The sequence below is a fragment of the Bactrocera tryoni genome, chromosome 3 (genome assembly GCF_016617805.1).
Source record: "Bactrocera tryoni isolate S06 chromosome 3, CSIRO_BtryS06_freeze2, whole genome shotgun sequence".
In the NCBI taxonomy this organism is placed as follows: Eukaryota; Metazoa; Arthropoda; class Insecta; order Diptera; family Tephritidae; genus Bactrocera; species Bactrocera tryoni.
In genome coordinates, this window is record NC_052501.1 from 23,972,740 (window position 1) to 24,116,918 (window position 144,179).

Below are 144,179 nucleotides of genomic sequence, written 5' to 3' on the forward strand. Positions count from 1 at the left end.
AGAAACAAGAGATTGTCGTATTCTCGTCAGATACTCTCAAAATTTCGTCTGAATCGGAAAGAGCTTACGCGTTGTTATTGTAACGGATACCTAATCCCCGTTTGGTTGGTAAAGATTTGATAAGTGGTCATCGAGGTCATTCAACGAAAGCCCAGGAAACGCGCTGTTTCGACGAGGTCGGACCATTGGGAGAGGGGTGTCAGATGAGTAGGGTTAGCAGGGCATGCAAGGAGTTGGCTAGTGTCATGCGGGGACTCGTTGCACGCTGGACATATGTTGATATTTTGGGGCCGATTCTTGATAAGAAGGAGTTGAACCTTCCACAATATTCAGAACGAAGTTGCGCAATGGTCACTCTAGATTCCCGTGGCAACTCGAACTCTTCGTCTGCAATGGGTGATAGTTTGACTCCAAGTACGCCATTCACTGAGAGGGAGTCGGTGAAAGTGTTAATGGCTCCACTGTGAATGACGGTCAGTGCATGTCTGACGTTTGTTGTGTCCGAAGTCGCATCGCTTGATGCTCCTAGGAGGCGGTTCCGCTCCAAGTACATGATTTCTGCGAAAAAAACCCAGCAGAAACTGCTTGGAGTGGAGTCCATTATGCTCCTTAACTAGAAGCATACGGGCCTCACTGTGCAGGGGTTCGATGGGAGACATTAAGAGGCATCCTGTTGTAGTCCGGAGTGCAAAGTTCTGACATGTCTGCAGTTTCCTCGTCGTTTCATTGCATCCAGGCGACCATTGTATGTTGCCAACTAAATTTCTTTGTCTTTTCCTCCCGACTACCGACTTAAGGATTTTATTGTGGCTCTGTACTTTGGCAATAATCGCAATGGTGTGAAGAGTGAAGGAGCACAAGCTGTCGAATGTTACACTTAAAATCTTAGAGTTATTGACGCCGAAAGTTTAATGCCATCGACTGCAATATTAAGGTCAAATCTGTACTTCTTCGTCCAGTTAGTGAATATGGTCGCTGGGTCTCGGTGAGATAGCCGTTTGCGGCGCTTCCGCCTTCCCAGAGACCATGAAGGTTTTACAAGCTATCTGTACCGACTCCATCGTTCTGTAGCCCCTGCTGAAGTGCAAAGAGTGCATATACGACTCTGAGCATGTATTTCTTTAAAACTATACACGGCGGTGGTTTGGAAAATTTTTGCAATGTCACTCCTCTCGTAAATGAAGAGCTGTCAGCGAAACGTCAGCTGTAATTATGACAAAACTATGACATACAAAGCATATTAGGCGTCTGTTCGTCCGTGCCATGGAGGAGTAGAGGATACTTTTGCTCACCCATGATGTAATACTTAATACGGTGGTATCAAGGGAGAGATATGAATTGAGATCAGGTTGTGTTCAGCGGATTAAAGTTCCGAACTTCGGCCTTTCCCTACTATAAAAAAAATAGAGACAAAGCTACAGTTGCAACAGTGAACTTAACTTAACATGTTGAATTAACTCCGAAGAAGGCGAAGACTATCCTATCGGGCAAAAAGTTGGTATCCACCGTTTTCTGGTACTCACAATATATTATCAAAATAGGCTATGAAGGTACGAGCAAAACGGTAACAGAACTTTTCTATGCCGAGTTGTTATGTCAGTTTCGACACCGGACACCAAGGAATAGTTGCAACAGTGCACTCCACCCGGCAAACCTCCAGGGAAGAAGGCGAAGATTGTCCTCTTGGACGGAAGGTGATAGCTACTCCTGTTTCTCGCAATGTGTGATCTACAACGACCGCGTACAGAAGGCCAATCAAGTTACAGGACGCTGCAATACCCAAATTATTATAAAGAAAAAGTGGTGCCATCTGACGAAGAAACAGTGTTGTTCAGCGTTCAAATTGATCAAAGTAAGTTACAAACTGTTAGCGTACATATCGTACTCTCCAGATTTGGCTCCGTTCGACTTCTTTTTGTTTCCAAAAAGGAAAAAATACTCGCGCATCATCGATTTGAGCCTCTGCTAAAGAGGTCTATCAGGTTAGATCTCCAGAAAACGTATTTTTAAGTCGCACTAAAGAAAATATGCCACAACTGGATCAAGTGTTTTGAACCAAAAGGGGACCATGAGGTTCGCCGGAGGTCTACACTTGTCGGCCAAAGAGTTTGTAGCAACGCTGGATCAAGTGTATTGATTTAAAGAGAGATTATAGCAAGAAAGGAAGTTGGGACACCACTGAATCAAGTGTTTTGAGCCAAAAGGAGACCATCAGGTTCGCCGGAGGTCTACACTGGGTCAAGTGTATCGCGTTAAAGAAAGATTATCTCGAGAAATTTACGAAATTTTCGGTTTCCTTTTGTGTTCCAAGTACAAATCGGATGTATGTATATGTTTTGTGCGTGTTTGAGTGTTCTTAAATATGAGAGCATATGTGCGCCACGAACATATGTAGGTATATATCTACATACATATACATATGTATATACATGACGCATTTGCATTCTCCACGCTTCAAAAGCAAACAGGCCCAACACGTCACAATACCGCAGCGAAGGAATAAAAAATTGCTGGGAAGCAGGATGAAGGTATGGTAAAATATGAGAATGCATCAGTACTAATGGAAGCCGGCAATAGCTGTGAGGCGTCTGCTGAACAGTACGAAGATGAAACGCAGTCATCAAATGGAATGGGGCGCATGTGCGCATGTGTGTGCGTATGGCGTATGTGGCGCAATGTGGAAGGATGATAAAATTGAAATTTAAATAAATAAAAAAGCGAACGGCTTTTGCAAACACAGCATGTCGTCCGCGTCAGAGCAAAAACTTGCAAATAAACAGTAAACGAAGTAGTGGAAAAAATTAAATATATATATACATATATACTATATATATGGTATATACATATGTATATGAAGCCGACCAACAAAATTTAATAAAAGCAAGGAGACTTAAGGATACGGTGGCAAAAGCAAACCACCTCAAGCGTGTATGGAGTCAACTGATGTGACCGAAGCGTACGGCCAGCGAGATGTGGCCGAAGAATTCAACTAAAAAGCGACGAGGCCATGCCGGCCGAAGTGAACAAGAACAGCAGTACAACAACAAATAATAATAAATAATATAATAAATAAGCGACAGCGGGGGTAAGAGCAAGTGGCAACACAAGAGTTAGCAGAAGCGGCAGCAACACTAAGAGGCAACAACAACAACATCAACAACAATTTCAAGAGCCAAACAAAGCCAACAGCAGTTCTTTCTAGCTGTTACAAAAATTATGAACAATTCATTTAACACCCCAGCAGCAGCAGCGGTGGCAGCAACAACAGTAGTGGCACAGCAGCACGGCGAAGCAAGCGTTTCGCAAGAGCAAGGCTAGCGGCGTAGCGCGGTGCGGTTAGCTAGCGGTAGGTTTAAGCTTTTTTTCAGCTTGGCTGTCTGCGAAGAATGTGTCAGCGTTCGATATTTTGCGCGGGTGCCGAGGCGTTGCTTGGGCCATGCACTTGTCCGTTGGCACGAAGCTCCGATTAAGCGCACCTCAATCGAGCAAATGCAACAGAATGCCGCAAAAGCCAACAACAACGCAGACAATATGTTGCTGTGCGTTGCTCCGTTTTGTTTTTGCATGTTAAATTTAATTTTTGTAAATTATTATATATATTTTTTCTTTGCGGGCTTTCACTCTTACGCTGCGGCTACCTCGGCGCACAATATCAGCAGCAACAACAACATTACCAGTGTAAGGTGCCCCGAACATAGCGCACTCAACGATCCCGGCGTAAATGAAGTGAACGCATATCCAGTTTAAACTTCACACCTTCTGAAATTTCGCTTCGTTGGTCGCTCACTCGCACTGTGCCGTTCCTCCGCAGCTTGGAGCTCGAAGCTCTGGCCGGCCCGGTGCTTTACTGCTGTTATTGTTGTCGCTGTGCGCATCGGTGCAGTGAAGTGTGCGCTGGTGATCGAAGTTGTTGCAGTGGCAAAGGCAGGTGGTGGTGGTGGCGAAGCGACGCTGTCGGGCGGCGACGGCGGTAACGGTGACGGTGGCACTGGTGTTGTTAGTGGCGGCTATGGTGCAGTGCGGGTGAACACGTTCTGACGCTGGTGTAGAATTTCAAAACCCAAAACTTACTTGACTGACCGACCGATCATTCTAGCAGACAGCAACAACAACTATAGCAATAACAACAACAGCAGCGGCAGTGCCGGCAACAGCATGGGGTTTGTGTGTGACGCTGGTGTCGTTTCGTCGCTGTCGTGGGAGCTCTCTCATATGTAAAACAATGCATATTTGCACAACGTATTACCTTTCCTCGTTCACTTTCACACTTTTAGTGGGAATGAATTTACGGTTTACCTGTGTTGTGTAGTGTTTTTAATTTAGTCAAACATCACATATTCCATACAACTAATATACTCGTATGTGAATATGTTTGGGTATTTTCGGGCATAGTGCAACAGAATTACTGACTTTCTAGAACTAATGCTGCATTTCAGCCAACTTAATGATAATAGTAGTGAATATGGCGCTAAAAGTTTTACAAGACGCTGTGCTTCTCCTTGAAGATGGGGTCAAATAAAAGTTAAGACACCTTCATGGACTTCTTTATGGTCGTAGGCACCGCTTACGTGGTTATAGCCGAGTTTACCACACGCCAATTGGAGAATCCAAGTGTAGCGAGATCCTTTTCTACCTGGTCTTTCCAACGGAGTGAAGGTCTTCCTCTTCCTCTGCCTCCTCACGCCGGGTATTGCGTCGGATCCTCTCAGAGCTGGAGTGTTTTCATCCATATGTACGACATGACCTAGCCAGCGTAGCCGCTGTCTCTTAATTGGCTGAACTATTTCAATGTCATCGTATACCTCGTACAGCTCATCGTTTCATCGACCACAGTATTCACCATTGCCAATGAGCAAAGGACTTTTAATTTTCCGCAGCACCTTTCTCTGGAAACTCCTAACGCTGTCTCATTAGATATTGTAATATAGCAGTAAGTCCCTGGGTAGCCAAAAAACATCCGTTTGAAGAAAAGTTAAAGTGAGAAGGCAAAGCATCCCTCCCCAGGGTTATCCACTGGGTTTGGGACGCGCCATGGAAATAACAACCCCAATGAAAAGTCGAACATGGCTTTGATTGCAATTATTTTAAAACCGAAATAAAAATAACAAACAACTTCTACTTTAATTTAAAGCATTCCTCCGAAAACTGTAGAACCAACTAGAGAGATATGTGACCGAGATGAGGGGGCACTAACTCACACCGGATGAAAAGATATTGTGTTATGTATCTAAAAATGTTCAGGATGATGAGAGGAGCTGAAATTCGAATGACTGTCTGTTCGTCCGTCTGTCTTTAAAACCCAAAAAAAGAGGTTTAATGTACATTTCACCTAAGCCATTCAAGCCATAATAACCAAATTTGCTCAAGACAAATCACTTAAGCGCCCTAACCGGCACATTAAAAATGGATGAAATAGAGCCCACTCCCCATATAACTGTTCATTTAAAAACTATTAAAAATCGCGGTAAATCAGTAAATAAATACGCCAGAGGCATTAAATTTTATAGCTGGGATGATAAGAGATGGCTTTTTGGGAGCCGGAGTCAAGAATGAACATTGGATATGGCACCGCCCACATTTCGGTGAAAAGTCATACCTCAGGTCCTACTCGACCAAATTTCGCATCTATATAATGTTACCTTAAGTTTGTTATATTCCAATGTGAGAACGAGCGAAATCGGACCACAATCACGTCTACTTCTCATCATACATATAACTCAATTTTAAATTCCAATGAGTGTATTGGAATAAAACTTTTGCGGAATACTGCGCTTAAAGTATACCAAAAACTGACCAAAACTTTTCAAGCCCCCTGCAAACGAATATGCGGATCAAAGTTACAATTGCAAATTTTTTATCGAAAATATCGGTCCATCTGTGAAACATATTATGAAAATTCAAAGAGAATCCTTTCCTAATAACAGTAACAAGCATACAGGCATAGCAAAATTGTTTGAATTTCATATTTTTAATAGAAAGATTTCGAAATTCCAGTTGACTTTATACCGCATATACAAGGATTGTCCGGAAAGTAAAAGGTCGATTTTCTTCCTCCATGACTGTACTTCGGAGCCTGCGCTCACCGACTGGACTCAGTACAGATCGTACCTAACTAACGGACAAGCGGCTGGGCAGTTGTCTCCGAGCACCTGGAGAGACAGGACAAACGTAACGTGTATCTGTGAGTGCTGCAAGCCGAAAATGCAGCGTTCGTTAGAGCAGAGGTATGCGATTTAATTCTGTGTGAAACTCGCTAAATCTGCGATAGAGACGTTTGATATGATCAAGCAGACTTATACAGATGTTGCTTTCGCAAGAGAGTTTCGGTGGCAGCAGGCCTTTTGGGAGAGCCGGAAAGAGGTCGCTGATGAAGACCATGCTGGGAGACACTGGACATCAAAAGCATCGCCAACCATGATTTTTTTTTATCCTGGACAAACCATCAACGCCAAGTTTTACGGGGAAGTTGACAAGAGACTCAAATAAAGGGTCAAGAGACTCAAATAAAGGGTCAATCGGCTCCGACAAGACATCGCAGCCGATTGGAAATTGCACCACGACAACGCTCCGGCTCACAACGACTTTCTTGTGAACAGCTACCTAACCAAAGCCGGCATTCCAACGCTTCCGCAAGCCGCCCTACAGCCTAGATGTGGCCCCACTGACTTTGTTTTGTTTTCTTGCTTGAAAAGGCCGATGAAATGTAAGCATTTTGAGACGTCAGATGGGATCCAAGCAGCATGCACCTCGGCTGTGAAGGCTATTACGGAAATTGCCCTCCGTGACGCCTTCAATGCTTGGAAATTGCGCTGGCAGCGCTGCATCGACGCAGAAGGAGCCTATTTTGAAAGTAAGTAGTTAAAGAATTGTGAGTATTGGTTCAATACATTTTTTTTGAAACGACTCAGTCCTATTACTTTCCGGACAATCTCTGTTTCAGCAAAAATCGGTTGAAAACTTGCCCTAAACTTCAAATAACTTACTAATCTTGACCCCGGCTTTTCTCTTGGCAAGTTGCAAGACTTTAACATGTTCGATTGACCGGAACTTAGTCTTTCCTTACCCGTTAGAAAATTTATAACGGGTGATCCAAGTAGAAGTAGTTTTTACAATAGCTTTTTCTGACAGGTAATAAGCATTTCCCATTGAAATGTGTGTTTTCTTTAAAAAAGTATGTAACCTCGAAATGGATCACACTCTATTAAGATCTCATTTACTTAGTATGAATCACTTTTACTATTATTTGCTTAGTTTGCAATAAATTGCACAACTTTTGTTTTGGCATCTCAATTTTTACTGGCGTTACTTGTGGTATTCAAGAACAATGAGACTGCCATGGTCTAACCAATTTGTCTAAACACTCTATTTTACGTTGATTTATGTATATTTATAATAAGTTACTTGTTATGGAATGCTACTTTAAACAACCGTTAACTGAGTAAGGTTGCAAACATGTCACGCACGGCCACGCCACTTGAACTTGACATTTGGTACCATAAATTATCGCACATACTGTCGCTAAGCCAATTATTTAATATAAATATCTGCAAAAAGTATTTATGAAACCAACGCAAGACTACAATGGCTGGCGGTCGCTTGAAATGCAAGTTTATAAATAAATCAGATAAAAATAAAATAAAACTAAAAATAACTGTAATAAATATAGCATTTCACTGCTGGCGCTAGTTAGCCAGTTAAAGCTTGTATGAGAATGAAAATCAAATTGAATAATTAAAATGGAATGCACTTACCAACTTGCAATTGTTGTCGCTGGCAGCAATACCACGCTTGCATACTTAGTTGCATAAGAGCACATTTACATACAAGTATAGTTCAGTAATTTTGCTAATAAGCGCACTTGCAACACACACATACGTATGTATGTACTATATGTTCGTATGTATCCGATCCGCCTTTGTACGCCTCTGTGCCGGCCGTGTCCATGTCAATTCGTTGGCATAAATCATTTTAATGCAAACAGCGCTTAATCGTAGCAGCATGTATACACTACTCTGTATACATATATCAGCAACATGTTGCCAGCAACACACATTCGCACACTCACCTCAGTGGATTTTCATTAATTTATGCCTGCCAACTGGCCAAGTGCAAGCCAAACGTCATCTGTTGACACAGCAGCCGTGACCAAAGTAACACCTTATTTGCGCAACAACAATAACAACATTTGTTGGTGAATTAGCTTGTGCAAGTATTTATTGCCATTTTAGCGCAACTATTTGTAGTTTGGCGTAGAGCGTTGTGTGTGGTGTGCGTGTGTTGTTGTGTGTCGCCGCCGCCGCGTCAGTCAAGGCTGTTATTGGCGCCTTTAACGGCTGTTGGATTTGCTGTTTAATTAAATGTTGCATTAAGTAGTTTTGCTGCAATTAGATAACAGAATTTGTGTGCGGTGTTAGTTGGAATGTGTGAATAATATTTGCGGCTACTGTGCGATAAATCGCTCAAATATGCATAAATAATTAAGTACATCCGATATACCTTTGATATTTATATATTTACATATACATATGTACATAAATAATATATATATATTTTTTTCTTGAAAATCGTGTTGAATTGACCAATCGATTATCTACATACGTGCGTTCCAAAGTAAACAGGACTTTTTGAATTTTTGGCGCCATCTATATATATGTCGACTGGTGCGTTAGAATCTGCTATCTTTATCGATTGTCCAGTGAGAATTTCATGACATTTCATCGATTGGAAGTGAAGTTATTACGTTTTAAGTGTCAGTATGTTTGTGTTATCGGTGCGAAAATGAGCTTCGAACAAGGAGCCAACATTAAATTTTGTTTTAAAATTGGTAAAACTTTTACCGAAACGTTTCAATCGATGAAACAAGTTTATGGCGATGATTGTCTATCCCGTAGCAGAGTGCACGAGTGGTTTCAACGTTTTCGAAGTGGTCGTGGGGACATAAATGACGATCAACATGTGGGCCAATCAAAATCGGTTGTCACCGGAAATTCCATCGAAACAGTGCGTGAATTCATCAAAAATCAGCCGAAATCATCATTGAAATTCATGGAAATGAAATTGAAAATCTTCAAAAAATCGATTTATTGCATTTTGACCGAACATTTGGGCTTACGAAAGGTGTGTGCACGGTTTCTTCCGTACAAATTGACTGACGACCAAAAATTGCTCAGAATCTAACATTCGCAGGACAGCTTGTGACCGATTATTTGACCAAAAATCACAATTTAACCATTAGCCACTCCCCGTATTCACCTGGTATGCCCTGCGACTTCTTCCTTTTCGGAAAAATGCATTTGCCTATGAAAGGAAAGCGCTATGCCGACGTAGAGGGCATCCAAAAGGCTTGCACCGGCATACTGGCGGCCATACCGGCTAACGAGCTAAAACACTCGTTCGATATGCATTTGGACCCTGCAAAAAGCTATATTGAAGCAGAAGGAGACTATTTTGAATAAAATAAATTAATTTTGCAAAAAAACAATTTGTTCTGTTTTTTCTTAAAGGTCCTGTTTACTTTGGAACGCACCTTGCATAATCTACCAAAGATTTAACCATAAATGAAGCTGTGAGAAAAAATCTCATAAGAATTATTAATCTTGATTTTATGCTCAATTCAATTCAATTCACTCATTTGGTTTCAAAATCATCTTAAGTAGTTCATAAATAAGCCTTTCTATGGCACTACCATAACTTCGTGTGTAAAACATTTATTAATTCAAGACTTCGATATAACCCGATTCGTTCTCGAAAATATGATTGCCTTAAAAATATCCCTAACTCGAATTTAAGAGTCTAGGAATTTAAAAATATAATTTGTTCTTTCAAACTTCGATAGCTTGCAATCTCTCTAAAAGAAATCTTCAAAATTCAAGGTATTTTCAAAGCCATTTTAATGTTGTGACAACTCCATGACCTTAGTCTGAACTCAAAACTTGAAACGCGCTTTCCTTGAAACTACTTTTTTCAATGCGGTCGTAACGATGTCTTAAATTCTAATCAGTTCGCTTAATTAGATGAGTATTCTTTAAGTGCCTCTCTATCGTATGAACCATGAAAAACTTTTGTTTTGAAGTATTTTAAGTACATATATCGAGAATAAGTTAAAAAATTGTATTTTTTTTATTTTTTATTTACAGTTTTGTTGGTTTATACGACATAATGACTTTGGACTAATCAAGAATGCGTCACAGTTCGATTTTTGAAATTATCTACTTCAAAAACCGCGTAACTCTATCAAATTTTTATTGATTTTGGTGAATATTTTGGTTCTGACACGCGTTCTTGCTCGACTCGTCCCAACAAAGCTGAATTTTTACCAAAAAGAGGACCGTAAACAGGTCTCCTTGGATATTGAGAATTTGATCGTGCAAATTCCTATCCCACATTCATGGAGAGTATAATAACGGCCGATGAGACATGAATTTATGAGTTTGACATGCAAACAAGTCAACAATCATCGGTTTCCGACAAGGCATCGCAGCCGATTGCCCCACGACAGCGACGCGGCTCACACAGCATTTCTTGTGAACAGCTACCTAACCAAGGCCGGCATCCCAACGCTTCCGCAGATGCCCTACAACCCAGATGTGTCCCCCCACATTTTTTGTTTCCTTGCCTGAAAAGGCCTATGAAAGCAAAGAATTTTGAGACGACAAAAGGGATCCAAGCAGCATGCACCTTGGCTCTCAAGGCTATTAGGAAGAATGCCTTCCGTGACGCCTTCAATGCGTGAAAATCGCGCTGGCAGCGCTGCATCGACGCAGAAGGAACCTATTTTTATACCCTGAACAGGGTATATTAAGTTTGTCACGAATTTTGTAACATCCAGAAGGAAGCGTCGGAGACCCTATAAAGTATGTACATATATAAATGATCAGTATGTCGAGCTGAGTCGATTTAGCCCTGTCCGTCTGTCCGTCCGTCTGTCTGTATATGTATATACGAACTAGTCCCTCAGTTTTTAAGATATCCTTTTGAAATTTTGCAAACGTCATTTTCTCTTCAGGAAGCTGCTCATTTGTCGGAACAGTCGATATCGGACCACTATAACATATAGCTGCCATATAAACTGGACGATCGGAATCAAGTTCTTGTATGGAAAACTTTCACATTTGCCATGTATCTTCACCAAATTTGGTATAGATTATTTTCTAAGGCAACAATGTAATCTCCGAAGAAATTGGACAGATCGGTTAGCTATAGCATATAGCTACCATACAAACTGAACGATCGGAATCAAATGCTGGTATGGAAAACTTTTGCATTTTACAAGATATATTTACGAAATTTAGTATAAATTATTTTCTAAGGCCCCAATGTAATATGTGAAGGGTATATTAGCTTCGGTGCAGCCGAAGTCAACGTTTTTTTTTGTTTTTAAATGTTTTTAAAGAATTGTAAGAATTGGTTCAATAAATTTTTTTAAATCAATCAGTCCTATTACTTTCCGGACAAAGCCTGTATACATCTGTGCCAAATGTCACATCAAAATAATCATTATTGTTTACTATACGCTTGTCTTTCTGCAGTGCATAAGGTGTTTTTGATTGGTACAAATTATTCCAAAAGGGTCAAGAACACGTTGATGACGAACCACGTCCAGGACGGCCATCAACAGCAACTGATGATCAACCCGTCAATAAAATAAAGGTATAGGTGCTTAAGAATCAACGATTGACAGTCAGAGATTTTAATGGCATCGTTGGAATATCGGAAGGATCAGTAAAAACCATTTTGAAGGAACATTTGGGCCTAAGAGAAGTGAAAATACCGTTGGTTCCAAAATCGCTCAATTTTTTTGAAAAATATCGCCGCGTTAAGGTCTGTGAAACAATGTTTCTCGACTACCAGGATATCATGAAACATACAAGGTCTGTCGCAAAAGAAACAGAACTTTTTAAATATAACTGTTTCTGGTGGCGCCACCTATTGATGGGTATATGAAATAAAAAGTTCGATCTCTTGTTGACATTTCGTAAAAATTTTAAGACAATTGGATAACTACAATCGATGTTATCGATCAAAAAGTGACAGCAGCTTTTGGTCGTCGGTCGTAAAATGCATTTTGAACAAAGAGCAAATATTAAATTTTGTTTTAAACTTGGGAAAACGTTTACTGAAACATATCAAATGATGAAAAAAGTTTATGGTGATCAGTGCCTATCCCAAAGTAATGTGCATGAGTGGTTCACGATCAGAAGAAGCCGAAAAAAAGTGATTTTTACCTATTTGGAAAACTTCATTTGCCTGGTTTCAGGATATTTCAGCTATCCAAAAGGCGATTTTTTTAACAGTCCTGTTTCTTTTGCGACAGACCTTGTATTATTATAGGCGATGAATCTTGGATCTATGCTTACGACTTGGAAACAGACGATCGATCAACCGAGTATCGTGGTAAAGGTGAGCCGAGCACGAAAAACCCTCGTCAAACCAAGTCAAAAATCAAGTATATGTTAATAGTTTTCTTCGATTATGCATCGCCGCATACTGCATTGATTCTTGGAGGGTTTTTGATCAAATTTTCAACGGTGCCGCAACCACTTATTCGCCTTATTTAGCTCCGTGTAACTTCTGGCTATTCAGCAAACTCAAACGACCGCTTCGGGGAAACCGTTTTCAGTCAATTGAAGAAACGTGAATCGCTACGCGCATTGAAGGCTATTCCGGATATTTACTTTAACAACTGCTTCGAGCATTGAAAAAACGTTGGCACAAATGTATTACCGTCGAGGGGGATAACATTTTGAAGAATAAATAACGAATTTTAAAATTATGCACAAAGTCTTGCTATTTTTTTTGCTCATATTGGTATGTATGTACATACCATATTACTGATATTGAATGAGTGTATTGAGCTGAAAATAATATAAATAAAAATTCCAGTTTTTACCAAATTTCCATATCAGAAGTTCGAATCACAGTCAATCGCGTTCATTTTCAAAACAATGCATATATTTAATAATTCAACAATTTAGCTCAATTACACTAAATCAATCAGAGGTGATTATATTATTTTGTGCGTGTGCGACTGACTGCTATTATTGACAAAGTTTTCGTTTCGCATAGCTTGATACTCGATCACTTCAAAATGGCAAGGTTGCTGATACAACACATTTTATTTATAAATTTCGCGCTTTTCGGATATGTGGTTGGTACATTTGCACTTTTGTTTTCAATATATTTATATATATAAAGTTTTACGCTTTTCAAGCACCCGACAGTTATGCCCACCAATCTGGAATGTGATTTTAATAGAGAAGTTTGCGATCCCTCCAAATGCCTGTTGCAGCAGGGACGTGGAAAATTTAAATACCTAACTGCAGCCTGTAACTTTATAAAGCCAGTGAAAGCTTTATTGGTAAGGGCATATATATATAGATCATAAATCGGTACTTGTACTTCATTTATTCACAGATAGATATTGAGTTATTGCGCCGCAACAAATTGGGTAATTACGAAAGCCTGAATATGCGGGCATCCGTAGATGTTTGTAAGTGGGAAATGGTTAAAGGTGGCAATGTCGCTATCAATAATATCATGGCAGTGAGCTTGCGCAGATTAAGCAGCACAAAGTGTCCACTACAGGTTCGTATGCCAGAACTACGTTTTCATTTTTGTTTTGTTTACTACTAACTTATTCCAATTTACCAGGGTAACATGAATGTAACGCGTATGCCATTATGGCTTTTCATAGTGGAAGGTTTTCTTCCTGATGCTGAATATAAAATGTTCGTTAGAACACACAATGATGCTATGTCAGTATTAAATTTGAATCTTTCCTTTAGTGTCGCTTCGGCGAAAAATCGAAAATAAAAGTGTAAACTAGTTACCGCTTACATAAGGTGATTCATTTAATTATACCTAAGGTGATTATTATAGAGAAATACAGTTTTTTAATACGGTTACTAAGCGGTTATCATGTTTCAGGCGCATCAGCCGTCTCTTCGGGTGTTGAAAAACGTTGAGTTCTTAATTTATTTTTTTTCGTGCGGGAATAAAGAGAAGTCATTCGGTACCAAGTCAGGACTTTACGAAGGATACCTCATCAGATCGATGTTTTGAGTGTTCAAAAATGCAGGTGTTTCAGTCGATGTGTGAGAGCATTTCTCTTGATCGATAGAACCTATTTTGGAGCGATTGAAAAATTGTGTGGGATCCAAAGTGAACAATTTTTTTTAAGACAAATGTTCATGCAATATTGAAATCCATAAATAGTATGCTGATGCCACTAACGCCTATAATTGTTTCAATCTCACAATAGGTCACATGACAGGCATGACGAACGATCTGATTCTGAACGACCCTCGAGAAATTCGTCTTGGAGCGATCTACGACCTCGATTGAATTCAACATACCATAGATAAATATTGGTGTTTGATGAAGCTTCATCGCCAAAAATTGTTTTAAGTTCTCGATACACTGTTGAAAGTCGTAAAAAATAATCGCGGGAAAATGTTCGCGCTTTAATTCTATTTTGTGACCGAAATGAATATTTGAAGTATTTGTAAACAACACAAATGTCGCTAGTAAATCAAAATGTTCTGAATTTGTATAACATCAAAAAGCACCAAACTTCACAAAAAAGTTGTGAATTGCCAAAATGCAATACTCGGGTTGCCGAAACCGGAAATTTAAACGGCAGCCTACGTATTTGTCCGGTAAAAAAAACAAGAATTATGCATTTAAATAGGGCCTGAAAGCTTATCGATATACCAGGTTGCACAATAAGTTCTGTCGTTCGATAAGAGAGGACGTTGCTACCAGCCCAAAATTTTTTTTGTTTTGTTGGTACACTCTTCATATGAACGTATGTAAAGCTTCATTTCAATATGTCAACTCCTTCTTTGTTTACAAGCCATTTAGTGTCGCCGTGTCACAGTATTTTTTTGCAATGGAAAAAACTGAATATTGTGCAGTGGTGAAATTCTTATTTTTGGAAGGTGTAGCACCTATCGAAATTCTCAAATGAATGTTAAAAAAGTATAATAATTGTTCACCTACAATTAGAACAGTGAAAGATGGGTTGCTGAATTTAAACGTGGTCGTGAAGACGATTCAGGTGAAGGACGTCCGAAAAGCGCAACAACATCAGAAATCATAGACAAAATACAGGATATGGTTTTAGAAGATCGTCTATTGACTGAGAGAGATTTAGTAGAAGCTCTACACATCTCATTAGGCAGTGTGAGCCATATTTTAAATAAAATTTCGGGTTTTAGAAAGCTGTGTGCGCAATGGGTGCCACATTCGCTAACAATGGAACAAAAACATATTCGAATGCGACTTTCTCAGCAACATTTGGTGTGTTTTAAAAAGGAGAAAGTGGATTTTGTGCATCGATTCATCACTATAGATGAGACTTGGGTTTATCACCATGATCCTAAATTAAAACAAGAGGCTAAAGAGTAGTGTAAACCTGGTTGTTCGGCTTCGAAACGAGTTCGTTTCCGGAAATCAGCTAAGAAAGTTATGACATCAATTTTTTGGGATGCGAGAGAAATTTTGTTTTGTGGATTACTTGCAAACTGGTAAAACAATTAATTCTGAATATTATTGCAAACTTTTGGACTAGTTCATGGAAAAAATTCGTGAAAAAAGATCCGGTTTGCAGAAGAAAAAATTTTTTTTCATCAGGACAATACACGGTGTCACAAGAGCATTTTGACAATGGCTAAAATCCATGAATTAAAGTTCGAATTCACCAAATTTGGTCCCCAGCGACTTCTATTTGTTTCCAGAACTCAAAAAATTTATGCGCGGCAAGCGTTTTTCATCAAATGAAGAGGTCAAAACGGCTGTTGAAGCGCATTTTGCAGACCTTCCGGATTCTCACTTCAGAGAAGAGATCCACAGATTGGGGGATCGTTGGAGCAAGTGTAATAATGTTCAGGGAGCTTATACTGAATAATAATGTGTATTTTGAATCATAAAATTGTGTTTTTCTTATCGAACGACAAAACTTATTCAACAACCTGTTACAATGACCGAGGTACAATGAAAACCTTGACAAATCTGTCGAGCATGTTTTTTCCATTTCTAAGCATAGAGGCTCAATCGTCGATATCGATCTCTTTACGTCAGAAAATATGATTTTTGTTGACAGCTGGGAAATTAATTTTGATCGATCAGTGTATATGACAGCTATATGCTATAGTGGTCCGGTATCGGCGGTTCCGACAAACTGACAGCTTCTTGAACAGAAAAAGACATGTGCAAAATTTCAGATCTAAATCTCAAAAACTAAAAGACTAAATAATTGAAATTTTTAAATAAGGCTTTTTGATTTAAACCTGCTCCACGTCAAAGCTTGAAATCAATGCAACAACTCAACCGAAACGTTTTCGATTTCATTTTAACAGTTGAGAAATATTATTATTGGTATTTTATTGAAGAATGCACAGCAAAACAATTGCAAAGTAACTTCCCGAGGATATAATCAACAGCTGTTGAGTGATGATTACCCGTTCGTTAATACTTATGATAATAATGATAATGACTAATGATACCAAAAAATTTCAAATTCTTATAAATATACGTCGAAAATATGGTAAGAGGATACTTGGTCTAAGACCGGAAGTCGTGGGCTGCTGGAGTCATACATAAAATAATCGTTTCTGGCCACTCCTAAGTGAATGGCGTTCAGAGAACTTTCCACACTGTCATGAACTTTTATGGCACTGATTAGGCAATTGAGAAGTAAAGTCCTCTCTCGACGAACAAAGACCAAATTCTACAGAACATACTACTGCAGTGGCATGGACGACGACAACATCTAATGAATCGACGTTACAAGTTTTCGAAAGAAAGGTTCGAAAGAAGATTTATGGGTATTTGCGCATTGGTAACGGCGAATACGGCAGCCGATGGAACGATGAGCTGTATGAGATATACGACGACATAAACATATTTCAGCTAATGAAAAGACAGTGGTTACGCTGGCTAGATCAAGTCGTCCGAATGAATGAAAACACTCCAGCTCTGAGAGTATTGGACGCAGTACCTGCCAGGGGTAGCAAAGGAAGAGGAAGACCTCCACTCCGTTGAAAAAACCGTAGAAAACGACCTAGCTACACTTGGAATCTCCAATTGGTGCCAGACAGCGAAAAGGAAGAACAACTTAAAACGTTTGACCAGTGTAGAGTCCAAAAGAAGACTATTGCATGTATACTCTAGAAACTTTAGCAGTAGTATTATCCGTTGTTGTGTTAATGTTTAGGTTATAACTTAAGCTTTTCTTAGACCGATGTTCTATGAAAATTTTAAGTAAAACGAAGAACTTGCTTACAACAGGTGTTATGTAGTTCAATATCTTGTTTTTTTTTGTGTTTCAGATATCATGAATTCCTACTAGAATCAACTAGAAGATGATTCCGAACCAGTGACTCTTAATCTTAATATAAAGAACATTCAAACACGTGTTTAATAAATTCTTAAGGCGAGAGAAATTTTATTTATTTTTCCTTACACCCAAACAAATTGTGGAAATTAGTACTTTTCTGCAAACCTCAGCTTCACCTTACCACATAAATATACTCAATAATCAATGACTCAATGAACTCAGTGGTCTCCTTCCATATTTGTATGCAACAAATAAGTACTATAACGGAATGCAACAAATTCTACACACGAAGTGTATTTCTGAATTTATTTTCGCCTACTTCAACTTCCTGTTCTCCAAAAATAAATCATTAAATAGAAAGAAATGCAGCCATGCATGCAAACACACATACATACACACGAGTAATACATATGTATAAATGTATGTATGTAACTGTGACACCTGGTAGTAACTAGAGTGTCTAATAATAAAGCCATAATCGACAGAGTAGCTCAACAACATAACAACAACATCGCCGAATCATGAACAACTCGGAAAATCGCCGCTTCAATTGCAACAACACCGCTGCTAAGTACACATACTTAGTACGCGAGACCTCTCTCTATCTCTCACACACACTCTCGCTTGGCACTTCTATCGCCCGTACCACTAAGTCCTTAAGCTGCTTTGGAGCTTTTGTTAAATCACCCTAATTAATTACCAACTCATTTGACAGCGATTTGAATGAGCAATAAATAATAAAATGATTCTATAAATCATCTTCATTCGCCGAGCTATGACGTCGTAGTAAATGCGTCTAAGGCCAAATTGGTGGAAGCCAAAGCCGAAGTTGATTCTGTAGCTGTGTAGCAGGAGCGTTTGCGCAAAATATTGGCGCGCCGTGGCTGCTAGCTCTGTGGCGTAGCCAAAGCGGTGCGGCGGCATATGAGAAAGTGTCGGGTGCAGCATATGTGTGTGTGCGCTTGGCTTTGGATATTTGCAAGTTGAAGTTTACAAGTGAGTATTGGCGCATATGAAAGGCATTTTATGACCGGCTCCTGATCTACCACCGCGCAGCTGTGCGAATAATCGCTTCTGCATTAAGGCCCGCACCACACCACACCACACCACACCAAATAGTCGGAAAGTATAAGAAGGTCTGCGTACCAGGTCCATTTCACAGGCATGCATGCATATGTAGTACCGATACATGCATCACTGTGCTGTGCATGTGTGTTTGGATTTACATGCTCTAGGAAAGCCAATAGAAGATACATATTTTCACATTGCATTGCGCCGTTCAATATTTATAAGCCAAAGAGCCAAAGGCCGTTTAAGGTAAAAATAAATATATACACGCACATACATACGCAATTTTTTGATCTGTGTATTTTAGATGTACCGCTAGGAAAAATACCAATTTCAAGCGCCTTTTTAGGTTAGTTTGACTCAATTCAAATTCTTAAGTTATTCTTCAAAAACTATGTCTTCCCCCATTAAAGTAATTCCCTTTGGCCTCAATACATTTAAGCCAACGTTTTTTCCAATCTTCGAACAAGTTTTTACAGTCAATTTCCGAAATAGTCTTCGTTGTGCGTAGCACTTTACGTTTAATGTCTTAAATTGACTGGAAACGGTTTCTCCAAAAGTCAAACGAAGCTAACTCAGGCGAATACGGTGGTTGCGGCAAGATATTGGTTGAAAATTTGGCGGAAAACTCACGAAGAATCAATCCAGTGTATGCGACAGTGCATTATTGTGTTGTACAAACCAAGAGTTGTCGATCCATTAACTCGTCCTCTTTTTACGAATACCCGCGCGCAAACGACGCATAACACTCAAATAGTATTTCTTGTTCACACTTTGGCCGGTCGGAAGAAGTTTGGAATGCACCACACCTCGATAGTCGAAGAAAACTCTCAAGATAACCTTGATTTTTGGCCTGCTTTTACGTGGTTATTACGTCTCACCTTTGCCACGATATTCAGCCGATTGATCATCTGTTTTCGGATCGTAAGCATAGATCCAAAAACCATCGCCGGTGATAATATGTTCCATGACATCCTTGTAGTCGCAAAGCATTGTTTCACAGACTTTAACGTGACTCTGTTTTTCTAAAAAAATTAAGTGATTTTGGAACCAATCGTGGTCTTTCAAAATGGTTTTCACTAATTCTTCCAATATTTCAACGATGCCAGTAAGATCTCTGACTGTTAATCGTCGATTCTCAAACAGCAGTTGTTTTATTTTATTCTCAAGCACCAATCCTGGACGTGGTTCGTTGTCAACGTGTTCTCGACCCTTTTTGAGTAATTTGTACCCATCAAAAATACTTGCTCGTGACACACAATTATTATCGAATGCTTTTCCCAACATTCTGAACGCTTCGGTACCAGAAAATTCGATTCGCATTCATTTCACTCATCGTAAAAATCGCCGAATGCACTTTATGTACTTGAGAAAGAAAAGCATATGCTATACATTAATGCATATTTCGAGGTGACATTTGGTACAGATGTCACTGACAGTCATACCAACATAGAAAAAAAATTATAAAGTCTTACTATTTTTGGCCCACAGTAGTATATCTATATAAAAATATTTAATCATCGTGACGAACTGAGTCGTTTTAACGATGTCCGTCTGTATATACGGAAACTAGTCTTACGGTTTCTCGGTATCGATCTGAAATTTTGCAATTCTCTTTTTCTAACCAAGAAACTGCTCATTTATCGGAACCGCCCTATAGCAGATAGCTGCCATACAAACTGACCGATCCAAATACAGTTTTTGTACGAAACTACACGAAATTGAGCATATATTATGTTCAAAGGCCAGGCTATTATCTTCGAACAAATTATTCAGATAGGACCACTATAGCATATACTTTCCAAACAAACTGAGAGATCAAAATCAAGATAAAGATATTTGTATATCCTTTACTCCCTTTTTTGACCAGAGTCAGATAGGACCACCATAGCATATACTTTCCAAACAAACAGAGAGTCAAAATCAAGATAAAGATACTTGTATATCCTTTACTCCCGTTTTTGACCAGGGTCAACGAGTATATTCAAGAGATATTTAATTTTGTATTTACTGGAAGATATTGAGTGGTTGCAGATGGGTTCGGTTCTTAGAAGTCGTATGGTAAACATTAAGTGGATACAGGATTTAAAGCAATTACGTGTATTCTAAAAGGGAGAAATATTAGAACAGTACCTAGGCATGTGTATAAAACGGGGATAAAGTTGAACATAACTTCAGAATATAATCATATGTTTCTCGGAATAGGACTCTACTTTTATTAGTTTTATCAACCTAGAAACCCTCAGCACAGTTTATGATGAAGAATTCACAACTGGAGCCACCGTTCGTGGAAATGAAACGCGTTTGTATTTCTTTGAAGGATAACTTTCGTGTTGCAGCAACAGTTATTGTGCTTGAAAATAAGGAAGCAGTTATCAGGCTGATAAACAAGTTAAGAATCATGGGAAAGAGGCAATTTTGAACATTAGTTCCACAGTCAATATTGCATGAAGATTTGATCCTCAAAAAATCTAGGTCGAGTTGCACATATGGCAATGAAACTTAGCGGTACTATAAATATGAACCTGGTGCGTGTGTACCTACATGAGTCGAATACAACAAAAGTGTTACGCGGACGATTTTTTATTCGAGAAGTTTGAGCATTATTTACTATATCCTCATACAAATCTTAGACTAGTAAGATTCTCATTCGGTCCGCTGGAATTAAATGGTATTAGAGTGTATAAGAATAACAATGTTGCCATGTAGAATAATATCTTAGTAGCATGGATCTGGATCAGAGGTATCTATGAAAATGAGCTAGCCGATCCCCTGGCGAAAGAAGCTGTGGCAACCAGTCCGATAGCGACCGTTCTTCGCTGTGGGCCCGCACACCTCCCCGCAATCGTAAGATGGAGTCAGGCTCTCGGGTAAATAAAACCTATGGGCTTTACTAAGCTACTTTGATTCGACTGGGTAATACGAAGTGGTTTGATAACAGGAGAGAGCATAATGGAACACAAGTTGCAGTGCATTCCTCAACTTTCAATTCATCTATCTAAGCTCCAAGTTTCTCAGCGTTTTCCAGCAGGGTATACATAATAATATTTATAATACTTGGATGAGGGTTTGCGACTTTGTCTATTTGTTCGGCTGGCATTTTTACCACTTTAACGAATTGATCTCAATGAAATTGCCTAACAAGACAAGCCAAACAACAGCAATGAGCACAAACATACATACATATGTACAAGTGTAGCCCAGATAGTTGGCAATGCGGCATGCCAACGACCTAGTAAACGATGTGTGGCGAAACGCGCAAACAACAACAACAATAAAAAACAACAAACACTACAGCAACACCATGAACTTGGCGCGATGGATAGACAAGAACTCAAGCTGGTGAACCATTCAATCGCTGCTCTCGTGATTTAACGCACCGGCCACTCGATCGCAGCGACAGGGGCAACACACACTTACGTGCTTAGACGCGTGCGTACAAATGTGCAAGCTGAGCAGTAGTAGATACCGCGATAGAGCCGAGTAACAGCAGCAGCGGCAACAATAATCAACGATTTGTTGTCGTTGGCTTCTTGGTTTGCATGCCGCAAATTTTACACGTGCTCCAACTGCTGCTATGTGCTTTTGTAGTTATGTTGTAAATATGTGGCAACATGGTTATGCACACACACACTCACACATGTGCGTTTGCATTGATGGTAAATATGTGCGAAAAATGTTGCAGAGCTTTTCACTTTTCACAAAAAAGTTGCAGAAAGAAAATATGTTGTTGTTTTCCTAGATCCGTCTATGGTTTAGGCAGCGCAATGTAGTGATGACACTTGTCATTGCTCTGATACTGCCGACATAAAGTATTTTTCACTTTAAAAGAGAAATTCACTATTTAAGGCCACATACGGCGGAGAAACATCCGTAAGTAGAGATGAACTTTTCTTGAAAATATTGTCACTAATTTCTTACAGAGCTGAGGCATAGAAATATGGATAAATATATTTGTCGGCGTCCAGATGGTGTTTTCTCATTAAAAAAATTATCCATCTTTAGTATAAGTCACGTTTTCTTCTAAGCGAGTGACAAAAGAACATAGCTAAAATAATAAAGTGCAGCAACCTTCTCATCTTTTTCATGAATCTGGGTCCAAAAGCAAGCAAAAATGGTAACACTGAAGCTAAAATACCCTTCGCAAATACAAAAACTTGATTTTGATTGCTCAGTTTGTATGGCACATATATGCTATGGTGTTCACAGCGGGAAAGCTCTATGAAAGCCTACTTAAACTCAAACTCGAAGCGGTCATCAACGAAGCTGGAAGAGTCTCCTCTAAACAACATGGCTTTAGATCTGGCAGATCGACTCTAGGAGCTATAAAATGCGTCATTGATCAACAATTTCATAATCGTCAAAGTAATAGGACTGAGTCCACTTTAAAAGATAGAATAGGAGACCATCTTCGCGCTCAAAATGCTTGCTCTTTCATCACCTTTCACGGCCTTGCTATAGCGCATCATACTCAAAGATCCATGACTCATCACCTGTGATTATGTTATTCAAAAAATGGGGGTCTTGGCACACTTCCACTCTTCGCAATTTCTGATCGTCAATGAGCACTTTTGGGACCATCTTCGCGCACACCTAGCGCATATTCAAGTGCTCCGTCACAATGTCATGAGCCACAGATTTTGATAAATTGAACATCTTGGCGATTAAACGAATACTTAGTCGTCGGTCTTAGTTCAAAACTTTGCGCACACCAGTCACATTGTCGGTGTTTGTCGAAGTCGCAGGTCTCCCAGCACGGTCTTCTTCAGCAACCTCTTCCCGGTCTTCCAAAAATGCCTTCTTGCTAAAGCAACATCTGGTTAAGCCTACTTGATAATATCAAACGTCTCTGTTGCAGATTTAGCGAGTTTCACACAGAATTTAATCGCGTAGCTCTGCTCTAACGAACAACCCTCTACCGAAACCAGTCGGTCCGCGCACGCTCCGAAGTACAGTCGCGGCGGAAGAAAATCAGTCCTATTACTTTCCAGACAAACCCTGTAAATACAAAAGAAAAGTGTTGCTGGCGACTTTAGATGTCCGTAACGCATTAAATAGCGCTGGTTGGGTGGATATGATCGACGATCTCGAAAAAAACTTTAAAATCCCCGACTACTGCTAAGGTATGGTGCGGAGCTACCTTAATAACATAAAACTGCTGTACGAAACTAGAGAGAGATCACGACAAGTAGCAGCACAAGGATGCATTCTAGGTTCAGACTTGTGGAACATCAGCCACGACGCTATACTAAAACTCGAAATGCATGAATTGTACTTAATTGGCTACGCGAACGATATTGCAGCAGTAATTACAGCATGACACAGAAGAATCACATAGAAAGCTTAATCAGGTCATTATATGGTCGAAAACATCGCTCGACTCACACAACCTCCCGCTCGCTACGGAGAAAACAGAGCTACTACTGCTAAGATATAAGCACATACCTCGAAATAAGTTTGCAAACGACTGCGGCTATTCGTAGGACACATGAAGCAGTAAACTACTCAGGCGTAAGACTGTACCCCAGGATAATATTCTGGGTACAAATCCAGCACGGCGCAGGAAAGACAGCGAAAATCACCTCCCAACTTAGCAGACTAATGGCCAAAATAGGGGCCCCAACAAAGAAAGAGAAAGCTGTCGACGACATAAGCGTCCAATTATACGGAGCTGAGATCTGGGTAGATATGCTTAAAAGCGACAGAAGACGACGATTCTTTGAATGCCTGTAATGACAATGTGAACGCACCGTCGTAGAAGATCTGGTTAGCCCAATAAATGGGGACAATTTATTAAGGACCTTCCGATATTGTACCGTTGTAGAGAATAGTCTATGACAAATTTTGTGAAGATAGATATCTTGCCATATGAAAAAGTTTTCCAAGAACTCAATTCCGATCGTACAGCAGCTATATACAATAGTCATCCGATATCGGCGGCTCTGACAATTGAGTAGCTTCTTGACGAGGAAAGGACGAGTGCAAAATTTCAGATCGTGTACAGACAGATGGACGGGCAGACAGGCGAGTATAGCTACTCGCATTCTCTTTGTTATTTCGCACAATTTTGAAACAACTGCGGGCACAGCTTTATCTGTCTACTCACAACTACCACAACTACCACTATTGGCGACTTTTCTTCACATCCACAAAGACTATCGTTCTCTTCCACAACTTATTAAAAAACCACGGATCCCTGTCCAACTTAAACTTTAACTATCGCAACAAAAATTTACTATCCGTAGGAAATTTTCGTGGACCAATAGTACAGGTAGTTTTGTTGTGGACGTGTATGAAAGCGGGGAAAGGCCGCGAATTTTGGAAAAATGGAAAAAGATAATATCGATCTTTGATTCGATTCTTCTTTAAAAGTCAAATGGGCCTCATAGTTTGACCGCGTAGGGAACCGATCGTGGTGGCGGATTTTATATGAAAAAAGGAAAAAGAGCAATAATATGTGTAAAATTTTTGGAAAGAAAATCGCGCAATGAAATGAAAGAGTGAATATTTGATGGTGATCGACAAAAAATTAGATAAACAAAGTTGAAGATTATCCGTTTTCCAAGAGCCACAACCAGGTGCTTTTATAGACATTTAGTTGCTTAAAATATACATATTTCCAATTCTCTGAGCGTTTTCACGAATAGATCGAAGCTCAAGCCGAAGGTTGGATGGCGAAGTCTGCTGTCGAGGGCTCTCAATCAACTCCTATTTTAGACTTCCAGAACACTTCTGTGTCTTTCAAGGAGAAGTGGCAGCTATCAAAGCAGCAGTAAATATACTTCAACGAAATGCGTCTGCTTTTAGGGAAGTTAGTCCGATAGCAGAGCTGCTACTCAAGCCTTAAGCTCGCTGACATTGTCGAGGAGGTTCCGTATTAAACTTGTCATTGTATCTGGCCAGAGTGGAATCGTCGAAAATTGTAAAGCCGATAAATTTGCGAGAAAAAGCACCCAGCCACAAATACTATTAGGATGGAAACGAGCAGCTGTTTCCTATCGTCGTGCACACGGGAGCTGTAAAGAGTTGCGAAAGCCTTCTAGCACAGAGTGGAAGGCAAAAGGACGATGGAACTACTAGCTCTTAGCAAGGTTCACATGGCCGCAATTATAGGCATTCTAACCGGATACTATCCCAATGGCACTCACGCGGTGAGGCTAAAGATTTTAGAGTATGCAACTTGTCAAATTTGAAAGGAGGAAAATGAGTTGGAAACATCTAGACACTTTCTCATTCACTGTCCAGTTTTCGCCACACTAAGGTTGAAGCATTTTTCTTGCTATACTTTCTACAAACCCGACGAATTTGCTGGAGTAGATATAGGTCAGCTCAATGAATTTGTGGCCGGGTGATCTAGGCGCTTTGTACTTATACGACAGTCTTTTTGATCCATACATAGAAATTCTCGACATCACCGCTTGTTTACCTAACTTAACCTAACCTAACTCACTTTACTGTTTTGAATGTTTTATACGCTTAACCTTTTGGAAGAATACTTTAAATAATTAAAAAATGTGATTACGGTCAAAATCTTGAGGTTTCAAGAGAAAAATAATTAAAACATAATATTATGGTTTCAAGACAAAAAAATTTTAGATCATTGTCATTTTTACGGAAATCAGTTTTTGAAAAAAAAAAACCCTCGTTGTCCAATTTTCGTCTCTGGAGGCTAGCCTCGAAAATACCCGGATAAATTTCTATTTTACTTAAGACTTAATCTCTCGAAAAAATTGGTTTGATTCAATATCAAGAAAAAAATCGATTTTGCCGTATGTTTGTATTTTTATTAATTTTGAGAAGTATTTTTTAAAGCGTTGCCGAATATTAATAAACAGTTAAGCGACATCTCTCTTACAATTTTACAACAACATTTCCGTTATTCCGCTTACGGTACACACGTGAATTGAAGATGTTTTACCACACCTGAACTTTTTCATAAACATCTTCCTTTTAATTCAATAAACACATTTTCTTTGTGAATCAGAGAAATTCATTTCGTCTGCCTTACTTGAAAAATTGATCATCATAACGTTTTGCTGTTATGTTATTCTTAAGGAAATTAATCAAACATCGTACGGTAAGGAGATTATTTGTGTGTTCGTTTGAGTAGCGCCACATGAAGCACACAAGTCGAATTATGAAAAAAATTGAAACCAAACCAAAAGCACATCAGCAATGCAAGTAATTGAAGATTAATTGATATCCAGCTGTGCACTTAGCAACGCAACGGTGTAATTCAAAAACGAGCAAACAGAAAATATTAAAGAAATTCATAAAAAAACACTGAAGAAATTACAGAAAAAAGTAAAAGAAAGAAAATTGTAATTTTGCTCAAGGTGGATGACACTAAACTAATGTAAATCCGTAAGTATATTGCAAAGTTATAAGCATAGGACGGTTTTGTACTAGAAGAAGGTCATACCTCAAAAACCCAAATAATTTCGTTAAGCTTACAAAAAAAAAAAAAAGTAAGGAACAGCTGAATTCCGAACATTTTATACTCTTGATCAAGCAAGAATCAACGCCAGGGAAATACCTTAAGGTGCAAAACGTCACCAGAAGATCGGAATCCACGCAAATATATATCTACAGTATGTAACACAACTAAGCAAATAAAATCAAATATTGCTGATTTTAAATTTTTTTTTGCACTAGCGAACTTATTAGGAAAAGAATATACAGTATCGGACAAAACATTAGCAACTAGAGCGAAGTTCTAGATTTTTTTTGTCTTACAATACCATTTTTCCTTCGAATTGTCTTTTGTTTCTTGTTTTTAAATTTACAGCATTGAAGTTAAATATTTTGCAATGTTTATGGCGATCTTTTTTTATTTTGCAGGTTATATTTGAAAACCATTTCAAATGTATGCCAATCCGCCGCGACAAAACAATTGCAACTCTGTTTTGTTCGTTTCTTTCCTCCTTTGCTCGTTTCTTTTTCTAACGGTATTGAGTTTGAATGAATTAGAACATTTACTGAGCATAATTTCCGTTCTGAACTTTTGCTAAAACACGTTTTTATTTTAATTTTTTTTACAAAATGTTATGGCTCTAAATAAATTCGGTGAAGCACTCCGAGCACGTGTTATTGATGATTATAATAACGGAACTTCTCAAAAAAAAATTTCTATAAAGTACAGAATTCACAAGTCATCAATCTTACGAATAATTTCGAACTTTATTAGGAATAAAACTGTCCAAGTAGCGCATCGTGGACGCCGACCAAGAAAAACTGATGAAAAAACTGATATCTCAATGGTAAGAGAGGTAAAAAATATCCATTTTAAAGCGCTCCGCAATTCGTAAATGAGCTTGGGTTACCAATCTACTCAAGAACGGTCGCTTATAGCCCAAATAACGCTGATTTACACAGTTACCGACCAGCGAAGAAACCCCTTATCGGCAAACGTAAACAACTAAAACGATTGTGTTCGCTAAAAATCATCTAGAATGGCCAATAAGCAAGTGGAAAACCGTTCTTTTTAGTGATAAGTCTAAATTTAATTTGGTAGGAAGTGATGGCGTGAGTTTCGTTTATCGCCCACGAAACAAGCGTCTTAAAAATTTTTATGGTCTAAAAACAGTCAAACATAGTTGCTATGTTATGGTCTGGGGATGCTTTTCTGCTTCTGGTTTGGGGCCGCTTCAACGTGTTAATGCTAGAATGGATCGGTACGTTTATAGAGACATTATGGAATCCCTAATGTTGCCACATGTTGATTGGGAAATGCCACTTAAGTGGGTCTTCCACCAGGACTATGACCCGAAGCATATAACATAGGTCCTAAACTCGTGGTTACAAAGGAATAAAGTGACTATAATGGAGTGGCCTCCACAGTGCCCAGGCTTTAATCCCATATAAAATTTATAGGAAATTATAAAAAAAAGAATTGATCGCAGTAATGTGCCAAATACTGATCAGTTTTTACAAAAAGCCCTGGAGGCATGTAGAAATATACCCCAAACCATAGTGGATAACCTTATAACTTCAATGCCGCTGCGATTGTTTTGTCTTATTGAATATAGATGTTATTTCATTTTTTTATATATATTAAACAAATAAACTGAAAAATGTTATTAAATTTGCTTTGTTTACCTTAACTAACATCCAATATTTAAAATAAAATCAAAATAGTAAGTCTCCGTCAATTATTTTCTGTGCAATCGACAGTATTTTCATTATCATATTTCAGTTGCAAATATGTTTAGTTTTTTTTCGCAGAATATAACGGTACAATTTCTTAATATTTTTCTGGCGGTGGTCTGGTTTGCGTCATGTGCACATTTGCTCAATTGTGTTACACCATCGATTGCGTTCAGGCGTGTGAGCATAGCTAATATCATATGAACAATTTTCGAGTATTTTAAATTCCAGTAGCTCTATTTTTCTATCAAATAGCATTTCCAGAAGTATTTTCCATCTTATAAGCGGTAAGTAGAATTATAAATTTTGTTTTTTTTTTCTTGTTGAGCGGTTTTTTGAAAATAGTTTTATTAGAAAAATGAAGAAAATTGCTTACTCTACTAAGAAAGCTGTGCTTCAATGGTTGCATGAAGGGCAATCATATCGGCAAGTTCCAAATTTAGCTGAGATTTCGTTTGGGTCAGTGAAAAATATTGCAAATTATCATGAAAAATCAGTACCAAAACATCGAGCTGGTCGACGATCCGTTTTAAATAACCACGATAGACGAAATATGAAACGTTTGGTGACCTCGGGAACAGGTAACTCAGGTACTGAGCACGATTTACGGAAAACAGGTTTCGCGCATGACTGTACATCGCGAGTTGAAAAATCAAGGGTTTAAAGCTAGGCGCAAAATTCCATCATCATCAAAGTCTTCAAGAACTACGTCTAAAATTTGCTAAAGCGCACCTAAACTGGACTGCAGAACAATGGGCGAATGTATTTTGGACAGACGAAAGCAAGATTAACCTTTACGGGTCAGATGAAATACATTATGTTTGGAAGAAGTCATCAAAGACTATTACCAGACGCGATGTCATCCCAATACTCAAGTTTGGAGGCGGTAAAGTCCTTTTTTGGGGTGGCTTTTGCAAAAGTGGTGCTGGGGATCTAGTTTTAATCGAGATAAATATGAATGCGAATATGTTCTATATGGACATATTAAGGCAAGCGTATTTTTCTTCGTTGGAGAAATTAGAAATTGGGTATGGACAGTAGCAAAATCGTTCTGATGCAAGACAACGATCTCAAGCACAAAGCTAAAAAGACTATAGAATATCTTAGAAGTCAACGAATTGAAACTTTGGAATGGTCCCCGATATTAATTCTATCGAGAATCTGTGGTTTGTTTAAACAAAAAAAGGGTTTACAATTATGCCAGTCCACCGGAAACAAAGGCGGAATTATTTACTAGATGTGTAGAAGTATGGAATTCCATCATGAAGTATGGAACTCAAAACGGTTTCCCCGGAGCGGTTCTTTGAGTTACAAGAATAGCCAGAAGTCACATGAAACTAAATCAAGTGAATACGGTGCTTCCTCAATGATATTTGTTGAGTGTTTGGCCAAAATTTAACACAAATACGTTAAAAAATTTTGTAAAATTCGACAAACACTACTGAGGTCGACAGACACAAACAGCTGTTGGAAACACACTGGTTTTGGCATCATAATTAAGGACAATTGCACCAACTTAGAAAAAAAAATTTACCTGACTTCCATATAAGCGGGAGATGAAAGGGGGAAATGAAGAATTTCCGATACTTTCATGACTGGGTGTACATACATATATACTAATGTGACCAAATCATAGGACGACTTTTTAATTTAAATGTCGCACTGAACCACATTCGTCGAAATATCTTTTTTCTAGGTTGGTATGACTGCCAGTGACATCTGTGACATCAAAATAATCAGTAGTGTTTAGTATACGCTTGTCTTCCTGAAGTATATAAAGTGCCTTCGGCGATTTTTGCAATGACTGAAATTATTCAACAAAGAAGTTCCATTAGATTTGGTGTGTGGAATCAAATTTCTGATACCGAAACGTTCAGAATGATGGTAAAGACCTCCGGTGGTAATAGTTTTTCGCGAGCAAGTGTTTCTGATTGTTACAAATTATTTAAAGGGTTCGAGAACACCTTGACGACGAACCACGTCTAGAACGGCCATCGACATCAACTGATGATCAACACGTCAATAAAATAAAGGAATTGGAAGCGACGATTAACAGTCAGAGAACTTATTAGGATCAGGGAAAACCATTTTGAAAGACCATTTTGACCTAAGCAAAGCGATTAGTTCCAAAGTCACTAAATTTTTTCGTAAAAACAGTGTTACGTTAACATCTGTGAAACAATGCTACTGGGAGAGGCTGGCCTTACTGAGGACAAAGAGTTGACTGGATCTCTTGCGATCGATCTAGGGCCAAAATGATCTTGCGACAGCGCACGAATTGATGATAGCCCAGCGCTCGCCAAGTTACCACGTAGCTGAGCTATCCAAGAGTAGAATACACGAGAAGAGTGGAGCACTGACCCGTTCCATTGTAGAACATAATGGGCTTGATACGAAGTAAGCTCATAATTTCAATTCAACTTTAGAAAAAAATGCTAAAGTCTGTTAAAAACAATGTTAGATCGTCAAATACGGAATACTAGGGAGTCCTACCGTGGAAGTTTTACTACGAAACCTGATCTACCAAATTTCTGATACATTTTTTGACAAAGCAAAAAATAAAATAAGAACATAACCACCTTTTATTTGACAGATTTGACTCGCCGAAACTTTTACTTTTGTCGATAAAGGGTTTCATAACATCAACTTAGCTTAAAAAACTAAAGACCCTAAGAACGTAGGCGTAAACATAACAATTATACGGTGGAATGGTTAAACATAGGCGTTTGCCACTAATCCTAAAGAATGAGTTAAAAAGAGAGGAAATAAATGTTTTGTTAGTTAGTTCATAGACTTCATCTTCAACGAATAGAAAACATATGCTAAGAAATATCAAACTCAGAACTTCATTCTAATTACTACAGAAGCAATCTACCGAAAAGAAACGGTACTCCTTTCGCATTAAATCTATAAACCTTCACGATTTCTTTCAAGCGTTGGTTGTGTGTCTCAATTTGTCAAAGATTGTGCGCAAAGCAATCTTGTAAATTTTAGTACTCTCAGCCACGAATGCGGCGAATTGGAATTCCTTACGAGAATACAACAACAAAAACATAAATAAATAAATATTTTTTATCCGTAACAGACAGAAGCCATAAACCTTGCGCCAAATCAGTTGGGATCTATACGAGGGCGTTACCTTTAGCAGCCACTCAATAGTAGTTGCATTTTTGTGCGAAATAAAATAATAAATAAAACAAAAAGCATAACAACAAACAAAACTTGCACTCGCCTGGCAAAAGGGCGCTTCATAATTATGGTATTTAATCCATAACGCGCCTTAAATATACTAAAGTACGCAGAATAGAGTAGTTAAATTCAATGTTGTCACGGGTGAGACGGCTGCCACACACGGCAACAGCAACAGCAACAACGACAACTGCAGTGGCAGAGGCAACGGCGGCAGCAATAACACTTCGCTCGGCTTGGCTGAATGCTGATTTCAATGCAAACACAACAATTTCTCAATAATCCGGCAAGTTGGCCGATATGGGCGCATGTTGATCAGTCATTTAATCCAACACCGTGACAAACACACACACATAAATAATGCATGCAAGTGTGCAACGGCGTGCCACACCCCACCAAGTTGCCGCCGCATGCGTCTTCCGCTCGGCATTTCGGTATTTGCCGCACGCAAAGCAAAAGCAAAGCGAAAAAAATATCGAAAAACATTCAAATAAGAAGAATACAATAATAACGAGTAGAAGCTGAGACCGGCAAGTTAAGCGAGTGTTTGAATGCTCAAAAAGCGCTTACAGTAACATCCACCCATTTGCTGTAGTTATTTATCGAGCATTAATAAAAGATCAGCGTTTAGATAAATTCTCGAGCGCAGTTGTGGCGCGGCCATATGGGGACATCTACGAGTGCACACACGAAAACTTGTGTGTAGTGCGCACGGTCGCACATGCAAACATACATACGAGCGCGGTCCGATAAGTGTGTATATGGCAAAACCCTACGATGGCGCCACTCCACTATCACAAGAGAAGAGTACTGTAAATGTCAAATTTTCAGCCGAACCGAACTCGTTTTTTTACTTAGACCGCTTGTGGAACTATTTTCGAAAAAATTAAAAAAAAAAAACGGTCGGTGATACGATTCTTGTTTTTAGAATGGAAAGAATCTCCAAGTGAAATAAAGGCGCGACTCTTCTCCTTCGATGGAGTCCCTCAAAGCTTGGTTTAAAGATGTCGCACATTCGTTTCTGAAAGATCGCAGCTCGATATCCCAAAAACATTTTCCGCTACAAAAGTTCACTATCTCGTAACATCAGTTAAAAGCTCGCGAGCTGAGACAGTAATATCAGAGGACATATAAAGCAGGATATACAGAAACAATTTTTGCGAAAAGTGCCAATTTTGATTGGTCCCGAAAAAACTTCAACGAGAGATCGCGAGCTGAGACAGTAATATCAGAAGAGCACGGGGAAATATACAACGTGAAATATAAATTATGAGTAAACTATTTTCGCGATAAGTGACTGCTCCGGAAGAAAAACTCAACCGTGAGTCTACTTCACAGCAGTTTGTGCCGCTGTTTAAGCTCAATGCGAAGGTATTTCTGTGTCGTCATCGAAGCATTGATCGACTAGTACACACGAAAGAGTATAAAACCGTCAAAACAGTAGACTTTACCCGGCGAAACTGCTCCGAAGAAAGCGAAGATTGCCATATCAGCCGGATCGCTTGCTTTCTGGGATTCAAAAACTAGGATCTGCAGAGACTTTCTGAAGAAGGGCAAAAAAGATCTATCCGTCCATTGACTGTATTGAGCACGAGAAAGTTAACACTGTGAGAGGCGCCGAGTTTGATTACTTAAAAAAAAACGTCAACCGTGAGTCCACTACGCTGTTGAAGCTCAATTCGAAGGAGTTTCTATGTCATTTCGTGCTCGCCGAAGCATGGATCGACTGACACACACCAAAGGCTTTGAATCTGTCGAAACAGTCTACGTTACCCGGCGAAAACGCTCCGAGGAAAGCGTCTCAGCCGGACAGCTTGTTGTCTGGGATTCAGAAACTAGAATCTGCAACGATTATCTGTAAAAAGGCAAAACGGACGGAAGAATGTACTTTGATGAAATATTAGACGCCAGAAAGCTAAAATTGTGAAGGGCGGAAAAACCCTCAACCGCGAATCCACTTCATATCAATGTGTGATGCTATTTAAGATCAATTGGAAAGGGTTTCTGTGTCATATCATGATCGCTGGCAAAACATGTATCGACTGGAATACAACAGGGACCTTAGAACAGTCGAAACAGTGGACTTCACCTAACGAAACCGCTTTGAAGAAAGCGGAGATTGTAAAATCAAACGAACAATCGGAATTCAGAAAGTATAATCTATATCGATTACCTAAACAAGGGCAAAACAGACGAAAGACTCTAATACGACAAATTATTGGATCGGTTCGATGCCGAAGAAATATGTGCTTCTTCACCATGGCAATGCATCGGTTCACATACATGTCTGTGCGCAACTTCTGCGACTTTCAGAAAAAGTACTTTTAGAAAGGTTAAGAAAGTTGCAGCTGGATGTATGTAACAAGCTAAAAAGGGACTTCTTTTTAGGTCGCTTACGTCTTCATAGTCGAGTTTACAACAGCGCGCCAGTCGTTGTTCCTTTTCGCTGTTTAGCGCCAATTAGAGATTCTAAGTGTAGACAGGTTCTTCTCTAACTTGGGGACTATATAGAGAAGTAAACGGTATTTCTTCCAAAATTTTCGGTTTTCAAAGCTCAAAGATTAAGCACTTATCGAACCATCATCATACGTAGTATATGCGCCACATCGAGAATATGCGCTCGAATGCACTGGCAGCACGTGTTGCCAACACGACCACAGACGACAGCATAAAAAATGCAACAACAACAGAAACACACACAGCATGGTGGTAGCGAAATCAATGCGCCGTGTCGCGCCGCGAGGAAACGCTCAGCCCATACCACATTTGCGAACTGTGAAACTTGTCGTCTTCCTGTTCGGTTGAGGTTGGGTCGACGTCGAGCGTCCGTACGCGTTCGATTCGCTGTGGTGTGTGCGAAATTTACGATTTTTTAAGAAGTGTCAAAAGGATACTGTGTACCGCCAATATCCGCCACTTCATGTCACTGATACCACAACCGAGGCAACAGTCGGCCCCTCGGTGCCTTAGTCGACCCTGCGTTGCCTGTTGTAGATACATATGTAGTTTATGTAGTTATAGTATTCCAATTGATTTGCACTGTCTGTTGTTGTACGGTCACTGATGAGATTATATGTGTTATAATAGTTGTTAGTGTTGCCGAGGTTGTTGTAATGCTGGCGGTGGCGGTGTCGCCGTTGATAGTCAAGGCGATGACCAAGGCAAGGCGGATAAGCTGATGGCAATGGTGTTGCTTATGTTACAGCTACAGCCTTTAATTCCGAGTCAAGGTGATTGCTGATTATCAAGCTATGTCCATCTCGAGCGTCATTGGTGCTAAACAGGCCGGCTGCACGGCCGTGGTCAACTTGTTCGAATCGCCTGTTAAACATATGTTTCATAGACACACACAACAACAACAACACCGATATACATTTGTACATACATATGTCTATGCATGTTTACAACAGTCTGTGCATATGTATGCATGCCTCCCAATGCTGCGAGCGTGTATGTGTGCGCGCTTTGTGCGCATGCGTTGCTGCTTGTTGGATGTATCAATTGGAAATTGATATCAAATAAAAATGCTACATTATAGCTTAATATGAGTTTCGTTAGATTGAGAAATTTACGAGCTGCTTGTGGTAAGAAAAACTGTGAATAATGGCGGGAGGATGTACGCATAGAGGCGGAATTAATGAACGTGTGTGGCAGCAGCGGTGGTTCTCAGGTGGCTCAAAGGAATTTATAAAGCCGCTACAAAATTACAAAAAAAAACACGAAATGGATTAAAATAGAAACAAATAAATGTTGACTATTGAGCAACACCTTTTAAATGTAAATGCAACACTCGCTGACAGTTGTGAAAACTGGAATTATAGAACAAGTTCTCTTCGAATAGTCACCGAGAAACGATCCGCGGCGGCTGATGTGAAACATAAAATTTAAATTATATTAATTTCTGACAAGAAAATTATTCTCATAAAATTCAGTCAGCCGTTCGCAGCGGGTCCGCAGCGGGTCCGCAGCCTTAATGGTTCGACTATAAAACAAGTTGGCCGCTGAAAATTATGACGTTCGCTCCTTCAGTTGTATATCGTTTTAAATTTTGTCAAGGGTAGTTACAGGGTCCGGCACTCGAAGTGTAACCAACTTCAGTGAGATGGTTCGGAAAGTGAAGAAGCGACTTGAGCGCAATCCACGACGAAGTGCCAGTCAAATGGCTAAAGAACTGAAAATATCCGACAGCAGCATCCGACGCATATTGAAACATGAGCTCAAGGTCAAGCCTTACAAGTTCCAAAAGGCCCTTGATCTCACACCGAAGCAGCAACAAGTAAGACTTGAGAGAGCGAAGCAGTTGCTTCGCTTGGCCGAAAGCGGACAAATTCCGAACATTGTGTTTTCTGACGAAAAAATTTTTCCAATTGAGCAATTCGTAAACTCTCAAAACGATAGGGTTTACTTGACCGACCATTCATACGAGAATCTAAATCATCGGTTGGCCACCAGGAGGCAGCACCCGCTACAAATAATGGTTTGGGCCGCTGTCACCGCAGATGGGCATTCTCCAATTGTTTTCATAGAGCCTGGCGTCAAAGTAAATGCGTCATATTATCGGGAAAGTGTTCTGGAGGCTGCTTTGAAGCCATGGGCAAACAAACATTTCGGTCGTAAACCATGGACGTTTCAACAAGCACCGTCTCACAAAACGCGAGTGAATCAGGAATGGCTGAAAAACAACGTTCCGAACTTCATTACGACCACACAATGGCTCTCGAATTCACCAGATGCGAATCCAATGGATTATTCTCTCTGGGCCATTTTGGAGAACAAGGTCCGTAGTAAAAAATACACCAGTCTCGAGATGCTGAAGAAAGCGATTGTCCATGAGTTGGCCAAAATACCGGCAAGTCACATTCGGGCAGCTTGCGATTCGTTTCAAGGCCATAGTTAAGGCAAAAGGTGATCATATCGAGCAAAAATGAATTAGTCCTGAATTTATGATTATTTTCACACTTTTTGAACTTTAAGATAAATAAAAATAGTTTTCCAAATCGAATTTATGGCTTTTTTTATTTGGTTACACCCTGTAGCGTAGCGGTACACAGCGGCCTCCATCTGTTGTATCAGTGTATCCCCTGTAGGAGTCTCAAAACTGTTAGCATAGGTACTAAGTACAACGGTTTTTCGGAGAAGAATGCCGGTGAGAAAGTAACCTTCGTTTGTGACCGTTTCGAGCCATGACAACCGACTATTTGATGCCTGAAAGTGAGGTTCGTGACCTCGGTAACAACATTTGGTTTCAACAAGACGACGCCACTTCCCACACATCAATCAATAGATTTATTGAGAGTTCCGAACTTCATTACTTCATAATACTTCGGTGAGCAGATAATTTCACGTTTTGGACCGATCGATTGATCACCAAGACCGTGTGATATCCCACCTGTGGGGATATGTAAAGTCTTGAGTCTATGCGGACAATCCCGCTCCGATTCAGGTCTAAATAAATGCCAAGGAATGCTTCTTCGAAAAATAATAAATATTTCCCATTAAATTTAAAGTTTATGTGTTTTTTCTTAAAAAAAGTAGGAAAACTCAAAATGGATTACTCTTTGGACACAACATCCATTCTTCTTCTCTTCTTAATTGGCGTAGAAACCGCTTAAGCGATTATAGCCGAGTTAACAACAGCGCGTCAGTCGTTTCTTCTTCTCGCTACGTGGCGCCAATTGGATATTCCAAGCGAAGCCAGGTCCTTCTCCACTTGGTCCTTCCAACGGAGTGGAGGTCTTCCTCTTCCTCTGCTTCCCCCGGCGGGTACTGCCGTCGAATATTTTCAGAGCTGAGTGTTTTCGTCCATCCGGACAACATGACCTAGCCAGCGTAGCCGCTGTCTTTTAATTCGCTGAACTATGTCGATGTCGTCGTATATCTCGTACAGCTCATCGTTCCATCGAATGCGGTATTCGCCGTGGCTAACGCGCAAAAGCGACCATAAATCTTTCGCAGAACTTTTCTCTCGAAAACTCGCAACGTCGACTCATCCGTTGTTGACATCGTCCAAGCACTCTGCACCATACAGCAGGACGGGAATTATGAGTGACTTATAGAGTTTGGTTTTTGTTTGTCGAGAGAGGACTTTGCTTCTCAATTGCCTACTCAGTCCGAAGTAGCACCTGTTGGCAAGAGTTATCCTGCGTTGGATTTCTAGGCTGACATTCTTGGTGGTGTTTACGCTGGTTCCAAGATAGACGAAATTATCTACTACTTCAAAGTTATGACTGTCAACAGTGACGTGAGTGCCAAGTCGCGAATGCGACGACTGTTTGTTTGATGACAAGAGATATTTCGTCTTGCCCTCGTTCACTGCCAGACCCATTTTCTGTGCTTCCTTGTCCAGCCTGGAGAAAGCAGAACTAACGGCGCGGGTGTTGAGGCCGATGATATCAATATCATCGGCATACGCCAACAGCTGTACACTCTTATAGAAGATGGTACCTTCTTTCTATTTAAGTTCTGCGGCTCGAACTATTTTCTCCAAAAGCAGGTTGAAAAAGTCGCACGATAGGGAATCACCCTTGTCTGAAACCGATCGTTTGGTATCAGAACGGCTCCGGAGAGGTCCTTCCCGATCCTGACGGAGCTTTTGGTGTTAGTCAGAACTCGGGGATACCAAATTCAGACATCGCGGCATAAAGGCAGCTCCTTTTCGTTTCGAAAGCAGCTTTGAAATCGACGAAGAGGTTCGATTCTCCTTTCACGGGTCTTTTCCAAGATCCATGGTGAATATCTGGTCGGTTGTTGAGGTCTAAAGCCACACTTATAAGGTCCAATCAGTTTGTTGAGCGTTGGGCTTTAATCTTTCACACAATACGCTCGATAGAACCTTATATGCGATGTTGAGGAGGCTAATCCCACGGTAGTTGGCGCAGATTGTGGGGTCCATGCACCTTATCAGTTCTTCGCCGCCGTGTTTGAATAGCTCGGCCGGCAATCCGTCGGCCCCTGCCATCCATTACTGTACTTAAAACCAAATAGTTAATTATGACCAAAATGATATAAATAATATCGATATCACATAGGGCAGCGATAACGGTACTTCATTGTGCTCTCCTTTTTTACAACAAAATTATTTAAAAAAAATTGTTTTATTACAGGACCTCAAGAATGCCTTGCAGTCATTAGTGCGCAGTCGTTCAATACGGAATAGAATAATTGTGAAGGACTTGAAGGCACGTTCAGTTAGGAAAGGTCCACTTCTAAGCAAAAAAAATGGGCCAATATTTTGGTTAAAAGAAATAATGTGCGATTGATATACTGAAGAGGGTGATGCTACCATATGCCGAAAAATAAATGGTCTTAAAATGGGATTTAATGCTGGATACTGACCACAAACGTTCCTTAAAACTTGGTTAAGGAATATTTCCAGAACCACAAAATTAATGTGCTGGAGTGACCTTCTCAATCCCCGACCTAAATTCCATATAACACTTGTGGGGATATTTAAAAAAAAAAACAGAATTGAAGGCTTTAAACAAAAACTAAGGAAGAAACGAGTGGTATGTCATGGCGTTTAAGGAAACCTTCCGAAAGTAAGTGCAGATTTTAATTAAAACTATTCTTGGATGAGCTATCATTTAACTAAAATGGACAAAAGTGAATATGGATCTAAAAACTTTGTGTCATCCTAAATATCATATCTGATAAATGACTTTATTAATGTGTATCTCGAGTTGTATAATTACGATCGGGATAAGCTATATGCTATATGAAAGGAAAGAAAGTAAGATTATACTTAGGATTGTTCGAGTACACGTCAAAGACGGACAGAAGCAAAGAGAAACCACGCATTATTTAACAGTTTTTCTTCGATGAAAGAGAAAACTCATGCCAGACGTTCCGAAGCACATGGACATCAAGCAAGCACAGTTTCGTTGCCTAGGAGTTCCACATGACGAAACAAACTGTTTGATATCATTTAAATTTTGCTGAACACAATGACCTGCCAGAAGTTCCTGGAGATCTGTCGAAGGGTTCTTATATATCCACCTAATAGTCCGGACCTGTCAATGATGACTTTCCGCTTCAGTCTAGGGCGAATGATTTTACTAGTGAAGAATTGGAATTAAGAGATGATCACCACATGAAAACCTACGTCGATTCATTGACAACCCGCTTGTAGCAAATTAGACTCAACAGATGCAAGCGGCTCTTTCAGTGGCAGCCGTTCAATGACCATGAAACAATCATTTTTATATATGAAAAGTGTATCTCAGTTGAAGAAGTTTTTAATACGAAAACGACAAAATCTAGGATCGCGTTATCGTTGAACGCGTGCCACTGATTTCGTATTTCCTAAGATTCAACGTGGCCACCATTCAGCTGCTGTAATGGCTTGGTGGGGCTATATGGCTATATATTCACTTCCGCGAAAAAGAGGTTAAAACTGGGGCAAAAGTGTACAAGCAGGATGTTTTAAAAGGCGTGGTATAGCAGGTAAGCAATAATCGCTTCGATGATGAGCTTTGGTCTTCCAGCAAGATTCTGCTCAGGGACGACAGGCAAAACCTACATAACAATGGCTTAAAAGCAATATTATTGCCTTCATAGCTGGAGATGATTGTGCGCCTGGAAGTTCGGATTTGAATCCAATGGATTACAGTTTGTGATCAGAGTTGGAAACAAAGTCTGTCGAATATGCCATAGAAACTGGAGAATAAAAAAAACATCCTTGGTTGTAGCTGTGTCGTCAATGCCAATAAAAACTTTACGTGCTGCTATCGATGAAGAGTTGAATTGTTTCAGGGCTTGTGAGAAAGCAAAAGTTGACCATTTCGAATAAAAATTTGTACATCGCTTATTTATTATTAGGACTCAAAAAAGGTTGCAGATAATCTTGGTGTCAGCATTAACACCAACAACAATGTTAGCCTCAAAGTCCAACGCAGAATAACTCTTCCCAGGTGCTACTTCGGCAATTGAGAAGTAAAGTCCTCTCTCGACGAACAAAGACCAAACTCTACAAGTTCCTCATCATTCCCGTCCTACTGTATGGTGGAGAGACATGGACGATGACAACACATGATGAGTCGACGTTACAAGGTTTCGAGAGAAAGGTTCAGCGAAAGATTTATGGTCCTTTGCGCATTGGCAACTGCGAATCTGCATTTGATGAAAGATGCTTCGCGCACTTTGCTCAACTTATGGGCAACATAATTTGCCTATCGACCATCACCTATTTTGAGACCCAGCATTCATTATTGGATAATAGTCGACCGTATAGACCAGGTGCAGCGCTCAGTGAAGAAAATAGAGCAGCTTTAGCTGAGAGTGTACACGAAAACCGTTGAGAGTCTATTCGGCGCCGTTTGCAGCAACTCGGACTGACCTATGACACGACTTGGCGCATTTCACGACGAGATTTTCAATTGAAAGCGTACAAAATGCAGCTTGTGCAAGAACTGAAGCTCGACCTTCCCAAGCGACATGTTTTCGCCTGTTTTCCGAAGTTTTCGAGCCGAATCTTTTTTAGCGATGAGACTCATTTCTGAATCAATGGGTATGTAAACAAACAAAATTGTGGCATTTGGGACAAAGAGCAACCTGAAGAGATACAAGAGCTGTCATTTCATTGAGAAAAAACAACGGTTTGTGGAATCATCGGCCCATATTTCTTCAAAAATAATGCTAATGAGAACGGAACCGTCACTGGCGGCCGTTATCTGGCTATGCTAACCGACTATTTAATGCCTGAAATTGAAGATCGTAATCTCTCCGACATTTGGTTTCAACAAGATTGTGGGAAACACATCGCATCAATTAATGGATTTATTGTGAGAACACTTCGGTGAGAAGATAATTTCACTTTTTGGGCCGGTCGATTGGCCACCAAGATCGCTTGATGTCACACCGTTAGACTTTTTTCTGTGGTGATACGTAAAGTCTTACGTCTATGCGGACAAACCCTTCGATTCAGGGCTTGGAGCAAAATATCGCGCGTTTCATTCGCCAGTTACCAGTCGAAATGCTGTAATCGAAAATTGCAGTCAACGCATGGACCATCTGAGACGTAGCCGTGGACAACTTTTGAAAGAGATAGTCTTCAAAAAATAAATGCCAAAGAATGTTCTTTGAAATAAAAATAAACATTCCCCATTAAATTTGAAGTTTCTGTGTTTTTTCTATAAAAAAAAGTAGGGAACTTTACTAAAACTTCTCTTCTTATAGTATAATTTTTATAAAGGTCTGAACTTGTCACAGAAATTTTGGCAGTACTAGGTTTAGAATTATATAATCGACTTCATGTGACTTTGTCAACAGTTTCATTTGCATATTTGAATAGGTATGTACATACTACATACGTAGGTAAGTAGATATTATAAAAAGTGAGTTATTTGTTTACATTGAAATTTTCTATTTACACAAAAACCATGAGAAATCAACAACAACGTCTCTTCAAGTGGTAAATGGTAACAAATGTGTCCAATTAATAAAGTGCGCTAACAAGGGTGGTCCAACTGCGAGTGTCAGGTAAGCAGGACCCTAGAGAGTTCACACATACCTCAAATGCACACAGGCATGTATGTACTTACTCATACAAATATCAGCGCTAAGTGCGGAGAAATTGTTTAAAGGCGACGCTGTAAAATAACAAAGCTCAAACAAATGCAGTGATAAATACGAAAACGCCGAGATAAACGAAAATATTTACAGGAATACACTTAATCTCAAATGATGTTTCATTCTAACGCTGGAAATTATGGAGGCCAAAAAAATGCACTTCGTTTAATGAAGAAAAGGAAAACACAAATAACAAAAAGCAAGTAACAAGTTTGGGCTGCATTATTATTTTTCGTCAAAACGCGCCAGAAAGGCCGAAATGCGCCGAAAGAAATGTTTGTAAAGTGATATGGCCATTTCCTTTAGCTATTTATAAACACACGTACGCGCACACATACCACGCCGCATAGGTAATATGTATGAATTTTCGTTATTGTTGCTGTTTGTTGTTGTTGTTTTATCAATTCTTTAGACATTTCAATCTTTATTGATACGTTGAGGCAATTTTTTAAAGACGGAGATTAGTTTTCAAAGGCGTGTCTCCATTCTCCGTCGATTTGGTGAGTCATGTTAAGCAGAAACAAAAACAAAAACAAAAAAAAAAAACAAAAAAACACAAGTTGATACGAATCTTGAATGGAAGCGTTAGGCAGAGTAAAAGCGAAGAGAAATAATGAAAATTGGTGACATTGGATGGCTTTACAAGTCCAAACACGCTCACCCACATGCCCAAGCAATATCTCTAATGAAAAACAAAACAAAAAAACGCACTCACACACACACATGCGCACCTTTGTCGGCTTGGACGCACTGCACCCAAGCGCGACATTGTCGTAAATTTGTGCCTTTCATTGCTTACACTTTGACAAAAGAAAGATGATAAAAAAAGAAAGTAAATTTTCCGTCAATTTTCCGCGGCGATACGAGCGCGTACCCTTATTTGCTGTCACTACAACGCACAACAACAACAACACTAACAAGAACAAAAGGTTTTGGAGTCTCGTCTCGAAGCGCTACTTAAACGCTACGGTGTTGAAGGCGTATCATTTTCAGCTGCGTTGTCTTTTATTCCTTATTGGTTTTGGGTTGCTATCTTTTATTGTTGTTTTTGTTGTAAGTAGTTGCAGTTGTACTTGCGCGTACGAAAGGTGTTCAACGCTTCGTTATGCATCCAGGTAAGTGGCTGCATGAAAGATTTAATAATTTAATAAAGAGTTCACTTAATTTTTATACCCTTGCAACATGTTGCGACAGAGTATACTAGTTTTGTTCACCTAACGGTTGTTTATTATATATTAAGTTGTCAAATATCTCCCTTCCGTTTTTTTTGCTCCTAATTCAATGCTTTGTAAAAAGTATTACAGTGGTCGGATTTAGTTTTAGTTTCGCTCGATAATCTGTTTCCATCTAAACGGCAACTTTATAGTACCACCCTCGTAGAAGCCCCCCTCCCTATTTGCGAAGAACTCGGACAGCCACTTTTCACACGCCTCTTTTGAGTTCAACTTTACTCCAACAAGGGCGTTCGTAATTACTTGGCGCTATGTCCGGGCTATATGGTGGATGCAAAAAAACCTGCCATCCGAGCTCCCGTAGCTTCTGACGAGTCATCAACGACTGGCGTTGTCCTGGTTGAGCACTACACCCTTCCTGTTGGCAAATTCTGGACGCTTCTGGTCGATCGCCTGCTTCAAGCGGTCCAGTTGTTCGCAGTAGATGGTACAATTATGCGTCTGGCCACACGTGAACAGCTCATAGTGGATGATTCCCTTCCAATAACACCAAACACACAACTAAACCTTCCTGACCGTCAATCCCGGCTTGGGCACTGTTTGGGACGTTTACCGGCCTTCAACTACGACCGTTTTCGCTTGATATTGTCGTATGTGATAAATTTTTCGTCGCCAGTCACCATCCGCTTCAAAAATATGTCGAGTTCGTTCCGTTTCAGCAGCATAACGCAGGCGTTGATTCGGTTCAAAAGGTTTTTTGTGTCAAATCATACGGCATCCAAACATCAAGCTTTTTTGTGTATCCAGCCTTCTGCAGATGGTTTAAAATGGTTTTGTGACTAACTCCCATCTTCTGGGCGATGTCACGAGATGCCACATGCCGGTCTAACTCGATGTTTTCCCATGATTTGATCGGCATTCGTCGTCACAGGTCTTCCGCCGGCTGGCTTATTCATGGTCTGAATCGTCGAAACCATTCCTCCGCAGTTCGAAGTGATAGAATACCATCCCACAAAACACCATTAATTTCACGGAACGTTTCTCTAGCGGATTTGACTTTAACGAAAGAAAAATTAAAAATAGCGCGAATTTCGGCGTTAGTGAACTCCATGTTTACACGTCTATAACTGTTGAACGCAATATCTAAAATGATGATGCATAGCGTCGTTTTTTAGGTTATGTCAAGACCTTTCAAAGATGTATAGTATTGCCAGATACGAGCTCTGTAGCGCTTTATACATAGTCGCGAAATTCAAAAGACAAAAAGGCGGAAGTGAGATATTTGACAACCTAATATAAATGATCAGGATAACGAGACGAGTTGAAATCCTGGTGACTGTCTGTCTGTCCGTCCGTCTGTCCGTGCAAGCTGCAATTTGAGTAAAAATTAGGACATCTCGATGAACCTTGGTACACATGTTTCTTGGTAGTTATGAGGATTTCCCTTAGAATTTCTACCGACAGTGTGAAAATGGACAAAATCGGATGATAACCCTGATTACTTCCCCGGTACTGCTAAAAAATACTAAAAGCACGATAAATCACTAACTAAATACTCCAGAGACATAAAATTTTATCCCCAAGATAACATGAGAGAGCTTTATATGAACCGGTGTAAAAATTGGACGATCTCACTTTTAGGTAAAATCTATGAGATCTCAAGACCTGCTCGACCGATTTCAACCAAATTTGGTACATAACATTCTTTTAACATTTTTATGTCACAATTTGAAAATGAGCGAAATCGAACACCAACCACGCTTACTTCCCATACAACACAATTTTTAATTTCATCAGACTCTTTCTTTTTCAATGTACAAATCAAGGAGCAATTATTATAACATATAAAACTATGGAAATATAATGCCTTTAGGGTATGCCGCCTTATTGCCCTTGCCTTATAAAAATTGTCCTAATCCAACAAGAGCTGTTCAAGCCCCTAGGTACCGAATATTTGATCTTAGTACCAATAGTTGACTTTTTATCCCAAATATCGGTGTGTGTGAGATATGTAATTGAAATTCAGAGAGAAGTCTTACCTAATAGTAGTAAGTCTGTATGCCAAAAATGGGTTGAATATGGTCAATACATTCCTGGAACCCCATATGTGTACCTAATATAAAGGTTTTCGAACTTCCGGCTGACTTCATACTGCATATAACGGCTAAAATGTAAGTTATCTCAATGAGAGAGCGGGTTTTACTGATAACAGCCTCTGGTTGACGTTTTCCACCGTAAGGTAATTCCCTGTTGTTGATTCGTGCAAGTTGCAAGAGTATAAAATGTTCGGTTGCACCCGAACTTATCTCTTCCTTACTTGTTTATTGTTGTATAATTTTTTTTTTTCATTTTACTTATGAATAAACACTCCTCTCTCGTTAGCATTAAAATATTTGTGAATATAAAATTTAATGTATTTATGCACTTACGAGGCACTCAAGGAGTGAGAGTAGCGCACGAGGTTTAAGGCTTAAGCACTTGTTGTCACAGGCATTTCGGTGACAATTACAACACACTTGTATCCAAGTACATATGCTACGTAAGTGTGCGTGTATCTTGCTTACACCTTTCTTTTTGAGGTTAAAAGCTTTGATATTCAAGATTTTGTAAGCGTTTTTCGCGCATAAGCACAATTTACTCTCTTCTTAGTGAAGATTGATGGAATTTCTTACATACGTATACTATTCATGATTTTCCCCGTTATAACGGATGTAATTTTTCAATTTACCCGTTAGGTTAGGTTAGGATAAGAGGTCGATCCCAACAGTTATCTCACTGGTACAGCTGGGACCGCCAGTCCGTTACAGTCCCTAAACACTGCTACATAATGGATCATAACACACTTACAAATCGACTGAAGCACTTGAGACTATCACAAATTGAGTCAGCTAATGCCTCAATCTTGCAAAAGCTGAGCAAACGTGGAGAAAGTACCAGAATGTTTCCACCTCACCCAAAAGGTTACCACTTGAATGCCTCGACTATGCTGGTCTTCGACCAACGCATGCTAAGAGCATGCGAGGTGCAGTACTGGAAGGCAAGATGCCAATGGAGATCCAACTCGGTCCCATTCCAATGTAAGCGGGGCAAGAGTGCCCCTCTGGCAAGCTCATCGGCTTTGTATGTACTAGTTGCCAGTAATTAAGCTGTGACCAGGCAGCTAAACGAGACTGGTGACATACTATTTCCAGTAAAGACAGATACTCCTTTACTGGCTTTGAGCGCAGTGTTAGCGAATTGAATGCTCACCAACCCGAAAAAGGATGTACTTCGTTGTAGGATAGTACGTCTACCGCCACATTAATAATTACAACTTCTGATTGAGAAACACAACAGTCTCTGAGAGGCAGTGATCCAAGCTTCAAGGAATGCAGTTGAAAGAAGAAAGAATTTAGGCATGCCCTTGCTGGGACTCCTTCATATGCCCAGATACTCTGAGCACACTCTGCGGCAATATACCTGCCGTGGCGGTTTAAAATAGTATTAAGTGCTATTGTTAGTGACGTCCGAAGTCCACCGGAGATGCTGTTGAAAGCCGCTCTTGGAACACATTCAAGCTTTTTCGCAAATAACAGAAGGATGGGGCCATGTGTATAAGTCCATGCAAATGAGGAAAATTCTCTGAGCGCCATTCACTTTTGACCAGAAACGATTCTTTTACATATGGCTCAAATAGCTCACGACTTCCGGTCCTAGATCAAGTATCCTCTGTGTAGCCAAAAAACATCTGTTTGAAAGCGAGCTAAAGTGAGAAGGCGAACCACCGCTATCTAGGGTTCTGAGCTGGGTTTGGGACCCGCCACGTAAAAAACGTTCAAGAAATACGATGGACGGGACAAGGATTGAGGCGAATAGGTCCTTGTGGCATTTGCTACAGTGGCCATATAAAGGAGCGCAAATTCGGTGGAGCCCGTGGTGGGAGAGAGACTCCGTCACCAAGTACTGGCATTCAACCCGGTGGATAAACGTCTAGCCACAATCCGCAGCAAAGCGAATTTCTACGACTTATCGTTGATTTGCGCACACGCCTCGACGGAAGAGAAGGACCTTTGTGACCAAAGATATCACTATGAAGAAGATATCTTTGGCACAACAGTCGGTAAATTCAGTCTTCAAGATGAAACATCCCTAAATGGGTTGAGGTTGATCGACTTCGCCGGGGCCCGAAATACAATATGTTTATCTGCAGTTCTACATATCAGCATAGAAAAATTCATCAAGCTACCTGGCTGTCTCTAAATTGAAAAGTCACCAACCAGATCGATCATGTTGTGATAGACGAAGGACACGTCTCCAGTGTTTTAAATATGTGTACTCTTCCAAGTTCTAACATTAACTCGGACTACTATCTAGAAGGCATTTCAATTCTTAATTCTTAAAAATTATAAAAAAACACAATTGGAAATATTTGAAAAGATGGATGGACTGCCAATGGAACATCAGAAGAGATCATTTAATTTCGAGTCGATCAATTCTGAACGCTTTGGTTAGACCTCTCTAAGCAATCAAGAGAATGCTCACTATTCGCCCCCATAAAGCAAGTGCGTTTATGCTAATTTCGCCTGTGGATCACGAAATTAACTTGAAACGACAGTTTTACCTCCAAAATTTTATTGTTTTTTAATTGACTTAAGGAAAAAACTACGCCGTTTACTGCCTCCCTCATGTAAAGCCAATGCTCCGATATATAAAAACGTGGTTACAATTCCAAATCATCTAACGCATAAAATTAACTAATATGCCATTTTTGTCGCCACCAAGTGAGTGTGTGTGTGCCGTCGAAATTTATTACACTTTAGAGTGTTTTTGAAGTAAATGGTGAAACCATTTCACCTAAACTATGCTACGTGAGCCGCTTAGGGAATAAGGCGCTGGATGACAAAGAAATCGCTGACTGTCGGACAGTTGCGGAGATTGAACGGAAGCCACACGTGCGCCACGTACAACGAAACGGACGTACATACCTTGCCGCAGCTGAAATGACAAACGGCTTTAAACGACAGTACGTGAAAAGGACACATGCGAAGCAAAGAAGAAAAACAAAAATCAAATATGAATTCATGAAACTCACGGATATAATAACTAAATGTTGGCAAAATTCTGAAAATTCTACAAAGCAAAGGGAAGTGATAAATACAAAAATAACAAAAAACGCACAGGAGCCAATGAGTCACTTTAGAGCGAAGAGCATTATGTTGTTCGTAGGTAAGCAAGTCATTCTAAACTGAAATCCCACCACACGAGAAAACAATCAATTTTGCTTTTTTGTTTTTGTACTTTATATTCGTATATTTTGTGTGTGGCAGTTCCGTTTCGTTTCATTTTTCGGTTTTTCATGTTTTTTTATTATTATTTTTTAAGCACTATATTTTTTTATTTTTAACTTTAGCTTATCTAAAACCTTTAACGCCAACGCAGTGGCATTTCGTCTCCTCCTCCACGCCTGCGCTAGCCGATTTTGTTGGCTTTCGCAGCGATTTCCCCACACTTAACTACCGACTTGCACTCGCTCATACTCATATTTATCAGTTCGCTTGGCGACAACATAATTCTTTCGGTTTGGCCCATTTGCGTGCACGCGCTTTTATCCATCGGCTGGCCGAAAAGTCACTCATTCAATGGGTACGACGCAGCATTGCGTGCGCAAACTGGAGACATAATGTTTCCAAAAACATACCGACAACTATAGCGCGATACATATGTGGACCTATTCAAGCCAATACGCGCAGGCGAGTATGTGCGAGTAGGTATAAGGCATCGGTTTGTCCAATGGAAGGATGTTGCCACACTGACTTTTTGTGCAGAGAAAACGACTAACCTGTACGTGTTCATTAGCATAGTTAGCGCGAAAGCTCCATAGTTCGTGCTGTTGCGTCATTAGAAGTTACCGAACTTATGAGTTAGACCTAGCTTTCAAAGAACACTTATGCAAATTTCGCAGCTGTCGGACAAATGTTATGAAAGTTTCTATATAAGAACTTAATTTTGATCGGTTAGTTTGTATGACAGCTATATGCTATAGTAGTCCGATCTGAACAGTTTCTTCGGAGATTATACTTTTGTCACATATACCATAATTATCTGTGTCGAACTTCGTTCAAAGATCTCCTCAAGTAAAAAAGTTTTCCACAGAGGGACTGGACTGTGATCGTTCAGTTTGTATGTCAGTTATATACTATAGTGGTCCGATACCGGCGGGTTCGACAAATGCGCAGCTTCTTGGACCGAAAAGAACGTGTGCAAAATTTTAGATCTATATCTCAAAAACTGAAGGACTAGTTCGTATATATACAAACAAACGGACAGGCAGACGAACGTGGGTAAATCGACTCAGCTCGTCACGCTAAGCATTTATATATATGTTTTATATTGCCTCCGATGCTTCCCTCTGGGTGCTAGAAACTTCGTGGCAAGCTTAAAAAACTCTGTTCAGAGTATAAAAACGTGATAAAAGGAAGAGAAAGACAAAAGAAAGAAGGAATTTTCACTGAGCCGATTACTTGGTAATGTAACAAGTTGTAAAATTTGGACCACAAACCTACAGGCCGTGCCTTTTACGAACGAATATTAAAATAAATCTACAAACAGGTTTTTGAAAGACGTGAACTGAAGTTGTTCGATACTCCAAAAATATACAAGAAACCTGTTGGACATATCGTTTTTGAATATTTTGGTAGTGCATAGAGGGTGCCGCACGAGCTTAGAGTCAATGAAAATCTATGAAAATGATGACAAAATTTCTTGGATTAAGCTGCGGTTGGCTTCCGCATCCACAGTCTACGTATGTGAGAATACTGCCAGGAAAGAAATTTAACAAAAATGAAGAGCTAATCGGCCACGTGAACCTTTCGTGTCCTCCGGCTTCATGAGAGTGCTGCCAGTAAAGAAATTTCACCACAATGAAGAACTAATCGGCGGAACTAGGGCCAATATTGGAAGAAAAGTTAGAAGTAATACGAAAATGGTATCAAAAGAATAGAACATCGCTTCAATAGATGAAATATAGAAGCGAGTTTCGCAAAAATAGTTTAAAATTTTCACAGACTCGGGCACGAGAGTTGTAACTAACTCAATTTCTGATCACAACTAAACCTTCTTATATTTGTAAATCGATTCCGATAGTTTTAACGATAGCTCGAAACTTCAGACTTTACAAAATATAGGTTACGGATTAGTCAGTATGGCGCTTCCTGTGCCAACTTTCCATCATTACTGGAAATTCTCTTTCTTTTATACTTTATAAATATATATTTTTGAATCTAAAACCGCTGGCTCTAGGTCAATCGTATGAGATTCTGAATACAGTCAGAGCCACACCGGCTTTATCACAAGTAAGAGTTTCGGTAGCTCTTCTCAGGAAACATATTGAAACGCCTTATGAGCCATGTAAGTAAAAACATCTGCACATAGATGATATTCTTTCATCAAAGACTCAAAAAGAATGACTAAACATATTTTGAAAGAATTGTTACCAGAAATCTGAAATATGTAAGTAATGTTTCCAGCAAGCTTCCAAAGCAATGTTTCCAAGTAATGAATATAATCTACAAACATCGAAGTTTTAATTTTTTCACAAATTTCTTCGACAACGAAATTAAAATTCGTGCAAAAATACCGCCAGTTTTGACAAATACCGAAGTTTGTCTAGAAGTAAGACTATATTCTATCGAACTATGGTCGATTTTGTTTCAAAAACTTATTTCCAATTACAGATCCTAATTAAACATTAAAAAGCAATAGCTCGCAAGAGATATAAAAGAAACCGTTTTAAAAGCATTCAAGTAAACATAAAACTTCAAAAAAATAATGGATGAAACAAGGCAACAGGTTTCATAAGGAAAGTTAATGTCTATATTCGGGTGCATGGCTGTATACATTTTGAAAGCCGATCTTAACAAAAATAATAACATAAAATTTCAATAAACATTCGAAGGCAATTAGACATATTGTTCGTTACAGAAAGAATGGCACCAAAATAGGATTTACAAAATATTAAAAAAAAATAAACACTCTGGCAACCTTGTTGCACTTGATTTGGAAATTTCTTAATTGATGTGCCCACATATTCCATACTTTTCTTATTTTGCCTTTTATTAAAACCATTGATTCCTGCGCACTTTGCAATAAATGCCGACGCGACAATTTTTTTGGACACTTTTTAGCCGAATCGCTTTCTACTACTGCCTACTACCTGACACGATCCTTTTCAACTGTATTTTTTATGGAATATTTCTTTTCTTTTTTTGGCTTTGGGCCGCTTGTCTTCTGATTTTTCTCGACTGCATTGCGGCGTTTTGCCTGTCAACTTGAGCCGCCGCATTGCTGACTGTCCGCTGGCCTGTCGCTCCCTCACCGTTGGTCTGTCCGTCTGCAAGTGCGTCGCGAAGTGCGTCTGATAAGACTTTAAGTTATGACCTTTTTAAATGTCCAAATGCCTCGATAACATACGGTTACTACAAATGTAAGAGTTTTTTCGGTTTTTCGTTGTTGTTGTTGTTCTTTTTATCAAGCATGTGTCCTTTATTTTCACCTCCACTCTCTGCGTTAATTTTTGTGAGTTATTCTTTGTGTAGTTGGAAATTGTCATGAATGCAGTGAATCTTGTATTTCCCATGAATCTGATCCTTCAGGGCGGTTGCCCGTGTCGGAAGCACAAATGCCTATATGTACATATGTACACATGTGTGTGTATGTATGTGTAAGTGCGCAGCAGTTTTAAACTGAAATTTAGCGTGTAAATTATTTGATGTAGGTACTTATGAACACTAAATGCTGACAATTTGGAAAATAAACGTCAGGATATGGCCTTTAAATGATGATCATACAAAAAGGTGTGCATGTTTTAGTATATACATATGTATGATTATTTGAATCTGCATACTTGTACATATGTATGTCCATTCAGAGGAAGAGGTGGTACAATCATCGCAGAGATTTGCAAATAATGGAAACAAAACAATTTTTAAATCAGAATTTTAATAGTTTTAAGGAACAAAATTATTGTACATCATTCCCCCAGCTCCTTATAGATCGACCACTAATAATAACTGAAAGTTTTTTTTTCAGATATAAAATACTGAGGAAAGTCTAAGCAGTTAAATTCCCGTTTGTTTATATCAAAGAGCATTTCAGAGCTAGAAACCTAAAAATTTTCCGAATATTCGTGCGCTGTCTGATTTCAAATATTAGTCGAATTTAGAAAGTTGGTTTATTGGTACTATTTCCGAGTTAAAATTTGACCACAGTTTGTGGGGCATCATATACCATAACAATCAACTGAAGTATAAACAACAACTAGGTTAGGTTAGGTTACGATGTTGATCCCAACTAGGATCTCACTCAAACGGTATCTAAGAACTCCTATATACTGGATCATAAGACCATTACAAATAATTATTACAATGCACCAAATTATTTTGTTTCCGAAAGATTCCCATCCCAGATGTAACTGGTGCAAAACTTAATAGAATGATGCCCATGCGATTGGATTTTTCTCCTTGAAATAACTAATTTCTAACTCTCTGCTATACACAACGCTGTTCGAAAGATTTTTACTCACTTTACTCTTTAAAAATTAGCCGTGGTCGATTCCACATCGTTTTGTCTTTAGTTCTTTTGTTTAGAACTTCTTTTTCATTTTTTTTTTATTTTTGGCGTCTTCTCGAACCAGTTTGAAAACCTGTTTTCGTTCGAGGCATAACCTCCGGTGCAATTAGAGTTATAAAAACTGAAAATTTCTAAAAGAAATTATAAAACTTGGCTTGTGTATAATTATAAAAATTACGATAATAGAAAAGCCGTGTAAAAAGATATCAAAGGATATAAATACAATACATTCATTCCTTAATAAAGAAGAAACATGTGGCAGTACCGATAAAGATATCCACGTTTTCATTGATGTATCAAAATATGAGTAGGATTCGAGCAATCACTATAGATAGAAGGTACATAGGTCAGGTCGGGATTTTAAGGGTTGAAAGAAGGCGCTAAGTAATATTTTGCCTTAGCCAGCAAGTCCGGTAGCTTTATAATTTATAACCAAACGACAGTCAGGAGATACACTGCGTCAAGAAACAATCAATAGGTATTACTTTAAGTGAGAAACCCAGTCATATATTTATGTATAAAATGAAACGAAAAAGCGAAAGGGTTGGTTACAATGTTACGAATGTTAAAGAAACTCATCAGTTCTTGCAATATCACAAAACAGGGAATATCATCAAATTACTGTAGTATTGAATGAATGATGAAGTGATCTAAAAAGCTAATTGTTAAATCTAAAAATAGTCATCACAGGGCACTTAGTCCTGACAACTGATCTTAAGAAACTTGTTAATCTCGAGCAGTATTCTAAGTTTGCGCTGTGAATAATGAAACGTCACAGAGTTACCTCTGCAAATACTCAGTTCTCAGCCAGTTAAGACCGGTTATCTTCTACCGCTCCCATTGATTCAATCGAAGAGGAAGCCGGGAGCTCTGCCGGAAAAAAATTATGAATTTGAGCAAACCTATGGAGTTGCTGAATATGGTGATTAGTTAGGGCTTACTTTGGAACACGATTGTGCCAATAATGGCTTCAGTATGGATACTTGTACTTGGGGTGCTTTTTATATTACGGCATCCAATCCTAGTGTTCTCAATCTGACAACTCAGAACTTTATCGTAAAGTTATAAATTTTTACGAACTTAAATATATTTTTGGCGATAAAGCTTCATTGATAACCAATGTTTACCGATGGTAAGGTGAATTCAATTGAGCTGGTAATCACTCTAAGACGAATTTCTTGAAGTTCGCCGAAAATTAGTTATTGTTCCGGATTAACTATTAATACTACTAGATCATCATGTTACTAGATCATCATGTGAGCTTTCGTGAGATTGAGGCAACTATGTGGATTAGTGGGACAAGCACGTATTTAATAGTGTAGAACATTTCACTGTAAAAAAATATTGTTCACGACAGAATTCGTCAATCTCACAAATCGATTGTCGGAGAGAAATGTTTAAAAAAAATAATATATCCATGCTTCAAAGCACATCTATGACATCGTAGGAGGTTGTGAATTGCGGATTTATGCGTACGTGCTTTAAAGTAAACAGCAGTCGACTGTAAACATCAGTCGCGTATTTCAAGATGAGCTGAATCCAACAAAAATTGCTCTTGCACGAAGCACCAAATTCTACAAGTCACTCAATCCCGCAGTCGATGGTACGATTAGCTGTACAAGGTACATGACGACATTGGTATAGTTCAACGAAGCGGCTACGCTGGCTTGGTCATGTTGTCCGAATGGATGAAAACACTCCAGCTCTGAGAGTATTTGACACAGTACCCACGGGGGGAAGCAGAGAAAGTGGAAGACTTCCAATTCGTTCGAAGGAGACCAGGTGGGGAAGGACCTAACAGCACTTGGTATGTACATAGAATTAACGCCATGCATCTTTTGAAGATAACTTAACCAGAGTGCTAAAAGTGCTTCGACAATTGGTTCAATCACAGCTAAAAGTATATCGATCTTAATGGATAATATTTTTAAAAGCAAAAAATTAATTTTCGATAATTAGTATTTGTGTTTGTTCTCTAATCATGAAATATAAGAGACTTCCCTCGTAGTCAACTAAAAATACCCGTTCCCCCGACAGTCGGGTCTACGTAACCGGAACGGACCCGGATTTTTTATCCGTTTAAGGACTGTCAACTCGACAGAATTCTATCGCTACAACAACAATAACAACCTACATATATCCAACTCTCAATTAAGAAGTTCCTTGATCACACTTCTTCCTATAATGTCTCGCATACATACCTAAGTAGAGAAATTCCGCTAAGCAACACCTCAAAGGAAGCAGATTAGCTGAGACCGCCAAATCAAAAAAGTGGAACAAATATTTAATAAACAATCCTTGGAGATCATACCGTAAGACCCGCAAACTTATTGGACTCACATTCACCCCCAGAGCATTGCGCATAACTTCCAACTTTCTTTAATACCCACACATGCGCATACATATGTATATAGAATTATTTATAAATTTATGTAGATTAACATGTCGAACACGTTGTTTACGAGACAAATTCCAGCATTCGCCGATTCTGCGAAACCATTGCCAAAGTGTGCGATCGGGCGCATTACAATAAAATAAAATGTGAGCTCACATCCGACAGGAAAATTGTAAATATTAAATCCTTGTATAATTAAATGATGTATCGGCGTCATGTGAACTAACAATAAATATCTATCAAAACGTCAATTTTTATCTATTCCTCAAATCGATAGTTGCGAACAAGTACGTATGTACGTACGTACCGAGTACCGCGCGCACAACAATGGGCCAACGGTGTGGTGTGGCAGCTGCACACACCCATACATGCATACATGCATGCATACATGGGTGTGTTTGCGGCGGATAAGAAGTAGCGGCAATGACGGCGATGGTGGCGACTGCGACGCTTCGTATGACGACACTCGTTTGCATCCGTTCGCTGGCGGCAAGCCAGCCAAGCCGGCAAGCTGCCAACCGCCTCTACAAGCTGTACATATGTAAAAGCGATCATGCCGATCAACCTTGTCGATCGGTAGATGGCAGATTGGCAGGTCACTGGAGCTGTTGGCCGTTGTGGCCGGCCACTGCTGCTCCAGCTCCTACTGCTGCGCCTGCCACTGCCTCCGCTGCGGCTGCTGGTGCTGCTGCCGCTCGGCAATCAATGGAACAATCACCTTCGAGACAAAATACTCGTACTTACATACACGTGCACATAATAAGTCTACCCGCTGCGCGTGTGTATGTATGTGTATGTGTAGCAACAATAACAACAATGCGCCTGGATAACAGCGAATATATTCCACTCATAATTTTTATATAATTTATTCATTTTGGTAGTCGCGTTTAACTTTTGCATATGCAGATTGTGCAGCCGATATCGTCAGTTGCAGCAATTTCGTCTTTGTCGTCCGACGTTGGACTTGCTGGCTTGGCTTGGCTTGGCTTGCCGTTCGATATGCTTCAGAACTCAAATATGGCTTAAAGGGATTTCCCGGTTCTTCCTCTTGCACTGCGTCTTTTTATTTTTAATTTACTTTCACATAAATGCACACACACACACACACACATGCATATGCATTCTTGAATATTTTGACATATTTGCGTACACACACATGCACATACACACTTAAGTATGAAAGAAAGAACTTAAGCTGTGGCAAGACTCCTACTGCAAGCATACAGTGGGTTGGCGGTAAGAGGTGGAGAGAGGAGCAGGCGGTGCATATTATAAATATGTAGAATCAGGCGATAAAACCAGTTTTGTTTTTGTATATTGTTGCCTGTAATAACAATAATAATCATTTACTTATCAAAATTGATGTCAGATTAAGATGGTATGACGAGGTAGTGGCTTCAACGAAATTACCTGTAAGTGGCGATGGTGGCTAACAGACGACAAAAAACAATCGGCCACGCCAAATGTATGCAAAATAACGCCAATTTGTCAGGAAGCAACTTTAGGTAGTCATAAACGTATCTTCGCTTAAGTACAAAGCACATGTAATATGCCATCGGTACAGTGATGTGCGAACAACAGCATACACCTTTATATATGTATCATACATATGTATATCTACCATTTATTATATATTAAATAATGTATATGTATATGCGCATGCATGTGGAACCCGTTGAAGCTGCTCGCAACATTATAATAAAACATAATGTTCCGCACACAATTATACAACTTTTATATAATAATCTTAATTTCTCATAAATACCACTTTGAGCGAAGTGCGCATACTCGTCATAAAGCTCGTATGATAGCCCGAAAATGCCACGAGTGCGCAATATTAAAACGAAAGTCAAAGAAAGCTAAAGCTTTCTCTAAAATAAAATAATAATAATTCTAATAAAAACAATAAAAAACGTTGGCTTCGGCGGCAGCGAAGCTATAAAAAAAGTAAAAAAGCACTTTATCTTGATATTGAACGAGCATTTTGAATGACCGCTTTACGCTATAGTGGTCCGATATCGGCAACTTTTTCGGATATTGAAACCGTTGCCTTCAACAATAATCTATGACGAATTTCGTCAAATGTAAAAGTTGTACATATAAGGGCTTTACTCTGTTGTTCAGTTTGTATGACAGGTATATGATATCCGAAATCGGTTTCGACGAATGGGGCAGCTTCTTGGGGAGAAGAGATCGATATCTCAAAAACTGAAGGACTTTTTGCGTATACACAGGCAAACAGAATGACAGACAGACGTACATGACTATGTCGATTCAACAAAGGTAAAGCAGGTTATCGACGGTATCAATGATCCCATAAAAATTGTCGGTCGGAGATTCTTTCCGTATCTAATTCGATTGCAATGTTATAAATTGGCAAATATGAGCTGAGCTCCAGAAATTATCATTTGTACCAAATTTACGTTCTGAACACAGACTGATGTCCAGAGCATACTGAAATTATGGACTTTTCCAACCTGCTGCATGGCAGTGAAAGTCTATAGCACCCAGGAGATAGTGAAGCCGATTTCAAAATTGATGACAATGGAGCGGACGTGCCATTGCCCGACGATGAAGAAGTTCGAATAGCAATTACTCGCCTAAGAACAACAAAGCGGCGGGGCCAATGGATTGCCGGCTGAGCTAATCAAATACGGCGACGGAAAACTAATTAGGAGCTTACATTAGATGAAAGATTAAAGCCCACCGTCAACAAACCGACTGGATCAGTGTGGCTTTAGGCCTAGGAAATAAACAACTGACCAGATATTGACCATGAGCTTTTCTTGGAAATGACCCGGAAAAGAGAATCGACACACACCACCAATTCATCGATTTCAAAGCTGCTTTTTACAGCACGAAAAGGAGCTGCCTTTATGCCATGTTGTCTGAATTTGGTATCCCTGCCAAACTAATGCGGCTGTGTAAACTAATGTTGAGCAACACCAAAAGCTCCGTCAGGATCGGGAAGGACCTCTCCGAGCCGTTCGATACCAAACGAGGTTTCAGACAAGGTGACTCCCTTTCGTGTAACTTCCTCAATCTACTCCTGGAGAAAATAATTCGAGCTGCATAACTAAACAGAGAAGATACTATATTCTATAAGAGTATACAGCTGCTGGCGTACGTCGATGATATTGATATCATTGGCCATAACAACCGCGCCGTTAGTTCTGCTTTCTCTAGAATGGATTAGAAAGCGAAACAAAGGGGTCTGGTGCTGAACGAGGGAAAGACGAAATATCTTCTCTCATGAAACAAGCAGTCGTCGCACTCGCGACTACATCCACCCACATCGTCATAACTTCGAAGTAGTAGATAATTTCGTGTATCTTGGAAACAGCATCAGCACCAACAACTACGTCAGCCTCGAAATGCAACGCAGGGTATCTCTTGCCACCAGGTGCTACTTCGGACTGAGTAGGCAATTGAGAAGTAAAGTCCTCTCTCGACGAACAAAAACCAAACTCTATGTCACTCACTATTCCCGTCCTGCTAAATGGTGCAGAGGCATGGACGATGACAACAACTGATGAGTCGACGTTGCGAGCTTTCGAGAGAAAATTTCTGCGAAAGATTTATGGTCTTTTGCGCTTTGGCCACGGCGAATATCGCATTCGATGGAACTATGAGATGTACATATGAGACAAACGACGACATTGACATAGTTCAGCGAATTAAGAGTGGCTATAACACCAATATGACGGCTACACTGGCTAGGTCATGTCGTCCGAATGGACGAAAACAGTCCAGCTCTGAAAGTATTCGACGCAGTACCCGCCGGGGGAAGCAGAGGAAGAGGAAGACCTCCACTCCGTTGGAAGGACCATGTGAAAAATGACCTGGCTTCGTTCGGAATCTCCAATTGGCGCCACCTAGCGAAAAGAAGAAACGACTGGCGCGCTGTTAACTCGGCTCGGCGTAAACGGTTTCCACGCCAGTAAAGAAGAAGTATATTAAAATGGATGTTTGCATCCCCTTTACCTAAAAATTTTTAACCTCATTAAAATTCTAATTTTTTTAATTTTCTGTTTTCGATTATTTTTTCTTTTTTAGATTTATACCAGTGCTTGTTCGATGCGCACAATTTGGTATAAAGTGACATGAAATTAATTTTTGGCTGTCTAAAACCAGAATACAATAGCTAACGAAAGATATAATAAAGAGCTGCATTCTAAATTTTTCAACTAATGAGGTCTCGATTCATAATTTCTGCATTCGCTATCTTTGTATGCTGCTCTCTAGTCAAAGAATTTATGAGAAGGAACAAAAAAGTTACCGAGTTGAGTTTGAGACTTGAGAACACAAGGATCCTGCATTAAAAAGATTTTCTTCAATGCTCTAGGTTTATATTTACATTTTTCAGATCAAATTTATTATTGTGAATGACTCAAATGACATTTTACTGGCAAAAATGGAAATAGAAAATATTTTTTTTTTATGTTTTTAAGAACTTAAGACATGAAGTGTAATATAATTATTTATAGAAAACGTAAGGTCTAGATGCTAAGCGATCTCGAATGAGTACATAAAAGTTAATTGGACCGCATCCATCAGAAGACATTTTAGCGAGAAGTTGTATGGCAAGAGCTGCCACTTTGTATATACAAAGTATTTTTTATATAGACGACTTTGAAGCCACGACTCATGCCTACGGTCTCTATATATTTTATTGAAATATTAAGACTTTAATAGTCCAGCTTATACCCATCAGCACACGTTTCAACCAAGCTGACTGACTGAGACGACCCACTTTTTCGCCTGTCACTTTCTAAGGCGATAAATTCATTCAGATTCGAGAAGCTAGACTATGCGACCGTCAACGGCGTGTCATTTAGACTGCATTACCGCTATTTCTGAATATTTATTAACGCTTTTTTAGGAGCAGACATTTGATGTCTCGACGCGTGGGTTCCAATCCATACTAGTGGCATAAGTGTGTGAATATGCGTGTGTGTTAGTGTAAGACCCATCAATTTAGGAAGTAAAATAGTATGCTAACCACTTATACACACACACACACGTGCAACATCAAAAAGAGATTGTCCCTTTTTCAAATTTGCTTGTAAGTACACAAGTATTTACATAAGCACACACACATACACGCATGCAACTACAACAATGTCGAGAGGTGCGCGTGTTATTATTTGCTTTACAGAAAATTGCGTGTGCAGTTCGAAAAAATGGTAATGACAAAGTTTCCGCCTTTTACTCGCATTTGTATTTGCTGATTGCAAGCAAATCTTTTGTGTCAATGTTTATCTCGCCGCGCGGTCACGCTTACTCTAAAAGCGGCGTATGTTCAACTTTGAAGATACATATGTAAATAGTCGCATCGACATGCGCACACTCCATACATACATACATACATACATGTCCATATCGCGGCAAGAATATGGAGAAAAGTTAATATGCAGAACGTGTTTTCTTCACTTCACTCAATTTCGGCTGAAAAAAGGTGCGTCCGCCGTCGGCTCGTAGGTATAATGTACCTTAAAGGGATTTAAACACCTACAAATTGTCAACAAATGAATGCAACTTTGTAGGAACTACAAATATGTACATATACAGAGTATACTCATATGAAGGAAACAGTATGGAGGTCTGTTCGATAAGTGTGGTCTTTAGGAAAAAAAAATATATTTTTTCGGTAAGCAGAGCTCTCCATCAACTCCGTCTTCAGACTACCTGACTATTACAGGGTCTTAAAGTAGCAGTAGATTTATTGCTCCGGAGTGCAGCCTCCTTCAGAGTGGTGACCATCCACTCAGCTAGCAGAGCGGCGATACAAGTCTTGAACTCATTAACAAAGCGTTCATCGTTGGTCAAAGAGTACCTACCTAACCTCGCTATGAATAGCATCAAGTATCTTTAGGATAAGGCTGGTATGGGTGACAGGCTACAGCGGAATCGCAGGAAGCTGTAAAGCTGATGAGTTACCTAGAAAAGGCACCCTAGAACCGCTATCGGTAGCATGGGAGCAGGTCGGTGGTCCCGTATCCTCTTGTGTTGTACTACTGATAGCTGGGCTTCGCGGTAGCTTGACCAGCGCTGGGCCACCATTGGTACCTGCGCTGTCGCAGAAGTCTTCTGGCCCAAGATCGATCGCAAGAGATCTATTGATATTTTTGTCCTGAATAAGATTAGCCTCTCCTTAGTTTTGGAGCTTGTAACGGGTCATTGCCCTGTTGGCGTTCACGCAGGAAGGCTGGGAACCCGACCAACCAGACGCCATCTGCAGAAGCTGTGTGGAAGAAGATCTTGTGGAAACAGCTCAACACTTTTTTTAACTGTCCCGTGTTTGAGAGGTCAAGCCTTAAACACTTGAGAGCGCATACCTTCAGACATCCCACCGAGCTGGAGGGAATGAAAATTAAACGGCTGTGCACATTTTTATTGGCTACTGCAGGAGTTCTTCTTTTCTATGGCCTCACAAAGGACTACATATAGTAGTCCACGTGCGATTTTTAATCAGCCATCTAACCTAACCTGACCTAAACCTACGAAACTTTTGGCGCATCACTATCGTTGAATGCGACCTGGCGTTGTGCTGATGGAACGCAATTTCTCTCTTTTTGGCTAAAACTGACCGCTTTCGGTTGATTGTTTCCTTCGGACGATACAATTGTTGCCAGTAAAGATTAGGAGTTTGGTCAAACCCATCAAATACCAAGCAAAACCTCCCTGACCATCAAGCCTGGTTTGGTCAGTGTTTGTGCCGACGGTATTCCTAAGCAACATCGCTTCGATCTATGGGCTCATGAAAAGTTCCGTTTTCAATCAAAATTTGGTTCAGTGATGAGCTCCATTTCTGGCTCAATGGGTATGTAAACAAGCAAAAGTGCCGCATTTGGCACGAAAAGCAACATGAAGAGATTCAAGAGCTGCTATTCATCCACAAAAAAACGGTTTGGTGTGGCCGGTGGAATCATCGGTCCATATTTCTGCAAAAATTATGCCGGTGAGAATGTAACCATCAATGGCGACCGTGATAAGCAACATTTGGTTTCAACAACACAGCGCCACTTTATTGAGCAGATAATTTCACGTTTTTGCCGGTCGATTGGCCACCAAAATCGTGTCATAACACACCGTTAAACTTTTTCCTGTGGGGATATATAAAGTCCAAAGTCTATGTGGACACTCCCGCTTCGACTCAGACATTGGAGCAAAACATCACGCGTGTCATTCGCCAGTTACCAGTCGAAATGCTCGAACGACGAGTTCAACGAGTCTCTTTCGCAATCTGATCGTACTTCGTTCCTTGTGCTTATGCAAACACAGCAGTAAACTTGGTCAGTACTTGATCGCTGGAATCATACAAAGCTATAGAAACTACTGACTATAGATATTATACGATCAAACTGAACCCAAATTGCTCCATTGAGAATAGGCAAACAAACCGAATCGTGTGAAATTTGATCTCTATACATCAATTAACGTGTTAAATATTGAACAACGAGTGTGCTTGAAATTTTCTGTTCCCAATGGAATCACGGCTACAGAGTTAATGGAAAATAATGCAGAAGTGTTTTGGAGAGTTTACTCGGACTTTATTACGAGCACAAGTATTTGAGTGGTAGAAAAAGTTCAGTGAAGGCCGTGGAGTCATTGAAGATATGAGAGTATCAGTGCTCGACCCTTATGAAACGACCTGAATCTTTTGCAAACGCGACGTCGATTAGAGCTCGCAAAAGAGATGCTGGATAATGTGGGACCTAATCTTCAGCAAACAACATTATTACCGGTGACGAGACGTGGGATTATGAATATGCTGACGAAACTGTGCAATAATCAATCGAATTTTTCCCACAAGAAATATAAACTCTACGAAAAAGTTAAGGACAGCTCGATGTTCTACTATTGAGATGGAAAGAATGCTATAAATATGTACTACGAGTATATATGCAAAATAAACCAGTTCAGATATAACAGAACAGAAACAGAGGTGCCGATTAATAGGTCAAGCAAAAGCCAAACCAAACTTAATCTAAATCGCAAGACATTGAACAGCAAGCTTCAAGCGCCTTCCACCATTACACGGTGTTGAAGTTGAGAATTAGTAGAAGCAAGGAAGCAATTTTATTTTTTTTCTTTTCACTTACTTTTCTAATTACCCTCGTAAGAGTATATCTCTAGGAAAGAAATATGCTTGCATAAAAGCAAATAAACTCGCTGCATGATCTAAAGTGAAATGACAATAACCAAAACGTAACTACATTCGGGTCTGCGCTCTGGGAAGTGGAGCGCAGTGCGCACACAGTCAAAAAGTATAATTCTTCCAAAAAAGTATTTACTTTCTCAAGAAAACAAATACACCTTTCTAATGCGTACCTTTGGCTCTTCATAAAATTTTGAATTTAGAACTCTTTAGCAAACAAACAAGTGTGTATACACACATACATACATACATACATTCCAGTGTATGAGAATTTATACACTTGTAGCAGCGCATCCTATTCAAAATATGTTTATCTATTTGCCTAATAGACTTCGTTTGTGTTTATTGTTGTTATGCAACGAGTCACTACAATCATTTAGGACTATCTCAATTCTTTGAACTCATTCAATTCATTTGCATTTCTTTTGTACACGAAAATTTTCTTCAACACACTCCTTAGCATGTAGATTGGTTGGCTTACATTAACTCCTTCACAAAGGTTAAACAACATTTCCATCTCCTTTTATCGCCTTTTTAGCCACCGATAGGCAATGACGCGACCCGTCTGGATGCCCTCATAAATTGTCACTTTTCAGTTGTAACACAAAGATTTGTATGAAACGAGTGACTATCGCAATTTATGTAGAAATGTGTGTGCGCATGCCCACTCTTAAAGAGCGTACGAGCAATATTTCCCTGACCTTTGTGTAATTTATGGTTGAGATTCATGTTATTATCCAAACCTCTAAGCATTATGGAATCTTATTGGAATTAAAGTTGGGAACTACAGTTTTCGCAAGTTGCGAATTTAAAACTTTTCCAAGTTGAAAGTATTATTTTTTCAAGTTGAGAATTTTAGTTTTCTTTGGATGCGAAATTTTTTTATTTTTTTAATAATTTGATATTATTGAGGTTCTGAACTGCTTCTTTTTTGGGTTAAGAAAATATGCAAATTAATTAAAGATTCTATGATTCCAAAGGAGCGTGAAATTCAAAAAGTACGTTCGTTCCACGCTCCTAATTTATATTTAATTTGTACTTCATTTAGGACAACATCTAGACGAGAATGGAGAAGAGGCTCAATAGGCGGCGCTCCTGGCTTTGTCTTCGCCCATGACAAATTCCAGTATAGTCCACAACTGCAAGCAAGCACTAAGCTCAATAAAAGACAAGCTACAACTAGACTTGATCTGGGTTCCCGGCCACAGGAACATTTGCGGTAACGAAAAAGCAGACGAGTTGGCAAGGGCAGGAGCTTTCCTCAACGAATCCGAGGCGGAGCTAATACCAAGCCCGCTAGGATCGATCAAAGGAGAGATCAATAGACAATTTCAACAAGTTGCAAATAACAGATGGGAAAACATTACAAAATGCATCACAACAAAACAATTATGGCCAACACATGACAGAAAAAGAACCAAGAAAGAACGACTTATTAAATAGGTCAAGGAAAAGTATCTACAGAGTAACAGCTACCACAACAGGGCACTGGCCATTTGGGGAACATGCGGCCAAAATGGGTATGCCCTACAACAACATCTGCCGAGGCTGCGGAATAGCAGGGAACATGGAAACAATTTTCCACTTTCTCTGTGAATGCCCAGCTCTAGCACAGATCCGACCCAAAACACTTGGAATCTATCAAACACCAAACTTTGAATGCATTTCTACTAAAAGCATATCAGACATAAGTAGTTTCATCGAAACCTCAAAATGGTTTGAGAGAGAGGGTGAAACGTGATAGCAGCTACAGAAGGTTCTACGAATAGTGCATCAAAATGGCACAGAGCTGCACTCCTACCTACCTACCTACCAACTTCATTTAGGACAGAAATCTAACGTGCAAAATGAGAAACATAATGTTTGAAAAGCGATGAAGATATCGTAGGAAGTAAGTAAAGTAATGTAGATAACCAGTTAGAGTGTCTTAGAAGGTTACATGGGTTTACGCGTTTCAAAAATTAATTTTTTTCATTCTCTTATTAAATTCTACAACACTCTAGAATATTGTCCTAAATTTTCAAGTTGATCCGAGTAATAGTTTAGGAGATACAGCCTTGAGAATTTGTGCGCTCGAGGCTAGCTAGGTTAAATTGTGTTTTTGTTGTCGGTTCTTGAGACTACTCAACCGATCTTCAAGAAATTTTGCACAGATCTTTGAAATACAATTCTTAAACATTATTACAACTATTTGAAAAAAACATGTCATGAAATTTTAATTTTTTTTGTAAAAATGTTTGCCAGCGCTTCTTCCGATCGTCGAAATACTTCCAGGACGGCCATTAACATAAACTGATGATCAACACGTCAATGAAATAATGGGTTTAATGCCTGAATCGACGATTAATAGTCAGAGATCTCACTGGCATCGTTGGAATAACCGAAGTATTAGTGAAAACTATTTCGAAAGATAATTTGAGCCTAAGAAATGAGGAAGCGCGATTGGTACCAAAATTACTCGAAAAACAAGGTCGAGTTGGCGTCTATGAAACCATGCCTTCCGACTACCAGGATGCCATGAAAAGTATTATTACTCTTGATGAGTTTTGGATTTATGCTTACGACCCGGAAACAGACGATCAATCGGCTGAATGCCGTGGCAAAGGTGAGCAGAAGCCGGAAAAACCACATCAAATATCAGGATTAAGTTGACAGTTTTCTTCGGTTATCGAGGTGTGGTGCACTCCAAACTTCTTCAGACCAGCCAAAGTGTCAACAAGAAATACTGTTTGATGTTATGCGTCATTTGCGCGAAGCTATTCATAAAACGGGGCCGGAATTATGGGCCGACAAGACATAGTTTTCGCATACTGCATTGACTCTTCGTGATTCACCTGATTTAGCTCTGTGTGACTTCTGGCTATTCAGCAAACTCAAACAATTGCTCCGAGAAAACGTTTTGAGTCAACTGAAGCCATTAAACGTGAATCGCTACGCGCATTGAAGGCTATTCCAAAAAATGATTTGAACAACTGTTTCGAGGATTGAAAAAAATGTAGGCACATGTGTATTGGAACCAACATCGCTTTTGAAGAATAAATTAAGAATTTTAAAATTAAGAATAAAGACTTACCATTTTTTGGTCACAGTAGTCGAGAAACATATGGAATTTGGACGAAAATAAAGGTGAATAGCGATTCTTATACCGATCATTACGTGTTAAGAAAATCAATTCGTGCTATTTGGTCACAATCCAATCTAATTTCATATATGTAGTACTTTGAAACGGTGGTTGTACCTATCGAATAAAAAACGAAAAGGAAGAAATTAAAGTTCAACAAAAAGAATTTAAAAGTCTGTAAATTGAAGAGAAAGTAAGGGACCTGCGTCTCTATGCTATTCCATACTTTAGAGAGACAAAATTTGTATATCCAAAGATATGTTGTATGTATATACACTCGTGGCCACGCAAACCTTACCACTATACTTTCTTCAATTTTTTTCGGACTTTTTCGTTCGTTCGGGGTTTTCTTCAATTTTGTTTTTTTTTTATGTTTTTAGTAAGCATTAGTAAACTAAATTATATTTATAGTTTTTAATTTATTACGTTTAATGAGTAAAACAAAAATTAGCTTTTCTGTGCTTATACAAAAGCGTCCGATTTTATTGTTTTTTAAAGTGATACACCTACTAAACTTCGTGTTTCAATTAAAAAAAAAAAATAAAATAAAATATTAATTTCAAATATAGTGTAAACAACATCAAAAATATCATTTTTTCATCGCATGTCTGTCTCTTACATTTCGAGCTCATTTTGTAAAGCTCACTATCTTTCAATTGACTTATCTATAAGTGAATGTGTTTTGTTTTTAGTTTTTAAAGTTTTTGAATAATAAATGTCATTAACTTATTTCTAAAAAAAAAATTTCTATACCGCAAAAAGTACCGCTATAAAATGTAGTCAAGTATGCACAATACTTGAAAATTTTGAGTGGTAAGGTTTGCGTGGCCACGAGTGTATATTTGAAGCTTGTTAAAATACTGTATATACAGAGACTTACATATAATTATTCACATTAGATATATGTATTTAGAGATGAAAATGTTATAGACCCACCAACACCGTTAGATCTCTCGACTGTCCGTTATCGGCCATCAAAATTTATTCCCGACCGCCCACACATACAAAATTTATGCAAACATATACTTAGCTTCAACATATATGTATGTATGTATAGGTTTATTTGTCTTTCGAATGTAAATAGCCCACTTAAATACTTCCTAGTAATTATGAGATATGTATGTATGTACATGTATGTGCATATTCCCACAACCACTACGCCAAGTGCTTAAGTATGGTAACGGGGCTTAAGCTTAACTGACAAATGTAGTTATGTGCAAATGTGGCTGCAAATGTACAGTTGTAATGGCGCAAGCACATTTCTGCAAACTTATACACACAAAGCTAAGAAATTTACATACACATACCCACATGCATACACACATACATATAGTACATATGTACAAGCGTACATGTTTATATTGCAACTCAATTTTAGTCAAATGCATTTATCCGTAAAGTACTGTGTCAATGCTTGGTGAAAACTAGACGGCCGACGGAAAGGCGAGCGACGCGCGATGTCCGGCCGGCCGACCGAGCGACGACGACGACAAGATTTCAAGTTTTCGCTTTGTAAGCCAAGAATTCATATACTAACCATTAATTTTCATTTATGCATTAAACACTTTACTTCAACTGCAACAACAACAACAATAACTGTAATAGAAATAAATACAACAGCAACAAAAAAAAGTTTGCAAAAACGCGGAATGAAAAAAATTGCCAAGTGGAGTGAGGGGATTTGCATTTGCTAGCGAGCTGTGCGCAATCGAATAGACATATACATATGTATATATATACATACATACATACAAACAGCGAGAACATTTGGTGGCATTACAACGCAACGCCGCCAACAAACAAATGTTGTGTGGTGGCAAAATGCGAATCCATTACGAATAGCGCGTACAAATGCACACCTATTTGCGCGCCAACACTAACAACAACAACAACGCAGAAAAAAAAGGAGGATGAAAACATTCATTGCGCGTGGAGTACATCTACATAATGCGCTCGCCTGCATTTGATAGGCAACAACTTAATTTCGCCACAGCGAGTTGTGGCGCATTGCGCGGGCGGGTGGCACGAGAGGTGTGGCAATAGCGCACACACACACACACGCGCGCGCTTAGATCGATCGTTGCCAGGCTGCCAACATTGCCAACGCCACTGCCATTCGCCATTACAGCAAGCAGCAATACTATCAAAAAAAACAAAAACAACAACAACACAACCACCATCATCGTCACCATTGCGACCGGCATAAGCCGGCAGCAGCACCGTAATCGCGCGTTGGTCACTAATGCGCTTCCGCGGCGACCCACTCGACAAGCAATCGCAGCCGCCGCACAGCAACCGTGAGGCAGCCGGTTGGCAGTTGTTGTTGTCACAGCGCATGGCTGGAGCCATCAGTTCTTCTTTACAAATGTCCAACAACTGTAAAAACGGCTGCCAGCCACTGTTGTCGCCTTGCCACTGCTAGAGCTTGTTGGCGCTGTGGCTTTGGTTGTTGCTGTTGTTGTTGTTATTGCTGTTGCTTTGGTTGTTGTTGCTATCGATGATGCTTTGGTTGCATTTGTTGTTGTTGTTGGTGCTTTACATATGTTTGTTGTTGTAGTTATGGCTTTACACATGGTTGCTGGTTTTGCCGTTGTTGTTGTTGTTGTAGCTTTCCATATGGTTGTTGTTTTTGTTGCCGTAGCTTTCCACATGGCACATGACTGCAATTGTTGTTGTTGTTGTTTTGCTTAAGTTTCTTGGTGTGATTGTAGTTGTTGTTGTTGCTTTTGCTCCTGCTCCTGCTGCCGTTTCGCGCTGTTGCAAGCTGCTAGCTGTGGTGTGGCATGTAGCATGGCATGACGTGAAGCATCCTTATCAATGCCGTGGCGTTGCATTAGAGTGTGCGACAACAACAACAACAAAATCTATACAAATGAGCAGCTACTTTCCATATACACACACATACATGCATACATGCATATGCCATAAGTAGTGGTATTCTTCGCTGATTCTTCACATATTTTTTCTGCGCCTTATTTTCAGCGATGCGCTTGCGCTTTGTTTGCGTTGTTGTTGTGGCATAATCTTTAAAAACGGCAAACGCAATTTTTCTCTTTAAGCTTTTTTAAATGGGGACTCTCGGCGTTCGGTTTGTGTGGAATGTTTTGATGGGTTGCTTTTGTTCCGCTCGGTGTGAAATATGTGGAAATATGTTGTAATTGCCGGCTGAATGGCGAATTGTAAGTGCAGCGACTGGAAAATGTTGCTGCAACAACACTTAAGTAGAAACTGTAGAAGCTGCAGTTGTCGCTGTGGTTGTAGCTAAAGCCGTGACCGAAGCGATTGCGTCGCGAAATAGATGTTAGGACATAATTCGAAATCTTAAGTAATTGAAATGTATGTGCAACTGCATAACTATGTACATACTATAATACATATTTACACACATTCATACATATACATACTCGCACACCTACCGAGCAAAAGGAGTGGGTAGTTATAGACTCTAGTATACCAAGCACATTAGATGTAGGTATGTGGGCAGCAGGAAACGAGTGGAACAGTTATCACTTGCGCAGAGCAGAGGAAATAGAGAATAAATATACGACATCCTTTCAATATTTTGAGGGGAATGTCATCATTACAGCTGGGGGATTACAATTAATTATCAATATACCTATATGTATGTATATAGCTCCAGTTAAAGGAAAAATCCAGAGACCTACTCTCAAAAGCAATTATACTAGTATTTTATGTTATGGATCATCCTGTTTAAGGTTTACTTGTGGATTTACTGCTTAGTATTTGAGAAAGATCGGAAGACCATCAAATCTGAACTCTTTATAGTATTTTTTGATACCGATTCCAGAAGTTAAATCGATTTGGATTGTCAAAAAGTGGCAATTTAAAGAAGAGTCTGAAGAAAATCATATTTGTAACGCTCTCCTCCTGCTTCACTTTGCTCTGAGATCGCCCTTCGCTAAAGTGCTTATTTTTTTCGTGAGATAAGAGAATTTGTTAGGCTGTGCTACAGCCGAGCAAATGAACTTCTAAAGACTGACAGACGTTGCTATTGATTACAAAAAAATATAAAATTTCTCTCAAATTCCAGCGGTTTAGCGAAGTCTAGGCCATTAAATTAGATTGGAGAAGTAAATGAGACCTCGGCTCTGTTGTTCCCTCTCCTAAATCACAACGTCTCAACTAGCCCCGGCAAATTGATAAATTCCAATATACTTCTGGGTGCTATTTAGGCGATGTAATCCCAGGGCCTTTATCCTGCGCCTACAGATTGCTGTGCAGTCGATTCGCAGGTGTTCTGGTGTTACAGACTTTAAGTCGCAGAACCGGCAATTTTCACAAGAAGCTGGGCCCATGTTAAATAAGTGCTTCTTGAGCTTACAATGGCCAGCGTAGAAGACGATAAGTAGTCTGAGTTTTTCCCTTGGCAGGTGGATTACATATTTAAACCCTTTAAGGTTTTAACCACCCATTAGCAAATTGGCATGCCTAGGAGTTGTTGCCAATGCTTCTCCCTGCTTCATCATTGCAGAGCTCATTTATTTTGTGGGGACCAACCGCAATGAAAGGTTAGTTCCTACCATGTTGGCGGATGCTGCGGAGCGAGCAAACTCATCAGCCAGTTCATTCCCGGCTATACTTTGAGACCTGGCACCCAAATAAAATGCACTTGGTTACGATCCAATAGACTATTCAGTCGTTCTATACACTCCTGCACCAATAGCGATTTGACCTCGTATGCTTTGGGTGGGTGTCGCTTGACTATCGCTGAGTATGACTATACGTTTGTTGCGATAGTTGCGTTGGAGGTTTATCTCTACGCACCTACTTATAGCAAAGACCTCTGCGTGGAATATGCTCGGAAAACTTCCCATTTGTTTGGAGAATTTGGTTCGTGATTCTGCGACCCCTGCGCTTATTCCCTCCAATGTTTTCGATGGGTCAGTGTACCACGTAATTGTACAGTCCCTGAGCAGTAGTTCGAGAGCCGAATGGTTCCATTCGGCCTTACTGCTGAGGGTAACTTTAAACTTTCTAGTGAAGTTAACCTTTTTGGTAATGATATCCCTAGAAGGAAGTAGTAGTTCGCCACTTCGGTCCTTCATGAGTTGGGAAGAGATTAGCGACTTATCCGATAACTAGGCAAAGCCTAGGCCATGTATAAAAATATTTTGAATACAAGAAATGAGATCCAGTAGCCGACGTGGTTTGTACAAATTTAAGCTTTTATTGTTTTTTGTCCGCTAACCATTGGGTAGTCAGGGGAAGTCCCGGGACACCTCCCATAAGTGAAAGTGCCGTGCGGAAGGTAACTAGACTAGAAGCGATGTTTTAAGAGTATATCCCGCTCTCTGAACTCTCCACCCCTGAAGAAATTAAGAAGTTGTTGCGATACAACAATCCTTCTCTACCACTTACGATTGGAGGGTGATCGGGTTGGATAGGGGTGAGAAACCATATCAGCAAACGCTGATTCTCCTAAATAAAGAGTACTCAGTCCTATTAGTAACATCAAAGAGGCCATAAACCCAGAGCATTCAGAAGTGAAGGAGGAGAAGGGATGCGATGTCCAAACGTACATGGCAATCGACCCCATTCCTGAGATGGTAAGTGAAGAAGACGGATCGTCGACCTACGAATCTATACTCAGTCTAGAGCAGCTATTCGAAAAAGATAGGGGAGGTATTGATGATGGTGCGGAACTCGCATTTCTGGAGAAGACCCTGGAGGGTGAAAGTCCTGCATATTAATCACCAACACGCCAGGACGGCTTCTACCACATCTTGCGTCTTCGAGGCAGAGCTGACGCTGATTTTATTCAGGAACTGTGGCTGAGTAATACGGTATCAGTTAAGGGCAAGAAGACATAGGCTGCTAGCGACTAACAATACTTGTAGTCAGGTACCGAAGCTTATCTGTTGGTCAGCAGCGAACTTAATATTTTTCTTCTAACACATTTCAGCAACGAGGATGTCGTTACCGCCAGGCTAGACGACGGCGACAGAGAATTCTAGTTGATATCGGCCTACATGCCTCATGAGGATGAGGTGGACCCAGCTCCAGGGTGGCTAAATAAAGCTCTGGCAGAGCCCAGTCAAAAAGGAGCCAACGTAAAAATTGGATCTAACGCGAACTAGAAGCACTCATTCTGGGGAGTTTGGACATAAATGCTAGAGTTTTGTAACTTTTTGATTTTATTTGTAGCGAAGCTATATTAACCGATGACGAATCGAATGCTTGCTATATTTTGGATATTTTAAAGGAGAAAAACAAATGATATGAATTAAGATAGTCTGGTCTTTAGTAATTCACGGGGATTTCTCTGAAAAGTTTGACATAAAGAGTCCAAAAAGACAATAAGTTAGTTAAAATTTTTTTAAACAGTGAAATTAATCGGAAAAGAAAATTATATGATGAGCAACTCAATCTTTGAAGTTACAAAAGGAGCTTTTTTTCTCTCCCGAGTATTAGCGCACACGATTTTTGACCTAAAGAAACCGCAGCAATGTTACAGCCGCAACTTGATGAATGCGCTAGCGGCCTTTATGGTGGGAGGAACAGTATTATTGTGAGATCTTCGGGGACAATTGATGAATTATGTGGAATCCAACCTCTAAATTTGTTACTCACTCACTCACTCCCAGGCATAACTTCTACTCTCCTACACTCACCAACCCTAACCTCGCCTTCCTTGATTATCGGCCCCTAAAGCCAATAGTAGCGCGTTTCACTTTTCGCTTCGCCATTTCGTAGACTCACAAGCAAAGTGTGGTAAATGGCTCCGCCACTAGCATTTCCAGTCAAGCATTTTTCACACATTTGGGCAAATAATTTGATGTAGTGGAAAAAGCATTAACTAACCGCCGCACAATTGTACATTTGTATTATACATGTATGAACACATGTAGAAACGGACAAAGCGCCACATGTTTCCGCTGTTCCCAAATGAGCCTTGTGCGCAGTTGATTAGCTCCGCTGCGTCAAGACAACCGATCAATTCCGCCGCCTTCTCGGTTTGTTTGGCCGTTGGCTATGGATCGTTGTGCCACCAGAAAAAAAATCACTTCGCGGCTTTCTCCTTGACATATGATCGCATACACAAGTGATTATGCTAATGGAAAGTGGACAGCCCTATAACCTCCATGGACACACACACCATACATCCACACTAACACACAGCCGTAGAGAAATAAATAAGCGGGTAGCGCATGGCACGGAGGACCCACTGCCGCACATTCACACTCCGAAGCATGACATCCGCAGACGCAAGACACAGTCAGCGGTCGAAATGTGCTCGAAATTGAGGCAGCAGCAGTGGAGAAGACAAATGTAACAATTCACCGGGGAAAACACTCACCAGCTGAGCATGCGATGCACACATCCCGACTATGAATGCGGCAGTGTACTCGTGTAGGAAAGTAACCGTGGAGACAACACTCATATGAATAGTTAAGTGGCGAGGTGAGCAAACATTTGGTGGGGACCCTGTAGGAAATGGTAGTTGTGTAGCGAAAGTTGTTAGATGATAATAGTAAATATTTGGCCTGTTATTGCTATTATTGTAGCCCGAAGTAGTTGAAGGGAAAAGAGGTTTTATGTTCGGTAATGAAGCTGTCTCTCGCACCAAAGGTCACGATGGGTCCCGCTTGCGACAGCAGTGAACGCTGATGCTTTGTATTACTCAAAATTCCTAGATATGGATCAAAAGACATTCATAAATCGACGAAACCAAATTTTTTAAGGCCATTAATATTAGTTTCAGAAAATTACTAGATTCGCCGCAAATATGTCTATAGAGAACCTCATCCTCTCGAAAACTAACAATAGAGGAGAAAGTGCTAAATGATTCCTTCCTCCATACAGTTCCAGGAATGGGCGTCCGACAAGATCTTTAGACTCAGCGTATATATGCATATTAGAGACTGTCCTGTTAGAACCCTTGCAAGTCGGGTGAGAGCCTAGCTAGATTCAAGTATTTTAGAGGACTTCTTTAGTTCCACTCTGGAACCTGCTTATTACCGAGCTCCCCTGGATTCGTAGATTCGTAGTAGATCCAGCTCTAGAAATGAGGAGAACAACAAATAATCGACTCATTCCCTCGAAAAGTTGTGCGGTAACATCCCTTATTCCCCTCAGCGCACTATAGCCTGAATATGATGGTATACCCAACAGAGCCCTGAAGGAAGCTACAAGCTCAAATCCTCAACTGTTTGCTAAACTGTGCAACACTTCTATAAAGGAAGAGCTGTTTCCCGACTCGTGGAAAATACAGCTTTTGGTTCTCCTATCAAAATCAAAGAAACCACCTGAAGAAGCTTCCTAGTAACGATCTCTGTGTATGCTCGACACAATGGGTAAAGTGTACGAAAATATAATACGAAACCGCTTGAAGTTAGCAATCCAGGAAGCCGGTGTGTTATCAAAGAGACAATACGGCTTTATCCACTATTGATGCACTACGAGAAGTCGTTGATACTGCGAAATGTGCAGTAAGTGGCAAAAGATGGAAAGATGGTACAGAAAAGTACTGGGCGATGTCAATAATGGGTTGAACACTGCAAAATGGACACACATAATCTGGATGAAATACGCGCCCCTGAATATCTCAAAAATATTATAACAAGTTATTTTAAAAATAGAAGGCTGATTTTTGATGCGGACGAAGGCAGCAAGAGCTACTCTATCTCGAGTGGAGTATCCCATACCCCAAGGGTCAGTGTTAGACCCACTATTATGGAACCTCATGTATGACGGGGTCCAAAAGACGTGAAACTAATAGCATATGCGGACGATCGTTAAACAACTAGTCTATCTAAGAAATGAATGCAATGAGCTCTTAAACGTCTACGTTCGTTAGGTTCTCTTCTGTGAGTCTGGAACTGGCTGAGCACAAAACAAAAGCTCTAGAAGGTGGAAAAAATGAATAGAGCTCACCATAGGGGAGTGCGAGATTACTTTACAGCCGCAGCTGAAGTACCTGGGAGTAATATTGGACTCCATATTGAAATTTAAGGAACACCCAGCTTATGCTTCCGGTAAAGCAAACAAAATTTATAATGTTCTATCAAGAATGATAGCCAATAGGCGCTGCGTGCGTTCCAGCTGGCGATAGATATCGGCAAAGACAGAGGAGAGGAACAAGAGCATCAAAATGTGGCAACAGCGATGACAATTCTCATACAAAGGGCGCTGGACCAACATTATTATACAATTCGGCATAATATGAGCGCTAATCGCCTCGGAACTCCAAAATTTTGGTTTTCGGCATTTCAATAGAAGCATTAAAAGAGTTTCGAAAATATCCCACTAGTTGCTCTATGAAGTACTAAGGTTACCAAGGATACCCACAAACTGGCTTCTTTAAGACCAACTTCTGGAATGCAGCGCTCAGCTCGTTCTACAAATACATAATTTATTAAAATAAAGTTTAGTAACCACGTGCGCAGCGGGTGCAAACATTTAAGGATGTTACACGAATGGTATGCGAAGTATATATTTACATAAGCAAGTGCTGTGCGCGCTCGACATTTTATGCACCCTTCGTCATATTTTAATTAGAAGCTAATTAACTGTCAAAAATTATTCCCATTGGGTGCATGTCGATGTTACGTTTTTTGTTGTTATTGCTTTTCTTTTGTTTTTGGTATTAGCACACCAAATTGAGGAGCATTTGCCTCACCAGTCGCAATGGCGAATGCTTGGAATTCCTGGGTGTTCTACTTCACAGTGAGTGCGTCACAATTGTAACGCCCAGAACGGCAATGCCATATACGGGCCGCCACAGCCATAGCCAAGCAGCCAAAGCCAGGAGGTATGGTGGACGACACTAATGCGAAGGCAATACGAGCAGACAGACATTAGTGGCGAGCGCGTAGAATATAACAATATTATGTATTAAAGTGCATGCTATATGCATATGCATGAGCCCCACAGAGCGCGAGTAAGTGGTAACCGAAAATAATAACAACAAAAACCAGAACAAACAAAAAAATTATAAAAATGAAACGAACTAACAAACTAGCAGACAATATGAAATTCGTACGCTCAAAAGCGGTTCACATATGCATGTATCTATATGTATGTATGTATGGATGTGCGTTTGTACGAATGTGTGCCGATGAATTGGTAGGGTTTGGTGATATTAATGCGGTCCTGTCCGACTGGCAAATGAAAGTCATCAATCAGCGCAGACGCAGTGTAAATCCAGTCACACTGCGCGCATGCGCACAAAAACTCACACACATACACAAACACGCGTGCAATCGCCTGGCTTTTATGTTTAATGCAACAAGCGTTCGAACAACACTGGGGACACTTCTGTTCTGCTATTGTATTCAAGTTGTTATTCTTGTTTGTGTATTTGTGTTGTGCTGCTTGTGTTTGTATTGTGCGCGCCGAGCGCCTGGTAGGCAGGTGGAGGAGCATGTTTGCGGGCAATGATTGGTGCTTGATGGCTTTTGCTAAGCTTTGCCTCAAAATGCTTGCTGCCGGTGTGTTGTTATTGTTGGGATGTCGCATGTATGCCGTCACATATGCAAATCCACTTCGATGTATGTATGTGCATGCGTGCGTGTGTGTGTTGTTGAGAGTACTTGCGCGCATACCTCAGCTTTGCTGGAATGTTTGTGTACATTAAGAAGTGGGCAACACGAGTGAGTGAAGCGAGCGAGATTAGGGCGCCATTTATGGTCCATTTGAACGAAATATTGCCGTAATAGCAGTGGCAATGGCATTCACACATTTCAGGAAGTCAACAAAAGTGGCAAAAAATATTGAAGCTGCGCTCGCGTATGCTCTTGCCGAGTTCGCATGCTTGTCGTTGACGATTGAGTAAGCAGTAAGTTGGTGGAATTGTAATAACAATTATAAAATAATAAAATTGTAAAAGCTTGTAGCTGAAAATTGCTTCATCAAATAGCCTTTCCAAGGTAAATCAGCGCTTCTTATTTTTCTACCGATAGATGGCGCTGCGTTAAAAACTTTTAATATTCATTCGTAAAGGTCCTACCGCACTTTGGTCCATTTCATGTCACATTTCCGCTTTTTAAATTGTAAAGAACAAAGGGAGACCCCACAATCTGCGCCAACTACCGTGGGATAAGTCTCCTCAACATCGCATATAAGGTTCTATCGAGCGTATTGTGTGAAAGATTAGGGACCATCTTCAACAAACTGATTTGACCTTACCAGTGTGGCTTTAGACCTGGAAAATCTACAACTGACTAGATATTCGCCATGAGCCAAACATTGGAAAAGACCCGTGAAAAAATGATCGACACACACCGTCTCTTCGTTGATTTCAAAGCTGCTTTTCACAGCACGAAAAGGCGCTGTTTTATGCCGATATGTCCTATATTGATATCCCCGCAAAACTAATGTGCATAAGTAAACTGACATTGAGCAATACCAAAAGCTCCGTCAGGATCGGGAAGGACCTCTCCGAGCTGTTCGATAGCGAACGAGATTTCAGACAAGGCAGCTCCCTATCGTGCGACTTCTTCAAGGTAGTCTTGGAGAAAATATTTCGGGCTGCAGACATGAGTAGAAAAGGCAATTTCTTCTACGAGGGAGTACAGCTGCTGGGCACGCCAATGAAATCGATATTATTGGTCATAACAACCGCGTCGTTAGTTCTGCTTTCCCCTTACTGGATAAGGAAGCGAAGCAAATGGGTCTAGTAGTGAACAAGGGAAAGACAAAATAGCTCCTGTCATCAAGCAAACAGTCGTCGCACTCGCGACTTGGCTCCCCGAAGGGATGAAAAGACCATCTCTAAGAGTACTCGAAGGGGGAAGCGGGGGGAGCAGAGGAAGAGGAAGACCTCCTTCATTGGAAAGACCAGGTGGGGAACGACCTCGCTACGCTTGGAATCTCCAATTGGCGCAAAACAGCGAAAAAAAAGAACAACTGGCGCGCTGTTTAAAATTCGGCTATATAACCGCGTAAGCGGTGTCTACGCCAATATATAAGAAAGACCACATTTATCAGAGAACAAAAATCATTCTCAAATAATTACTGAAACGCGGAAGTAAAAACCCAAAGAAAATGATCTAAGGCAGAGCAATGAAGCTCAGAAGTAAAGAACCGACAAAACGATCTCGATGAAACGATTTCATAAAATATGAGAAATTTGGTTTATTTAAGATTCTCTAACAAAATAAAAAAATTAATGGTTACAAGAAAGATATCAGAGCTTTAGAGCAACTGTTATGGATCTACGCTACACTTTTTCGGTATTCTGGTAAAGGAACTCGACGCTTCTAAGATTCGTAGAAAATTTTCGATTTTTTTCTTAAGAGCTGCGGTAGTGGTCGCTAAAGATTACTGATACTAAAACACAAGCACAAAATATTTTCTAGTCAAACTATTCACCAGATACTTCGTCTTATTCCTGGAATTTACTGGGTAATCATTTTTTATGCTCAACTGTCGAAAGTTTCATCAGCAGCAAGCACTGCCGAAGCCAATATTTTTCACCCAACAATAGGTTTTAAAGGAATATACTGATCTTGGACTGATCTATTTAAACAAACCTGCACAATTTTTTTATGTTCGTGTGAAGTTTGATCTTCATATGTGAATTATTGTGTGTTTGGCAGCTATGGAAAAAATTTAACGAGAAGTTTGATGGAAATTTTGTATTTTCAATGGCATCGCGACTACAGTATCATTGAAAATAATGCAGAAGCGTTTTGGGGAGTTTACTATGACTCTATTAGGAACACAAGTATTTGAGTGGCAAAAAGCAGTAAAGTTCATGAAGTCAACGAATATATGAATACTGTCAATGCTACATTTTCGAAAGACCTGTATCTGCAAAAACTACGTTGTGGCCGCAATAGAGATACTTGACAACGTAGCTGATGCTAATGCATTTGCTGAATATATGGTCCATTCAGCAAACGCATTACTACTGGTGACGAGACGTGGGTTTATGAATATACTGTCAAACCTGTCCCGCAATCTAGCTGTCTACCAAGAATGGTTGACCATGAATTCGTTCCACAGGGTCAATAATGAATACTACTTGGTCGTTTTGAGGCGTCTACGTGAAGCAATTTATTATTATTATAATCAACGTTTAACCTCCTCGCGCCCAACCGCCGCGAGAGCCATATTCGCATACGTGCGGAATCAGCCAAGTCATAAAAGGCAAGATAGTTTTTTAAGGGGTCAGTAGAGTAATATTTTTTCAAAAAAAATTTTTTTTTGCATTTTCTGTTCCCTTATACCCTTAGAATTAATATAGAAACCCACTTCACCATTGGAAGGTTTCGAAAAAGGCCCAAAAATAATAATACCGCTCGACGTTCTGAGCGCTCAGATAAAGAATAAAAATGTCTATGAAAAAAAAATTTCAAAAAAACAGGCCAGATTACCCTACTGACCCCTTAAGCGTCGTGATCTAAAACTGCTCAGCTACAGAAATTACGTTATAACCAATTGTTACGATTTTATTTATTGATATAATTAGACTTCTTAATTTCGAAAGTGAATCGGATAAATCAAATGTGCAGAAATGAGTATTAAAATTATTTGTGCTATGCGAGGGAAAGGTTCGTAAAGTTCCAGATTTGATCTACAAGATTTTAACAGTAAGGCTCTAAACTGCCGTGAAAAGCGAAACGGGATATTGAATTTAACTTCAGACATGAGAAAATAACTGCTAACTGTTCCATTCAAATTTTTTACTAAGAATATACCATAACATCAAGCATTTCTCTATGACCAGTAAGTGTAGACAGATTAATAAATTTTAAACGACTAGTATATGGAGGAAGACTCAACCTAGAATCCCATCGAAAATGCCCTAAGGCGAAAAGTAAAACCAACTCTAACTTCCCAGAATGGATTTGGTAACTACGGTTCCATACAAGAGGGCCATATTCCAATATAGGTCTAAGCAAATGTGTAAAAAGTGTTGTAGTAACATACGGATTTCTAAATTCTTTAGACCAACGTTTAACAAAATTTAATATGAAGATTAAAGTTAAGCTTAAGGTCCATAGTAACTCCCAAATCAATAAAGTAAATAGTCGTTTATTACATAAGGGAACCCAGATCTACGAGAAAAGCACATTGGTTTACAAATTCAAGTAGATTTCCCTTTACGAAATCCATGCCGAGAAGAGAAATTAACGAAGACATCGAAAAAATTATATCGTGTTCAATGATAGCTTCAAAAAGTGTAGGTATAATTGATAGTTGTGCAGTACCCCTATAGTTTTCAATGTATGACCTAAATCCACTTTTATGTAAAAGGATTATAAATGAATGCTTGTCGTAAATGACCGGATTTATGGGCAGAAGGCTTATCGATTCACCAAACACGAATCTAGAGTCAGCGCTCAGATTTTGCTTCCTGCGACTTTTTTCTGTTTTCGAAACTGATAAATTTGCACGTCAAAAGTGCCGTTAGCCCATTGGAGCCGTTAATACTTTTTTGCATGCATGGATAATTGGATTAAGCGTTGACAAACTTATATTGGCTCAATAGGAGCTTATTTTGAAGGCCGGGGCCATTATTCTGAATTAGTTGAGATCTTTTATGCAAAAGTGAGTAAAACAGTCGGGCATATAATTAGCAATGCGTGTTGATTTCTTAAGATTTCTTGTGTTCACATCTTTATACATTTATTAAAAGAGGTTTATATGAAGGAATTAAATAATTTTAGTGAATAAAAAATGGGTAAGCGCAGGCCTTGTCTAGAAGACACTCGGACTGTTATCGTATAAATGTATAAGAATGGGAAATCTTACGGAGACATAACAAAGACCCTGAATATCTCCAAACACATGGCTTTTAATGCAGTTAACTATTTCAACAAGAATAAAACAACAAAACAAGTTCCAAGAAATAAAAGAGGACGGAAATCGACACTTCGGGAGGACGAGTTAATTATGCGTGAGTGAAAAAAAGATGCCCACAAGATGGCAAATCTAATTTGAGTTGCGGTTTTTGGAGAAAATCCAAATACAACACCTCTAGATAACGTAAAAAGACGATTACGCAAGACAGGACTTTTTGGAAGAGTTTCAAGAAAGAAGTCATTACTCTCTGAACACAGTCCAAGGAGCCGCTTAATAAAAATACCATCATTGGAGTATTAGAGTTGTATTATTTTCTGAAAGCAAGATAAATAGGGTTTCTTCAGATGGACAAACTCCTCGATGCAAGGAATTGGACCTCAAATACACTAGGCCAACGTTAAAACCTGGTGGCGGCTGCATAATGATTTGGGGTGCCATGTCATGGCGAGGTGTCGGGCTTATTTGTAAAATCGATGGGTGCCTGGACCAGATCAAATACATGTCAATCATGAACAACGTAATGTTACCATATGCTGATGACAATATGCCCGTAACGAGGATTTAACAACAAGATAACGACCCGAAGAATACCGCGCGTGATACAAAGAAATGTTTTCAGGAAAACATGGTGACGTAATTAGACTGGCCTACATGCAGCCCGGACTTAAACCCAATCAAACATTGTTGGTCACATTTGAAGAAAAGAGTCGTTCACATAAAGTTGGAAATTTCCAAGAATTATACGAAAAGCTTAAACAAGAATGGTGTCACATTCCAAAGGACATCTGCAAAAGTTTTGTAGAATCAATGCCTCGTAGATGTCAAACCATGATTCACAAATGGGATGGGTTTACTACCAAATACGAGTATTAACTTTAAAACCGAAATGAAAGCATTTTTCCAAAAGAAAAGCGTTGTAAATTCCTTGCTTCACGCATCAGTAATTTATTTAATGAAGATCTTAAACTTCATTTGCTAAAAATTTGCTAGACTGGCGGGTTTTTTAATAGAGCCGCTACAGAAGTAGAACGATAGAGACAGCAAATGTCGCCATATTTTCTCGCTCTTTTGACATTTCTCTTCTGTAAAATTTGCCATTTCTTCATGGAAATATATACGATCAAAAAACGAGTCGAAATTATTAAAATTTACTAGCGAAATTCGATGTCAGTGGTTTCAACTTTAATAGCGCTACGTTCAATTTATAGTCGTCATAATCGTCCTGTCAGATCAACAAATGAGCGTCTTGTGGAAAAATTTTAAATTCACGCATCAATTGAGGAAGACGGAAATCAGTCTCTCACACGTAGTTCTCAAGCGTTGGGCAACTCTGTAACGTCGTTTTGGCGGATTTTGTGAAAGGATCTTAGCCTACATTCTTACAATATCAAATTGACGCACAAATTGAAGCCGCTTGATCACCAGAATCGTCGTATGTTTGTGAATTGGGGTGAGCAACAACTTAAAAATGTTCCGGATTTTCATCGAAAAATCATCTTCTGCGATGACGCTCATTTTTGGCTAAATGGCCTCGTCAATAAGCAAAATATGCGTTATTGGTCTAGCAGCAATCCACACGTACTCCATGAGTCTCCATTGCATCCCGAAAAAATTAAGGTTTGGTGCGGTTTATGGGCCGGCTGCGTCATTGGCCGCACTTCATCCTTGATGATCAAGACCAGCACGTTACTGTGATTAGGAATCGCTACCGCTCAATGATAACGGAATATTTTTGGTCCGAATTGAATGAATTGGACTTGGACAATATGTGGTTCCAACAGCACGGCGTCACAAGCCACACGGCGAAAGTCACAATCGATTTATTGAAAACCAAATTTGGTGAACGTGTCATCTCACGAAATGGTCCAGTCAATTGGCCGCCACGGACGCCGTGAGACTATTTCCTGCTACATCAAGTCTATGGTCTATACCAACAGGCCAGCGACGATTTAATAATCTTCGTATGAATATCGAACGTGAACTTGCAGCAGTACCGGCCGATTTATGCTTGAAACCATCGAAAATTGGGTTCAGCGTCTGGACTTCTGCAAGTGTGCCCGTGGTGGCCATGCAAAAGAAATCGAGTTTCATACATAATGGCATCGAATGTACTTTCGCAGAAATAAAGAATTTCATTGATATCTCAAACCGTTTTTGTTTTATTTAAAAACTTTAGTTACTTTATATCAAAGTCTTACGAAATTTAGCAAACAGTTATAGTCATTACTGTACTTTCCTTGCAAGAACTGCAGATAACGCAGCTGTGCGTAGCGACATTCCTAAAATTTGCTTAAATGCCTACAAATGTACATATATTTGTACGGGAAGTGTGTATGCATATGCACGCAAATATATATACGCCCATATAAAGGGTATAAAAAGATGTTCTATGCCTTCATCTAGTTGATAATTTTACGACTTTCGGTCACAGCCTTAGCAATAAAAACAAATTTGTCGCTTCGACGCGTAGACACCAAAAATTCAACACGCTTCCTAACACTGCATTTGACATGCATAAAAACGCCATTCCGACATTCACATTCACAACAAGAAAGTATTAAAAATTTGTCGTAAAAGCATCACTGTTGCAATTGCATATTTCATTGTGCCGCAGCGCGGAGACGCGCGCGCTCAATCGGATGGACGGATGAACGAATGTGGACGTATGTCAGGCCGGTCAGCCCCAATTGGGGGAAAACATGCGGCTACGTAGTCGTAGTCGTCTTCGCCGTAGTCCGCGGCGGCGTAGTCATCCATGCAGTCTATTAAGTACCTATGCGGTCTATTAAGTACACCATACGGCGTGTTAGCAACGTTTTATGGCATAAAATGCCGCTTTACGATGTGCGACGGTGACACCCAATTTTTTGTTTTGTTTTTCTGTTTTTTTTTTTTCACCGCGGCTCTGTGTTGGGTAATAAACATTTGATCCCAGCTAGATTTGCCAAGGCAAAAAGGACGAAAATTTAATGTGGTAAAATTGTTGTTGTTGTTTACACCCATATTGTTTTTGTATTTTTCTACTACCATTGTGAGCGTGGCATTTTGTTTTTTTTGTGGGCAGAATACACCAGCATATCCCGTAATATGCAAATAGATATTCTCATGCAAATGCGTCAGGGAATTGTAAATTAAGCTGCGCTTGAGGTACGATCCTCATAGGTTTGGTGTACTTAAAAGTGGTGGCATCACCACATACAATGTAATGTGCGTGCAATATTTTGTAATTTGAACGCATAAAACGCGATAAAAAGTATTTGCATATGCAAGCAGCAGCAGCACAGGCAGGAGAACACGCGCATGTGCACACACACACACTTGTGTGTCCACAATCCGCACAGCCCTTTCGTGCCACAGCGTTTAAGCAAACAAATAACCGAACAGGTTTATTATTGTATTTATTCGTGTAAATCAATCAATCACCGACTTATTGCATGTCCCCAATTGCACACGCATAAGCCAGCGGTCGCGCCCTTGCAATTTTGGTGAAATGTCATTGATTTTTTCGGAAATTTGTCGCAACTCCCTGCAAGCGTGGCGGCTTTTGTTTTACTTCAAACAATGTGAAATCAAGTAAATTAGCGTTGCTGTTACAAAAACAACAAATTCTTGCACAACAAACATTTTAATTAAGAGCGCAGCAATTAGTACGCGCAAGGAAATGAACGAAATGTGGATATTCACGGAGTAAGCGGCTGCATTTGTCTGTTTGTCAACCAAAATGTGTATTTATACACACATACACATACACATGTATATAGCTAATTTAGCGCTGTTATCGATAAGCCACTTCGGTTTCGACAAACTTGCGGCGTATCAATTACTAAGCAATGCCTTGCGCGCATTTTCCACAAATTGCGGCAGAAAATTACAAGTCTTTAAGATCTAATTACAAGCGGTTGAGATTTCAACTATTCCTTTGGCTCAGTTATTTCTCAGTAGTGGATACAAAGATATCAGATATGTTGTAGTCAACATTTACAGCACTATTTAATGGCGTATTTAGACCTGTAGAAGAACTGAAAAAAAGCGTCGCGTTAACGTCTGTGAAACATTGCTTTCCGACTATCAGGATGTCATAATACGTATTATTACTGGCGATGAGTTTTGGATGCATGCTTACGACTCGGAAGCAGACGTTCAATCGGCCGAATATCATGGCAAAGGTGAGCCGATGCCAAAAATACACGTCAAAGCAGGTCAAAAGTCGAGGTAATGTAGACAGTTTTCTTCGATTATCGAGATGTGTGGCATTCCGGCCAAACTGTAACAAGGAATTTCAATTAAGTATTATGCGTTGTTTGCTTGAAGCTTAGGTGAATTCCCCACGAGGACCTTCGGGTATAGCTTAATTAGTACAGCATTGGTGGATGACATATACCCGCTTTATTTGGGAGAGAAGAATCAATATCACACAAAAAAAAGATAGTCGACAGCGCAACTGCATGCAACTCGCCAGTGGAACCAACAACATCTATACAGACGAATAAAAAATTGCGAATAGAGTGGAAACTGGAATCTATATAGCGCTGGATCTAAAGCAATCCCATCAGCTTACGGAATACTGCATTGTCTTCCAGGCTGAAACCTTTGCGTCCAGAAAGGCGACTGAGATAGCTAACGCAGGAAAGGGCATAAAGAAGACCAATATATAGGTCTATAGCCGGACGGCATTTAAGACAAAAATCTCACATCGCATTACGTCAGAGAATGTCCTCAGAAGCAGGGAGGCAGTAGATGTAGCGGTTGTCGGAAAGCGGCTGCATATACAATTATATTGAGCTCCAGGCCACAAAGCAATACCGGGAAACGAAATACCTGATGCGATTGCTAAAAGTGCCATCCGTGTGGCTACCAAACCAGTGCAGGAAATACGGAAGACAACAAAAACAATATACAATTAAATTTCCGAAAGGGTAACAGGCGGATAAGGGTTAGATGTAATTCCTTATGTACATGCAGGATCGCTACGATCATATACGAGAGCCTCGAAGGAAAACTCGCATGCATTTTTCTCAAACGGTTTTGAAAGGACTGCAGGAGGCAGTTGTTAACCTAACGACAGGTCACAACCTAATAGCATCACATGTGAGTCAGATGGACATGCTGATAGTGCAGGAAAGTAGGCATGAGAGGGACGCTGAAATACCTCCTATGCTTCTGTCTAGCCTTAACTTGAAATCGTCTTAAATATCTTGAAGTTTCGCAGTTCAAGGCACTATAAATATGAAGTATCATAATTATGTAGATATCAAATCGCTCTTAAAGTTCGCAAGAACGTTGATGTCCTCTATGACGAATACTCCAGCTCAAATTTAATTGATCATCCATCTGGCATTACTACGGAACAGTAAGTCTATGAAAGGCATGATAGCCGACCAAACCTAAACTATTAACATTCCTGACCGCAGACAGAGGCTCAAATAGACTGTTGAGAAAGCTAGCCAGTCGGCAAAACAAGCAAAGTAGGCTCTTTGCAATTGAGGAACATGTATTTCGCGCGCTTCGCTCAACTTATGATCAACATAATCGCCCTACTGAGCGTACCATTCTCAGCACCATCACCCGTCTTGAGATCCAGCATAAAGCAGGCGTTACTGACAGTGTACACAAAGACCGAGGAGAGTAGACTCGGCAACATTCGCAGCAACTCAGACTGACGTATGATCTTAAATTGAAAGCGTACAAAATAAAGCTGGTGCAAGAACTGAAGCCGCTCGATCTTCCAAAGCGAAAAGTTAATTCTTCCAACGTTTTCAAGAGATATTTTGCTCAGCGATGAGGCCCGTTTCTGGCTCAATGGGTATGTAAACAAGTTAAATTGCCATATTAGGGAAGTAGAGCAACCAGAAGAGATTCAAGTGCCGCCATTTCATCCTGAAAATATAGCGGTTTGGTTTGGTTTGAAGGCCGGTGGAATCATCGGTCCATATTTTTTTAAAAATGATGATGGTGAGAACGTAACCGACAATGCCGAACGCTATCGCACCATAAAGACCCTTGGACCAATGTTTCTTAATAGCGATCACATCGCCTCAATTGCACCCAGCAGTATATTGGAATTTATCAATATGCTGGGGCTAAGTGAGTCGTTGTGACTTGGTAGAGGGCACAATAGACCTTAGGTCGCGGTGCAATCCTCATTTATTTATCTAATCTATCTGACCGACTATTTGATACATGGAATTGAAGCTCGTGATCTCGATGACATTTGGTTTCAACAAGACGGGAACACTTGGACATTTCGGTGGGCAGATAATTTCACGTTTTGGGCCGGTCGATTCGCCACCAGGATCGTATGACAGCTCTATGTATGTTACAGCCTTCGATGTCGGCGGTTCCGCCAAATGAGCAGCTTCTTGGGGTGATAAGGAGGTGTATCAAGATTCATATCGATATCTTAAAAACAGAAGAACAGACAGACGGACACGGCTAAATCGACTCAGGTCGAAATGCTGATCATTTATATAAACATTTTATAGGTGCTCCGATATTCCCTTCAAACTGTTACAAACTTCGTCGAAAACTCTTCAGGGCATAAATACGCTCCGATTGTTTGCAGACTTTTAGCGAAAGTATCGATTGAAGAAATGATAAATTTTTTAATCAAAAATATAAATAAATACGCATTTCCGGCAAATATTAAAAATAAAAAATAAAATAAATCATAACGGTAAGCAGAAAAATCGATTTTTGTTTGGATCGCTAACAATTTTTGGTAGTAAATGTTGATAAAACACTCAAAAGCCCGATTTCGAGTTTCTACGTAAATATCGAAAATTTATTTCGATCATAAATGTTCGAAAAAACATAAAATAGGCGATTCAATTTATTATTAGCTGTTATTCGGAGAATTTAAATTTACGCACGCCAGCTATCTTATCGCTCACGACATTAAAATGTGTGTGTAATAAAATTTGTGCGAGTACACACATTCCATTTTGAGGGATAGTAAAAATCTCTGGCTACTGGTTTTTGTCTTTAATAACCAAACAAGCCATTTAACTATTCCGATCACTAAGGCAAGTGGGCCATAAAATATTTATATACTCAAAATATTGCCATAACTCACAAGCGGCCGCCGCCGAATAAAGTCGAAGCAAGTGTCGTGAAGTATTGATAACAATTAAATTGGTCGGCACATGCAGATGCCAACGAGTCACTGGCGGTGCGTGGAATATTAATGGGAGAGGGGATATGTAGATATGTAACATTGAAATGCATAAGAGTGCGCTGTAAAAAAATATAAAATATTGTGGAGAAAGGGAAAAAACCCATAAGTCAAAATGGTTATAAATAAGTACGCACATGACGCCACCGACAAAGTGAAAAGACATGCATAAAAAGGTGATAAATATGTAGAGAATTGTAGAGAGAAGTGTCCACAGCAGGAAATCAACTGTCAATTACTTATGAAGTTTATGAATACTTCCGAATTAATTTTTTTTATACTCAACCGGGAAAATTATAAATGTGTTCACACTCTTCTATTGGCATGCGCGACCGGGGGATGCCTATGCTTGGGTGTGTGCCACGCATATCATAGATACTTTAGAGCCCTTTACAGCCATCAAAGGTAGTAATTTTATAACCAAAGCATAAACACCACAGGACGCACATAGCTTCGTAAAGATCGTCTGTCACATTCGTAAGAGGTGACATGGGCATTAAATACTTTGTAGGCTTGCGTAGGAATGTATGTACGCGGACAGCTCGATAAATCAGTGAGATTTTAGTATAAGATAACTGTAATTAATGCCTTTGTTTAAGTGGAGAGCGCTGTATTCATTCGAAGAGTTTTTATGATTAGGAAATGGAAAGTTAATGAAAGCGGCTAAATTTGATAGATAACGCTAGATGAAGATGAATTCATTATTCGTGCATATTTTTAAGTTTTCGTTTCATTGGGAGTGGTTTCTGCATGGCGGGTGCAAAACCCAGCGCAGAACCGCGGTAGACGAGTATATAAAGCTTTATACACATGGTGAACAGACAATAAGACTTCAGCGAACCGAATATATCGGAATGGATCCGCTGAAACTTCCTCTCTTTTAGGCGTGCCCCAGGCTCACCACGAGTTGGCCACCCCATCTTACACAAGGGTTACTCATGTTTTCAGGGTGCGCGGCGAGGACGCAAGAGTAGGAATTGGGCATAGTCCTACAACTGTAACTGCTTACCCAGAAGCATAACTAAAAACTATTACACCTTCTTTGAAGGTTTTCGATTCAGTACCCGCCGGCGGAAGCAAAGAAAGAAGAAAACCTCCACTCCGTTGGAGATATCAGGTGAAGAAGGACCAGGCTGCACTTGGTATCTCGAATTACCAGTGAAAATAGTAAAACGACTGGAGCGCTGGCTCGGCTATAACCGCGTAAAGAAGAAAAAGCTTATTTTTAATAGCTACTTAAAGTAGGTCAGAATAGGCCTAACCTACTTACTTGAATAGTGGTTAGTTTTTTGGTGAGTTATGACAGTTTTAAAACCAGTTTCCTGTCTTCTTACATTAGAATGGGGAACAAATAAGACATCTAAGTTTATTACGATCACTGGAGGCCTTTTAACAAGAGTACAGCACAGGCGACAAACTAAGAAATCAAGCTACGGAGTTCAATGATACGGCGCCATTAGGTTGGCGGTATACGCTCAGTTGCTTTAAACCCCGACTAGTGCTTAGACCCGATTTCGTATAAGATATTGTGTCAACCCTCACATGGACCGAAAATGCAACTGTACGATCAAGCGGAGAAAGCGAGGACCCGGGAACCCTAACAACATGAATAACAAAGACAACAAAACTAACAAACAAGAGCAAAACTTGACAGAAGACAAGCAGTATTCTGCGCTCGCCACCACAAATGCGCAACGAGATAGGAATGCAAACTGATTGTACAGAAGATACCACTTCCGTTATGCTAGAAAATTCGGATGCAAATGGTGAAGCAGAAAATTACAACTACAACAGCTACCGCGCCTTTAGTTCTGTTTTCTCCATGTTGGACAAACAAGCGGAGCAAATGGGTCTGGTAGTGAACGAGGGCAAGACGAAATATCTCCAGTCGTCAAAAACACAGTCGTCGAAATCGTGACTTGGCTTCCACGTCACTGTTGACAGTCATAACTTCGAAGACGTAGATAACTTCGTCTATCTTGGAACCAAAATGAACACCAACAACAACGTCAGCCTCGAAATACAACGCCGAATAACAGGCCAACAGGTGCTACTTCGGACTGAGTAGGCAATTGAGAAGTAAAATCCTCTCTTGAAGAATAAAGAAAAAACTCTATAAGTCAATCAAGACATAGACGATGAGTCGAAGTTACGAGTTTTCAAGAAATCCGTTCTACGGAAGATTTAAGGGCCTATGACAACTGCGAATACCGTAGTCAATGAAACGATGAGCTGTACGAGATATACGACGACATTGAAATAGTTTAGAGAACTAAGAGGCAGCGGCTTAGTTGGCTAGGTCATGTCGTCCGAATGAATGGAAACACTACAGCTCTGAGAGTATTCGACGCCGTACCCGCAGGAGTAAGCAGAGGAATATTTCCACTCCGTAGGAAAGACCAGGTGGAGAAGGACCTGGCCACACTTGGAATCTCCAATTGGCGCCAAAGACCGAAAAGGAAGAATGACTGACGGCTGTTGTAAACACGGCTATAAACGCGTAAGCGGTGTCTACGCCAATAAAGAAAAGAAGTATTTTATTTCGATATTCTTACTAATAAACCATAAACTGGAAGACAATGTGACTCAACGTCATTCGTCATCCTAGGGCTTAGATTATTAATACCTTAACATCCAGCTTGCTGGTCAGTTATAGCAAACTTTAAGAAAGACGTATAACAATAACCGTTAAAATTTCGCCAATTATCTAAGTATTACAGAAAAAAACATAGTTTACATTTCTAATATACTGCCTATTAAAGCTTGACAATTTTTTCCTTGGTAATTGAGAAATCCTCTGTAATATAATTGGCTTTCAATACTACTTATAGTACAAAGCACCACGACAAAGAAGCACACATCCCACCATATTCTTCTCGTCTTTTCAACATGTCTGTCTGGCTCGCCAATCAAATTTATGGCTGTTTGATTGTCTCCGCCATAAGAGCGACCCAAATGTGTGTTGCGCAAGCGCCGTGTAAGTAGTGTGACTGACAGTTAGTCATTCGGCGGCGTCAAATGTGTGTTGACGTACTCGCACGTCTTGTGTCATTCGATAGAAAGCAAAAGTGTGGCAAAGTTATAAACTCGTTACCTTCAACACGTTAGCATTTGCAGCGCCAGTGCCGGCTGACATAACAGCGAGGGTATGCGGCGCTGACAACTAGCTGTCAGTTTAGTGTTGGAGAGCAGCAAAGCGAAGTTCACAAGGCGGAAGCAAAGAAAATTTTATTAACTGCTTCGTGTAATTTCGTTCGTTTGCTTTTTTTATGGTACTGTTATAATATACTTATGTTTTGACAAGGCGCCACTGTAGTGACATAAAATGTCAACAAATGCCCAAACGAATGTTAATGACTTTTTAAGTTGGCATATATTTATTTTTAGTGCTATTATTTTCATATAAATTTTGAGCATATTTTATCTAAGAGCTGGATTGAAGAGGTTTCTTTGAATTATACATAAAAATATATATTCACATATAATAGAGGTATATGTATGTATATCAAGCATCGGAATCGAGATGATAAATATCATTAACCTTAGAATTTTTAAAATGATAAAAACATAAAATGGAGAGATGAGTAGCAGTATAGATGGTATATGAGATTGGACAAATATATCTGGCGAGTGGGCTCTGTGGTGTTCGAAAGGAATACTTTATTAAAACTTCATGTAATTCTTTGTGCGAGAGCTTTCACTGGCTAGAATATGCTACTCAAATCAGTCTACGCTCTCCAGCTCTGAAAGTAAAAATAACTTTTTATAAAATTTCCATTGAAGAATTCATACCTAACCAAAGTTGTAAAGGGCAGTGTTATTTAGCCATATAATTTCTTAGGCGGAATTGCATAGCAAAAATTTAATATTCTGAGAGTTCAGGTATGAAATTCGGCAGCTCTGTCAAAAAAAAAAAAAACAAGTAAGGTAAAAGGCTATTAAAAACATGAAATCAATTACCAGGCCTATCGTGCTCGGCGGCTTTAACGCCAGGGTGTCAAAAAGGTAAATTCAGCCTCCATGAGGAAACATTCCCAAATGTGTTGAGGCTCATCGACTTCGCTGGGGCCCGAACAAATGGTCATCAAGCTTCCTGGCTGTCGCCGGATCGAAAAGCTACCAAACATATCGATCATGTTGTGATAGACGAAAGAAGGCGGGGAAGAACTGATAAGTAGCATGCATCAGCTTCTTTATAGAATATGGTCCGACGAAAGCATGCCCATCGATTGGAATTTAAGTGTGCTTTGCCCAATCCACAAAAAGAGAATATGCGGCTGTGTAAACTTCCGTTGAGCAATACCTAAAACCTCAATCAAGATCGGAAAGGACCTCTCTGTGTTGTTCAATACCATACGAAGCGAAGCGTATGGGTCTGACTGTGAATGAGAGCAAGACGAAGTATCTGCTGTCATCAAACAAACAGTCGTCGCACTCGCGAGTTGGCTCCCACGTCACTGTTGACAGCCATAACTTCGAACTCGAGATAATTTCGTCTATCTGGGAATCAGCATCAACACCAACAACAACGTCAGCCTCGGAATCTAATGCAGAAGAACTCTTGCCAGGTGCTACTTCGGACTGAATAGGCAATTGAGAAGTAAAGTTCTCTCAAAGAGCAAATTCAGCAAAGTCTCTCCTCAGAAAGGTTCGGCGAAAGATTTATGAACCTTTGCGCAATGGTTACGGCAAATATCGCATTCCATGGAATAATGAGTTGTATGAGATATACGACGACATTGACATATGCATGTAGTTCAGCGAATTCAAAGACAGCGGCTAGGCTGGCAGGGTCATGTCGTCCAAATGAATGAAAACAGAGGAAGAGGAAAACCTCCACTCCGTTGGAAAGATCAGTTGGAGAAGGACCTGGCTTCGTTTGATATCTCCAATTGGCGCCACATTGCCAAAAGAAAAAACGACTGGCGCGCAGTTGTTAACTTGGCTATAACCGTTTCTACGTCGGTAAACAAGAAACGTCGCAAAAGAGATGTTTGATAACGTACCTGAGAACCCTGCATTCATCAAATGCAACACTACAGGTAACTATACGTGGATTTAAGAATATTATATCAATACAGCCCCACAATCTAGCGAATGGCGCTCCAAAAATGGGGCGAACAGGAAAAACAATATTTCGCTTAAGGCATTGAAGTCCATCTCAGCCGAAGCTTACAGCAGGTATAAGAAAAATTAGACAAACCTTAGGCATGCTTGTAGGAGCCTACATTGAAGGCGCTAATAAAGATTTGTACTAAAATACGTGAAAATGTAATTTTTTGGTCAGTCCGGGTCAAATTTGATCAGATGGTTAGCAAAAAAAAAAATTTACTTTTTAAAATTTACATATGCGAAAATCATTTAAAAAAATTTTTCAAAATTAAAACTCACAAAAAACTAGAAAGACTTTTAATGTAAGAGCAATTTTCGCACACGGAGATCAGTTTAAGTGTCAATACTTGTATATGCGAATGACATATGCCACAAAAACAAAATGTGCGTCTGTTACCAAAAAAAGAAGAAGAAGAATCGAACGTCGCAATCACACGAGTTATGCAATACAAAACCACGAGATGTCATGCCAGGAAGAACGATTAACCGTTTTATAGGCTAACGCCTGTTGCGCCCACAATTTGTAGCATATTGCGAAGCAACTGGATCGAGGCAACAATTCAAACAGTTCTAACAGCAGTTTGACATGTGCGCTGCAATGGACAAACCAAAGAGTAAACACATACATACATACACATATATGTATATATACAACGACATTGATATACATATATATATGTACATATATACACGCACATAGAGTGCGATATATTTAGATTTAGACTATTTGACTTTTTTATGTGCGTTTTAGCCTCAATTTGCTGTGATATTAGACTAAAAAGTCAAATCCTTGCATGCAGCGAAATATATATATGCATATATATATCGAGATTTGCACGCATAGTTAGTGTGACATTTGCGAAAACACACACACACACACACATTTATGCAGATTTGCCGGCACAATAAGCAAGCAAATGGATAAATGCAACTAAGCGCAGAAAGCACACACACATGAACATAGACACGGCTGAGCATGGATGTGTGTGTGTGTGTGTGGCGCATAGACGTAAGCACTTAGTTGCTTTTGTTACGGGCGCATTGCAGCTATGCGTTGCCGAGAGGCAGCCGAGCGACAGTTGCAAGCAAATCGGTTTGTAATGAACGATTGACTCGCAGGCAAAAGTAATTGGGAACTGTCATGCAATCTGATAGTGTTCGAATGCCAAATGGACATAAATTTGTTGTTACCACTCAGTGTGATTGCGCACTTGCGAACGTTTGAGTGCATGTGTGTGTGTGTGTGTTGCAAGGCTTAATCGGATATGTAGACATGTGTATACATATGTTTGTACATATGTATGTAAATTGTTAAGTGACGGCATTTGAACTACAAACATGCTTATGTCTGTGTGTACATGCGTGTTTACAAGGCTTTTATCTAACTATTTACAGGCGCACATACTTCCATATACATATGTACATATGTACATACGTATATGCATATATGAGTATGGACAACTGCAACTATGCAGTTATGCTGAGACATTTGTAAATATGCAATTAACACGCTTAATCGGTGACAAGCACACACACATACATACATGCAGGCTTGCACACACGAACTTCCATTTAAACGGCGACTTTCTGGCGTTTGATGCGTGCTCTCATTGACACTTTGGTCCATTTCATCAGCTCCATTACATTTCAATAATTTTTATCGCTTTCGTTCTTTGGTGTGAAAGGCGTGAGAAAGATTAATTGCTTCGTAGCATAGAATTTGTGTTATTTATTCAAGCTTATGTAGTGACAGGATTTTTTTTTTAATTTTGTTCCATTATACATGTATTAAAACCTAAGAAGAACTCTTAATCAAGATGAGTCGAAAATTTTCGCACTATTTGAAAAAATCCAATGGTTTATAGCTATGCTTGTATCATTTGTTATCAAAATCCAGCTTTTAAAAAATATAAGTATCGAAAATTTGCTGATCTTAAGAAATATTAAAATTTTGACCAAAAAAATTGAGAGTAAATATAAAAAAAATGGAGCTAACAGGTCAAAGTCCCGGATCTGACACAGAAATGGCGCTACCAGAACTAAACCCATATGATTTTTAGCTGTTGAATCATTAGTTTGTGAATTATGTCATTTTGAGGGAGGCAACTTTTGTTATAGTGAAAAAAATGGATAAAAGGAATTTTGTGTGTTGATAAAATATTGCTTTTTGAAGGAAAAAATACAGTCGAAGCAAAAACTTGGCTGATGACGAGTTTCCGGACGCTGCCTCAAGAAAATCAATTATCAGGAATTGTTAAGTTTAGACGTGGCGCAATGAGCACCGAAGGCGATGAACGCAGTAGACGCTCAAAAGAGATTGTTACCGAAGAAAATATCAAAAAAGTTCACACAATTATTTTGGATGAACGTAAAGTGAAATAGTTCGAGATAGCAGACACTCTAAAAATATCAACTGAACGTGTATGGGTATAAGAAAGCTCTGTGCAAAGTGGGTGCCGCACAAGCACACTTTGGACCAAAAACAACGACGAGTTGATGATTCCGAATTTAGAATTATATTTATTGACTTGACCTTGAAGAAGGCCGCATTTGAAGAAAAGTAAAATCCCATTTCACAAAAACAATGGACCGTATCACAAATCAATGAAAAATACGGAAAATCCATGCATTGGGCTTCGAATCACTTCAGCTTCCCCGTATTCTCCGGATCTTGTCCCCAGCGATTATTTCCTATTTTCAGATTTCAAAAGAATGCCCGCTGGGAAGAAATTTTCGTCTAATGAAGACGTGATCGCCGCAACGAAGGCCTATTTTGAAGCAAAAAACCAATCGTACTACAAAAATGGCATCAAAAAGTTGGAGGGCCGCTTTAAGCAGTGAATCGGCTTTGAAGGGAACTATGTTGAACCGGGGACTTTTGAATTGAGTTATTTTCATGAAGATGCATAGATATTTTTAATTAAAAATCATACACTACCTATGTTTGTAAGGTTTTTACTTTCTACAGTAAACGAAAGACTTAAGACACAAACCTGTTTCTGTTGCCTGGAATCAAACTAAAGCAATAATTTAATTATGACATGTGAAATAATCAGTGATAGGCTTTTCTAATTATTTTTTTAGCTTTTTTATAATGTCACTTGGCCCTGTCAGTCAAATTATGAATATTTATATTATTATATTATTTATATTATCGAAAGCGTCTTTTCGTATAGATGTCGTTGCAGTCGTATATCTCCGGTGCTACCAATCACATTGTGTCATACCAAATAGTGTTGGAAAGGTGAGATTTTAAGCTTCATTTAACCAAAAAAAACTTAAATTCATGGAAGTTGAAAACAAGTTACAGCTATTCAAAAATGAGTGAAAATAGTGAAGAAATTCGCTATATTTTGAAATTTTTGTATAAAAAAAGGAAGAATGCCACTCAAGCCACCAATGAAATGGAAATTTCGATTTACACTGATGGAATAATGTCTCTAGCGGAAAAATGGCAAAATGTGTTCGACCAGAATTGTACATATTTGTTTATTTATTTATTAGTAAAAATAAGTTGAAGTTTGATTAGAAATACGAAATCCTTGCTGAGTTATATTTTACTGCATGTTTTAGTATAGGTACATATGGGAAAATAAGTAGTGAAAAAGCCTTACAACACATCTCAAATAACTAGACACTCAAGCTATGCGCGATCTACTGACAGTTCCGATTTTTGAATCAAACAATGTGAGGAACGTTTGATAAAACCTTAAGTTCATTTGAATCTTTGCTGGAAAATCCTGAAAACCAAAGTTATCAAACGTTTTTTTGATGTTATCAATTGACCAATTGAAAAATTTGCTTTAGTATTGTTGGACTTTTCAGCCAAATGTCATAAGCAAAGTCACAGAAAATTTGGCTAATAGGGTGCACCACTACCGAAGGAAATTAGCAAAAATTTTATGCAGTCGAAAAAAGCATATAAAAATAGTCTTCCAACTTACTTTTAATAAACGAATCTAGCTTTCGTGTTATTTTTTTTCATATAATTAAATCATTTTAACAACTCATTTAGCGCTGTGGATTCCCTGAACTCATTATTAAGTCTCTACCAACTTATGTCAAAATGCTAATATGTATGTGTAAAGCATGTATGTATGTATGTGTACGTATACGCATTCCAATTGTATACTCATATGAATTAGCTATAGCAGCTCTTACGGAAGACTTAAGCAACAAACTTGTTTCTATTAAAAAGACTTAAGCGACGAACTTCAGTACTATTTTATCTCGAAACTGCAAGGAAATAAATATTTTAATTAAGAAATTTTAAAATTTGCCTCAACTAGTTATCTAGATATTACTTTCTTATGAATGTAAATATTTTTATTGACAAACAAAATTGTAAAAAAAGAAGAATAAATTGAAAAAAAATAATAAAAACGTTTTTTTACACATGAAAATAAATTTTTACGAGTATTTAAATAAAAAAAATGCAAAGAAAATGTAAAAAAATGGAAATAAAAAAATTTACAATTTCTGTACTTTTTTAATTTAAAACAAAAATAAATATTAATAATTTTCAAAACCACAGTTCAAATAAATAAATTTTGTAATTTTTTCTTATTCTTTCTTTTCTTTTTAATAAAAAAAAATAAATACAAGTATTAATAATTTTCAATTTGAATTTCTTTAAATTTTGAATTTTTTTACAAATGAATTAGAAAACAATATAAATAAATTACAAAGAAAAAAAATGCAAAGAAAATGTAAAAATAATTAAAATTACAAAAATAAAAATAAATGCAAAGAAAATGTTAAAAATAATTAAAATAAAAAATTAATTTTTTTGATTTTGTTAAAAATTAAATATTAGAAAAATAAAAATAAATATTAAAATAAAAAATTTACAATTTCTCCTTTTAATAAAAAAAATAAATATTAATCATTTTCAATTTCAATTTTGATTTTTTTTACAAATAAATTAGAAAATAAAATAAATTTAAATTACAAAAAAATTGCAAAGAAAATGCAAAAAATTAAAAAAAAATTAATTTCTTTCCGTTTTAATTAAACAAATAAATATTAATAATTTTCAATTTGATTTTTTTTTTAATTTTCATTTTTTTTACAAATGATTTGAAAATTAGAAAAAACTTAATTTATAGTACAAAAAAAATTGGAAAGAAAATGTAAAAAAATTAACATTTCTTTCTTTATTAGTTAAAAAACATAAATTTTAATCATTTCTAATTTTATTTTTTTTTTACAAAATAGATTTAAATTACAAAAAATTAATTTAAATTACAAAAAAATACAAAGTAAATGTAAAAAAAATTTAATAAAAAAATTTACAATTTCTTTCTTTTTTAATTTAACAAAAATAAAAATTTAAAATTTTCAATAAAAAAAAATTAACGTAAAAAAGTTTTAAAATTTCTTTTTTAATGGAAAAAAATAAATATTAAGAAATTTCAGTTTGACTTTTTTTACAAATTAGTTATAAAATATAAATAAATTTAGTTTACAAAAAGAAAATACAAAAAAGAAATTTAATATTTTTTCATTTTTAATTAAAATAAATTAAAATTAATAATTTTCGATTTGAATTCTTTTCAATTTTGAGTTTTTTATACAAATGAATTAGAAAATTAAAATATATTTAAATTTAAATTACAAAAAAAATGCAAAGAAAATTTAAAAAATTAAAAAAAAAACATTAGTAATAATTGAAAATTATTAAAATTTAATAATAAATTTTTTGGATTCATAAAAACATAAATGTTAATAATTTTCAATTTGTATACAATATATTATGTATATCTCTAAACAGAAAATCGTTCACCATTCCAATTCGCATTAATAATTTATACAAACACACATTTATGACAAATCCGCAGCACTTAAGTAAAAATCCACGCCGCTAAAACCAGCGAAAAGCGCCATTAAAATCGGAACATACACCCAAACATAAACACACACACCGCTCATTATAAATCTCTCAATGCACGCCATCACACACACACACAAACACACGGACATATGAGCGGCGAGTGCATGTTTGCACACACATGAACATATGTTGTTAAGATCGATGGGATTACGTTGAAAGCGATGCAGGATAGACGTCTCTACCGTAACAATGACAACATAAACAACAACAACAACAGCAAAAGCAAAATAGTAAAACGAGAAAAGAAAGCACGACAGACAGCACTGCAACGACAAATGGTGTGTTGCGGATGACAAAAATATTAATGCATTTTCGCACACACATTTGTCGCACAATTAATGCAGTCTTCCAGTGTCGTCTGTCTGTGCGGTTCCAATTCTGCTCGCGTTCTTTACTTTCGTTTTAGTTTTAGTTTTTGTTGTTTTTTGCCTGTTTCCGCGGAATATGCGCACAGCAAAGGGTTTCTGCATATGCCGTAGTGAATGTTGGAGAATGATGAATGGAGAAGACTGGTCTCGTAAGATCTCTTTTTATAACTAGTGAGTGTGAATATCTTGGTTTATGTACTTGAAAAATCAAAATCCAAAAAAATATGGTGTCTGCAATTTAATCGCAATATATGAACTCAAAGCAGAAAGTATAGAGCCCCCAGAGGTGATCTCGTGCCTGATGCCCAGAGCATACTAAAATTATTGAGGGAACACTTCTCCAGCGTGCTAAATGGCCGTGAGAAAGCATAACACCAGGAGATGGTCAACCCAATTCCCCAATCGATGACAATGCAGCGAACGTGCCATTGCCCGATGAAGAAGTTCGAATAGCAATTACCCGCCTGAAGAACAACAAAGCGGTGGGGGCTGATGGATTGCCGGCCGAGCTATTCAAATACGGTGGTGAAGAACTGATATCAGCTTCTTTGTAGAATTGAAACCATGCCCGACGATCGGATGAAGTTCACGACAGTCGGGTCTACGTAAGCAACCCGGATTTTTATCCGGCCAAGGACTGGCAACTCGGCTGAATTCTGCAACAACAACATCGGAATTGAAGTGTGTTCTGTGTTATCCACAAAAAGGTAGACCCCAAAATATGCGTCAACTACCGTAGTACCGAGATTTTAACGAACATGAGTGTGAAAGATTAGAGCCCACCATCAACAAACTGATTGGACTTTACGGCTGTGTAAACTGACCTTGAGCAACACCAGGATTGGGAAGGGCCACTCCGAGCCGTTCGATACCAGACGAGGTTTCAGACAAGGCGACTCCCTGCGACTTCTTCAACCTTCTTCTGGAGAAAATAATTCGAGCTGCAGAGCTGAATAGAGAAAGTACAATCTTCTATAAGCATGTACAACTGCTGGCGTATGCTGATGATATTGATATCATTGGCATTACAAAAGAGCCGTTAGTTCTGATTCTTCAGACTGGATAACGAAGCGAAGCAAATGGGTCTTGTAGTGAAGGAGAGCAAGATGAAATATCTCCTGTCATCAAACAAACAAACTTCTCTCTCTCTCTCTCGGCTTGGCTCCCACGTCAGTGTTGACAGTCATGAAATCGAAGTCGTAGATAATTTCGTCTATCTTGAGACTAGTATTAATTCCAACGTCGAAATCCAACGCAGATTAACTCTTGCCAACAGTCGCTACTTCGGACTGAGTAGACGAACAAAGAACAAACTCTACAAGTCATTCATCATACCCGTCGTGCTATACATATGGTGCAGAGGCATGGACGATGACAACAGCTGATGTGTCGGCGTTATGAGTTGCCGAGAGAAAGGTTCTGCGGAAGATTTAATGGTATTTTATGCGTTCGCAGCGGCGAATACCGTAGTCGATGGAACGAAGAGCTGTACAAGATATACGACGACATTGACGTAGTTCAGCGGCTACGATGGCTAGGTCATGTCGTCCGAATGGACGAAAATACGTCAGCTCTGACAGTTTTCCACGCAGTACCCGCCGGGAAAGCAGAGGTAGAGTAAGACCTCAACTTCGTTGGAAAGACTAGGTGGAAAAGGTCCGGGGTACACTTGGAATCTTCAATTGGCGTCGAAAAGCGTAAAGGGTGGACCGCGTTGGTGTCTACGCCAATAAAGAAGCAGAATCCAATATCAGAACCCCCGCCAACGATCACTGGGTTCTATTGGCATGACACATTAGTGAGCACTTCGACTCCCCCCATAAACTCACGCACACAAACATATATGTATGTATTCATACTATGTATGTAGGTATGTATGTATATGCGTTCAAAAAGTCTACAGCGTCTCACACACCTTTCTGCCACTTGCCTTCTTGCCACATATGTGCGAGCTTTTATTGTTGTTGCGGCGGAACAGCACTCAAAATCAGCGCCAAAACCCACCACCTCGTCTTTGGGCTCCATATCAGGTAAATTATGTATAAAATATATACATACAATATATGTATAAATGTGTTTGCAGCTATGTATGTGTGTGTATGGAGCTATGTGACGGTATGAATGTGGCAAGTTTACTTGTTGGTATGTATGTATGCGCATATTTGCTTGACTTTGGCGCACTATTTGTTATTGTTTTTGTATTTTTGTTGCTGTGATTGTTCACATCGCTTTGCAGTTGTTCTTGTTATTGAAGTTCAAAGTTTGTTTGTTTGTTTGTTGTTTTTTATCACTTTTAATTCTTCGCGAATACTTTTTGCCGCGATTGTTGTTGTTGGAATTATTGTTATGCTTAGTCGATTTTACTGCCACCGCCGCTGTGTGGTGGCATTTTGTTATTATTGTTGTTGCTGATGTCTAAAGTGACTGGCGTTGTCGCATGCTGTATGCAACGCTCTTCCTGTTGCTCCCGTCCTTAACGCTGCCGACCGCGAAGCTGCTGTTGCGTCGGTTGTCACTGTGTGTCGTCGTCGTTGTGTTGTCGTCTGCTGCGGTTCAACATGCGCCAAGCATCTGAACGATGCACTTCAATGTCATATCGGATCACATCTCGTCGTATCGCATCGTTTGCCATAGCGTCCGCTTAGCGTCTTTCGGCGACAGGAGCGCTCGCGCCGGCGGACAAGCGCAGCGTACAGCGCTTTTGAGTTGAATCATATAAATGTATGTAATTTATATACGCGGACGGTCCGATAAGTACTTTGCTGCAGTGTCCGATTAAGCCACTATCGAAATTTCTCCCGAATCGGATTGATATTTTCGTTTTGAGCGCTTATAAGATTGAGCATGTCCGTGGAGCTTTGATTAATTAAAAAAGTTCTATATCGGTCGATGATTCGATTCTAGTTTTGGATTGAAAATCGTGTAGTGAAATCAAAGACCGCTTGGCTGGGTTATATGGTGATTCCGCTCCTTCGATGACAATCGTTAAAACTGGTTTAATGGCCCCGAAACTGAGGACAACGTGACATCTTATGTGAAAACCGCCGATCCAAACCGCCGTAATCCAAGGATTCTGCCTCGTTTCGTAATCGTCGGCGAAACATGGGTGCACTGGTACACAGCAGAGAGCAAGAAATAATCGAAATCATGAACTCAATCCAGCGAACTCGCTTCGGCTCTACTATGCTGAATTATTGTGGCTAACAGACCACCACCGTCGAAAAATAGCTAGTAGTAATTCCCACAACAGCCGGTTTTACGTTACCGGAATTGACCCGGACTTAATCCGGCCAAGGGCTGTACTTTAGCAGTTCGGAGAAAAATGCTCGAATTATACAAAAACTGATGTCCAACCATCCAGGCCTTTCTCCAGATCCGGCGCCGTGCGACTGCCTTTTGTTTCCATACTTGAAAAAACCATTCGCCCGAAAATGGAGTTGAATGAGGAAACCATTCCTACAGTTGTCTGCTTGGAGCGGAGCCGCTTTCTGGCAGTATCAAGAGAGATATACGTCCAGCGAGCAATGAGTCTCCGCATGACTAACATGCCCAGTGATCCGCACTTAAATAACAAACATCTGCCTATGGTTCGACCCCGTCGAAACAGCACATTTCAATCGGGTCTACGTAACCCGTGATAATCCGATCTACGTAACCGGAACGAACACGGATTTTTGACCAAATTACGTCAGGAATATTTTCTGCCACTACAACAACAACAACCAGTACGTTTTCTAGGCCTGCCGTTTGATGATTTCGGCAACAACCAACTTGAACCTCCAGAAAACTTTTTTTCAGACGGTTGCAGAAAGTTAGTTTTAGATGGGTTAAGTTTTTCGAGCGAAAAGCCGACTTTGTACTGAAATAAATCGACCTTTTGCCAACATTTTTGCTTTATTTTTGCAGGTTAAACACACGACATACCGCCCTCGTATGCTGTACATACTTATGTACCATGTATGTATGTGTAGAATGGAGTGCTCCCATCTGCGTAGTGCAGATTTGTCGCAAACGATGCAAGTGTGTGCGGGCGGAGGTGTTTCATATTTGTCTGTCTGCTTGGCTGTCCGTCCCATTTGTCTACCAATCGACCAGCCGACACTGCCGTGACATAACAATGGTGTTATTTGTACGACTTTGTGGCACGGCGGCGCGTCGTAATCTGCGACAGCGACAGCTCTGCTCGCGATTAATTCGCCCATATGTACTGCTTTACGAATGTATGTACGTTTGTATGCTTGTGAGCTTTGTCGCAGCTTACACGTATCTCTTGCGCCTACATTGTGTTGATCTACGTTCCTCTTACCTCTTTATTCTCTTTAATTTGGTTGCAAGTTGTCAGTTTTAGATTGAAGAGGATCAATGAGCAGCGATCTGATCGCCGGTTTGCAAGATTCATTACATAAATATTTGCCGAGAGATGACAAAATTGTTTTCCGTTGTTTTTTTTTTCCTTCGTTTTCTTCTTGCCGTTATTGATGCGGCGTATAAAGGGCGTTCGGTTGGTAGGAATTGATCGGAACAAATTGCAACACTCGTCTTGACTTATGTACTAACATATCCATTATTTCTCGCTGCTTCTGATTGTCATTTATAGTGGCTGATCTGTGTCATATTTAGTGCATTTTACGCCTTTATTTGGGGCTTTTGACTGATGAAGATAAGACAGGAATATTTACTCTTCCTGCCAAGTTTGACAGAATTGGTCTCTTCAAAGCTTATTTAAAGTAATAATTGAAGAGTTTTAAAAATTAAAAAATGCATGATTGTATTATGAAAATTTTCCTTTCTTCTTACTATTTTAAAATACTAGCGACGCACTGGACCCCCAGATCTTATGAACAGTTCTCACGACGGTGGGATGCTCTATTCCGTCGACAGTTAGATGTGCTCTAGCGTCGGATGTTATCTAACCTCCATTAGGATGGTAAGGGTTAGATCAGTTTACATCGAGGTCATCCAACGGTAGGTCCAGGAAACGTGCTATATCAACGGGGTCGGACCACAGGAAGAGGGGTTTCAGATGTGTAGGGTTAGCAGGGCATGCAAAACGGTGGTTAGTGCCATACAGTGACTCGTTGCACGCTGGACATATGTTTTATATGTTAGGGTCGATTCTGGATAAGTAGGGGTTTAACCTGCTAGAGTATTCAGAACTAAGCTGCGCAAGGGTTACCCTTGATTATCGCGGCAACTCGAGCTCGTCGTTTGCAATGGATGGTGGTTGGACTCTAAGTACGCCATTCACTGAGAGGGAGTCGGCGAAGGTATTAATGGCTGCACTGTGAATGACGGTCATTGCATGACTGAAGTTTACGTCCGAAAGTGTGGTCGGCGTATTGTTTTGGTTAATGTCGTCAACGTGATTGAGGCAGAACCTCTTGATGCTGCAAGAATGCGGGGCAATTCCCAAAACAGCCGATTCTACGTTATCCTGTCCTTTCGGAGATCTAACCTTGTTTGGATCGGCAAGTTTTTTCGACAATCGTATCTACGTAGACAACAAGAATCCCACTACTTAGACACACATGTGTCCCTGAAAGTAAATTGGGGAATGCTTTCTGCCGCCACTGCAACAACAAGAACGACCTCAGGCTTTATAAACAAGTCTATCTAGCCGCAAATGTCTCAATTAAAGCGCAGAAGTACCTAACGTCGAACTCGCAGTTCTACCGATTCAAAAACTCGCAGCTTTATTTAACAATACCACAATTTTGAGCCCACGTAACCGGAATGGACCCGAATTTTTAACCTGAAAATTTGCTAGCTAACCTTGACTGAACACTTTGCTGATACAAAGTAATCTTTAGAAAGTTAGATATAAATTGAGGTATCCAAAGCGTCCTAATCCCTAGTGTGCTTTCCTTTTAGTCTCATATAGGCCCAACAAACTGGTAAATACCAGTCTACTGCAAGGTATTGAGATATGTGATCCCTATTCGGATTCATGGATCAAAAGACCTTAATCCTGCGTCTGCAGACTGCCTTGCAGCTTCGAGAGTTCCCGGCTCCTTGCCGCAGAACCGGCAGTTTGCGCAAGAGGCTTGACCCCAACTAAATAGAGGTTTCTTGAGCTCAAAAAGTTCATAATCATTTTTAATCTTAATGAAGTTGTAATCACTCATTAGCCACTTTGCATGACACATGCCTGGGAGTTGTTGGTAATACTTCTTTCTGCCCTCTGTCCTCCTTAGTTCTTTCATGGTGTGAGGACCGAGCGCTAAATAGGGTTCCGTTCAGGTAGCAGTTACAGAGCGGTAAAGTTCGAGCGGCCAGTTGATTTCCAGCAATACTCATATCAACTTGACCCAGGTGGACTTAGTGTCGACTTAATAGGCTATTCAGCCGTTCTTTATACTCCTGCACCAAGAGCTTTTAAAACTCGTAACCTGAGATCACTTTTAGTGTCACTTGGCTATCGCTGAGTAAGGCGATACTTTGCGATAGTTGCATTGGAGGTTCATCCAACTAAAAAATGTTCCCATCTTTCAGAAAATCAGCTAGAGGCTAGAGACAATGACAGAATCTTCCGAATATCTTATACCATTTAATCAAATTTAACCCGGACTGGTCCATATACATTGCTCGCCGATAAATTTCTTTCCTAAATTGGTAGAACCTTTCTTTTACGACGCGACACGTTTGTCTGACGATTTTTAGCATGGAATCAATTAAACAATAAGTTGACTTGAAATTTACTGTTTTCAATAGATCGTAAAAATAATGTAGATATGATTTGGAGAGTCTAATTTAACAAGAGCTCAAGTATTTAAGTGAAGGTCATCGAAACCTGCCTCATGCAAGTCGTCCATCCACCTCCGTTATTGACGATAACATCGAAAAAGTTGAAGAAACATTCTTCTAAAGTCGTCGTGTTGACATCATAGAGATAGCAAAGAATATCAAAACATTTTGGTTAATGTTTTGGGTACAAAGCATGCCAATGCCTAGTATAGCATTAAGACCTACTACATCTTTCACAGAAATGACGACGAATAGAAGTCGCCAAAAAACAGAGCTGACGAATCTGCTCTCATCAAACGCATCTTCACTGGTGAAGAGGCGTTGGTTTATAAAAAAAAAGGTCGAAACTGTTTAACAATCTAACGAATGGCGCCCCAAAAACGGACCGACACCGTGAAACCGAAAATCGCTTCTGGCACTGAAGGTCGTCCACCTCCGATGAAAAGTTTACCATATTAAGCATACAAACGATTTCTTTAGATTTAGAAATCAGAAAAAAAATTACGATATACAATTTGTACCAAATTAAAATAGATTTTTGTCACTGTTTCTTTCAATTAAAAAATAGGTAAATATAACTATTTTTAATGTATCCAAATTTTTTTAATAATAAATACAAATTAATATTTAAGCTGCAAGTGTCCTAAAGACTACTAAACGCAGCTGCTCTCAACACACGTTATGCAATTGAGAGACTTCTGTAACCTCACAATCAGCTGTCAAATTCCACCATAATAACAAAGATTTGATTTCGATTATTTTAAACAATTAATTTAATTTAAATATAAATCAAAATGAAGAAATCACCTGTCGTAAAGCGTGGCATAATGGGTTTCTTTCAAACACCAACTGGACGAAATGTGGTATTACTTGCCACAAGTGCCACCACCTTGGGACTATTCGTAGTCAATTTTATGCCGCATACAATGTGTTTGAAATACTACAAAGATTTCGTGCAATGCTATCAGTAAGCTAAAAGAAATATGCTTTATATAAGAATGTATTCTGACTTTTTTATATCTCTAATAAAGGAATGGTATACCACGTCCGGTGCCGGAAAAGGTGAAGGAACGTTTGGAAAAGGCATTGGACGTACTTCAGTTAGAAGCATATGAACGAAAAATTATTAAACCATTCACCGTTTTTGGTTTCGATCTGTTCCAAGCAGGTAAAGCTTATAAAATACACATACATATACAAATATAAAACTTCAATGTAAGATAATTTGTAGGTTCAACAAAGTATCGTTTTGGCGGTGCGCTAGGAATTCCGGTGAATTATGCTTATTCAGACCCAAAAGATATAAATCGGCAAGATATACGCTTTCGCGATCAGACTATCGATTGGAACACAGACGCCGGAAAACTGTTGCAAGATGCTATAGTGTTGACTGACGATGAACAACTATTTGGATTGTGTAAATCTGTGCTACAACTGCAAACACATCGAGTTTTATTGAATTCGCTATTTCCAAGCTTTTCATTTCTGTCCATGTATACGATTGGTCATTACTTGAATTTACGAATGAACTTGCTTGCAGGACCTTTCAGCGTGAGTTACTCTAATATGAAATCATTGTGAACTTGTAAAAAAAATGATATCTTTTTTAGTTGCGACTGGTGATGTATACGATCTTGGGATTGTTTGGTGTTGGCAGCTGGTCTTTTATGAAGGACTTCAATCAAGTGCGTTATGATACTGAAATTGACAAGAAATTGTGCAGTTTGGGACCACAATACGTAGAAGCAGGTGCGAGTTACTACGGAAAACTTTTAAAGAAAAATATGGCACTGCGAGAATTAATTGGTGACGACACATACTCAGCCAGGGGCAACGTGAATTACTTCCTACGTCAAAAATCCCTACCATTGACTGTGCACAAATCTTATTTCGAAGAAAAACTGCAGGAGTTACGACAAAAAACACAAACACCAACAGAAATGCAAAACTAAATTCATTTCGATCTATATTAGTGGTATTTAATTTTAAAAATAATATGAGTAAAATAAGAAGTCAATTTGTTTACACTTTTAATGATTAAAGTACTAAACTGAATTTTATGGAATGTTATTTAAGCAATACCCAGTGGTATAATGAAACTCATTCTATCCGCCATTTCCCCCCATTCGGCACGCTTTGTCTGGAATATAATTATCCAGGTTATAAGTATAACTGACCAAATCAGTGCACCTATCAGCGACGAGATCACAACTAAAATAAATTGGTTTATATTAATGTGTACATATAACATCCATTTTAAAAGTCTTGGCTTACATTTCTTTATTCTTTTTTGTTCTGGGAAAGCAGGTGCGCGAAATGCATCATTAAAAAACCAAAAGACGTTGATCGTCCATAGAAAGGGTAAAAAAGCCAAGCCAGCTGAAGAGTTGAAAAAAAATTATTTGCCGTTTTAAATAATAAATAACTGCAGTATTCACGTACCAAAGAAATAAATTCGACAGAGCTGCAGTTTTTTCTCGTTTGTTACTTTAGAAATATCCATTTTGTTTGAACACAAAAATATAAATATACTTGATTTGCTATGACGAATAAACAGCTGATAATAAACACAATTCTGTTGGATGCACTGACATGCGAATGCAATAACAATGTTGCCCAATTTTTAAGGCTCAGATACATTTATAACATTAATTATATGAACTTGCATACGTTGTTGTCTACTATATTACAACGTTATTTACAGAAGTATTATTTTTGAAATAATAAATAAAAAAGTTATTTTCTAAATAGCACACGCGGAATACATAAAAAATTAAACTGTTCCACGAAAAGGAAAAAAAAAAACAACAACAAAGATACGGCAACCGTGTTCAATCATTTTGCAGATTTGGTGTTTGATTGGTCCGCAACGGCGTTGTTGAAATATTTAAACGCGCAAATTGTAGCGAACATTTCAAAAGGTGATCGGGACGACTTAAAAGCGCGTAAAAATGTCTGAAATTGATAATTTAGAGTCATTGAGCAATGCAGATTTGCGCAAACAGTGCATTAAACATGGTTTACCAAACGTTCCGATTACAGATTCAAGTCGAAATATACTTATAAAGAAATTACGTGCTTCGCTGTCGGGCTCGCCAGCTTCACAAACAAAGAAAACCCCACGCCGCGAAACTATTCATGTTACAAAAACAACCGAGCCGGCAATCGAGAGTAAAGAAGTGAAAGCTGAACCAGAACGGCGTACTCCAAGTAGGGGAGCGAATAGACGTACATTCGCCGGAACACCAACATTTGACTCGCAGAAACCATATGAAAATCAAACATCAGAAAATCTTACGCCAGCTCCTATTGGGGCACGCCGACGATCAACTCGCGACCATGAAATCCCACCTTCGCAAAAGGAGCAAAAATCAACTAAAACCTATAATCCTGTAGTAATACTGGAAAGCGATGAAGAGGATCAAGATTTATTATTGGCTGCTGAGCAAATGGAACAAAGGTCAAAACCATCGCTGGCTCGTGAAGAAGCTAATGTGCGTTCGCGTTCATCACGTTCGGTATCTTTATCGAAAACGGGTGTAGTTACCACGTCATTCAATCAACCAACAGTTCAGCCAATTGCAGAAGAAGTACCACAGGTATAGTATAATATGCGTTTAATATGAAGTGAAATTTAGTAAATATATTTATTTTTATATAGATTCCAATACGGCGGGAAGTAACTGAAAGCATATCACACGAAATATATAAGCCACAAATAAGCGCAAACAGTGGCCGCTTCAGCTTGCATTCTAACTTAATGCAACCGAATATTGGAATTGGCCTAAACAAAGATAGAGATGTACCAAATACACTGCACTCACGTTACAGCACAAACACGCTAAGTAGTGGATTATACTCGTCGAAGGCTACACCTCTGTACACTGAACAAAGCGATGATAATGAGGAAACAGAGGGTTTTGAAACTCCATTTTTGAGTAGTTTTGCTCGCAACTTGGAACGTATTAAAACAGATGGGGTGGTTTTAAATAAACCCAGCTCTGTTGGAGGCACTGATATAGGCAGGGAATACGTATCACCACGGCCTCTGCAACCTTCAAGGCGATATGAAATTACAGGACGTCGTCCGACTAAAGTCTCTGTAACCGACTCATTCCGTCAGTTATTGATCGCGTTAGATCGAAAATATAACTTGAGACTTTATTTAGTGCTTGTAACAGTATTTTTGATTATGGCTTTTATATTTGTTATGGTGTATCAGTAAGATTTATGTCAACTTTTGTTCAAAAATATTTATGTAAAAGCATTTTAAGTTAATTTTCTGTTCTAATTTATGTTGCAACTCGAAAAAATTGTATTTTTAAAAGTCTCATAGTAAATGTTTGTATGTAATGTGGTTTTAAATGAGTAAACTTTTGACATTCAGACTAATAGAAATAAAAGTATATTCGTGTGAAAGTTAAAAAAAAAAAATGTGTAGGACTTGTATCTTAATAATATTGAAAATTTAGATTTCACATAATGGACAGACTAGGTTCAAGGGTTCGTAGAACGGTTATACTAAGGCATCGAGTAGCGAATTTACTGAAAACATTTTGCATCATTAATTAAAGCAATTACAATACATTTTCACATAGTTGTATAAAATTATGGAAACTTTGTTCTAGTTGTTTTATAATAATATATTCCACCATAATACAATATGTTTTCCACTTTACTAAAGCACAAATTAACTGTTATACCTGTTATACCTGTTGGCATAACCAAGAGAAAATTAACGAAATCCCGTTATGGCTAACGCCGTTACACTTGATGCCTTAATATCTACGCATTTGCAATATTGTAGCTAAAAAGGCAGGGTACAAAATATTTTGGGCAAATAAGTAGAATTTTTATATTTTTTGTGGTTTGGAACAAATCTTTAATACTTTTTCGTCAGAAGGAATTCTTAAACTGAATTGGTGCGCCATCATAGAGTTTAGGTCCGTCTCATATTTTAAATATTCTGTAAGATTTGCACTACTTATATTTCCAAAATTGGCAACATAGTAACGCCTTTTATTGTTTATATATAGTTAGTAAAAATATAAAGAAATAAAATTATTACTAACCTCCCTAGCCAGTCCTTATCCAGCTATAGGATTTGCATGTATTGTAACACTGTTGATTTTTTTTTCAATATGTGGACGGTAAGTTTTGGGATTTACTGGTAGTTTTTCTAACTCGTCTAAGGCGTCGAAACCATCAATTACTCTATTTAAAATTAAACTGTTAATAATAAAAGCATAGACATTTTTTAATTTCTTTGCCAACCTTCCAAACAGTGTATACTTGAGGTCTAAATTGGGTTGAGCTGCATAAGTTATAAAGAATTGGCTGGCATTCGCATTGGGGCCATTATTTGCCATGGAAACCATACCGCGGTCAGAGTGCTGGAAATATGACGTTAACGGGTTTTTGTTTTTGAAAAAAAAAAAAAAAAACAAATTTAAATTACCTTCAATGTGTCTTTGAATTCATCTTCAAATTTGGTACCCCAAATAGATTTACCATTTTTACCTGTGTTTGTAGGATCACCTGTTTGTACTATAAAACCTTTTATATTGCGAATGAAAGCGCAGCCATTGTAATATTCGCTGGCACATAGCGCCAAAAAATTCTGACAAGCTTTTGGACAATCCTCACAGAAAAGCTCAATTTTTATGTCACCCACATCCGTATGTAATGTTACCGACTGTGATCAATTAAATAAATAAAATAAATAAATTTAAATGACAACAAAATATTCTGCATACCATATTTAAGACTAGTATATGCGAAATTTATCCGCGATAGTCAACAAACAGCAGCCAAACCGGCGTTCGTAGAAAATGAGCTAAACAGCTGCTTAGTGTTGCCGGATTTCTAGTTAGAAGTGCGGATTTAGCACGCTCGCTGAATTTGAAAATTTTGAAAGCAAAGCACTTTAATTAGAGAACATTGCACTGGCAGTCAAACGGTTAAGGGAATGAAAACTATAGAAACCACCCTAACATGTGGTACCATCAACCGCCTGAGGTAACGAATTCTATTTTTGTTATTTTCTTTCTATATCAAATAATTTTGCAACAACATAAACAGCACCTTCGCCTGTTGTACATGGAGGCTATAGAATATTAAACAATTTATATTTAAAATAATAAATAAAAAATTAAAACCTTCACTTACTGTTTAACTATAAGAAATAAAAGATTCGCTTTTTTTGTTTTTTTATTCGTTTTATTACACAAGTTAATTTACTTTTTAAATAATTTCTATAAATAAGTGTTAATGATTTCCTGTTAAATAATTAAATATGTGAAATGTTAAAAAATTAAATATACTTTAATGGTACTGCATTTTTAGTATAAATGATATAATTTACGGAATAATTTAACCATGTGAAAATTGTGTTAGTTAATGAAAATAAATAAATACACTTCTTGTGTGGAAAAAACTCTGTAACAAAAACGGATTTTTTTTTATAATCGATAATATAAGATAAGATAATTGAATGTGAATATAATTTTAGTAATAAATTGTTAAAAAAATAATAATTCATTTTCAAAATAAAATAATGCAAGTTTAAAATAAAAATAATTCATGTTCAAAATAAAAGTAATTCATATTCAAAAAAAAAAATTAAATTTTAAAATAAAAATAATTCAATTTCAAATTAAAATGGACTTCATATAATGCGTTATTTTAGTAATATTAATGCATACGTAAAATGTTTAAATCATATGTGTAGGAATTCAATATATAATTCACCTATAATTACAATTTTTTTTGTATCTTTTTTTAATTTTTTAAATTTTTTTTTTACATTTTTATCTTTTTTTAGTGTTTTTGAATAAAATACGATATTTTTGCCTTTACTCTTAACTTTCTTGCTCAAAGTTGACATATTGTGTTGTGAGCGCTAATGGATGTTTTCTCAGTCATTTATTTTGTTGTCCCTTTTTAAATGTGTTTCGAAGCATGTATGTTTGGTGTTTTTCTTAAAATTTTGAAATTACTTCTTTTGTTTTACGAATGAGTTAGCGTCACACACATTTATTATAATGATGTTATTTGTTATGTCAACTTAGTCTTCAATGTGGTAGATGAAGTAATAATTCTCAGAAGTCTTAGCAGTGGATGGTGGTGCCAATGGTGATTTTCTGGACAATGGTTGGAAACCCATAATCAAGAAAGTCTCGAAAAGAGATGCGCGATCTGGTCGATTCTTGCGTACACATAAAACAACTGCGTCGACATCCAATTTGTCTTCAGCGAACTCCAACAAAGAGATGAATGTGTCCTTCGAAGCCTCTGGGGGAAGCTTTTCCGGCATTGCAACGTACAAAATGTTATTCTCCGGATTCAAGACCTACAAGAAAGCGAATCAAATTTATATAGGTTTACATGTTAAGGCTGTTAAGTAAATATCACAATTCGGATGTAAATTTTCATGCCTAAAGAAGCTTACCGATTCCCATTCCGAGAACTGGTTCTCCGTAACGTGCAATTTGATGGTTATACGAGTTGGATTATCATGTTGCAAGATATGTTTGACCATCTCTTGGCAATCTTCGTCCGAATATAGTGATTGTGCATCACTGCTGCTATGTTGTGAATCGCTGCCATCCGAATCAGAGCACTCCGACGAAGTGCGGCTGTGTTCGAATACACTGCCACCAGCTGAATCCACAGAAATCTTCCGAGATTGTTCTGCTAAATAAAAAAAAAAACAACATATAATAAAAATCTTAATTCATATATGCATATGTAAATGTGAATCATGTTTTTTTGATTAACGTACCAGTTAAGAGTGACGCCCTATCGTGATCAGTTCTGTGGTGGGTAGGGACATCAAAACCACCACAGAGGCCCTACGCCGAGAGAGATACAGAAGGACTCATTCGAGACGCTAGTAGCGCAAGAAGATGCGGAGACGGTGCGTGCCTTGGATACACTAGGGTATCCAAGAGCGTTTTCATTAACTTCTCTTCTACTACTGATACTACTACTAAACGTTGGGTCGCTGTAAAAAAATATGTATAATTTTAATAATAGTCGTTTTTGTTTTTATTAAATGTTGGTATATAAAAGCGCATTTCCAACAAGAAATCAAATTGTAGCGGGCGACGAGTCGTTATAAGCATAATTTCCAATTAAATTAAATACATTTTTAAAAAAATATTTTCGTATATAAATATATGAAAATGAGTATTTTATTTTAAGAAATTTCGTCATCTTAGGTAAGTTGGTCTGCAAAGATTTATACAATTTTATGATGCTGAGATTTATCTAAGTATATCATTTTATCAGTTATACACTTTGTTTGCACTATTTTGTACTTGGTCAATATTTAAATTAGTTATATCTTTATTTACACAACCTCGATACTGTGGTGATGATGCACTAAAAACGAGTCAGAATGGGTAAACATAAATAAAGCTAAGATAAGATTATGAAAATGAGAATAGTTACGAAAGAATCTTGGTTAAGATTTAAAATATTGTAAACAAGAAAATTATTTTCTAGAAAATTCTAAGAAAAAAGATAAATCCTTTCAAATTAAACTTTTAGACTAAATACATACAAAGATTAGTACATGAATTTAACGTCAAGAGTTATTTAATAAATGAGTAGACAAAAACAAATAAAATAAAAATTCGTAAAAAAACAATACTATACAAGAACTATAACATGGCAGTTAAAAGTGGCTTAATTGCACTTTACACTGTACTGCTAGAGGACATTGGTTGTACCGCTTGGGAAAGAATGCTCTTGCGGCATTTTTAAAACCACTGCTTTTTGAAATACACAAGAGCCTCACAAACTGTATCTGTCAAGCATAACGGCAAGCAAATTCAGCAGAAAAATGGCGAGCTCGTGTGAGTTGCTTTTCGGCTGTCAAACGAGTGTAAACGTTTTCATTGTCGTTCCATAAAAAACGGCGTTTTATTGCACGTTTATTACTAAATAACATTTTATTTGAAGTGAAAACTACATAAATTAGAGAAATATGTCTATTGGTGTACCAATAAAAGTTTTACACGAGGCTGAAGGTCACATTATCACGTGTGAGACAATAACCGGCGAAGTATACCGGGGCAAACTCATCGAGGCTGAAGACAACATGAATTGCCAAATGACACAAATCACAGTCACATATCGTGATGGACGAACGGCAAACTTAGAAAATGTCTACATACGCGGCTCAAAAATTCGTTTCCTCATACTGCCGGACATGTTGAAGAATGCACCAATGTTTAAAAAGCAAACTGGTAAAGGCCTGGGTGGTACGGCCGGTCGAGGGAAAGCGGCGATATTACGCGCGCAAGGTAATGTTGCTAATAACCATAGTTAAAATGTGAAAAGTAATACAAAAAAGTACATCTCTTATTGTAGCACGAGGAAGAGGTCGTGGCGGCCCCGGTGGTGGTGGTAGAGGTGGTCCACCTACAGGCGCTCCTGGCGGTGGCCGTGGTGCATGGCAAGGTGGTCCAACGGGTGGACGAGGTCGTGGTGGTCTTTAAGCAAATAGTATTTTAAGTCTCTTATAAAGTAAGTTGGATTACAATGAAGTCAATGATAAAACTGAATATGTTCGCATACACGAATGGATACAATAAAACACATTCAAAGCAGATGAAATCGATATAGTTATTCAAATTTGGAAAAAATGAGAAATACTGCAATGGTCGGCATGTACCATAGATAATGGTTTGAAATAGCACATATGTTAAATACATATCCGAATCTAAGAGCAAATAGATTTTGCATACACAGTAAACTTTGAAATGAAATAGTGTAGTTACATACGCCAGCAAACGTTGAACGCGTAAATTCTGACAGTGGTTACTGGTCTTTCAGTTAAAAAACACTAAATTCTCGGACATTCACATATTGGGACATTAATTGTATTAGTAAGTTTCGTTGATTGTCGAATACTATACAAAAAGAGCAATTCCATGACAGTATATTATAATACTTGACTGTCGATGGATAGCTCTCTTCATTTTGCCATTCGTTTTGTGGATTAGATCGAATTAGATCCATCACCAAAAAACAAGCAAACATATAAACTGATTATGTATAAATCGACAAACGATTTCCCTAATGTATTTAGGACAAGGACATTGACACATTTAATTTCCGCAAATTTATTTTTATTGCAACATAAACACAAAAACAAAAGAAAAATGAATTTTGTATGAAATCAAAAAATAAAAATAAAAAACTGAGGAGAGCAATTGGTAATATATTCGTATCATATACATACATACATACATACATATATATACTAGAAAGAGTAATATCGAGATCTGGAAAAAACCGGTTGCTTTTAGAGTAATTTGCTATGTATAAGGACACCATTTATACATTTTTCTTTTGTTAAATATATAGAAAATTAATTTTATGAAAAATCCAACACGTGGACGTAAACAAATTTCAATACATACTTGATTTAAATAGCACGGAATGGGACTAAAATTTGTAAACAATATTATATTTAGGATGAACTGTGAATTTAAATAAAATGATAGAAATACGCGATGGTGCGACATTTCATCAACACAAATTACACGCAAGGCATAACAGTTTATTGCGCATTTGGCAAACAAATTTAAAACCGCACTAAAGTTAAATATACATACATCTATAGAGACATACTCTGATATGCATGTTCTATAAATATGTATACATACATACACATATGTTTTAGATAGTATTTTATATTTTTGTATAAATTTTTTATGAGAACATCGTTATAGCACAGATCAATGCTGCGGTAAACCTTGGAATAATAGTTTTCAAGCATATAGTTTTTAGATGTCTGATAACCACTTCCGACTAAGTGATGCCTAAATTTAAATGAACAAATATGTTAATTTTGTCATATTCATAAGCTATGTACGGTAAATTGCATAGTTCTATTGCAGGCTTTCTTTTTTTACACTTATTCCTACAAATTTACTAAAAGCACTTAATTAAATTTTTCGATAAAGGCTTTATAAATGCATGTGCTTATGTGTATCAATAACTACTTCAGTCTATTTAATGCTCTATTGTTGTGATCACTGAGGCAAGAGGTGGTGGTCTGCTCAAGTGTTCTCAATTGTCGTCGTTGTCACAGCCAATTACTTTTTGCAAATTTTGCAATTTCGCTACAGCTCAATTACAGCATTGTCACGTACGATAAATATTACACGAAGTAGTTTCACACATGAAGAGGTGTGTGATGAAAATTTTCACATTTCAAAATGGATACTTTTATAGATAAATATCTATGTATGTAATTCGCTCTGTCAAACAGTGGCCGTTGCTTTGCAACTGTAGTTCACGATTGTCAACACAATTTCCATAATAAATTGTCTAAAAGTGCAGTGGGTGTGCGCATGCAAATCAAATGAGTTAAGTTTAGCTCATGAGAAACCATTCAATAATTATTAGCAAAATTGCATGCGAAAATAATTTATGCAAAAAGTTTTAAATGTTTATGAGTTTGCAAGGAATTGAAGAAAAAATGGCCAAAAGCATGCATAAAAATACTAAACACCAAAAAATTGACGTACCAAGACGCCGTATCTTCATTAATGACTGCCAAAGCAGCTGAATTTTTTGAATTTTGCAAACACGCACTCATTTCACTTTTATATTGTAATACTAGCGGCAGAATACACACGCTTTGGAATAACAAGCCTCTATATACTTATTTTTTTGTATAAATTCGATTTGTGGTAGTTAAATTTCAATAACAAGTTGAAAGCACGCAAAAGGGTTATGCTTTCTTTCTTTTCTTTGTTCCTTTGTGTTTTCTTGTTATTTATCACAGTTGCGTTACAAGCGAACCAAAAATATTGGTTTTTAACCAAAAGCTTTCACATTTATATAGTTATGTATTTTGTACGCTATTTATATTTCAAATTTTAATACTTAGCAGCCAGCGCAAGTAAATATTAAATTTATTTATATTTAAAATTATAATTTTATTTAATAACTGTGTTGTGATTTTCGCTGTTCAACGTCTGACTTTAGACTAACAAAGCGCCAAGAATGCTAACGATTTTTATATTTAAATAAAACACAACCCCTCCCCCACGATATGGCGTATGATAGAAAAGGCGACCGGTAGGCATTCGTACAAGCCGGTGAGAGCTTGAAAGCTTTAACACGTAAAAATCATCATCATTGGCACTCATAGTAGCGCCGTAGAGTGGCCCGAGAATAATAAAAAAGATAAATAGTCGACAAATAAAACAAAAAAAGAATATAAAGAAAATTATCTCCCCCAATGGCTGCACCAAGTCGCCACTCATGTGAGCAATGCAGGAGGCTGTATGTAAATACATGGATAATGTAACTTAAATGTGAGAGCGTGACGCGTTATTCGTCTTGCGCTCGCTCAAACACAATGGCTAGCATATGAAAACACACAACTTGTTGTTGCATTATAAAATAATGCAATAGATTGAACGAAATTGTGCAATAGTACTGCAGCGTCAACAAATTTACACTCTGCGACAAAAAAAAAGAAGGGAAATAGAAAATTTGTTTAATAATTTTTAGGAACAAATTCATTTTATTTTATCATATGTTTTATTATATTTAGAGCTAAAGTAATCCAATATTGTCTTTAGATTTGGGAAACGAAATTTTTGCAAACGAAATTTTAAATATTTTAGAACCCTCCGAATGAAAATTGTTGCAGCGTGAGCCCTAATGTACAATGGTAAAAAATACACTGTACGTCCAGGATTAAATTGGATTATGCTCAGTTAAGTCTAGAATGTAAATGATTACCAGCCTTTCAATTTTTTTTTTCTCAACTGCTAAAAATTTGTTGTTCAGATAAAAAGAGAAAAAACGTCGAAGAGCTTATAAAATACATTCATGTCCGTCGGTCTATATGTGAACAAGTCCCTCAATGTTTGATATATTGATCTGAATTTTTACATTCTTTTCCCTCCAAATCATAAAGCTGCCAGTTGGTATGGCGGTGGATGGTGGATCTATCAAAATCCAGTTTTTGTATAGAAACTTTTTTATTTGATGAGATATCTTCATTTAATTTGGGGCGGATTATTTTCTAAGACAACGGTCCAATCCACAAAGAAATTATTTAAATCAAATTTGTATAGCAACTAACAAATTCACAGTTGAAAATCAAGATAAAGCTCTTGTATACTCTTTAATGCTATAAGTAATGTAGAGTACCAGAGTAGAGTATTCTAGGTTCAGTACAGCCGAAGTTTACGATATTATGTTATCAAATTTTCTTATCTCATAACATGATATCATCCGCTGAGAAGTCAGATAAGATCATGTTGAAAGCAGTTCGTTATAATTTATAAAAGCATGTGGGTTTAAATGTATGTAGAGCTTAAATGTTTCTGCTAACATTTCCACTAGTTGTTGACGAGTGCAACAATACTAATCAGCATATCAAATTAAGGGATCAGTGCAACTAGAGCAAATTTACCTGAGCATGAAAGCATCCAATTTTATGCCCACTACTTGCACATATGAAATATTGTAACATGTGCATATGTATGTAATTTTAAATTAACAATGATGCGGTACAATAAAGTGCTGTATATACACACCTGCTCAAAATAATAGTTACACAATACGTTTTCAAGTAAAGCTCATCAGTAATAAGTTTTATTTAAATTTTTAGGAAAAACGAAAACGTACTAATATTTTTCAAATATTTACAAGCTAAATTAAATAAACTTCATTTAAAAAAATAGCAAAACAAAGAAATGTAGATCCAAAAACATTTCATAGCTAAAATAAACTTGCTCAAAAAAATAGGTACACTTTTAATAAGACAATTATTTTGGAAAAACAAATTATGATAAAACAGTTTCTTTGTATATTTAACATTACTTAGTTAATAGCCAGTATATCCACCATTATTTTGGATTACTTTATTTATTCGTTTGGGCATACTACTGATTAAAGCCTGACAGGTTTCTTTAGGTATCTCATACCAAGTTTTTTGTATGCACTTCCATAATTGGTCTTTGTTAGAGAAAGATTGACTCGCCAAATTTGTTTTTAGTTCTCCCTATAGGTTTTATATTGGATTTAAGTCCGGGGATTGGCTTGGTCACTTCAAAACGTTAACATTATTGTCTTCAAAATATTTTTTAACCAGTTTGGAGGTATGTTTTGGGTCATTATCTTGCTGATATACCCAACGTAATGGTAAGTTTTCTTCAGCATAGGGTATCATGACATTTTCAAATATTTCCTTGTACTCCAACGCTGTCATTTTGTTAGTTGTCGGGTATATAAGACCTACTCCATACCAAGAAAAACATCCCCACACCATGACGTTTCCACGGAGGTGGCTTCACAGTTTTTTTATGAATCGAACGTGAAACTCCTTTCCTTTTGGACGACGCACAATCCTCTCATAGTCGTTTCCAAAAAAAATTTATTTTCGTTTCATCGCTCCATAAGATGTTTCTCCACTTTTTTGCTCCCATAGGGTCCTGACCAATCTGAATGATTTCTTGCAAAGTTTAACCCCATATCTAAATTTTTTGATTGCACTAATGGCACATTCCTGGCTATTTGTCCTGGTAGCTTGGTCTTTTGCAAACGCCTGCGAACTGTTTGAGCACTTACTACATTTCTAATTTCTGCTGCTATCACCTTCGACGACTTGAATGGGTCCCTTTTACAAATAGTTACAATGTGACGATCAAGAACTGTACTCGTTTTTCGTGGCCTTCCACGAGTCTCTCTACAAGATTTTCGCTCTAAAGCATTTTTAATAAAATTAAGAGACCTTTCCATTAATTTCCCAATTTCCCGAAGCGATTTTCCTTGCTTTCTGAGGTTTGAAACCAGCCGGGCTTCTTCAACAGTGCAATGTGCCTTCAGACCCATTTGATTAAAAAATAATTTAATTTATCTTCAGCATTTTGAGCTTTAATGAAAGAAAACTTACCAATCCAGATAAAAAAACTTGAAAACCTGGATAAAATTAACTTTGTTTTCACAAAAAGCTAAGTTCACTTATGTGTAACTATTATATTGAGCAAGTTTTTTTTCTGAGTATTCACGCAAAACTGAAATACGCATTATCTCGGGGATTCACATGCTTCATTCTCTTAGAAAGGGCAATGGCATATTATCTTAATTAAACTTACAGCATAACTTGTGTCAAAAAGCCCATAAAAAGTTTTTTAAACTATTGAGAGCACTAAGTTTTATAGTGTAACTATTATTTTGAGCAGGTGTGTACATACATACATATGATATGTACATATGTATGAACACATCTGAAAATAAAATAGATAAATTGGCATTGACGTTATAAGCGGGGGAAAGCGAATGTTGATTAATAATAATGGCCCATAAGGCAGGTGACCGCTAAAGCCCTATAAATTCCTTTGTAATTAAGATAACATTGTATACATTTTTTAATATCAATTAAGAAATTGCCAATTAGAAAATATTATTTTAATTGAATAAGTTAAAATATCAGTTTACGGACATGCAATAAAAGTAAAAAAAAGCTTAGTCGACGTTTATCCATTTTTCTATGTATGTCTGTATGGCTGTGTTACTTTGAGATAAATAATAAACTTGTGATAGTGAATCACAAGCAGTGAGAAGGCTTCTTTCTCGGCTGTTAGTTTTATATGAATTTTAACGATTTTTATGAAATGAAAAATCGTTTTAATGAATTTTTTGTCGTTTTATTTAGTGGCTGTGAACGAGAATTTCATTAAATTTATTTTATCTGCTTTATATCTCAAAATGTTTACACTTTTCCGTCAGACGTGAATACTTTATATCAATATACAGTTATCTAAATGTAGATACAAACGTGTGTGTGAGTGCACGAAAGAAGAACGAAAATGTGAGAATTAAGTTCGTTTTTTTTGTTTAATTAACTCATTATACATATGTATATATATGTATATATGTATGTACATACAAGAACCAAAAGTTTTCAAATCAAAACAACACAGATAAGATACGAAATATTTAATGCATACATATTTATGTATTTTTGTATGTACCCAAGTATGTACATACAGCGTTGTGCAACGATATAAAGTCACTACAAGTTGTCTGCATTAAAAATTACTGTTTTTACAGGTGTATAGGTACATACATATACATATATGTATATGTACATATCGTCACCTGAAATGCAAAATAACGTATCATCAAAAAATTCGAAATTGAATGTCTTATTGATTACGCTTCACTACTTCAAATTACATACATAATATTACATATGTTGAACATGTTCTGGTTCTCCGATCAAATATAAACTAGTTTTAACCAATATTAAAATTTTGTTTCACTCATGTTCCATTTTATTTCGTCTTTCATTCATGCCACTGTAAATTTCCGAAAATGTTGTTACGTTATTTTGCATTTCAGGTGACGATATACTTATGTATGTTTATACAAATATTATAAAATTCTACTGGGTATGTAAAAATCTTCTTTTTTCAATTATGATTGTGGTGAAATAATACTTTCAGACAGGTGTTTCTATTTTGCTCATTTACATACATATGTACATATTTTATTTCCTTATTTATGATAAACTCTCTTCAAAACGTATTTTTGAATAATTTTGTAGTATTTTAAAATTTTAGTATAACTTGTTTATATTTACATAAATATTTATTTTTATTTTCTTTTTTTGCTAGACACTCTTATCTGCAGACGAATAACGATAAAATAAAGATTTGTGAAAATCAATAACCTCAGCAATGCCATTTATTATATAATTAGCATACATGCTTTTGACTATATAAAATATGTATACATATTTAGCTTGCATGGATAATACATTAGGTTGATCCATTATTTACAATATTCAAATTAGATTGATCAGAGAAAAATTTAAATGAATTACGGTTAAAGAAATCTCGCTTTGTATGAAAATTAGAAACTAGAAATAGATGTAAAATGAAATTATATAAAAACATTAAAACAACAATAATAAAAATTTCAAAAAAAAAAATTATAATATATAAAAATAAAATAATAACAATATTAAAAAATTGCAAACAAATAAATAATAAAAAATTAAAAAAAAAAATAATAAAAATTAAAAAAAAATAATAAATTAAAAAAAAATAAGAAATTTAAAAAAAAGTAGTGAAAAATTAAAAAAAAAAATAATAAATATGTCAAAAAAAAAATTAATTTCCAATTTTTTTTAATACGAATGTATGTGCATCTTAAACAGGGTTGTCAACTTTTAATTGGTTTTGGCATCTAAATTTTTTTCCCCAGCCCGGTATATGGGACTCAAAATTTAAAAATTATTTTTACGGATTACAAAAATTCAAATTTATACTATATTAGGGTAGCACTTCTTTTACTATTATACAACTAAAACTAAATTCATATGTATCTACTTACATACATAAAGTAAGATATTGAGTGTACTCTTACGCAGAACCAGAAATTTTTAGTCCAAAAAACAAAGTGTACAAATTACTTACGCCACATTGAGACACCGAATTAAAGAAATGTACGAAATTTTTTTTGAGTTTTGGTTGATTTTCTTTAACAATAAAAAAATGTGAAAGTTTAATGACTTTATATTCATCATTATTCGTCTTGGATATCGTTTGGAACAACTTTTTCCAGCGCTTTCAACTGTAGACAAAAAAGCATAACCAAATTTTGTATGGAACTATTGTATATGTATGTATAAATTTCCATACATACATATTTATGTAAATACCAGGGAATATATTATATATAAACGAACGTATTTACACATGGCGAATTTTGTCACGAAATCGAGGGCATACTTATTTTCAGTCATACTTTGTTCTCATATTTATTTGTCTATTTGTGTTGCCTTTTCACAACAATAAACATTGCGATAAAATGAGAATGGAATGACTGACGTACGTAAAAATAAACATAAGGCACCGCAAAAAGTGATGAGCAAAATGCGCATTTTCTGGCGTGTGATGAGCAAGCCGGTTTAACCGGCGAGGTTTCCGTACTAACAAGATATAAGCTAGGGTGGACGGACATTTATTGATTTATAAAAGCGGGCAGTTTAAAACGCTAATAAAATTATATAAAGTCATGAAAATAGTATGAATATTTATCGTTATTCCTGAGGTGTAACTGAAATATTTTTTTATAACATTAATCTAGTGTTCGCTCTTAAAAGTATATAAGTATACATATGTATAATAATGAAGCGAATTAGAAAAGAAAAAATGCGAACCAACTTCGTTGTTGGTGGTGTAATCTATCTAATCTAATCTAATTCGACAAAACTTTTTTTTTTCAAATCTAAAAAAATTAATTTTCGAAATCTGCATTCAATAGTTTGCCCATATCTATTTTAGATAAAATATCACTCTCCTAATAGCTATTAATTCAATTAAGAATATGTTCGAAATTTCGTATTTTTTTATCAATTTGTATAGTTCTAAGATAACCTCCACAAATACATACATACATAAGTATTTATGTATTTGTGCAAATGTGTATATCTACTCCGCAAATATGTTAATTTATCGATCAAGTACAAGTTCTAGATACATACATATGTATGTATGTATGTACAAACAAAAAAATACAAAGCAAGTCAAGGGATAAAGCGAATTCTATTTTGACGAGAGAATATACAAATAAACATATGTATGTATAAACGTAAGAATTTAAACTATGGCAGACGCTTAACTGTTGGCACTACGACTACGTTGATTTGCATACTTATATACATATGTACATATGCATACATCCATATATACATATGTATTTCTTTATAAGTATGTAAATCCAAGTGTATCCAAATGCATCAAACAATATCGATTTTTTAATAACACAGCTCATTAGCGGGTATATAACACGTCTGTATATATGTACATACATATGTACATACGTATACATACATATTCAGATGTTTATTAAAAGTGAATGTATTTAAGTATATAACAAGATAAGGTGATAAATATTTTACAAAAAAAAACGCCCTGAATTTTCTCGATATTCTCTTTATGTCAGTTGCCTGATGAGCGGCCACCATTGCTGCTAGAAAAACTATATTCTCAGTTTTTAAAGCATCGGTCTCAAGGTCAAGTGATGTGGACAGAAACAACAGTCATATCTGGTTAATTATTGATATTTATTTGTAACATATTTAACATCTAGGCATTGGTGTAGGTGACTCGTTTAAAACAACAACAACAACTCGTTTAAAACGGTATTCAAACTTTTGTTAGAACCGGCTGTTGTGGGTATTTTTAAGAGTATCAAGAGGTCCTTCCATGATTACTTCGATAGTATCGAACAGTGCGCCGAAAAGACTATAGACCCAACAAACTTAAGCCACGCACTGACGGCCATTCACTGTGAAGCCATTAATACATTCACCTACTCCCTCTCATTGAAAGGCGTGCTTGGAGTCAAACCTCAACCCATTGCAGACGATCCAAATCGACCCCGACATACAAACTAAATATACTATATCCTGCGTGCAATGAGTTCTCGCATAATTCCAACCACCTCTTGCCCAACGGTTCCCACTCATCTAACACCCCTCTCATTATGGTGTGACCCTGTCGAAACAGCACATCTTATACTGTTGGACGACTTCGATAACAAAACATTTGAATTCTACTACCCAAGGGTAGATTAGATAACAACAATAACAGCAACAATGGATCCTGATCTTAGCCGATCAAGGACGGAAAATTTTTTGCAGAGCTCTGAGGCCTTCCTAAAACCTCAGGGTTCGGAAGGATCTCCTTCCCCTCGCTCCCGATCTCCTTCCCCTCTACTGGATGCAACGAGTCACCGGATGACTGTAATCACCTCTTTGCGTGCCCTATGAAACCTTGCTCTCTCTCTATGGCCCGACAGATTTTTTCTCGGCCAAAGGCTATCACTTAGCCTTATTTATCGAATATCACCAGGGAGTGGAAATTTTTTTTATTAAGTCAGGCCCTTTTCCACTTAACCTCTCCAACGAAAGGATGTCTTCCTCCTCTTCCATCCGGACAAAATGACCTAGCCAGCGCAGCCGCTGTCTCTTGATTCACTGTACGTCAATGTCGCCGTATATTTCGGACCATAAATCTTGGGCAAAACTTTTCTTTCTTTCGAACACTCCTAAGGCCGTCTCATCAGATGATGTCATTGTTCATGCCTCCGTATCATAGAGCAGGACGGAGATAATGAGGGAGTTTAGAGTTTGGTCTTTGTTCGACGAGAGAGGACTTTTCTTTTCAATTGTCTACTCAGTCCAGAGTAGTAGCTGTAGGCAAGACTGATTCTGTGTTGGGTGTCAAGGCTGATATTGTGTGTGGAGTTGATGCGGGTTCCAAGATAAATAATAAAGTTAAGACTGTCAACAGTGGTGTGTGTGCCAAGTCCCGAATGCGAAGAGTGTTTGTTTGATATCAGGAGATAATTCGTCTTGTCTTCGTTCACAACCAGATTCAAGCCACATGCAGCCATATAAGCCTACAATTGTGTGTACATATGTATATATATACATACATTTGTATGTACATGTGACAACATTCAAATTTCATGCTTTTACTAACTCACGTGCCGTTATTGATATTAGCTCTTACTTGAAATCAAGAAATCAATAAATATTTATTTATATATTTCTGCATAAGCGTGCATACATAAATTAAAATAAATATATTTAAGTATAAACAATGTGCATATTAATAAGCATTAAGGCGTTCCTAATCAAATGCCATGCAGCTATTTTTAGGACCTTGCTAACTTATCTATTATTTGGCTTGTCAATGGCGTGTTTTAAACAAAAAGGCTGTTAGATGGTATCATAAACGAATACGAATACGATTTTTTGAATGTATGTACATATGTGTATGCATGTACATACATATGGATATTAGCATTTTGTACTGATTGTAGTTTTAGCAAAAATTATTTAATACTTTCAAGTGTTTTTTTTTCTGTTAAAAAACACACACATACATATGTAGTTCGGTAATATTATTAAATTTAATGCAAAAAGTAGAAAAAACTTGCACAGAAGTAAGTCAACAAAATATACGTGATGTTTGTTTCAGTTTATTGTATTGATTACTGATTTCTTTAATTTGGCAGTAAATTAGGTAGGTATTGCAGATATGTATGCATGTATGTATGTATTTTTTGCGAATAATGCCAATAAAAACAGTATTTTGTTGAACACGCAAAGTGGCAATTGCCAAACAACGAAACGTAAATAAAATAGAAAACAGGTCTAGTACTTGTTTCCTACGCTTATTGGCTTTCAAATGACTTCAATGACATTCACAACTCCCAAATGCATGTATGCACACATATGTATATAAGCAATTATGTACATACATATATGTGCATACATATGTGTGTATGGGAGCATATGTATTAATTTTAATATACTCATACGTACTATAACTTTTATATACATTAAATTGGCGTAGATTGGCTTTGATTGACCATTTTCTAGAAAAATGCAAAGAAGAGGTATTTGCAAAAGCATATACTAGTATACTGAAAATATACGATTATTTATATTTATAAAAGTGCATATTAAGTGTCATAAATGTTATCGAATAAAAACAAAACACTAAAGATATTGTTTATCATTTAAAAACCGCAAACATTTCTTATTTTGAAAGTTGTATCTGCTTGAAAAATATAAGTACACATAACCTATGAACTACTAAATTGTCATAAAAACAAAATACAATTGTTTTTACTATTTCAAACATAAATTTCACTTAACGAATACATGGACATACTTAAACCGCTGAAATTACGGCGCATTTCTTTTCTGCTCTTTAATTCACCCTAATCGGTTTGTGGAAAATTCCACAGGCAAACGAGAAAGTGGTGGACAAAAGGTGCATAAAAGGGGAAGCAAACAATGTTCAATGAATGCAAATGAAATGAGAATTAAAAAAATTGAACGGAACGTGTTAAGTAAAACATTCTAGAAATAGTTTATTAACGTAACAGAAAACAAAAAAAAAAAAACAACATACTTTTCGAAGTTTTGGACTATGAAGAAATTGCATTGTTTTCATTACAAGGCTGATAAAGTACTCATGTTTTCGTTTCAAGAATTTATGAAATAAAGCACTTAGCCCTTATATAAATACAATATATATAAGGAAATATGTATTTGTGTAATTATAAATCTATTTACGAAGTACTTTAAACAAAAATTTTAAGACATTGAATAAACAATTGCAACTTACGTTATACATTTAACTAGTAAGCCATTTATGGAAACATCCAATGCATCTGCAGCAAATTTTAAGTAGTGTTTGTTTTGAATTTATGACTGCACCGTATGCAAATGTTTACACATCTAAGTTGATAAAGTCGTAAAAGGCGTTTATATGTACTATACTATAAGAAAATTATTATTCATACATATGAATTTAATACTTTTATAAGTCACGTCCGCAGTGTTTCTCAGATATCTTGTTGACTTTTAAAATTTTCTAGAAAGCCTTAATCGTGCCACCAGGTATTTAAAAGTTACTTATGTATGTACACATGTATGTATGTATGTATGTACTATATTGTTTTTATTTGTAGGAATGTACATACATAACAAAATGGCTATCAAAACTTTAATTACTTGGCTTGCAATATACAAACATACGTTTGTACTGAAAGCAATATTTATGAGTATGCCCATAAATGCATGCATACATACATATGTACATACATAAGTATGTAGGTATGTATACAAATGCATTTAAGTATAAATAATAGTTCAAAGTACCTACCTTAATTTACATTATAATAAATTGTATGTAAATATGTACATACATATTATTAGAAATCACAATAAAAAATGCTGAAATTACATTAAATATTTAAAACAAAAAAATGTTTACATCCATTACAAACGAGAACAACTGTTGAGCTGATTTAATGCGGGAAAATCTTTCAGGACACGTGATTATTGTTGTAGTGGTCGGTTTTCCACTTCCTCATTCCACATTAGTTGGAGAACTCCTCTTAAAAACGAGCAGAATTTTTAAGTAATATACAAAATACAATTTAAATTCAACTCATTTATTATAAACTACACTTTCTGGGCTTAAACAAAACTTTCGAAGGGTAAATTTTAGAATAGCATCCTCGGATTTCGGGATTAAAATGGGTATGTACGGATAGAGGAGGTCCTCCAGATTAAGAAAATATATACAAATAGTTGCCGCTGACTTATGGTTTTTGAGATATTTGCACTAGAGTAGAATACCCCCTAAAAAGTTCAAAAATTCAACTATTTAAAATGCGTGTTTCTCCCATTTATAATGAATTTTATAGTTATATTTTTAACTTTCATATCCACTAACACTTCACTAATTCGTTTCTAACCACTTATTTTATATTAAATAATGCGAAAATAACTTTTATTCAACATTTACCTTAGTTCAATTATTTTTGTTCACACAATAACAAAAGGGTTGCATTCTAACTAATAACACTGTTTTTTGGATTATTGTCTGGGGGTTGAGAAATTCCAAGTCAGGGTGATGCTACTAGGTCAGTATAGTAAAACCCTCAAAGGGTTTGGCGTTCGTGTGTGTCAGGTTTTTTTTATGATCTTTTAAATTTTTTCCTTATCTTGATGTTTTTCGCTTAGTTTTCATATTTTACAGAAGAACCAAAAGAATTAAAGAAAACAAATAATACCCCAATGACAGGAAATATAAAACACATTAGTTTTCCGCATATAATTCCTTTCTGCATTGGGGGCCTTTGGCCGCGCTTCAAAAAAATAACCCTGGCCGATCCAACACCGGGATTTATCGAGATAATGAGAATTCTGAAAGGTTTTACATTGCTCATCACACGATAATGAGTTTTGATGACGTCATAATCTTTCTTCTTTCTTATTTTATGATTAAATGGATTTTAATTAAAGCTTGATATGGAGTTAAAGTTATTTTTGCACTACTTATTATAAAATAAATGATTAGAAACGAATTAGTGAAGTGTTAGTGGATATAAAAGGTAAAAAATATAAGTGTAAAATGCATTATAAATCGGAGAAACACGCATTTTAAATAGTTGTTTTTTGAACTTAAAATGCAAATATCTCAAAACCCGTAAGTGAGCGGCAACTATATACATATATGTATGTACATATGCATATATTCTCCTATCTGGAGGACCTCCTCTATCCGCACATACCCATTTTAACCCCGAAATCCGGGTCCAACGGTTACGGGTTCTGGAGATCAGGACCCATATTTTAGCATTAACAAGAAGAAGTTTAACTTGGGTAGCATGGAAAATATTTTACCAATACTAAAGATTCCATATAAGGCTTGAGTTTGATCAGCCAGTTTGTATGGCCGCAAATATTTCACCAAATAAAAAAAGTTTGACATGAAAGCATTCAGTGAAAAACCTGCTTCTATACGTAATAAAAGCCATTATCCACTTAAAATGATTGCTTTAAACTTTTATTTCCCTCCTATAGTCGAACAACATTAAAAGCAGAATTTTGGCTAAGAATTTGACGTAAGTGTCATTTACGTATGCATGTATGTATGTAATATTATTTATTAAGATACGTTTAATAGTAAAAATGTTTAGCTTTGATTAACTTTTCAACATCACGACAGCAGTTGAAAACCGAGCGAATTCATCTACTGCACACCACTCTTTTGCCTATGCAACTGGAACAAAGGCGAATAAACTTACTTACATACAAGTATCTCGAGTACATACATACATATGTACATATAAAAACAAATATTCGATCCAGCACCGTACTCCTTCATTGTATATTTTCGTCCCCTCAGTAAGATATTTTCAAGACGTTGATTTTCATTTCATAAATTTAGCGTTTCTTACATAAAAATTTTTTTTCTGCTGTGAAAATAAAAGATCTCAAAACAAGTTAGAAAATAAAAAAAACAACTACAACAAAGAAGTCGAGAATTCCCAAAATCCAGACATTTCTGATTGGAAATGATAAGAAAATATATATACATACATACATACATATGTAAATTTATCTTCAACTTCTTTGCATAACCTCACAAATTAAAACAGAAAGATGATAAAGTAAAAGCTCCATCGAGTAGCACAAAGGAGAACATACATATTTACATATGCACACAGATAAAACATTGTTCAAAAACCGTTTGGTGTACTATACGTACATAAGTAGTTGTATATACATATATATAATTAAAAATACATACATACGTATATGCATGAACTCGTACGAACACAATAACTCGGGCAATGTATGTGAATTGTGTGGACGCATATATGCCAATATATAAGTATATGTTCGTGAAATGAAATGGTGGCTCAACGAAGCCAATGGAAAACGAATAGAAAGATATAAACATTACAAACAGAAACAAAAACATCGAAAACACAACGAACGCAACGACACGTAATGACTGCGATGATTGGGCACATACAAAGTCACACATACACACCATCATACAAATACATACATAAATATTAAAAGTTTAGTAATAATAAAGTAAAGAAATAAAAATTTCAAAAAACAACGCTAAAGCAACGAAGTAATTGAAATTCATATGTTATTTCCTTTACTTTACTTACGCACGACCTCCACACATGTGCATTAATATTTGCAATCATATACAAATAATATTCGCACGTGAAAAATAACCAAAGAACACGTGCCTGGGGATGGGGAAGGGACACAAGGTCTTCAATTACTTTGCGGTTTATTAATTTATAAATACATAACGGTATTTCTTTTCTGACCAACACCACCACAGCAATAAACGGTAGTCCCTCATAACACTACAGGGAACCAGTTAGATAATTTATACCAGATTTCATCACTTAACACTACTACATCACAAAATTTCGACAAAATATACAACCATTTTAATTTTTGCCATCATTTTTGGAACGAGATCAAATAGCTTTGCAATCACTGAAATTACTTCGTTCCTATTTGACTTAATTTTCTATTGCACTACATTGATTTTTCTTGTTGGAAATTTCGCTATACGCATTCACTGCCACTTTATTCATATCAATTACTTACAGTTTATTATTCATGTTAGATGGCATTTTGAAACGAAATGGTTGCAACTTATATTCACTTGAAAAAAAGTGGAAAATTGATTCGTTGGCTCTGTTAAGTTGTGTTTTAAAAACTGGTTTTGCGAAAGTAACGCACAAAATTTGCGGATTTTTAACCTTTTCTTGGCAAATGTCAAAAAAGACTGTCGGATTGGTCAGTGCGAAATTTTATATTTATATTCGTTCGTTCGTGAGTGATCAGTGCGGCCAAGTTAGGCGAAGAAGGTTGTCATTAAAAAGAGTGCAGAGAAAAGAGAGAACGAAAAAATTGTTGAGTGCTACCCATTAATAATAATATACGGTGCATAGTTTTAGGCGCAAAAACTTGATGGGGGGGAAATATAGCAGTGATTTGTATGAAATCGTAAAGAATTAAATATGTTGTAAAAGCTATTTCGACAGAGTACACGAATGATTTATTGCTGCCAGTAAATTTAATTTAATTTATTTGTATTTCGAGTCGTCCCTTTCCGAGCCTTGCTGAATTTGCATACGTTCCTTTGTCCCAAGGAAGCTACTCGTTCATTTGTCGGAACTATCGACATCGGACCACTATAGCATACCTACCATACAAACTGAACGATCAAAATGATCTTATTCTAGAACTTACCGATCCAAACGATGTAAGGTCTCCGAAAGTTCAGCCTTTGGCCGAATAAAATCTGCGACAATTCTGGTAACGTAGAACTGGCTTTTTTGGAAATTGAAATAATCCAGCGTGCAACGAGCCCTCGCATGACACTGGCCACCTGGGCTAACCCCACCTATCTGGCACCCCTCACTCTATGGTCCAACCCCGTCGAAACTGCACGTTATCTAATCCTTAACATCCCATCGGACTTTACGTACCCGCTACAACAACAACGGCGATCAAAATAAAGTTCTCGTATGGAAAACTTTTTCCCTAAGATAATAATACAATCTCCGAATAAATGGTTCCGATCGGTTAACAATAGCTTATATGTACATAGTTGCCACATAAGCTGAACGATCAATATAAAGTTCTTGTATGGAAAACCTTTTTATTGAACAAGATATCTTCACGAAATTTCGCATCGATTATTCTCCGAGGCGACGGTACAATTTCCGAAGAAACTGCGCAGATTGAACCAATATAGCATATAGCTGCCATACAAACTGATCGATGTCAAAACCAAGTTCTTGTATGGAACCTTAGGGTGTATAACGTAATGCCGACAATCAAAATCTTGAAATTTAGAATGCCGACAGTCAAAATATACCGACAAATCAAGAAAAGGTGGCATTGTTCGTTCGAGACCCTCAGGATCATAACCCTTAGTCAGTAGAATTCTCTTTCTGTGCTTCGATAGAAATAAGGGCAGACAAGATAAAATATTTTTCATATGTCGGCATTTTGGTTTGTCGGTATTTTGATTTTTTTTTTTTTTTGTTATAATTTATCGGTATTTTGATTTTTTTTTTTTTTGTTATAATTTATCGATATTTTGATTTTTTTTTTTTATAATTTGTCGGTGTTTTGATTTAGCTGCGTATTTAAATTTTGTCGGTATTTTGATGTGTCGCCACTTTGAATTTCGGTATTTTAAGTGTATCCCGAAGCATTAGTATTCGTAAAAGGTATTAAAGCTTAGGTGCAACCGAATTTAACAACTTTTCATTTTTTTAGCTACCTTTATTTTATAAAAATATTTTTTTGATTTAGTTTCGCTGTCAATTTAATTACCATTGCTTATCTTTTTCAAGTTATATCTTTAATTACATATCCTTAAAACTATGTTAAAAGTAGTATTTTAAAAATTAAGTAAATTAAGGTAGTTTGATGGATAAACGTGAAAGAATCATTTTTAGTTGATATGCAGTTGAATTCATTACATATTCGATTTGCACATCTTTACACTGCATCTAAATGGCTTTGTTGGCGCTCCACACCGGCAACCGCCAATGACTCTTTCACAACGTAGATCTACAATATTGCTGGTAAATAAAATTTAATTGTAATTAAACTTTGCGTAGCGTATTAATTTTCAAGTGCACAAAGTATTTCTTTAACAACGCTTACTTTAAGACTTATATAAACACATTTCAATTATATAAATGTATATGTATTATTATAATATTAAAAAATTAAGCGTTAAATGAAACAAGATATGCCGAAATGCATTTCATAATTGAAATTAAAACGCATTTACCAATATCACAATTGTATTTGAATTCTTTGAGAATTCAATTCAATTCGGTTTTCGTGTACATACAATAACAAATGACTAACCTACATAAAAATATATATACATAATGTATTTTGATTTGTTATTTGTTAGTCGTTAGCAATGTCTATATTCGTGTAAAAAGTAGCGTATAAAAACTTTATCGCCTAAATGTATGAGGTCGCATACAGATGTCTCTTCTCCAGTGTAAATATGCAAAAAGTGTATCCCCGATAAATAACAAGCTGTCACCACCATAGCAACATGGTTATGGACTTTCGTCAAGCATGGTGTTTAAACTATTTCACCACTGGCGCCATAATTCAAACCGTTATTACGATGCAGATGATGATGATGCGTATCGATGTGATCCTGTTCCATTTGTTCCTTCAATATCTCCAGTTCACGTATACCCGAAACGGTAACTTCGTATTTATGTGTGACAAGCGAACGATAGAAGTGTATCGCAAATGCTAGGAAGACTATCATTACCGGTATAAGTACGATGCATGCCGACCAAGCGGCTGGCTGACTTAAATCATAAAATTTCACCCAACAAAGTATAGCTATCTCGAGTAGGAAGAGTATCAGTCCGAGTAGCGTGGAGAAGGCCCACGCCGTTTCAATATACCAGTGTAGGCGTTCATGCGGTGATTCGTGTACCAACGAGATGCTATGCAAATTACAAACTGTTTCGATATTTGGTAAAATACAAGTACTGATCATAAGCGCCAACATATGAACTGCCACAAGCAGCGTGGTGCAGATGGCGAAGGCGACGAGCATACCGGCAGGCACTTTGGTGCTACTATCCAATTGGACCTCAACCATTGCGACCTGCAAATAACAAGTATATTGAATATCTGATCTGTGTGTATATAAATATGTAAAACAATGTGTAGCGATGGCATTTTTATGTGTTTACAAATGAAATTGATTAATTGAATTTAATTGGCTGAAGCATGAAATCGATTGTGTTGACCTGTTGACTTTAACTTTCACCTTTATTTTATATAGATTGATGTGTTTCACATGTTTTTTGATTATGTTAAAAATATTTGAATTCTTCAGAGCAACCATAATATGAATGGCTGAGTGCTGATGACCTTGAGTACCATTAACGACGATAAAGTTAGTAAAAAAAATGATGTTCTGATTTCGAAAAAAATGTGTGAGCATCAGGACCAGCCCTATAGGAATTAATTATTGGTCTACTTGTATAGAAAAAACAGGATCGATATCTCAAAAGCTGAAGGATTAGTTTGCGTATAAAGACGATAAATAATAAGCTGTCACCACCTGTACAGACAGACGGACATGTCTACATCGACACAGCTGATAATTAATATTGGGTAGTCGAAAAAGTCTTTTCGTATTTCTAATCAAACTTTAATTTACTTTTTTATATTTATAATGAACTGTAATGAACCAAGTATATACCATTTTTCCGCTAGAGACATTATTCCACCAGTATAAAACTCCGATGGTGCAAGGTCAGGGCTGTGGATATGGTGGATGCATCAAAACTTCCCAGCCAAGGTTTGCCAGTATTGCCGAGTCATCAAAGATGTGTGTGGTCTAGCGTTGTACTGATGGCAGGCGAAGCCCTTTCTGTTGATCAGTTCTGGCCGTTTTTTTTTGATCTAATAAAATGTAGAATCAATCTTTCGACCAAGCTGGAGCAGCTTCTAGCGGACGATTCTTTTCCAATCCCACCAAACACTCAGCATAACCTTTCGAGGCGTTAATCCTGGATTTGCGACCATTTGTTGAGCTTCACCACGCTTGGACCATGTTCTTTTTCGCACATTATTGTCGTATTTGATCCACTTTTCGTCTCTTTCGATTCAGAAATGGTTCGATTTCATTTCGTTTCAGCAAAGAATCGCAGATGTTAATTCGGTCCATTAAATTTTTCACAGACAATATGTAGATGTGATACCCAAATATCGAACTTCTTTTTGTAGCCAGCCTTTCTTAAATGATTCAATGATGATGAATGTCAAGTTTCTTAGCGATGTTATGGCAGCTTAAGTGAGGGTCCTGGTCAATCTTTTCCATAATTTCATCGACTTTTCCAACGATAGGTCGACCGGAGCGAGGTGGATCTTTCACATCGAAATTTCCAGAACGGAAGCGAGCGAAACATTGTTGTGCTACACGAACTAATACAGCATCGGCTCCGTAAACTTCACAAATTTCATTGGTAGTTTGCGTGGCATTCTTCTCCTTTTTATACAAAAATTTCAAAATGTAGCGTATTTCTCCATTATTTTCAATAATTTTTGAACAGCTGTAACTTTTTTTCAACTTTCCCGAATTTAATTTTTTTTAAAGAAGCTTGAAATCTCACCTTTCTAACACTATTTGGTATGGCACAATGTGATTGGTAGCACTGGAGATATACGACTGCAACGACATCTATTGATAAAATACGAAAAGATTTCGACTACCCAATATATGTGTATTTTACAGGGTCCTCGACCGTTCCTTCTGGATATTTGAAACATAATATACCCTGTTCAGAAGACTGTATAACTGTACAAAAAAACTTATTAGCCATATCTGAGGCAAATTGGTTGAGGTGGGTACAATAAACGTTTATAGAAATACTATATACCTATCCATTTAACTTAAGAGGGTACAATAGACCTAAGGCCACAGTGCAGTCCTCGTCTATCTATCTTATCAGTTTATCGTTGGGTATGAAAAAGGGTGGTAAAAATCAAACGGGGACTTACTGCATGATGGACATAACGGATTTTTCAATAGGGACGCTACAAAAGTAGACCGAAAGGGACAGCAACGACGCCATATTTTTTCCCGCTCTTCTGACATTTCTCTTCAGTAAGGTTTGCGATTTCATCATGGAAAGATATAAGATTAAGAAGCGCTACGTCCAATTTATGGTGGTCATAATCGTCCCGTCAGATCAACAATTGAGCGTCTAGTGGAAAGATTTGAATCCACAGGCACAGTATAAAATGTTCCCGTTTCCGAGAGATAAAGAAGTGCCCGTAGTGTCGAGAATATTGCTGCCGCTAGCGCATCAATTGATGAAGACCTAAATCAACCTCTCTCACACGTCGTTCTCAAGCGTTGGGCATCTCTGTGACGTCGTCGATGGGCGTATTTTGCTTTCAAGATCAAATTGACGCAAGAACTGAAGCTACTTGACCACCAGAATCGTCGTATGTTCGTGAATTGGGCTGAGCAACAACTTGAAAATGATCCGGATTTTCATCGAAAAATCAACTTCAGCGTTGAGGCTCATTTCTGGTTGAATGGCTTCGTCAATAAGCAAAATATGCGTTATTGGTCAGGCAGCAATCCACACGTACGCTATGAGTCACCATTACTTCCCGAAAAAATTACGGTTTGGTGCGGTTTATCGGCCGCCGGCGTCATTGGGCCGTACTTCTTCCATGTTGATCAAGACCTTCACGTTACTGTGAACGATAACCGAATTTGATGATATGGACTTGGACAATATGTGGTTCCAACAAGCCACACAGCGATTTTTGTTTGAAAACCGTCGAAAATTGGGTTCAGCGTCTGGGCTTCTGCAATCGTGCCTGTGGTGGCCATGCAAAAGAAATCGAGTTTCATATATAATGGCATCGAATGTACTTTGACAGGAATTCATTAAAAAAAATCTTTTGTAGCCCTTTTATTGAAAAAACCGTTATATTAAGTGTGTCGCGGTCGATTCTGGATAAGGAGAATGGATTTGAAAACATCCCAGCAGAAACTACTTGAAAAGGCGCTTATTATGTGTCTTGACCGGAAGCATGCGGGTCACGTTATGGAAATTTTCGATCGGAGACATCAAGAGGCATCCTGTAATAGTCAGTAGTGTAGTATTTTGACTCCTTTGAAGCTTCTTCCTTAGCTTTTCACTTTTTCCAAGCGACCATAACGGACATTTATAAAAAATGGCATTTCAATATTTAAGCTTGCACAGCAGCCACTTGACAAATTTAATAATAAATAAATAAACAATTGCATTTACATGTACATAATATGTACAAACCTAACGGTCAACTCTGTCAAATTCAATAATGTAAACAGCAAAACAAATTGTATTAATCAGGTGTTCAGTTAGTCATTAGAAAGATTTGTACGTGGGAAGCATTTATGCACTTAGTAATTGCATAGATATTGAATGCTGACATTACTTTCTGACTGGCTGCACATGAAAAGGCCAAATTAATGGGCGATGCACTGCCAAAACTAAGAATAACAAACGAACGTAAAAGCAATGCAAATGTGAGACAAATTGCAGCGTAATGTTTAACAAGTCGCATGAAATCGCAGCATGACCGAGTGGGAACCAGGTGGACGCGGCTCTAATACTTTGAGGGACAGGAAGTTGTTTCTATAAATTTAATTGAAAAGAATGCTGCGCCGGGTACAAGCGCAAAACAAAAAATGAACAACTAAGAAATTGTTGTTGCTGATTTTTTGCTTTTAATTTAGTTTTATAGATGAAAGTGCGATAGCACGAAGCTTTTAATTCACAAAGGCAGAGGTTGGTTGACAATTTTTGTGCTTGCTTAGTGTCTAAATGTGCATATGTCCCAGTATTGTGAACTAAAAATATCAAGCGACTTGGGAGAATTTATTATCTGCACAAAGGGTTCAAGGTTTCTAATGCTTGTGACTTTATACTTAGGTTTGCGATAAACATACAGACTGCCGTTTGTATGTGCGTAAGCGGACATGAAGTAAAATTATATCGTATCTAAACATCATGTGAGCTAGAGGACTGAAAATTACTACAAGAATTAGAATCATAGATGACGGCAAAACTCAAAGCTACGATTTTGTTAACTCAAAAAAAAAAAAAACAGTTACTACAGTTATTTGCAATTTAATTGCATACTCACCATGGCAAAACCGGAAAGTAATGCCGACGTCTTGCTGGACGCCTTTAGTTTGGCGCGACTCAGCTGCAGCTTGCGCCAGGACAGATAGCTGGGCGAGTGTAGATCGTCTCCGGATTGCGACATGCTGGCGCTTGTTGTGCGTCGTGGCTGTAAACGAGAGAAAGGATAAAAGCTGCGATACGATGACGCTGGCTGTGCTGCGGATTGTTGTTGTTGTGTTTGTGGTAACGGCGGCGGCGGTGTTGGTGTCACGATCGACGACGGCGGCAGCGAATTGAAACGATTACTCGACGCACTCGAATTTAAATTGAGATAACGCGCTGAGGTTGCGCTATAACTTTTTTGCGACACCGAACTAGGACTACCCGATTTTATGTGCGAGTTTTGGAAACGCAGCGGACGACACGAATCACAGAGACTGTAATCGTGTGGCAAATGCGTTGAATAACCACCACCACTCAGGGCAGGTGGCACGCTACCCGTTGTCGATGGTGGCGGCGATGAATGCGTGTGTCGCGTTGACGTTGGTGGCGGCAGTTGTGATGTTGGCGGCGGTGAAGGCGACGGTGTGGTACCGGAAAGCAAACGCGTTCCAGGTATTACGTTGGTGTTTTGTTGCTTCTCAGCAGGCGTTGTGCCGCGATAACCGCTGGGCAATATTATAGGTGTTGCGGCCGAGGCAAATGTTAGTGGTACGAGCGTGTCGAGCGTACCGTTACACTCGTCCGTTGTGCTGTCTTGTGCGATCTGATGCAGCAGCAGGCTGCTGTGACTGAGTTTGGTGCGCTCATAACGCAAATTGAAATAGGTTTCGGTGTCGAGCAATAGCATTTGTTGCATTTGTTCGAGTTGCTGTTGTTGTCGCAATTTTTTTGACATTTTTGTTGGCTTTTTCACTGACGGCGCATGTTGTTGCTCGGACACATGTGTTAGTGGGTCCGCTTGGGCGGCGGCGACGACACCACCAAACAGATGCCGTATGGTGGCGAACATTTTTGTAGACACAAAACTGTTGTGAGCCCCAAAAACAACGGATCTCTGTATGCGTTAACTTGTGTGTTTGTATAGGTTTATTTTAACGTTAGCTCAGTATTCGCAATGCTTGCAATTTTGCTGTGAGCTAAATTGTTTTTGCTTTTACTTGATTAATTAAGGGCACTGCGGCGCTAAGCTGTATATGTTTTTAATTAAAGCATCATAAAATGCTATTTTGAAATACACTTATAAAGTTTCTTGTGAGAGCAAATCACGTATTATAGTGTGTATTTATGTTTGTGATTTTATAGCTCGGTATTTTTCAAGAGGAACGCTGCAAAATTTATAGAGAGGTGATTCGAAAACTACTATTTTCGAACAAAATGTTTTGGAAAAGACATTTTAAAAGTTTAAGAGAGGTATTAAGGCATTGGGTTGTGTACTTTGTCCACTGCTTTGGATCTTGTTGGTTTACGAGACCTACTTAAAAACTGGAGGGACAAGATTGTCGAGTTGTAGCCCACGCTGACGACGTTGTCAACGTGGTATCCAACAGGGCGAATAGAAGCTGTCAACCCAAGCAAAACTGAAATAGCTTTATTCTCTAGGAGGTGTAAGATTCCAGACGTGCCTCTTCCTTATTTCGGAGGCTCACGCCATTAAATTGTTGATAAGGTCAAATACCTAGGACTTATCCTTGATAGAAAGCTTACATGGAGTCTAAAGATTGAGGAGATAGAAAGGAAGACATCGGTTACTTTATATTGATGTAGAGAAGCTATAGAGAAAAGGTGGGGACTCTAAACTCATACCATGTTTTCGTGGAGGGCATCTACGGTGGACTTCACCAACAATAGCACTTAATGCTATTTTAGACATAGAACCCGTGAAACCGCAGGTGTACTGCTGCGAAGTGCGCTCTAAGGCTCAGCTGCTCAACTGCTTCCTGGAAGCTTGGATCTTTGTGTCCCAGAGGCCACTAGTGGCGGCTTTTTTTCTACTCACATACCGAGAGATACATACATAAGTGGATGGGGATAAGTCTCGCTGGGGAAGAAGCAAAGTAAGCTTTAATGCAAGGTTGGGGGAGATTTTCTATAAGAAGCTCTCCGTCAATTTTAGCTTTGGGCTATCAGACCTCTGTAGTGTTTTTTAGGCAGAAATTGCTGCTATAAAGTTGGTACGAAGTACAGCTTCTTTCAGGGAGGTAAGCATTTACTCCAAAAGCAAATCGGGCATATTACTGTTGAACGTTAACTGTGCTCTCAAAGCTAGTCAAAGAGTGTCTGTCCGCACTAAAAATAGCATAAATTGCTACTTTTTTATCAGACTCCGCTCATATCCAAATGGTACCAAGTTGGATCTGCATTGACGTGCGTTCTAGTACTTGATTAATGGGTCTTGCGTGCACTTAGCAGACGCTGCTGGACGGACAGCTCCTCTGCGACTGCGTGATCATTTTGACCTAGAGTAGAACTCCTGGGTCTACTGATTTACATGCTCTTAGCAGAGTTCATCTTGTCGTAATCGTAGGGGTTCTTACACCGTCCAATAAACAATTATACAAGACAAAGGTTTCAAGATCTCGGCAGTCATATCTTCGGCGAATCAGGTTACATAGCCGTCTTAACAAATTTGTGATATTCTCAAAGCGCTTTGTCGATTTGTAAGGGCTTTATGATCTACTATACAGGAGTTTTACGCACAACAACGGACGGCGTTATAAACTATCAAAGAGAGATCCCTGGTAGGATTCACCTCTTAACCTAGCCTAAAAAAATTGAAAGGAGAAATTCTATTCCTTTTCCTAACTCCCAGAATAAATAATCAAAGTTAGACTTTTAGACTAGTTAAGATGGTTAACATTAACTGTTCTAACTCAGCTTCAGAAAAGGCGCCTTAGCAAATGGTTATGCGGTCAGCCTCAAACTCTGCACTACAAAAATACATACATATAATATGAAATCACAACAAAAATTAAATACCGAATTTTGAATGTTTTGAATCTGTGTTTTCTTCTACCCTTAAAGAGACGTTTGAGGTTAGAATTGTCGACAATTTAAAAAAGTGTTCAAAGAAGTGCGATAATTTAAAACCAAATCACAAAAATACAGCAATTGCAAGAAAATGTAGACACAATAATCGAGCTGTCACCGTATAGAACAAGCATCGCTCGTAAAAATATGTGTTACAATGAAACACGATTTTGTTATTGTTTGTCGTACAGAGATAAAGGTGCAAATATAGAAATATGTAGGTGATATATGTATACATATGTACATACATTGATACATATGTATATACTGGTGTCTAATATATTATTTGCAACATTTTCTTAGAAGAACTATGGGTACACAGCAATTATTTTGGCTACTTTTATAAACGAGCAGAGCAGTTTTCGTAATAAATACATACATACATTGTGACAAAAAAGCAACCGAAAATTGTAATTAAATTCCCTGGGTAAATGATATAAAAAAAATTAAAAAATAATACGAGCGCGATCTGTCAACCAGTTTGTTTACAGCAGCTACACACCCAGTAGTGCGTTGCGATTTTTACAATGGATAAAAATATCCAAAAAAGAATTTGTCTCAAATTTTGAATTTCTAACCAAATTTCGTTTGTGGAATCGTTGCAAATTTTGGAAAAGGATTAGATACGTTGATTCAGTTTTATCAAAAACACAAGCCTACAAGTACTACAAAGCCTTCAAAGACGGTCGAGGGATCGTTGAAGACATATGTATCTCGTTCTGGACGACCTTCGACCTCTTTAACTGATAAAAATATTAGAAAAGTGAAGGATATGGTAATTGAAAATCGTCAGGCAAGTGTTAGAGAGATGAAAAGACAGCGAGTCCGTTCGAATGATTCTGGTTGAAATTTTGGGTAAGAAATGCAAGTGTTAGAGAGATGGCAAAGAGCTCGACATCTCCCGGGAGTCCGTTCGAATGATTTTGGTGGATATTTTGGGTATAAAACACGTTCTTGCTCGACTCGTCCCGATAAAGCTGATTTTTTCCAAAAATACTAACGTAATTATGTCTCTGTGGACATGCTTGATCATGAGTATTCCGATACCATATTCATGGAGAGCATTATAACTGCCGACGAGACATGAATTTATGAGCTTGACATGCAAATAAGTCCACAATCACCAGATTTGGATCCGTGTGATTTTTTTTATGTTCCCGAAAGTTCAGTCGATCGAAGAGTTAAAACCAAATTCGCGGAAGAAGCTGAAGGGTATCCCAAA

General features: G+C 38.1%; 8 protein-coding genes across 13 annotated transcripts in view; 4 read left to right on the forward strand and 4 right to left on the reverse strand.

Moving 5' to 3' along the window:
• Nucleotides 1–8,175: 8,175 nt before the first annotated feature.
• Nucleotides 8,176–112,654, reverse strand: LOC120770406 (peptidyl-prolyl cis-trans isomerase-like 3). 2 transcript variants are annotated; one of them, XR_005704931.1, is made up of 6 exons: nucleotides 112,579–112,654; nucleotides 112,281–112,517; nucleotides 112,097–112,215; nucleotides 111,895–112,036; nucleotides 66,715–66,879; nucleotides 8,176–8,378 (listed from the first exon to the last, which is right to left on the reverse strand). XR_005704931.1 is itself a non-coding variant. In XM_040097841.1 (5 exons), exons 1-4 carry the CDS (start codon nucleotides 112,579–112,581, stop codon nucleotides 111,910–111,912), a joined length of 486 nt encoding a protein of 161 aa, XP_039953775.1. In that variant the 5' UTR covers nucleotides 112,582–112,654; the 3' UTR covers nucleotides 111,651–111,838; nucleotides 111,895–111,909. The 2 variants fall into 2 exon arrangements, 1 of the variants encoding a protein (XP_039953775.1); XM_040097841.1 differs by lacking the exons at nucleotides 8,176–8,378; nucleotides 66,715–66,879 and adding an exon at nucleotides 111,651–111,838.
• On the forward strand, nucleotides 13,082–13,819 carry LOC120770405. 2 transcript variants are annotated; one of them, XM_040097839.1, is made up of 4 exons: nucleotides 13,082–13,147; nucleotides 13,211–13,357; nucleotides 13,414–13,584; nucleotides 13,651–13,819. In XM_040097839.1, the coding sequence occupies exons 1-4, from the start codon at nucleotides 13,088–13,090 to the stop codon at nucleotides 13,810–13,812; spliced, it is 540 nt and encodes a 179-aa protein (XP_039953773.1). In that variant the 5' UTR covers nucleotides 13,082–13,087; the 3' UTR covers nucleotides 13,813–13,819. The 2 variants fall into 2 exon arrangements, with proteins under 2 accessions (XP_039953773.1, XP_039953774.1); XM_040097840.1 differs by having other exon boundaries at nucleotides 13,103–13,147; nucleotides 13,195–13,357.
• On the forward strand, nucleotides 107,617–108,877 carry LOC120770402 (transmembrane protein 177-like). The gene is made up of 4 exons (XM_040097836.1): nucleotides 107,617–107,789; nucleotides 107,854–107,990; nucleotides 108,054–108,373; nucleotides 108,433–108,877. The coding sequence occupies exons 1-4, from the start codon at nucleotides 107,617–107,619 to the stop codon at nucleotides 108,772–108,774; spliced, it is 972 nt and encodes a 323-aa protein (XP_039953770.1). The 3' UTR covers nucleotides 108,775–108,877.
• LOC120770409 (gamma-secretase subunit pen-2) lies at nucleotides 108,780–109,421 on the reverse strand. Its single transcript, XM_040097843.1, has 3 exons — nucleotides 109,265–109,421; nucleotides 109,097–109,201; nucleotides 108,780–109,033 (listed from the first exon to the last, which is right to left on the reverse strand). Exons 1-3 carry the CDS (start codon nucleotides 109,323–109,325, stop codon nucleotides 108,894–108,896), a joined length of 306 nt encoding a protein of 101 aa, XP_039953777.1. The 5' UTR covers nucleotides 109,326–109,421; the 3' UTR covers nucleotides 108,780–108,893.
• Nucleotides 109,701–111,076, forward strand: LOC120770401 (otefin). The gene is made up of 2 exons (XM_040097835.1): nucleotides 109,701–110,421; nucleotides 110,484–111,076. Exons 1-2 carry the CDS (start codon nucleotides 109,774–109,776, stop codon nucleotides 111,045–111,047), a joined length of 1,212 nt encoding a protein of 403 aa, XP_039953769.1. The 5' UTR covers nucleotides 109,701–109,773; the 3' UTR covers nucleotides 111,048–111,076.
• An 880-nt stretch (nucleotides 112,655–113,534) lies between the features above and the next one.
• Nucleotides 113,535–133,019, reverse strand: LOC120770403 (ornithine decarboxylase antizyme-like). Its single transcript, XM_040097837.1, is given in 5 exon segments — nucleotides 113,535–114,173; nucleotides 114,273–114,514; nucleotides 114,606–114,660; nucleotides 114,662–114,827; nucleotides 132,834–133,019. Coding segments are annotated over 5 exon segments (774 nt in total). The 5' UTR covers nucleotides 132,860–133,019; the 3' UTR covers nucleotides 113,535–113,888.
• On the forward strand, nucleotides 115,586–116,446 carry LOC120770408 (small nuclear ribonucleoprotein Sm D3). The gene is made up of 2 exons (XM_040097842.1): nucleotides 115,586–116,133; nucleotides 116,201–116,446. Exons 1-2 carry the CDS (start codon nucleotides 115,815–115,817, stop codon nucleotides 116,326–116,328), a joined length of 447 nt encoding a protein of 148 aa, XP_039953776.1. The 5' UTR covers nucleotides 115,586–115,814; the 3' UTR covers nucleotides 116,329–116,446.
• A 1,485-nt stretch (nucleotides 133,020–134,504) lies between the features above and the next one.
• The window catches only part of LOC120772776 (calcium release-activated calcium channel protein 1), a 167,921-nt gene continuing 158,246 nt past the window's right edge, over nucleotides 134,505–144,179 (reverse strand). For 2 of the 4 annotated variants that reach the window (XM_040101552.1, XM_040101553.1), the window contains exons 2-3: nucleotides 139,947–141,255; nucleotides 134,505–135,894 (exon numbers count right to left, since the gene is read on the reverse strand). In XM_040101552.1, the coding sequence (XP_039957486.1) occupies nucleotides 135,352–135,894; nucleotides 139,947–140,939 (1,536 nt within the window). In that variant the 5' untranslated portion in view covers nucleotides 140,940–141,255 and the 3' untranslated portion in view covers nucleotides 134,505–135,351. The remainder of the gene's footprint in view (nucleotides 135,895–139,946; nucleotides 141,256–144,179) is intronic. The other 2 variants (XM_040101555.1, XM_040101554.1) reach the window with 2 other exon arrangements.

Excerpts from the sequence above, each read along its gene's own strand:
- LOC120770402 (XM_040097836.1), top strand. The coding sequence starts at position 107,617 with ATGAAGAAATCACCTGTCGTAAAGCGTGGCATAATGGGTTTCTTTCAA. Across the intron at positions 107,790-107,853 it reads GATTTCGTGCAATGCTATCA|GAATGGTATACCACGTCCGG; the intron begins GTAAGCTAAAAG and ends TCTCTAATAAAG. Across the intron at positions 108,374-108,432 it reads TGCTTGCAGGACCTTTCAGC|TTGCGACTGGTGATGTATAC; the intron begins GTGAGTTACTCT and ends TATCTTTTTTAG.
- LOC120770408 (XM_040097842.1), top strand. The coding sequence starts at position 115,815 with ATGTCTATTGGTGTACCAATAAAAGTTTTACACGAGGCTGAAGGTCAC. Across the intron at positions 116,134-116,200 it reads GGCGATATTACGCGCGCAAG|CACGAGGAAGAGGTCGTGGC; the intron begins GTAATGTTGCTA and ends CTCTTATTGTAG.
- LOC120770401 (XM_040097835.1), top strand. The coding sequence starts at position 109,774 with ATGTCTGAAATTGATAATTTAGAGTCATTGAGCAATGCAGATTTGCGC. Across the intron at positions 110,422-110,483 it reads TTGCAGAAGAAGTACCACAG|ATTCCAATACGGCGGGAAGT; the intron begins GTATAGTATAAT and ends ATTTTTATATAG.
- LOC120770409 (XM_040097843.1), bottom strand. The coding sequence starts at position 109,325 with ATGGATATTTCTAAAGTAACAAACGAGAAAAAACTGCAGCTCTGTCGA. Across the intron at positions 109,202-109,264 it reads CTGTCGAATTTATTTCTTTG|CTGGCTTGGCTTTTTTACCC; the intron begins GTACGTGAATAC and ends TCAACTCTTCAG. Across the intron at positions 109,034-109,096 it reads ACAAAAAAGAATAAAGAAAT|TTGTGATCTCGTCGCTGATA; the intron begins GTAAGCCAAGAC and ends AATTTATTTTAG.
- LOC120770406 (XM_040097841.1), bottom strand. Across the intron at positions 112,216-112,280 it reads AATTCAAAGACACATTGAAG|CACTCTGACCGCGGTATGGT; the intron begins GTAATTTAAATT and ends TCATATTTCCAG. Across the intron at positions 112,037-112,096 it reads AAGTATACACTGTTTGGAAG|AGTAATTGATGGTTTCGACG; the intron begins GTTGGCAAAGAA and ends AATTTTAAATAG.
- LOC120770405 (XM_040097839.1), top strand. The coding sequence starts at position 13,088 with ATGGCAAGGTTGCTGATACAACACATTTTATTTATAAATTTCGCGCTT. Across the intron at positions 13,148-13,210 it reads TCGCGCTTTTCGGATATGTG|CACCCGACAGTTATGCCCAC; the intron begins GTTGGTACATTT and ends ACGCTTTTCAAG. Across the intron at positions 13,585-13,650 it reads GCACAAAGTGTCCACTACAG|GGTAACATGAATGTAACGCG; the intron begins GTTCGTATGCCA and ends CCAATTTACCAG.